Here is a 144179-nt window from a genome sequence, read left to right as displayed (position 1 = left end):
GCTTTACCTTGCCAGGAAGAGGTGCCACAGTCAGGGAGCTGCTAAATGATTCAGCCCTGCCCACTACTGCGTGGGTTTAAGAGTTGCTCATGCAAAAGGAGACGTGCCTGTTTGAGTGTGAGACTCACCTTTGGGCCTTTGGTCATGCCCACAGATGGACTGCAGCTCCTTAGACCTTTCTTAAATTGGAATTTGTTCTTGGACTAAAAAAAAATCCTCACCTTGTCTTAGGGCACAAAAATGCTCTGACAAGTAGAAGAGGGAGGTTGTAGTTGTAGTGCCCTCTTCTGCATGCTAAAGTCCTGATTGAGATCAGGCCCTTGGCCTTAATCAGTGGGACTTATTTCTGGGCAAACACATTGCGCTGAAATACTAAATATGCTACTGCAAAGTAAGTTCCTGAATTCCACAGAATTTCAATTAAACATGTGCTGCCATTCTCCCCCTGAAGCCAGGCAGGGACTTTAAGCAGCTGCAAGGTGCTGCTTAGTGCGAAAACATATAGGAGCACCAAGAGACCCAGCAGACCCGCCTACTGATGCAACACTGGTGATCGCATTAGCACTGGACTGTCCAAAATTACTGATGGAGCACCAGCAGGGATCAGATCCCCACTGGGGAAGTTCCCTTTACTGTGCTATGTTTGTTCTCAGGCTGGAATCATGTCAGGTGGCTGAGTCGTGGGATTGTTCTTAGGCAGACGTGTTATCAGAAGCCAAGGTTTGTAAAGTACCCTGAAAATTCTGCTGAGGGCACATAGACAGCATTTAAAGAAATAAAAGAGATTCAAGTCAAAAGGGACAGTAGGTTTCTCGGACTGGGAAAATGGTGTGCACACTTGTGCAGAGGCTGGGGGAGCACTCTAGGGGATTGGGACTGGTGGCAGCATGGTGCAAATAAACTTTTTTGGTTTGTGAAAACAGGTTGTCAGGTCACTGGAACCTTTTATGCTTGTGCACCACCTGAGGCACAGACTCCTGGGATCCCAATAGAGCCAAGCATAAGGTCTGGTGAAGCTCTTCCACTGTCAGGTATGTAAACTGTTCAGCATTTTGCATGTCACAATGACTTTTTGGGAAAACTCTCATAACTTTCCAGATATGCCCCTCAACTTTTGCAAACAAGGGGACAGAATTGAAACTTCATCAGTGTTTGCTTTTTCATATATGTTTTTCTTTAAGAAATATAAGTTGAATGGAGAGCATACATAAACTTTGATGACACCCCTTTTATATGTAGTATATAAACACGAACAATGTACACAAACTGACACGGTAAATGAGGAATTCTGCCAGTCAGCATGCTGGATTTCCACTTGCAAGCTCATCGTCCCAGCTGGGTAATGTGTCTGTTGGGCAGTCAGTGTAGAAAAATGAGGTGACCAGTGAGGGACCCGAGAGAGAGAAAGAAGTGCTTTCTCTGTGACAGCCTCCATTTGTGGCTTTCCCTCAGTAGCCAGGTTTGCTTGAGGTCAGTATGCCTTCATTTCCTGGCCTTTTAATGTATTTTTCAATCTCCAGTCTCTTTGACTGTTTTATTGCATTTTATTCATATATTTTTGTTTAATTTTTTTGCTAATTGCTCTTGGGAAGGCCTGGAAATTCCACTCGGCAGCTATGTGAATTTACCCAAAATACAAAATATTTTAACAAAATACAAAATATTTTAACCAGCAAGCCTATAAAATATGTCTGACCAACATACATCAGTTGATGATTTACTATACTGAACTGCCAATATGTGGAATCGCCTGTTGGTTCTCCTCTTGAGTACATTGTTCATGTAAATGTGCACAATCAACTGTGCCTATGTACATTTATCAGCCAGTTTCCATTCATCCCTACCTATACATGCTGATAGGCAACTGCAGGTCTGTACTCCTTCAGTACATGGATAAACTTATTTTCAGTAGCTTAAGAAAACACAGTGAGATTCTGATAAAAAGGCAGCTTTGCTGGCTAATTTTAGCTCTTGCTGTCTGGGTCGGCAGCTTGGCAGTTATTACTCGCTTCCTAAAACAAGGAATTGCTGCCTATGAGCTATCAAGCACTTTGTGTTTAGAAGCTTCCAAGCCCTAGAGTCTCACCAGTTATTGGAGGACTTGGATGGGAGGTATCCTGTGGACAGCTGGTTGGCCACCATGTGAACAGAGTTCTGGAGTAGATGGTTTGATCCATTGGTCCTTCAGAGCTTCAGGTAAAATGCAAATTGTGTCTTACCCTGAGGGACTCCAGAGGTGACAAAAAGAGATGAGGATCTTGCCATGAAGGAGTGGAAATCATGCCCCCCCCCCCATTTGCAAGAACACTCCTGCATTTGGTTTCTGCTGACAGGATGTCTTTTGACAGCTGAATATCTGAAGAGGACCAAGGGAAAAAGAGGAAGGAGGACAGGGCCATCAGCCTATAGTAAGGCTGATCATCTGTTGAGTCAACTGTGGGTTCATAGGATATTACAGTAGGAAGGGGTCTGTGAGGCTGAATCCCGTCCCCTAACAACCAGCCCACTTTGGCTTATTGCTACTGTGGTCAGTAGGAATGATGTGTGTACATGTCCAATCTTAAGTTTGATATTTTATTGTTTATTTGTAGCTGTTTAAAATTATTTTAAGTTTTTGTATGTTAATATTTTTATCAGGTTGTATTGAAGGTTTTAATTTCTATGAACTGTTCAGAACTGCTTTGTTTATTGGACAGAATAGAAAAGAAATAATTATTGTTATTATTATATACAAGCCACAACTGTGCTGACTGCTGTGAGAGAGCTTTGGCTATGGGCAGTATAGAGATGAAAATAATAATTGTTTGATATGTGGACCAAAAGTATATTCCATAAAGAACAGAACAAACAACACTAGAAGAAGTATATTCCAATCTGAATATTAAAATACACTGCATATGGCATTCCGATAAGAGGAGTTAATCTTAGTAGCATTTAGCTTTATTACACATTTTTAATGTTCACTCATTTTTGCATGCACATGAATCTTAATTTTATTCTACCTCGTAACAACATTGACATACAGGTCATTATAATTTCCACTTATAAAGGAGGAACTGAAGCTGAAAAGGTAGACTAAAATCTTATGCACATTTACTGAACACAGAAGGACTTACGTCCACAAAACTTGGAAAAGATTATGATAAATGATAAATAACTTGATCAATTAATCCTTCAATTAGTGTATAACTGGGGAGTGTATTGAACCCACATCTCTGAAGTTCAGCCTACCACTAAATCACAACTTGTCTTGCCTTGTTTGCAGATGTTATAGGATATACAACTGCTTGGTGCCAAATGTTACAATAATTTTCCATAAATATACTTTCAGATTGTCGACTGCATATCTGTCTATATTATCATGAAACTCTTGTAAAAGAAGTCACAACTTCAAGTCCTGAGGGCTGTAGGATATTTCATGGCCAAAATTATGAGATCAGCAACTTGGACCAAGTTCTGTTCCCTTATCCAGAAGATCACAGCCAGAGAAAAACAACAGAGAAGTTGCTAAGTCACCTGGAAAGGGGAGTGGTACTCTGGATGACACCGGATGGGCTCTATGCTAAGAGACTTTGTCAAAGCCGCATCTACTGGGATGGGCCTCTGGCATTTTGCAGTGACAGGCCTAATAAGCTGGAAAGAGAGCAGACATGCAAACTTTTTGATACCCAGCAATTTTTATCAGGTAATTTTCAACATGTTGCTATTATCAATGCATTTTTGTCATTCCTAAGGTGTGTGATTACAGTTGCATTTTGTCCTGTAACAGCAGTAGGGTGAGGGAGAGATGGGTGTCACTAATGAATGATCTTCCTGTTACAGGTGCATACATAAGGTACAATAAAATATTAGCTAATCTACTGACACCCCTCCCCCACTTTCTAATAGCATTCACCTGAGAGAGGCCATTGCTTGTTCTGCTCTAGGCTGACAGCTTCTAGTGCACATTTTTGTCTGTCCTTTAATGATGAGCTATTCCTTAAGGTTCTTGTTTCTCTAAGTTGCCCATTTAGTCTGTTTCCTTATGTGTCCAGGGCTACAGTCTTTTTAGTCATATGTGTAACTCTTGGCATGCACAACAATCAAATAATCATCCATGGAACTACATTGGATAATCCCAAACATACCATCTCAACTGTCAATTGAAATGGGCACTGGGTACAGGAAGAAATGGATTGCAATGGACTGCTTATTCAAAATGCACCTCTGAACCTCAATCATGAATTTCCAAGATGAATATTTGGATCTGATTATTTTATGCCTTTTTGCTTTTGAAATGGAATTACCATTAAATAGTTCAGGCTTATTGTACCTCAGATGTAATCATTTTAAACAATCCTGTATGTCAGCACTTTATCTCAAAAGTATGTGAGAGATTAGTATTAGATTGATTCTTTATACTTGCTTTAAGAGTTTTGGTCAGGTTATCCCTGTAGAAGCCAGTTTCAGTTTATTCAAATGGAGTGTGGATTCAGACAACTACTTATAAAACAGTAGTATGCTATGGCGTCAAATATAACCTCTAAGTAAGCCATCATCTATATTGTCTTGCCAAATAGACAGGATTCCCCCCTAAACTATCCAAACACAGCAGGATGTTACAAGTGTGTGATTTACTGTGGCAGCTTATGAACTGGCAAATCATTGCCTATTCTGGAATTATGCCTTGTATTAGAAGTCTGGCTTGCATTCTGCTGCTCGGTTATTGTGCCATTCTCAAGATTTGCTTCAAGGGATCATAGTTTGAATTTTCAAATGCTCACTTCAATAACTATGAGCTGATGGTTCTGGTATCACAGCAGCTCAGCCAACAGCCAGGAAAGCCTTTGCTTGCCCTTCTCCAAAGTTCCTCTGCTTTGGCAGTGGGGGGTAAGTGTCACCTGATCATGATTTCTGGGTTCAGATCCCAGCTCTTGTGGAGATGGGAAAACTGAAGCAGCAGTGAAGTTGAACATGCCGCAAGAATGTTTCTGATAATCCTGCAGTTAAGCAAAGTAAAAATATGTATTACTTGACCAAGTACATGAAATTGCACACAAGGGATTAAGGAGGAATAAGAACTTGTTCATATATGAGCTGGGGTTTGTAGAATTTTTAGACATTTGCCTCTTCTGCTTTCTTAATTCTGCTCTTTGCTTACTTCCCTCATCATATACATGCTCTGTCTTCTTACATAGGCCATGTTATACTGGGGGACACCAAGGCATGTGCTCTGGATTTTCTGAGCTGTGTCCCAGAGCAGAAGTACCCCCAAAGGCCTGCCTCTTTCCCTTGAGCTGAGCAGACTTTCAGTGCCTAGTACACTTTAGGACTTACTCCCTTGACAGACCAGTAGGGGAGTAGTATGAAGGTAAAGGGAGCTCCTTCCTGTCTTTCAGCTCTTACATGCTCAGTGCTGGTTGCAATGAAGGTTTAAAGAGGAAGGGGGAAGGACAGGGAGTGTTCCCGGTCGAACATCGGTATTTCATACCCCATGTGATTTTACCACCCCCGAATGGAACTTCTGAATTCTACAGAACTTCAGTGAGTTCATCACAGCAAGCGATGTGATTAGACTCCACAAAGGTCTTATTTCCCCCTCCACCTTCAACTTCTCCCACGTAGGTGCAGGCAGCACATTAGTGTTATTTTGTTTAACTTACTTACACATTTGCTATCCCATCTATCATTTGTATAAAAAATCCCGAGACAGTTTACAATGTTAGGAACACAGAAACCATTTACAGCACTTAGACCAGAGGAGGGGTCAGACTGCATGTCATCAGGTTGCAGGAAACAATTTGGCAGCTGTGTTCACGGCACTCCATGCGAAGTCTCCCGAGCCCTAACTGTACCCTTACCTGGAGCTGCCTGGGACTGAACTGGACCTTTTGCATGCAAACTGTGCACACTAGCACTGGGCCAGTCTCTCCCAGTGGGGGGCTTAAACAACTTGTATCATTTCATAGAAGGAAATGCCCGCGAGCACCCGATTCACCCTCACACCCCCTCTACACCTACACTTCCCCTGGAAATAGCTCCTGGCTTGGGGAGCTCGCTCCTTCTCCGCTGCACTCTTTGATTCTTTCGCAGCACATCCTGGAATCCACAGGAGCAGAGGGTGGTGTGCATCTGAATTGTACCGCATGCCTTGCAAACAGACAAGAAAATTTCTTTTTCTCCTTATCCTCATCCGATGGTTTAGGGAAAGTGGTTTCACATGGTGGAAGGGGAAGGAAATTAGGGCTGTTTTATTGGCCAGTTGCTATTATCCAAACTTCAATAAAAACAGTTAATAGTTGATATGGGGGTGGAGAGCGAGAGAGAAATGCTGCTCTCCTATAGAAGCATATATAGGTTCAGTGGGGCTTACTCCAGGAAATTGTACAGGGGCCTGTAGCCTGTATTATGCTTACTCAGGAAATAAATTGTGAATTGTGAAGGTTTAATGAAGCTCAGTCCGCAGCACCTTTGCAGCATAGGCCTGAGCATTTGTATTTTGTCATGGACTCTGGCTTAAGTGGTGAGGGCGACTCTTTGAACATGCTCAGTTACACTTTCTCTATAATTTGGCCCTAGTATTGAAAACAGATTCTTTTGAATTGTGGTGAAGTATTGGTATGAATTAAATTCTGGGAGGGAGACAAGAAGAGCTTATATATAGCAAGGAGGAGATAGATCTATTTGATGAAGCATTGCTGGAAAATGGGAAAAATGAGGAGGGATTGTTGTTGGAGGGGAACAGGATGCATGTGATTTCTCAGTGGTAGCTTTCTTGCAAAAGGTGTGGGTGATGCTAAACATCTGAAGAGGGAATGTGGAGGCTTTAATCTGTATGGTGTATATTCCATCACTACTAAGTGTGAGAAGAGTGAGTAAGAGCTAAGTAGTTAACAACATGGCCAGTCTGTCCACATTACTCTAGCCTTAAAAGATTAGCACTAGACACCTATTTATTTCAGGGCCCAATTCAAGCATGTCTTTCTTTAAAGCTCTACATGGCTTGGGGTTCAGATTTCTGAGGTTTCTGCTTCAAATTTTTGCATCTCCCTATCCACGCTTGCTTCCTAGACCTTAAGATCATACTCAGAGTGATTTCCTTCTTGGAAATGTATCATGTAGTCACAATGGAGGCACCTCAGCTTTTGAATGTCCCTCACACCATGCTTCATGGCTGTTTATTTGTATAATCACTCAATTTCAGCCTTTTTACTTGTTGCTTTATTATGGCTTTTTTATATTAGTGTCTTATTGCATCAATTTTACTGATTAAATTATTTATCAGTCTTCCCTAACCTGACCCCTTCAAGATGTGTTGGGCTGCAGCTCCCCTAATTTGCTGCTAGAGAAGACTGATTTATATGGTTGTAAACTGCCCTGGATTCTTATCTAATGAAAATACAGAACTGTTTTAAATAATATTAAGTGGAAAAAAATACAGCTTAGAGCACAGTCTGATCATTTTCTGTTGGTTTTATAGAATTGCAAGCATTTGCCCACCATGGAAGGCCCTTGCCTAGATTCCAGATTGTGTTATGTTTTGGAGAGGAGTTTCCAGATCCACAAAGGCAGAGAAAACAAATTACGGCCCATGTAAGTACAGGATATGCTGTTTATTTAAAACTAGGTGTGTACAGAAACATTAAAGAGACTGTAGGTGGGAATATATAAAGCTGAGGTGAATGTCTTATATTCATATGTTTGAAAAATGGACTCATTTGAAGTATTGAAATGAATTGTGATTTCCAGTTTCATAAAAGCTGAGTGTATCTTAAATCAGCAGCTTAAACCAGAAGCAAAGGTATCAGTTTTAATTATCACTGCTTGGCGATATAATTGAATGTAATCTTCCATAATTATATCTCCTGGCAATTTGCAGTACTAATTTCTCAGTGATTTATATCTGTGGCAGCATGTGGGTTACTGCTCAGTATTTACAGTTCAAATGCTATGAAATTAGAAATCAAATTTCTTGATATTACAGCTAATAAATAAATTATAAACAAGGGGCTTTATGAAAGATCATACATATACTGTTGGCATTTTTGTGACATTATGCACACTAGTAAAGCCATGACTGGCAGCAATACTCTTCTACAGCTTACCATGCACACCATGTGCTCAGTGCCCTTACAAGTAAAAGCATCCTTCCTTTGTGTACTCTTTAAACAAGAGTATTAGCTAACTGCTTCATAAATCCAAGTATGTTGGCTTATAGTGCAGTCCCATACATGTCCACTCAAAGGTGGACCCATTTTGGATTTTAACATTTATATACCGCAATTGTAAGGATTTAAAGTTTTACACAACATGTAAAAGATCAGGCCATGGATCAGGCTGTTCATTGTGCTCTGTGTTGCTTGAGCACGGGCATGAATGTAACATCTTCTGCTCGTGTCCTGCTTGTGGGTCTTCTGTAGGTATCTGGTTGGGCACTGTGAGATCACAGTGCTGAGCTGGGTAGACCTTTGCTCTGATCCAGCGAAGCTCTAAGGCTGCAGCTCCTGCCTTTGAAAACGCTGTCCTGTTGTGGGCATTTTGTGCACACAGTAGTGAGCAACATGTCAGTGCTCCTTCAGGTCTGGATGTGGGAAGAGCTACTGCTGGCTGTCCCCAGAACTTTGCAGCACTGATGTAAAATAGCTCCATATATTCAGAAAGAACTCTACTGAGGGTAGAAAGTTTGGCAGCATTCATAGGTAAATCTTTTGCATTTTGGACAGATCTCTGGTCATAGATATTCATTTTGCTGCTTGTGTTTGCACATGTGTACAGGCTTCTATGTACATGAAACTATGTTAGGTTTCTGTATGATTGACAAGGCAGTCCAGTCTAATGCATCTTTACTCAAGAGGTAATCGTGCAGATTTCAATTAGGCTTATTCCCTAACGTGTACATAAGGCTGTTGCTTGAAAAAAGCATGTACTGTTAGGTTTTAAAATGTTGAACAAGCTAAACAAGAAAGCATTCTGATTTCTTTTTATGTGGATAATTGGAACTACATCACATTGTGTCATCCTATTGTTATCCTGACAATTCCTCAGTATGAATGTGTTAGATATCTTCCCATTAACTCTTTGATTTGTTGTTAAGGTTGAGCCAATGTTTGCAAGACAGCTATACTACTTTGCACAGCAAAACACTGGACCTTTTCTAAGAGGCTATGATGTATCAGAACAAGTCTCCAGTTCAGAAGATTACCACCGATCCATCCACCATTCCTCTGTTCAAGAATAAGCACATGAACTCTGCCAGTCTGAAAGTGAGACATAATACAACAATAACTGGAGCATAACTCAAGGATGCAAACCAGTGCTTGGATTTTTCCAGGGAAGTGAACAACAAAGATGCTCCAGAAATGGATGTGGAGAAGCCTAAAAATGTAGTCCAATGAACACTTGCTTCCCCCTGCTGTTTTTTGGATTGCTGCACCTCCAATTCTGTTGCTGGTGCTAGGTGTGAAAACTGACAAAGTATCTGATATGTTTACATGTTCTTAAATGAAGATGGTGTCCTGTAAGCAAAATGAACTTATTTTGGACTCCTAGTTATTTATTTCATTAGAAATCTCAGGGCAAAATTTTCTAGGCTGAAACAGCAGTTTACTATGGTGCAAAGTAGCAATCAAAATGCATGTTATTTACGAAAAAGACATTACATTGAAGCTGGTATAAGGATGCATTTTTAAAGATTACATTCTTGTCAAAAATGTGCAGAAAATATATTTTTAAAATAGTAGTATAATTCATGACATGTTTTTCATAATTTTAAAATGGTTTTGCTGTTGCTGCTGCTTTTTTAGAAGAGGGACATTTATATCACATTCTGCCTGTAGGGTCCATCAGGATTATTCCTAGGATAATTTCAGTATCATGCAAAGTAATTTGTACTATTATATACCACTTGATCTTTGTTAAACTCAGTAAGCAATTCACGTGTGTCCATGGCAATTGCTGGAGTAAGACTAAAATCCTATGCACACTTACCTGGAAGAAAGTCATACAAAATTTACTTCTGAATAGACATGTATAGGATTGCAGAGACATTTTCAAAAAAAGTAACCAAAGAATGGAACACATATTTTAAATAAATATGTGTATAAATATAATATGCACACAGATAATGAACTCCTCTACAGGTTGCAGCAGTTTGAGCTCAGCACTCCAAAGCAGGGCTGATGCCAGATACAGAAAAGGTCTTGGCACTCAAGCCCACAGTAAAAAATGGCACATATTTGCATGTATTAATTTACATATGCTCTGAAATCTCTTTTTGTGTGTTTCTTCAAAGGACGCTGTCTCCTGAGGACATCCCTATCGTATAAAGGGATGTCTGGACAAGGGAGAGGAGGGCACTGGATTTCTTTGAAAGATCCCATGAAGAAAATTCAGGGGAGGGGGAAACAGGACGTGAAGTACATGTAGGCAAAAAGCCAGCCAATCCAGGGGGACCAGATGCAACCAAGATCCTTGGGACCCTGAGCTTTTCTTTAAGAAAGTACCCATCAACAGCAGGGTGGTGGGAGATGTGGGACTCCCAGAGATTTGGGCTCCAAAAGAAAGACTGAAGGCTTTAGTCCTTGAGAGATGTTCCCTAATGCCACCACTGCTAAAACAGTGTTTGGACTATTTGAAAATTGACTTGATTCTCAGAAGTATTTATGTTAGGTGATAATGTTGACACACCTGTGCCCTATTCCAGGACAGAGTTAATTGCACTTAGGTAACTGCCTGGGTGTGACCATGAGTGATTTGTCATCATTATTAAAAGTAGAGGAAGGACTGTAACTGTGTTAGAATTTGCTTGGACATGTCCATAAATAGTACTGAGAGAAAGCTGAAGTTATTCAGATAAGCTTCGAAGAATTATCTGTGTCAGGAAAGAAGCAGTTAGTATGATTCTATGCACCTGAAAAATGTAGGTGCTTCTATTCTCTGTATCTCTTTATAGAAAAAAATTCTTCTTAACTCTTTAAGTATTTTGTACTTGAATTTCTAATCAGGGACGCATTGTGTATATATTTTTATATGATTGCCATAAGGGTGCTGAAGTTATACATCTTAAAGATGCATGGTTCCTTGGGATATTATACCCATTTCTTTTCCTCCCCAAATGCTAGTTCATTTGAATGTTATTAATGGCATCTCACTTTCTTTTTCCTGAGATAGGCTGTATTTACTAGCACATTTACTGTATTTACTGTAACACATTTACTAGGAGATAAGTCAGGATGGACACAGTGGGACTTACTGCTGAATTAGCCTGCCTAGGTTTGCACTGTTAATCTTAAACAATAAGCCTTGCCATTATATGTTGGGAGTGTAACTCCTCTTTCTCCTCTATTTCTTGTGATCCTCACATTCTTTTTGTTGTCTGTATCAAGTCATAATATAAGAATATTTGTCATGCCAGATACAAAGTTCAGTTTTTTGCTTTTAGTCCTTAAAGGGGTGGTGGCTGGTCTTCTTTCTCATTCATGGCAGAATGTAAAAGATACAAGTGAGAAGTGCTTTGGTCTGAAATACTGTATTTGGAAGTCATATTGGCTTCAATAGAACTCATTTCCAAGTAGTTTTTTCAGGATCAGGTTGCCAGGCATAAAGGGAAAAAGTTTGTAGAGAAACTTTGGAATACATATATATGGAATAGGCTGGTTTATGTGGCAAAGTACTTCAGGGGACTAGATGGATATGGACACTTTAATATATACTGCTGCATTCACAGGTACATAAAAGCTGAGCAAAGGGTTTTAAAAATGTTTTTCTCCTCCGAAGAATGACATGAATACCATTCAAGGGAATTCAGATTCACAGTGTATGTTTATTTGAAAGGACTATGTGCTACCTGAATTAAGAGAGAAAGGGCAAGTCAGACAATCAGTGTTCAGTTTGATGGCCAGCATTCCACATTTGTGTCCATTCACATCTTGAACTCTGTGGTAGAGAAAAACTGATGGGGGCTTGAGCAAAAAGATGCTGCCAGGATCTCCGTCCTCCTCACATCAAAATCATGGTCACCTAAAGATTAAACAAATGCCAGGACTTTGCTACTGGCAGTTTAAAAGAATGTAACTCATTATGTAGTTTGCCCTTAAGTACTTGCTTAAATGTGTAAATAGGAATTCAAATCTATTTTTGGTGAATGGATGTTTCTATATTCTTTTGGGATGCATTATTTCCAAGTTCTAAGCTATTTTTAAAAGAATGTTCCTTTAAATACTATTGAAGCTTAATTCCAAGAGAATTGTGTTGAGGGTTGCAGAAGTGCTAAATATATTCACTTGAGTTGCACTGTGTTTAGTGGAACTTACTCTTAGATAAGTGTGCATAGGAATACAGTGGGACTTACTTCTGGGTAAAAATGTTAGTCATGTTATACTCTGCTCTAACAGCTAATCAATTGCAAAAAATCCTGTCACTCTAGAGAGCAGGTACAGCAAGGCTCTGGTTTAGTAAGGAACATATTTCAAGCCTTACAGTGGACTATCTGTAATCCTAGATTATGCAAAATGTTTAAATGTCAGTGGCTGTAAAGAAGGGTGCTAAAATGTTGAAAGAATTTAAGGCCCTTTGGTTTTCTAAACTATGAGACAGCCCTTTAGATACTCTGGAGATGTTTATTGCTTTTGTGAAAGAGAGTGCTTTTGCAAAAAGCAACAGGGAGCAATGGGAGTGCTGGAGAGGGTTCCAGTCGCCACTCAGCCATGAAGCTCACTGGGTGACTCTGGGACAGTCACTGACTCTCAGCCTAACCTACCTCGTTGTTAGGATAAAATGGAGATGAGGAGAACTTTGTGGGCAGTCTTGGGTTCCTTGCAATGCAACAACGTTTTAATCAGGGATTTTTTGCTAAGTTATAAAAATGACATGGCAGTTTTTAAAAGTGGCTCACTGCTAAAGTCCAGCAGTAGCTGGTCAGATAAAATGTGCTAGTTAGTTCCCAAAGGTCTTAAACATTAGTGAACATACATATCAACTGTGGAGGGGAAGAATAGGTTTCAGTGGTCCCACCCACATGTATGTGTGCGCATGCGTGCACACACCCTTCTGCATACATAAAGCCTAAAATGAGCAAAACTGCCATCCTAGGAATGCACTTTTAAGTGACATGCTGATTATGGTCTGTTGTGTGTCTGATTTTGATGAAATGCACCAATGAATCAGTAATCAGTAGGGCACAATCCAGCCAAAGTTAAGCTCATCTAGCTTGCATTGTTTTAATCTAGGGAAAGTTGAGTATGTACTGTATAGCTATCAAGAGGAAAATCTAAGCATTCAGCTTCCCCAGTGAAATCAACGGGATTTTTCGCATTGCATGGCTCATGCTCCAAGTGTGTGTTTATATGAAACATGCTGCAAAACTGCATAAGGTTGGTGTTTTAAAGGGTATCTATTGGTTTGCCTGGATCACATCTGGGCTGTGAGTGGTTTGTGTCGAGCAGGGATGGGCGACATGCATAAAGGCTTCCTGTCTGCTTCTGAAACCCTCGCCAACCCATTCTCCCCTCTGCTGCAGAATTGGGTGGCACCAAAGTTTGTGGGCAAATTTCACGGCAAACAAAAATGTGCCTGCTATGGAAACAAATCAGGTGGAGTGCCTGCCGTGGGAACCGGGGTCTGAAAAGTGTCTCCCAAAACACCCAGAGTTACCAGCTGGTTAATATAGAGGCTTTCTGCTTTAAATGTTGTGCCTTACCTGTTCAGACTGCATTATGTTGTAAAACTCCTACAAACAGCAGATGATGAAGCTTTTATTTGTATAGTATGTACTGTACCAAATGTTAGAAAATACATTTTTGATTGTTGTAGAAAACGTTGTGGTTACATGTCTATGCAAGGCAGCAGCAAAAATGTGGAAATGGACAAATAGGAGCCAGTACTGAGAAAAGATGGATTGGCTATTGCTGTTTATCACTGATTATTAGCTGTCAGAAAACTGACTCTTTTCTACCTTAAATCTTTAAAACCCATCAGATAAATTCTGATAAATGGGTCAATATGCTGATAGAAACAGGTTACACTTGTTGGTTGCTCGTTTGATTATCTCATGAACAAGGTAAAATAAAGATGACAATCTTTATTAAAATTATTATGTTTGCTATAAATTGTAAATGTTTTTTAAAACTAGGTTTGAGTCACTGTTTTTATGGTTTTAAATGTACTATTGATAAATAAAGTGATGCATTTTTATCTAACCTTTCCCAAATTGTTTCACATTAATGGCCATAAAAAAGCTTCTGAACAATTTCTGGCGTTTGTTTCCAATTCTGCTGTTATTTTTTCTTACTTTTAAAAATCCTCTGAGGTTTTACTTTCTTCCTGCTACTGAAATCTTACCTCAAAAGTTTTACTCCTATTTATTCTAATAATAAAAATGATTTTTCAAACAGTATCTGTGATAAGATGAAAGTCAGTTTTTAATGGGATTCTTAAAGTATTTTGTTAAAATTTCTTGTCAGAAGACACTCTCTTCAGACATGATCTGAATCTATGCTTCTCTGTGAGGTGCCAAACCTTGGCCAAAATTTTTAAAAAAAGGGAAAGCAATTGAAATTTCAGTGGGAGATCTATGTGTTTAATTCTACCACTGAAATAATACAGGACAGGAAATGTTTAGCTGGAACTGTACACCTTGTGAACAGTGACCTGCAAGATCTTTAAGAGTTTTAATCTCGTGTATGTTAAACATAAAAAAGTCCTAACTCCCAATATTTCTCAGCCAGCCATGATTGCTGGGGAATGCCTAGGAGTTTTAGGGATTTTTCCCCTCTATCTTACCTGCATAAGGTACTTAAATAACCAATCTATTAGCCTCTATATTTTAAATGAAGAGATTCAGTGAAAGAACAGAGGATTAACTTGGCCTTTCAAAGGGGCAGAGAAACGATGTTTGCATCATCAGCATTTGTCATTGGCATGGAGGTGGGGAAACACCACAGAGTTTTGTCAAACTGCTTTCAGGAAAAGAAAACCACTGTGTACAGTTTACAAGTTAGAGTAATAGGCAGCCTTCAGATACGGTAAATATGAACTTCCTTTTAAATGAGAGGAAAACCAGCTCAGTTTACCTTGATCTCATTGATTTCATTGAGGACTGGTTTGCAAATGAAGGGTGCCCCACTCTGCACCTCTTTTTCCATGCAGTCATAATGTGGTTATCTGTGCCTTCCAGTTAGTGGGATTTATCTCTGTTAGACTTAGACAGAAACGGTGTTTAAGGTTGTAGCCTGGAAGAGCAACTAGATCCCACATGTATCAAATTAGGCTCCTTTAAATTCTGGCCATTCCTCCATTTTTCATATTTAGAAACAAGCCACTGCTTCTTTCCCTGGAAAGCTTGTAAATCTTCTCATTCTTGCAAGCATGCATGCCCTTCCCAATAATCGATGCTCTCAGGGTGGTTAACAAAACTCATCTAGTCAATTCATTTCTAAACTTTGCATATTGTTATGCAATATGGAGAATAAAAGTTGGAATTTAACAATATTTAAAAACCAAACAACAAAAAGCACAACAGAGGACAGTGAGAGCAATTATCAGTAACCTCAGTTTTTGTTCCAGAAGTGGGGGTTTCTTATATGCTCTCATCAGTAATTTCTTACCTATTTTCTGCAGCTCTTTTCATTGCTTTGGAGTGCAGATGTGACAACTTCAAGATGGGTACTATATTGCCCATCATTATACACAGGTCATTCCCCATTTCTTTCCCCTCTTGATTTTAGCCTAAAACGTCAGGAATCAAGTTTACGTATTAGGCCTAAGTTCATCCTTGTCTTGATGTCAATTTCTATTTCCCCATTTCATGCTTGCTGAAGACCTTTGCTGACCAAATGCAATTTTCCCCACCCACTGAAATCCCAGAGGGGGCCTGAAAGACAGGAAAGCAAGCTTTTAAAATCTCAGAGTGCACTGAACTGTAACAATTATGCAACTGTGGGAAATGAGATGACACTGTGAAGACATCCCAAGTCCAGTTTTGCCAGGGTTTCTGCTAAATCATTTGAAGAATGAAAGTATTCATTGACTTATTGCAGTAGTTGCCTCGGTTTTTCTTTGAGCTAGCAATGAAGATGGAAAGATGGCATTTCCCTCTGCTCTGAACCCTCCAACAGGCCTCAAATCTCCCTGGGTTTGGACAAGTTGACAAACTGAGCCAAGGCGGGCAATCAGGCACTCAGCCCCTAGGACACAGTGCAGCTTAAACAAGCCCTGATGATTCCTTGGAGTCCCAGTGGCCGCCTTCAAATTGGAAGGCTGTAAGGCTGTGGCTTCTCTGCTTTTGGAGGGCCTTCTGATCCCCTGCTCCCCGACTCTTGGACCTGGAGATTGTCTGAATCTTCTGCATACCTGGCAAGTGCTCTACCTCTGAGTTATGGTTCTTCCAGAAAGGGAATGCAGGGCCTTTCTTGTAATGTCCCTGGTACCTTCTAGCCTTATGCAGAAGGCTTTTTAAAGGCTATTCCTTCACAATAGCCTTCAGATGTTGTGACATTTTTATTTTCCTAGTTTGTGCACCCTTTATAATTAAGGGTTTGGGAGGTAGATGTTGTCTTTCTTTAAATGTTGTGTTGTTTCATTTTTGTTTTCATTTGTTCTTGTGATTTCTGAATGTTTAGAGTGCACAAGGCTTTGCACTCTCGGAAAGATAGATCTAAAATAATTTGAATAAATAAGCTTAATTCGGGACATGGAACATAACTGTTTCTCACTTCAAGGAAGGGGTTCTGTGAACATTCCTAGCTTCCACTGAAATTACCCTCTTCCTTGCACACGTTGTGACATTGCACAAGCACTCCTGGGATTTGCACTTCAGCAGGACTTATGAGCAAGCATACATCAGATTGCGCTGTGTATCAGTCTTGTGGGGTCGGTTGCAACCCTCTACCCACTTTCCTGCAAGCCTCAGTGAACAAAGACATGTAAAAGATCACCATTGTGGATTAGGATGCTAATCCATTTGGCTTGTGTGGTGCTTGCTCCAAAATAGATTAGCTTTACTGATCTGGAGATTTAGATAATACCATAAAGGTTGCAGGAAATGCCATTTAACAGTTTTCTGGTAATAATGCTGAGGTACATTTTCTGTTGATTTCTTTTGAATTTTACAGCAAAACCACCAAAGAGCTTGTTTTGGAAAAGAGCTTGTGTGGGGGGGCATTACAGTCAAAGGAAACTCCATATTCTCTTCGTGGAATGGAGTGTTACCTTAATGCTAAAAATAGCTGTTGCTCTCTCAAACATGCCCTTTCCGTTGAAATCAAGTCCTCCCCCTTCCACATACCAGCCCGCCTCCTCTTCCTGCTCCTCCTAAAAAACCCTTCATTGATAGTCCAGCATCCAGGTTATACAGTAATACAAAACTAAAAGAAAACAAGTCATGTCCCTGACATCCTGAGCTGAAACACACCTGACATCTGAGGGAGGACAGTGTCCAGACAGGACATAACTGAAGCATGTCCTTGGTTGCAGCATTAGGTGCCCTCCCCAAATGATGGATGGGGTGGTGGGCCTTGCTAGCCAGCCAGCCTTTTTATGTGCAATTGGGTATCATGCATCATAAAATTAGTCTCGTTTGGCTTCTCCTTTTGAAAGTCTGGGGTGATGAGTCAGCCTCTCAGAGAGGGACAGTCACCAGTTTCTGGTATACCAGATACACCAAATAATGGATGATTTCCAGTGTGATGTGGTGTTTCTGTACAAGCCATGCTGCAGTTAGAAGGCAAAACACAGGCCCTTCTGCGAGAAAGGCTCAGTTGTCTAGATCATGGTTCACCAGAACATGTTGGCACCTCCCTCTTGCTCTTCAGGAACCCTCTTTGGCTCCCAAAGCTGTTGGCACTCGTCCAGCTAAGTTTATCCTCACAGTGATGTTTGATGGCTCAAAACATTTTTCTTAATATTCATTTGCTATGGGATTGTGCATTATGCAACTAAAATCAGATAGCACTAGATGAATTACTTTGGGTCACCGTATTCCTCAGTTAACTGGCTGAACACACATCATATCATTTGATGACAACATGTAACAACTGTATTAAATAATACTTCCCTCTTAACACATGGGCTTCATGTAAGCTCATACTATCAACTTCTTATGGAGAAGATCATGGGACCTGAGGAAGGAGTAAGATTACTACTCTAGATGAAGTTCTCAAAATATTAAGCCGTGCTTCTGGTCCACCAGTTTCTCTTCTTCCCCATTTGTGGAAAGGAGTTTGTGGAAAGAAAACTGTGTGCAGCCTAATAGCTTTTTAAAATTATTATTTTAAGCTAGAATTCATTCAACAGGGAGGGGGAAAGAAAGGAGAAAGCAAGAGGAACTCAGTTTAAAAGGATCTTCAACCATTTGAGAGCTGGTTACTACATTTGGGATTGTGGGAGAGTGCTGTGGGTGCTTTCACAAAGTATCTACCACAGTGGACATGGCCAGCCATGGCACATTCATTTCCCTTAAGGCAACTGCTTGGGCTAACTGCTAAGTCTCAAAGAAAAACAACTTGCCTAAGAACTGAAGTACAAGGCAAAATTGGAGGCTGAGCTCCAGAAGACAAAGCAAGCTTTCCAAGAGAGCTCCTTTGACTCCAAATAAAGATGTTGGGGTAGAACATTCCTTTTTCCAGCAGGACCTTTTGTTATTAAAGATTTGTATAAATTAAACGAAAACCAGAAGGGACAGAGTACCAGTAGAAGTATCTGTAGGCACCATGTTGAAAATCCCAGATTTACTAGAAATAGCTTTTCAAGCTATTCAAGGGTGCTCATCTTCTGTATCTACTTTTGTTTTCGTTGAAATCTGAGAGCCAGGATGGTGCAGTGGTTAAGAGTGCAGAACTGGGGCTCAGGTGATCACGGTTCTATTCCAGCTCAGGCATGGAGCCAACTGGTGGCTTTGGGCCAGTCAAAGCCTCTTAGCCCAATCTCCCCCTGATGTTGTGGAGATAATATTGAGATCAGGAGGAGAATGATGCAAGCTGCTTTGATTTCTTGAAAGAAGGAAAGAAAGAAAGAAAGAAAGAAAGAAAGAAAGAAAGAAAGAAAGAAAGAAAGACAGACAGACAGACAGACAGACAGCCAGCCAGCCAGCCAGGATATAAATCTTATCAATTGATCAATCCACAGAGTGTTTTCTTTCTTGCTTTCCCGCTACATAGCATGTTGGTGGCACTGTGGTACAGAGGAATCATGCAATTACAAAAGTAGGAAAACATTTTCATTTGCTTTGTATATTTTTTCTGCTCAAAAAACAAAACAAAACAAAAAAACCCAACAACTACCTAAAACTGCTGCTTAAAAACAGAAGTGGAACTGGAGGGAGCACCCATAAAACAAGTGTGAGCAGAGAGTGTCTCATATAGAAAGTTCTAAGAGCTTTTCTACATGGGACAAGTAATCTGGTTTATCTACTTTCAAGTTTGTCCTAGCTTTGTGATCAGAGCTCTAGACAAAGGGCTTCTTATTGTCTGCTTTTCCACCACATTACCTCTAGGTGGTGCTGTGTTATAGTGGAACATCACAGTTATACAAATGGAAAAATACATTTCTTTCACATTTATTTTCTCTGCTCTAACACCAGCAACAACACTAAAAACCAAAACTGGGAAGTGCTGTTGAAAACTAAAACATGATACTGGCTAAAACCAGTGTGATGTCATGGTTAAGTGTGCAGGTCTGGAACTCAGTAGATCTGGATTCCAGTCGCTGCTCAGTCATGGGAGCCAACTGGGTGACTTAGGGCCAGTCACAGACTCTCAGTGCAACCTGCCTCACAGGGTTGTTGTTATGGAGATACGACTGAGAGCAGAAGGAAGAGAATGACATAAATCACTTTGAGTTCTTAAAAAAAAGGTGGGATATAAATAAAGTAAAAAAAATAAAAATACCCAGAAACAATCATGAGAAAGGAATGATGAATGCATAATAAATGACTTGTGTAGAAAAGCTTGAAGAGTGGATGCACTCTACTAATGGAGAATGTTATCTGCCTTCCCCAAGCTGGAGCATTCCAAATAGTTTGAACTACAATTTCCATCCATCCTGACTTTTGGCCATGTTGTCTGGGATTGATGGGAATTGACACCCAAACCATCTGGAGGTCAGCTGATCAGGGAAGGCTGAGCTAAGCAAAAGTGAGCCTTTGGAATCTCTCAGGTTGCCTTGCCGCACAGGTTTGAGGATGTGCCCAGGTATTCAACTCGATATTCGATTCAGTGCATGGGAGCTGCATGGGAGCTCTTGCTTCTTAAACTGGTCTTGGAGTTTTTAGCTGGGTAGATTTTTATGGTGCTACCCTGAGCTGTATTTTCATATTGGTTTTAGCATGCTGTTTTTATTCTGCAATTCTTCTTTAAATTGTTTGCTATGTTTAGGTTCATAATTGCACATCTCCTCAAAACCTTGTTGGTTGGGCAGTTTATAACAGATTAAATTAATGGAATGAAGTTATCCTAGAGTGCCAGTGCATTGTGCTGTTACCACCAGAATAAACAACCTCTAGTGAGACACCAATACAGTAAGCTGGTGCGGCAGATTTTGGACGGATTTCAAACTTGGCCCTGGAAAAGGAGATATTTGGATTGAACCCCATGAAAAGTTGTTTTTGCCCTGCTATAGACCTTCTTTCTGCTTCAGTGAGTGGCTCAACTCATTTGCTTTTGTTTTCGGTTCACTCTCTTTACACAAACCTTTCTGTGCAGTCACCTGTGTTGTGGTGAGGACTGTGCGCACATGCTCACTAGGTGGGCAGAACTGACCTTTGATTGAGGGTCAGGTGAGGGCTGGGAAAGGACTGCACTGCCTGGACATTTCACTTCAAGGCTTCTGTGAACGTGCACCAAAACCACTGGGAAAGGTGTGACATTTTACAGTATGACATTTTAGGTGGGCACAGAGTGATGCATCTCTCTCTCTCTCTATTTCCTGGGGCACTGAGAGAGGAAAGTGTGCCTGGAGAACACTGAGCTTACCCTTTGAGTTTAAGGGAAGGCCCTCCGTTTCTTGTGTGGTCTAAGCCTCAGGGAAAAGCAAGCCCTGCAAGGCCACTGATAAATGAAACTGATGTAATGTGTTCTGGCATCAGGACTTCAAGGGAGAGAAAATAGCACCCACAACCCACAAGCCAGTAACTGACACTAGGCTGATTAAATCTGCCTATTTGGATGGAGTAGGTCTACTCTTTCGCTCATTTGTATTCTGTGGTCCTGGACTGAGAGTGTGAATTTTTCCATGGCACTCAAAAGGGCAATTCATCGCTTCGCCCTGTCTGAGTCTGGTTTCTTCTAATGTGACTACGTGCCTTGCTAGCCACCAATATTCACCACTGTCAGGTCCAGTGGAAGTAGTTAGGACTGGGGATTTTTGGAATAGGCCCAGAAAGCCTCTAGTGAGTTGAGTGAATCGCACTGGCCTTTGTGGGGTGGTGCGGGTGGAGGAGACTACTGCTGCGGAGGGCTGATCAAGCCCTGACAGACTAGCATGGGGGGTGTGAGAGAGAGAGATGGGTTTGTATGACATGGCAACACATCATAGGTGAGAAGTTGTGGGAGGTTGCTGTGTTGTGCAAATCTGGACCAATTCCTGCTCGGGGTGGCTTGACAATGGGCAACAAAGCACCCCAGTGACTTATTTGTTTTATTTATGTCCCGCCGTTCTTCCACCCTGGACCTCAAGGTGGATACGGGCAGTTCCCAGGTGGTCTCCCCACCAAACTCAGGCTGGCCCCAGAGCTGCTTGGCTTTAACATGGTGGGCACCTCATGTGCTTTCAGACCATGCTCTTCAGACCACACGACAGCTGGTGCTTGTTCTTGGGAGTGCTGGCTCCTCAGTGGGTGGTCCTGAACCCAGGAGACTGCTCCCATCTTGGGCTGTAGGAAGCAGCTGGCAACCTGCTTGTGGAGACCAGTGAATGCCCTGCCAGGGCCAGCTGCCCCACTGATGTCCACACCTCATAGTCAATGGCCTGGTGCCATTTGTGTCTTCATGTGTCCCAATTTTAAAAAGAACACCTTAATATACTTGTCAAGAAAACATTTTTTTTAAGAAAGCAGAGTTTTGAAAGTCAGCTGTTAAACCTCCCAATTGGCTCACAATTTTCCACTTTCCTGAGCACACCAGTTCTTGGGCATTTTTTCAAGGCAACCATGTTCTGGAAATAGCCTGAGACAAATGGAGTATTTCCAAACTGGAACTACACCTGGTGGCAGCTTTTAGACTAGACCTTTATTGTGCGACTGCCTGCCCTGCTTCCCATGTCTCACCACTGCTTATCTTAAAAAAAAGTTAAAGAAGACAACACAATTTCTGTGTTCCTGTGTTCAAATTTGCACAGTGGCGCAGTTCAGGCCAAAGTTTATGGCCAAAATTACCAACCAGAGAGTGACAGGTGATGAAGGTGTCGGGAGAGCAGAAGCAAATTTTATTTTGGTATTCATGATGTTGCTGTAAATTAAAAAAGGTCAAAATGAATTATGCATATGCTGAAAAGTGTTGACAAACAGTTTAATTTTGTTCTAGCATACCAGGAATGTAGAAGCTATTAGAACCATACAAAAGACTAATATTAGAACAGGGGCCTATTTATGGAATGGCCTTCCGAAAGTAGTTTGCCTGGCACCATCTTTACAATCTTTTCAGCACCAGCCAAAAACAGCCCTCTTCTCCAGACATTTTAACAATTGATTTTATATTAGGATGTTATTTATATTGTTTTTTTTAGCCTTAATACATCTTAACTTATTGATACCTGACCCCTTAGCTGCATATTATATGTTTTATTGTATGTTGTTTTTACATGTTTTAAAACTTGATGCAATGTTATGTAACATTGTTGTAATCTACTAGGAGAGTCTTTGGATTGGTTATAGTGGAATACGAGTTGAATAAATAAATAATAGTGACTGGTAGCAGAAATGTCAGTGGTGGGCTTTACAACTGAAGTAATAGACATGACCATCTAAAATATACCTTTGGAAAAGCTTTGCAGTTCCCTGGCACTACAAAACATGTAGGCTCCGAGCGTTTGAGGATTTTGGCACTTCCTGAAAACATACCTTTTCCAACCAGTGAAGAAACCTTATCTTCTGTAGAAAGACTTGCCCTTATACATTGCTTACAAATGTCTTTAACATAAGCAGTTCACAAATATTGTTGAACAAACAGAAGATGAAGCAAACAGAAATTGCTGGCCTTAACACGGGTGCACCTCCGGACAGACCCAAGGCCTCTTCCCTTGGTTCACACAGCACGCTCTTGTACAGGTAGCCAGTTGAAGAATGAGACTCCTCTAAACATCCCCTAAAGTCCTGTTTCATGTGGTTTGTCTTGACAATAATGTAAGAGCCCACACTCAGAGAGAAAACACAGAGCAAGTTATGATTAATAATATTCCCCAAAGCCAGCTAGCTGTTTGAGAACTAGAAAAATACAGAGTTGAGGTTTCTAGCTGACTGCATGTGGGCATAATCCTATGTTTAGTAGGGGAAAAGAGTTCCTGTTCTGACCAGGTAATATGGGGAATTGTAGGATGGTTTTCTGTCTAAGCATACACAAGATTGCTCCTTCAGCTTCCCTGAGATCCCTCCCCTTTTTAATTGTCCCAATTTTGTCTGCATAACTGGCTATCAAAGAACTTCAAAGGAGGGGGAAAACCTAAGCAGTCATTCAGCAACTGTTCTTTTTGTAAAAGCTAAGGTAAAAGACAAGTGCCCTTCTTAACCTTTTTGCCAAGACATTTCATGTAAACTCCTAAACAAGCTCTAAACCAGTTTAATGATCACAACATAGCACACCATACCTTAGGAAAGACAGTTCTGGGACTATTTTTACAGATCAGTCTTAGCTGTATCCGCCCAGAAGTAAGCCCCATTGAGTTTAAGGCTGAGTTCAATGGGACTGACATCCAGGTACAGGTAAGTATGTATAGGACTTGCAGCATTATTTGCACTTTTATTTTTTCCTGATATATTTCATCCATTTTTATATTGTACTTTTGTTTTTACTGTTGCAAGCTTGTATTGTGATTTAGTTACTACAGAAAAGAGGAATGGGATGTAAATCCTAAACAAACTAAGGAAGAATGGGGCTGATAGGATGGCCATTTCCTCATCACCCAAAAAGAGGACATACTTGCATGAAATTTGCTTATTTGTACACACACACACATAAATGCAACTTTATAAATAGCTTCAGAGAGATACGGTGAATCTCACCATAATGGAGAATAGGATGATTGGTTGATTTGTGCTACTGCTATCCAAGTTTGACCAACAACTTCAAGGTTCTGCTGCTCTCCCTTCTTAGGGTTATCCTTTAAACCACTCTTGATCTGAACAATCATGTATTCACATAATAAGATAATTATATTATGCTGTGATATTACTGAATGTTTTAATTGTAATTTATATTACTATTTTAACCTTTTGTAAGCCGTCCTGAGGGTTGTTGCAAGGGACAGGATATAAATCTTTTAAATAAATAAGTAAGTAAGTAAGTAAGGGGAGTGTCCTCTGCAAAGTAGGCCGGATGAGCAGCCTGGCTGAAGGAAGACAGGAAAGGGGTGGGACAGAGCTGGGGCAGCATCCAGCATGAAACTATATCTAGCACCAAAGTTTGTAAATTCTTAAACGCTTCAGTGTCACATCCTTTTCACTTTTTAGCCGCAGCAACATTGTGGCCCCGAGTCCTTCAACTCAAGATTTCTAACTGAGAGAGAATCCCTTCCTTCTCTTGGGTGGCGTGGGGCACACCAGCAGCAAGCAAGGAGGTCTTGCCAGGGGCTCCCCCTCCCAGCTACCTGCCAGGAGCTAGGGACCCTGCTGTGGGAGTGTTCCAGCAGCCTCTGGGGGGCCCCTAGGAGGAACCTCCTGCCGCTGCTACCTGGCCAGGTAAGTGGCCCCAAGGCAGACTTCAGAAATGTGCAGGTGGCTGAGTGACAAAGAGTGGTGGCATTTGGAGTGGGGTGCACTTTCAGTCACATCAAGGAGACACCTTTGCGGGGTGGTGGATTGCCACCACAATTCTAATGGACCTGGGCTAGTTCTTCCATACTTAGTCCCATGTACCAGGTTGAGGATAACAGTGGATCTCACAACTGGAAGAGCTGAATACTATTATTCTAAAACATATGGAAATATGGAAGCAAATAAAATTTGGTTAAAGCCTGACTTATATTTTCAAGCAACCACATATTAAAATGCTTGTTTGCAAACATAGCTTGTATATGTGTTACATAATGTTTATATAGTTTAGTCCATCTAAGTACTATAACATTTAATATTTATTAGGAACATTAATTTTCCACATAAAGCATGTCTCTAAAAATGTGCCGATTCAGAAGTTGTCAGAAAAGAATTCCTCTTAGGGTAATGAAAAGAGCATCTTTGGCTCTTGCTTCCCTTAGGAATGGGTCCATGGCCTGCTGTTTCGTTATTTGAGGGGTGCTTCCTCTCCAGCAAGGTGGGCTGGCTGCATTCAGATGTCTTGACAGGATGTGCTCGGGCAGGCAATTAGGCAAACAGTACCTAAAATGTGCTGCAGCTATAGCGAGCTCATTGCAGCTTGTTGAACTCATGGTGATGCTCCAAGCTTGGACAGCGATCAGGTTTGGATGACAAGACAACCACTGTGGGTGCCAAGTCATGGTGGGTTGTCATGACATGTAAACTCAGACCATTTCCCATAGGGTGTTGTTCTGGCAACAAGCCACCCTGAAACCCGTGGCCTCTTTAGGGGATTCTACCCATGACAGGCTCTCATGTTGTTGGAACCTGGATGACAGGACCTTATTATGGGTCCTGGCAAGTGGGTGGTGAGCCTCTTGCCAGGCTTGCCTAGGCCAGTGCAAGGCTCAAATGGTACTTTGGAGCAACCATCACTGGCTTGGTGACCCTGCCAGGATCATGCGCCTTTTTATAGCTGCTACAGCCTTTTTCCACTTTGCCCATTTTTGTTACAGATCAGAAAAAGTTATCTCCAATTTGAAGATCTGTTACTAGCTAAGTGGCACATTGAAAGGCACATCACTAGTACAATAACCCCACTTTTTAATTTTGGACATTTTACAGTTCATTTTAGTTGGACCTGCACAGTGCACATTTATGTGGATCTGAAAGGGGCAGACACACCAGGGCAATTTTTTTGTGGGGAGGGGGACACACACCTGATGACAAAGTGCAGCTGGCATCCTTCATGCACTGTGGTCCAGAGAAATGGCAAACGTTTTCTTCTGTTTTGTTGTTTTTGGTAGCAGAGTCAAGAGAAGGCAAAATGGCAAGTGAACTTTTCTCATCAAAGGGGGTGGACAGTAGATCACTGTAAGCCATCCAGAAACCCACAACATAATTGGACGGGATAAAAATATCCAAACAAACATCTTTCAGGGTTCTTTTTGCTGGGAGGAGGACATGACTATTGTTAGATGCTTTATGCTTTTGCATCAATGCCTGCAGAAGACCCTGTCAAACAACCACTGGTAGACTTGCCAAGAAACTAGTTTTAAAAGGAACCAGAGTTTTTAGCTAGCTGTGAAAGGAGATGGCTCACACATTCCCATTTTTCCAAGCATCTAGAATCTTGGCAAAAGCGTGGAAAAGTGTCTCACAAAATGGTTGCCATGGGGTCACTGGCCATTCGTAAAATAGATGCCATAGTGAGCGTGGCCAAAAAGTACCCATTTTCCCAAAGGCACACTGGTGATAATAAAAGAATAACTTGCACAGGAGTTGCAGTACAAAGTAGAGGTGGAATCATAGCTTCAAAGCACAAAACCATTTTTCTGAACCCAGATAACACTTGAACTGAAGGGTAGCCATTCACTTCACAGTATTCCAGCCTTTATTATTATGTTTTACATTTTAAAGAATGAAAATTGGGTGTCTGGGAGTTGACTGCAGGGGCATCAGAGGTCCCTGTCTTGGGAGAAACATTTCAACCCTTTTAGAATGGGAAAACAAGCAAAAGGGGCAAAGCGCCAAACGTTTGGCAGGTGGATTGCAAGTGTAACCATCTGGGAACCCTAAAGTGCCAGACTGAGCCCTTGGGGCTTCCAGTAAATTGAGCTTCCAGGCCTGAGGTACTTCACCGCTGTGCTACCAAAGGGGATGTGTGAATATAGTTTTATTGCTAGGATCTAGGCTTGACAAAGACAAATCAAAGATACGAACAGCTGCTTAGTCAATTAAAAAGGGCTTTTTATCGCTTTGACTAATGAATATTGAGCAAGAGCAAGGGTTCAGTGATCTCCATCAAATAGCACAAAGACGCAGTCATACTCAATGAGGAGGTTGTACGTGCACAATCCTGCTTCAGGGCAGAAGATGGACTTGATCACCTTCAGGTCTTTTTCCAGCACTATGATTCATAACATTGAAAAGATGAGTAAAATTTCGGTTCATTACACTCTTTCAGATCCATTGGCCTATACCACTGTTATTCTGCTTCCCACAGGTCCGAGGCCAGGCACTTTTCCAGTAAATGGCAATGCTTAATTAACTTCTGCAAACCTGCAATGTTGAAGCAAGACACATTTGCTCCACAATCTTTTTTCATTCAGTTATTCAAAATACTTGGTGGCCACTTTCAGGAAACACCCAAAGCAGCAAACAACACTAAAACATAATGAAACCAAGACAGGCTTCAAAAACTAAAATAACAAAGAAAGAAGCAAAAACTAAAAACTGAAAAAAAACCAAACCCAGCAATTAAAAAATAAGCAACAGCAGGGAACTTATTGGGATATTGCAGTCCAAACCTTCTGATGACTGTTTCATGCAATGTTGTTGCAAAAAGTTGTATCGTTATAGTGTGATGACTGGTTCAAATTTTCTTTTCTTGTTCTATTTGCTTGCTGTATCCATCCGTCCGTCTATCCATCCAAATATTTAGATACTGCCCCATTCCCATAGGCTCTGGGTAGTTTACAAGAAATTACACCAACAGTAATATTGATTAATATGGAATACACTGAGTGAATTCTTCAGAGCCATTCACTCAAGACTTTAACCAATGACATTTTAACTATATCACACTTTAACATTTTAAAGTCATCTATTGTTCCCAGCTTTAGACTCTTCTTCAGGGAGTCCTTCCTTCTCATTAGATGGCCAGAGTATTTGAGTGTCATCTTCAGGATCTGGCCTTCTAAAGAGCAGTCAGGGTTGATCTCCTCTAGGACTGACTGGTTTGATCACCTTGCGATCCAAGGGACTCACAGGAGTCCCCGCCAGCACTACAATTCAAAGGCCTCAATCCTTTGGCGCTCAGTCTTCCTTATGGTCCAGCTTTCACAGCCACATTTTCCCACATTGCAACTGGGAAATACACACTTTTGTTGGCAGGGTAATGTCTCTGCTTTTTAGGATGCTGTCCAGATTTGCCATGGCTTTCCTCCGCAGGAGCAAGCGTCTTTTAATTTCTTGGCTGCAGTTCCCATCTGCAGTGATCTTGGAGCCCAGGAAAATAAAATCTGTCACTACCTCCATTTCTTCTCCATTTATTTGCCCGGAAGTGAGAGGACCGGATGCCATGATCTTAGTTTTCTTAATGTTGAGTTTCAAGCCAACTTTTGCACTCTCCCCCTTCACCCGCATCAAGAGGCTCTTTAGTTCCTCTTCACTTTCTGCCATGAGAGTGGTATCCTCTGCATATCTGAGGTTGTTGATATTTCTCCCAGCAATCTTAATTCCAACTGGTGATTCCTCTAGGCCCGCCTTTCTCATGATGTGCTCTGCATATAAGTTAAATAGGCAGGGTGACAGTATACAGCCTTGAACCAATCAGTGGTTCTCAATTTTGAACCAGTCAGTGGTTCCGTGTCCAGTTCTCACTGTTGTTTCTTGACCTGCATATAGGTTTCTCAAGAGACAAATAAGATGGTCAGGTACTCCCATCTCTTTACGAACATGCCACAATTGGTTGTGATCCACACAATCAAAAACTTTAGCATTGTCAATGAAGCAGATGTTTCTCTGGAACTCCCTAGCTTTCTCCATGATCCAGTGTATGTTGGCAATTTGATCTCTAGTTCCTCTCCCTCTTCGAAACCTGCCTGTACTTCTGGTAGTTCTCGGTCCACATACTGCTGGAGCATAGCTTGTAGGATTTTGAGCATAACTTTTCTAACATGTGAAATGAGTGCAATGGTGCGGTAGTTTGAACATTCTTTGGCATTGCCCTTCTTTGGGATTGAAATGAAAACGGACCTTTTCCAATCCTGTGGCCACTGTTGAATTTTCCAAATTTGCTGGCATATTGAGTGTAGCACTTTTACTGCATCATCTTTTAAAATTTTGAGTAGCTCAGCTGGAATACTGTCACCTCCACTAGCTTTGTTGTTGCTCAGACTTCCTAAGGCTCATTTGACTTCACATTCCAGGATGTCTGGCTTGAGGTCAGTGACCACCCCGTCGTGGTTATCAGGGACATTAAGCTCTTTCTTGTATATTTCTTCTGTGTAATCTTACCACCTCTTCTTAATCTCTTCTGCCTCTGTTAGGTCCCTGCCATTTTGGTCCTTTATCATGCCCATCTTTGCATGCAATGTTCCCTTCATATCTCCAATTTTCTTGAAGAGATCTCTGGTCCTCCCTATTCTATTGTTTTCTTCTATTTTTTTACACTGTTCATTTAAGAAGGCATTCTTATCTCTTCTAGCTATTCTCTGGAATTCTGCATTCAATTGGGTATATCTTTCTCCCTTGCCTTTCACTTCCCTTCTTTCCTCAGCTATTTGTAAAGCTTCCTCAGACAGCCATTTTGCTTTCTTGCATTTCTTTTTTCTTTGGGATGGTTTTAGTTGCTACCTCTTGTACAATGTATAGTATGTAGTAGAAAATGCAAATTTGAAAATGTTATGTACAGTGATTTCCAACTTATGGAAAGCCTAGGAGTGCATGCCTTTCATAATGTCCTGCCCCCGACAGCCCTGCTCAGCTCTTATAAACCCAAGGCTTCCTTTACGGAATTGACCCATCTCATATTGATCTTCCCCTTATTCTTTAACTGTCCTTAGCATTCTTGTTGTCTTTGAGAAGTAGCCTTATGCACTTTCATTCTTTAACCAATGGGGAAAAAGTTTGATTTAGATGCATGTTGTAAGATGTACTCACAAATGTACATTTTTCTTGTTTGCAGGATAAAAACACTTTTGGGGATGTGGATGAGTAACTTAATTTCATGGTGAAACTTGCTGAAGGTGCTTGTGAAGGGCAGGGCAGCAAGAGTCTATAGCTGTAGAATATGTGAAGTGTTCCTGAGCATGGAAAGCCACATTCCTGGTTATGTATTCCAGAAATAATGCTGCTGGATGCTAGCAAATGGCTATCAGGCAATACATGGTACAAAATCTTGATACTGCATATACTGGCTTCAAAACTGACATAGCTTTCTTTGTGATTTCCTTGCCTATTTAGGCAAAAAGAGTATTTCCATTTGGACTTCCTGCTCCCATTTAAATAGCTCCTGGGGGCCTTCACAACCCACCCTGCAAATAAGCTAGACACTGTGGGTTATTTGTGGAACAACCCATGGCACCCCTGACAGACAGTAAGACTCATCATAGGTTGCACTCCAGCACTCTAATGGCAGAAAGTGAAGAGAAACTGAAGGGCCTCTTGATGTGGATAAAAGAGGAGAGCACAAAAGTTGGCTTGAAACTCAACATTAAGACAACTAAGATCAGGGCATCCGGTCCTCTCACTTCCTGGCAAAAAGATGGGGAAGAAATGGAGGTAGTGACAGATTTTATTTTCCTGGGCTCCAAGATCACTGCAAATGGTGACTGCAGCCAAGAAATCAAAAGACACTTTCTCCTTGGGAGGAAAGCTATGGCATATCTAGACAGTATACTAACTAGCTGAGACATCATCCTGCCGACTAAAGTTTGTATAGTCAAGGCTATGGTTTTCCTAGTTGCAATGTATGGCTGTGAAAGCTGGACCATAAGGAAAGCTGAATGCTGGAGAATTGAGGACTCCTGAAGAAGACTCCTGCGAGTCCCTTGGACTGCAAGGTGATCAAACCGGTCAGTCCTAGAGGAGATCAACCCTGACTGCTCTTTAGAAGGCCAGATCCTGAAGATGAAACTCAAATACTTTGGCCACCTAGTGAGAAGGAAGGACTCTCTGGAGAAGAGCCTAATGCTGGGAACAACAGATGGCAAAAGAAAAAGGGGATGGCAGAGAATGAGCTGGCTAGATGGAGTCACTGAAGCAGTTAGTGTGAGCTTAGGTGGATTCTGGGGGATGGTGGAGGACAGGAAGGCCTTGAGGAATGTTGTCCATGGGGTCGTGATGGGTTGGGCATGACTTCACAACTAAAATACACACATACCAGATTATAGAATTGCAGTCTCATGTATTTCAACTTGGGCTAGTTAATGGAGAAAGCATCTGATACCACAATGGATTAACACATTCATGTTAACCCAGACTCACACATAATGTTATGTTTATCCATAGGCATTAATATTAATATAAATAACACACTGACAAACTGATTTTAGAATAAGTTTAGCTACAATCTAATAATTATACATGTTTGCCCCAATTATGGGAGAATACTTAGTTAGTCATGAAAAAGCTCAGCAAATTCATAATATAGCTCATCTCTGAACCATGGTACAGATACTGTAATATCAGAAACTACAACTATACTTCGAAAGTCACTGCTGGATCTCATTTGCCTCTCCTACTGACTTGCACCTGGGTTCCCTGTACCCTTAAGAAGCAGCAGGCTATCACACCAAGTTTTCAGATGCTTTTCATACATTTACTATATTGAAAGGACACCAAGAAAGGCAGCTGGCTAATAAACTTTAGCATGAAGTAAACCCTACTGCTTAGAAATAGGTCACTATTTGGTTTTCATACCAGCACGTAAATGTATGTGTGTTCAATTCTGAAAGCGATAAGCAACTAAGTTAGGCACTTCAAGTAGCCCCTCCACCACCGAAGTGAGTCCAAACAGACCTGTATGTAAAAGTCTAGTGTGGGAAAAGTAACCAGGCCCAGTTTTGTTGCAGCTGGAGTGCTCTGGAATGGCTGCCCTCAGCACCCCACTCCACTGCCAGAAGCTGATGGGCTTGAGGTGGTGCTGAGGCAGGTGTCAGTCTCAAGGGCAAGCAGGCTGACTGAGTGGTGCTGACAGCGCTGGAAAGGGTCGAGAGCTGTGCTGCCGCCCCAGCCTCTCACATCACCACACACAAGCATGGGAGGCAACTCTTACTTTCCCCCTCCTGAGCGGAGTTACCTAAGTTGAGGCAGTTGTTGGCTCCCTGGTCCACCACACTGCACTGGTAGGGCCAGGTGGCACTGGGCCTGCAGCGAACGTGTGGAGAGGAGCCGAGTGTCAGTACAGGCAGGCCCTGCTCCAGGATTCAAGATGGTGATTCTAGGCTAGGCGATAACACAAGGTTCTACCAGCTCAAGATGATCATCCTCCAGTTCAGTGTCTCAAGTTTTGTCCTTGTCTCTTTTTGCTAGGAGAGTGAGAGGGCCACCCAGCCCAATTTAATTTTTCACACATTAAGGCATAAGTACACACCTATATTTATTAGACAATAAAATCCTGAGAGCTTTGTTCACCATGCCCCTGCAAGGCATCCATGTCGTAACTTAATTGATGGAGTTCCGCTCCAATCCAAGCAGTCTCTGGTACAGGCAGACCATCACATTGAAGTCATGGGTGTATCCAGATGAGATGCAGGCTTCTTACTGGTGAGTAAAGGGAATGGCCATCGTGTGTATGTTGCCACTCAGTAAGTCAGTGATCTGTATGCTAAGAGGCATTTGCTGTGGCTTGAAATCTGGAGAAATGGGAAAGTGCTAGAACTGCCCTAAATGTTTGGTAGGATGATGCATACAGTCAGCCCTGCCAAAACAGTTACAGAGAGACTGTGCTAAACTGGCATCTGAAGTTGGCATGTAGCATATTTTCATCACATACTCCCAACAAAAAAACTCTTGTTTCTCATTCCTTCTGGGAACAAGTCTTTTAACAAAGACTTGTTGAGTGACAAGCTAAGTAAACAACATGTTTTAGTTTGGAGTCTTGATTCAAGAGATGCAATTCATACAAATAAACAAATACAGCTGTCAGCACTCTGAAGAGCAAATAAAATACAATGGCATGTCAAGAGCAAATACAGTATCAAGGGATGGGATTTATGATTTCCTTTTCAAGAAATGACTGTGTTTCAAGTTGCCTTAGGTCTTCACCATTGTGGAAGCAGCAGCCTGAAAGCAGGTGAGCTGTAACTGCATGCTACTCCTGAATGTGTTTAGCAGCTCTTCCAGCAGCCTGTTATAAAGGGAAAATATTTTAAGACAGTCATTTATCTGGACAATATGCTTTTTAAGCAAGGAAAGCATCAACAGAGTTTATAGACCCAGGGAATGGGGGATGAAACTGGTAGGAGTGGAGACAGGTTTGTCATGCACCATAAAAACAGTATATATGGAGATGGGGGGTGTCTCTGGAGCAGACTTGGGGGCCAGAGGGAAGGGAAGGGAAGGGAAGGGAAGGGAAGGGAAGGGAAGGGAAGGGAAGGGAAGGGAAGGGAAGGTTTATTGCATGAAAGGAATGGATCTCATGTAATACTGGATGCAGCTCATTATCTGACTCTATGAATGCTTACTAGGGGTTCATGCATACACAAACATTTCTGGGTGATGAAGATTTAGTGGCTGCCCTTGGATATCTTCAAAATAAAATTACAAGAACAATATGGCTGTTATTTTGCAGTAATATGTCTTTTTCTGAAGAATATCATATCATTCAAAAAATGGGGGAAATGATTGCTTTTCCCTATTTAGTAAAAGACGTTTTGTGCTTGATGTTTATTCACACAGACTAGAATGTACACTTGATTTGTTCCAGTGCTTACTCAGTGTGTAGGATTGCAGGCTAAATGCACACAAATAATTGCTGACTCACTAACTTCTGGTTTATACTAACTATATGGCACAACCAGGTACTGAACCCGTTTGGGTTCTAGCGCAGTGCTGCCTTCTTTTCCTTTTACTACAGTGTTTACTCATCGGGTAAATCAAAGATCTGCTAAATATGCTGGTAAAAGATTATCATATTGGCAGATAGTGAACCCGAAAGAGGGGAAATGTCTTTAATGTCAAATACAATTCTTAAGATTTGGTTCCTTTCCCCTTTTTAATGGATAAGTATTAAGGAGCAAAGAGAAGTGGAACCCTCAATACTTTAGGAAAGAAGAGAGAAGAAACCACATATTTTTATATTTAAAAGGTTGACTTAGACTTTAGGCAACCACTACCAATTTCCTCTTGAAAAAAGTGAAGTATTTAATAGTGCAGTAAATTCTACAGCTGCATAATCTTTGCCAGGGCCAGCAAGTAAAAGGCATAAACATGTCAGTATCTACTTCCTCAATAACACCCTGAACCATAAAGGGTACCCGTACAGCAACCACACACAGTCAATATTTAATAAGTCAATATTAAATATAATATGTCACTGGCAACAGGAACAGGACTAAATCATTCCATAAATTTGAATTCATTATTTGCAATGAAGTGTGTGGTGAGATTGCAGATGTAACAGCAGTGTATATAGGCAAGTAAGCAGCAGTGGTATCGCTTCATTGCTTGAGCCTGACAGCCGTAAGAAACTCAGCAGTGTTTTTGGTATGCTGACTGTTACTTGAACTTCTTTGTGGAGGCAGCTGGAAGCACCTCCAATCCCAGCATTACATCTGGACATTTAATTTGCTGGACGTTCAACATCTAAAAGAAAACCTCCATCTCTGCACAAGTTAGACACAATAGGAAAATATGGGTTTGGGTGCCACTCTGGTGAAGTGGATAAGGTGTCGCATTTGGATGTGGGGAACTCAAGAGTTAGATCTCTGCTAATGGTGTTGCACTGTCTAGTAACTATTAGACTAACTCTGGGGCCTTCCATGTTGTATCCAGGGACACCTCCCTTGCTGCCTACCACTTTTAATGCCTTTGCTGATTTTTATTTGAAAAAAAATTGAGGGGGGGGGAGGGTGGATAACTAAAAATATTAACTGGGTGGCTTGTATGTTGCGGAGAGAAACAGGCCTGATCAGCACCATCTTTATTTCGGTTCAAAAGAATGGTTGTATGTTTTGGAGGTCTGCCTTTTACTTAGGGTCCTGGTCAAGTTTCTTCTCTCTTAGACTCCCCAGCTGGCCAAACCATGAGTGTTTTCTGACCAGCCAAGTCCACCATGATGAGCATTTTTAAGAATGGTTGGACTCCCCACCATTACAGCCATTTGGTAAAAATGCCAAAGACACATGCACAATTCCAAATGTGCCCACCTGCCTAAACTACTTGTTGCCTAACCTACTGCACTGAGTTCTTGCAAAGAGAAAAAGCACCAGGACCATATAAAACATGTATATAATGAGTGCCACAGCAAAACCATCACCAGCAGCAGAAAGTTTACCAAGTTTGGACCAAAAATATTAAATGCCAGAGATTATTCTTATGCAATAATTTCTGGCACTCTGAATTATCTACTGTTCACAGAACACACCTTCTAAATGACTGAGGAAACAAACTTACTTTTTATCTCCACCACTTGACAGCTGAGGCAAAGCTTCAAGAGCCTGCTTAAAGCTTGAGCTGTAACATTAAACATACACTTATACAAGATTCAAAGACATCTTTTTACTCCTAACCTCTACAAACAGTTAAATTATGTTAGCATGGAACCAATGACCTAGGAGGTTGTGGGCTCTCACAAATTAAAGGCATTCAAGACAGCCCTCTGCGAGGGATGGATTAACTCAGAGTCCTGCTCTGAGCAGGAGGTTGGACCTGATGGCCCTAGGATTCTGTACATGCAGATCTGTTTTTCAATTATGTGGGTTGTATAAGTATGCATATGTTGCTGTGATATTAAAATTTACTCTCTAAAATTGCCAAAAAACATGTTAACATGAGCAAAATGTCTCTGTTTGTAATGCTTTCCCATAGTGCTTGGTTCCCAGTCTGCAGTGTGCAGGTGAAGATACAGGATGCAGTATCTGCTGAACATAACCATTTAGCTAAATAATTATTCATGTTCACCTCTGAGTCTTTTTCTCACCATTCAATTTTTAAGCAATAGTTTCTCTGTGAAAACTTCCACATCTTACCCTTTAATAATAAATAGCCATTTTAAAATTTTAAATGGAGGGCTTCCACAGAAAGAATCAGGTAGATAATGTGATGGAGCCGTTGCTTTCATATGACAACAGAGGTGCACTCAACATAAAAAGGCTGAGCAAAACAAAATGAACAACTATCCTCTCTCATCATGGTATCTTGACTGATGTGTAGGAATGAGAGCCTAATAAGAATCCACTGAGCATTGCTTCTACCTTGCATTGCTTCTGAATGCCAGATATTTTAAAATCTTTATTAAATATTTGCAGTACAAGGAGAAGTTGTATGTTTTCAAAATCAGACAATGCCCAAGCGCAAATACTTCATGTGTAGTGTAGCAACTATGGCAGCATCATAATTTGTGCTTTTGCTAGAGAAGATGGCCAACTGTTTAGAGAAGGCAGACCAACCCTTCCAGTAAACAATTTAGTATGCAATCCTATTCATTAGAAAGAAGTCTTACATCTCTCAGCATTCCCCAGCCAGCCCTGTTGGGAGTTGTAGGGCTTTCCCACTCCCAAATGTCCATAGGACTGTACCCTTACCCAGTCGGATTCCGCAGTTGACTTGTGAATGCTGTCAGAAATTTAGCCCCTTGATCATTCCTGACAAACTCAGACAAATATGTAATATTATTTGGTCACACAAAGGTGCAAGGGTATGTCAAAAATCAAAGGCTGCTGGAGAATTTCAAACTGTTACAAATCCTGTCCTTTCACAAAAAATTTCCATTTTGGATATTTTTTCCCAAAAACCTTTTCTCTCTCCATAGTAAATTCACATCACTGCAGAAAGCACACTCAAGTGAGCAGGAGACGAGTGATCCTCCCACTTATGCTCAGACTCATAAGTCTCACAAGCAGTGACAGGGATACAGTTGACTGAATTGTTAAGCAAGAAACACTCTTAGGGCTTGAGGCTGGAAAAAATACTTTTGAATGGTGCAGAATACAGGCCCTCTTAGGTACAGGGGTGCAACCTGGAAGATGTTACTGTCTGAACCTCATGATAGAATCAAACCGTTTATATGTTGCGAGGAAGAAAGAGAGTTGCGCTTCATGTGCATTTACAAGGCTGAGTGGGACTCAGAGGTGGCGGTGGCCTTGGAATGTGGACCAACTGCAAACATTGAGATGAGGGAAGCAGAGGCGCTTATCTCAAGGTCAGATCCACAGGTGGGGAGGCAGTCTCTGGGAATAACCAAGATGTACAGTTATTGGAAGAGAACTTGAAACAGGGGAGCTTCCCAGAGACAGGTGAGGTGGATGCAGGTCTTCACCCCATGACATGATATAGGCAGAGGAAGGCAGATCAATTAGAGGATCAGAGAGGAGGCATGCTCGTTTCCAAAAGGCCTTTCCTGAAAGGATGGGACCCAAACATACTCACAAGGAGTACATACTAGATTGGGTTCAATGAATTGCTCTGTGCATGCTCTGAGAGTCATTCTCTGTGTTTGTGCTTCTGGAAAAAGCTTTGGTCAATAAAGAATGCCTCGCAAGCAAGGTCTGTGACTTTGAGTGTGCAAAGGGAAGAAACCTAGCTCATGACACTGTTCTCTTGCTTCTCGCTTGCCTCAGAAGCCTCAATTTCTGTATCATTTAGAAGGCTGCTAAGCCTAGATTGTCACCCCTCTGGCACTGGTGTGCACCCACACGCACACACACACAAACTATTAACAGTTGCTGGCAAATCATGAAGGCTTTGTGCAAGGCATCTTCACTACCATCAGAAGCAATGGGAAAACCCAGACCCTGAACAACGTACAGCTTCCAAAAAGAATGTAAAAGGAGCAAAAAGGAATCCTGGCCCTGGGCAGTTTGCTTCATCTGTCAGCAGCCACAACATTAAAGAACTCCAGGGAAGGATCCAGCTGGATTCTGGCTTCAAGAGGAGGAAAAATGAACAGCACTAGCTCTGGACTGGGACTGTTGGAGGCATCTGGTTCAGGAGTGCTGAATGGTTTGCAAGGTCCTGATAGGCAGGACAGGAAGTCTGCTGGAAAAGGCCAGTCTTGACCAGCTGGCTGCCCAGTCACTTCTCCCAAAAGCTCACTTTCCTTCAAAACATCTCATGGATGTGGAGCAGGCAGGGCTAGCCAAATCCTCAGGTCAGAGTATCTAGGTGACCTGCTGCAGTTCCAGCAAAATCAGACTTAGGCGGGACCTCCCCCGTGTATCCTGGTGGGGAATACATGGATTGGAAGGTTAGATGGAGAAGCGATTCTCTTTCTTGTCAGGCAGTCTGAAAAACTGACCTGCACACTAAATTTGGATGAGGAACTAGGTCCTCTCTCTTCACAGAATGTTCAGAGCTGACTCTGGTACAACGGTAGGGCTTAGACCACAGACTCTTGCAGTGGGAACAGTGGCAAGATCCATGTCTGCAATATACTTTTGCTTCCTTTTATTAGATCTGCCTTGGGGAAGGGACAGGATTTGCTACCAACCTCAATTACTTAGAATTACAGGAGCATGACTGGAGAAAGTGGGTTGGGTGCAAGGTGTGGAAAGCCAGGCCGCCTCCCGCCGAGAAGGAACATTCACTGGCTGCTGGGGTGGGCGGCTGTCTGGAACAATTTAACTGATACTTCCTGGTGGGATGAAGGTGATGACTGCAGTGAGCAAATCACACGCAGCTGCCCACAGTGCCATTGCATCCAGCAGGTGCAAAGTTAGCTCTGCTACCTGCCCCTTGGGTGGTGTGTCTGTGTACAAATTGTGTGCTGATGCTGCACAGCCCATGCCAAAAAAGTGTTTCTTACTGCAAAGATTGGGGGGAGTGGGGCACTCCTAGCTAGAAAGATGTACCATTGCGCCAAGCATTCCCTACCCAGCCAACAGAGGGAGGCACACTGCTCTTCTACCTGCATGGCTGAGGCTACAGCAGTTATCCAGGAAAAAGAAATTGGAATTCAGATAGAATCTAAAACCTCTCCCCCTGAGAAGTAGTTTTATTTTTTTTCACAGGGACACGGGGAGGGACAGTGGACTGGGAATCCCTTTGTTGGAAATTCCCAAGAAGACGGTATTCTGCCCCATTAAGACAAGGCCGCCTGGTCCAGGTAAGCCTCTACTCGCTGCTGTTACCACTGTTCCAAGGAATACCACCCATGAGGAGGTGCCTTCCCTGCTGTCAGACTGCCCTCTTCAAATGAGAAAACTATGCAGGCCCTTTAAAGTTTTCTGCACAGCTGGTGAAGTTCTCAACTGTTAAAGAAAAACCTGTAAGCCTCTTCATACTTACTTGCTTTCAGATGTGAGGTATACAGCTACAGCATCTCTCAGTGCACAAATTTCAAGCCGGGCCTAGAAGACAGAAGCATTCAAGTATAAGCAGTATCCCCAGCCTCTGATTTCACAAGGTCCAGAATCTTGTTTGCACAAACAAAACGAAGCTACTGGTGGTACAGCGACAAGCCGTTTCTGAGAGATCTGAACCTTTTATTTCTTCTGCTTGGCATGAAACAGCTGGAAGGCTAATTATGGATGTGGGAAGTTCAGGAAATCTGAAAATCAGAAACCCTCAAGATTGCAAATGTAGATTGATTAAGTTATTTTCGGTCCTGTAAAGCAAGAATCTTGAAAACTTACTTGCACTTGAGAGTTTTTTTCACCTTTTACTAGGGAGGTTCTGGCTTAGTACACAATGTTACCAAAGAGGAAGGAAGTGCAAGAGGGTTCATTCTGTCAATATGTATCTTGCTCTTTTCTTTTCTACTGCTGCTGAAAAGTATCAACAACAATAGTGTTCATTCTCCACTAAGAATGTTTTGACTTTACTACTTTACAGGCAAGCAACTTTAAGCAGAAGTCTCCAACTTTTGGGGTCCATGTGCATACTTGGGAATGCAAGAAGCTGCTGTGGGCACTACCACAAAATAATTTATCAGCGGATCCTGTGCCTGGATCTTCTTCAAGACTGCATCTTCTTCGGCATTTTTTTGGTTTCCTGTCTGTAGGACATGACGTCTCTTTAATAAGCTTCTAATGCAGCTCATTGCTGATGGTACAGTATCAACTAATGGTTCTTTTAAACAAATGTTTTGGCAATGTCTAGTAGCTGCTTCTTTTAAAGAGAAGGTTATTATGTGGATAAATGTAGTGGAGCGTCCTTTAATTTAACACACTCTTTTAAATAATTTACCTGCTTCATTGGAATTAACAAATGGTCAGCGTAAATGAATTTTCTCTGCACTTTTGACAGCCAAAATATTTATTTATTTATTTGACTTGCATTTCACGTTACTAGTCTAATGGGACTCTCTAAGCAGATTACAGCAGAAAAATTGTAACAGTAGAAACAGAATAAAAATACAATATAACAATCAAGTAACAGCAGTAAAAGAAAAACATACAGAACACTGATACTACAATATTGGAAGGATAAACACCTCCTACATTGCAATGGATTAAGGGTTAAAATACTTTTTGGTATATAAATGGGTGTCATATAGCCCCCTTCTTCTGATGCATACTCACTTGCATATTTAGTCCATTTGTGTTGGAGTCTGTTTAATTGCTAGCAAGTTCATGGATTTCAAACAAATCCATGTACTTACAGAAAGAAAATCAAAATTAAAAATTGCAGTGCTTGCAGGCCTCATGGTGAGACAGCACTAGCGATACTGGTGGGCCCTGGCACCAATGAACACTTCACTGTGAACCCTACCTTAAAGTTTTTAAAAGGCCCCAACATTTGGGGATAGTCACTTCATCTTGTTCTGTGATAAGGATCACAACAAAAATAAAAACAGAAGTGAAAACAGATATTCTAGAGAGCTCTCTTTCCTTTTAGATGTACAGATGGCATGTACAAGACCTACTAGGAAGGGCTTTCCCCAGTCTAGAGAAAATCTGCAGCTCTATCACAGATGCTTTATATGGATTTCCATGTAAGAACTGCAGGGTGACAGGGAAGTGCAAGTTATATTTCTACAGAATGACTTCATAACAATCACACAGATTAATAAATCCTAGATAACCAAGCAGCTGCTGTTCTACTACTGCTGTCCTGGTGAAGAGGAAAAATTTCAAGACTACTGGACACAAGAAACTTGGCTGCACTTTTATATGTGGTTTTAATTTTTTCTATAGCAATTCCCTACTCCCCAATGTTTTTCTACTGTGGTATATTTTAGATTGTGTTTTAATGGATCGCTCAAAAGCACCCTAACAGCTTCGACTATTGGGCGGTATAAGAATGAATGAATGAATGAATGAATGAATGAATGAATGAATGAATGAGCGAGCAAGCAAGCTTGATTTTCCTGGCTGTTTGTTGCAGGTCTTATCTGAGAATGATGCAAGGTTTCTTTGGATAAGCCTAAGAGGTACCATATACTTCCACTAGTTGTCTGGCTTCCCTTGGATAAGGCCCAAGTGCTGGCCTTTTCGAATAACCATTCTCTTTCTTTTGTCCATTCTCTGATGCCTAGAAAAAAGATGCAGGATGCACACCCAAGTCTTCACAAGTACCAGGATACATCACTATAGGATTACACGGGATACAAGCAGCTAACCAAGGGGTACTTACAAAAGATAGTAGCACCTACCTTTCTAAAATACCCACTTTTTATTTTAATTACAGTATTTATCAATTTTCCAATTCTGTAAAGCTGTCTACAAATAATGAAATAAACTTGTCTTCCAAAGATCCCATCATTCACCCCAGGAGTGAAAAGCAGCTCCTTGAGTAAGTCCTAACACATGTTGTAAGCCCCAAGCAGATGGATGTACATTTAAACTGACCCAGAAATGCATCTACCTCACCCTTCCATCAACCATACTATTTGTAATCATTTTGGCACCAATTTAACAGAATGCCTGGAAGTATTGTTTGGTGAGGTTACAGAGAATGTTATTAAGACATCTACTTGCTTCTCCTCAATGATGGTTCCCAGAGTTCTCTGGGTGAAGAAATGACTTTAAATTTAAGTGGTGTATCCAGATGAATACGTATAAGAGATCCAGGCCTAGTCTTTCATTTGTAACCATCCTGAATTTTCACACCATTGTTATTTCCATCTCCCTGATACCCAACAAGAAGTCTATTAAGGAGAAAAAAATGGAACCCCAAGTTTGTAGGAGAGAAATATTATATATCTCAGCAGTTCTAAAATCCAGCTACCTGCAAAGCACCATTTCTACTGAAGGATAAATCACACTGCATTAGTCTGCTGAGTTCTTCAGCAACAGCTTCAACAATCCTTGAAAGCACTCGCTGCACGAGCTCTTTTGAAATGGTGAATACCTGCAAATGGCAAATTAAACACCGCAGTGTTAAAAACCTGCAAAGGGTTAAAAGCCTGCAAAGTTGTCTTCAGAATTAACACTCTGAGCTATCAAACTAAAACAAGTGGGGAACTACAACAAAATGCTATTTTTCTTCTATCTGGGCCAGCTCTCTTCCTTCTCATCTCCTTCCTCCCCCCTCCCCCCACAAAAAAAAAAAAAAAAAACTGCTGGGACAGCAGTCCTGCTGGGATAGCCTGTCTCATGACAGATCATAGTCATAACCTACCAATTAAATACTGGATTACCGTCCAGCTTAGTATAGCTTTTGAGTTACTTTTCACACTTGAAAAAGATATGCTTTTCTTAAATACCAAACTTGTAATTCCAGTGATATTTTTGCTTAAATCATGGACAACCTGAAATCATCTCACCTCAGCATGTACAGCGATTATATGTACTAAGGCTTCTTTCAAATAGTTTCTGACACCTGCAATTAAACACACACACAAATAGCTGGTCAATTTCATTCTGTGATCCTGAAAGACTCTATTGCTTGGCATAATTAGTCATGCAGTGTTGGCCTCTTATTCCTTGGTTTAAAGGCTACAGTACCACCAGATAGAAAGTGAAAGGTTCTCCCAACCACACCACCACAAATCTATTTCCTTTTTGAAAGCAAAATGGAGAAAGGCACATTTCCTTACAGAAAAAGGTTAAAGAAGCCAGAAGTTTCTAGTCTTGTCTGGCATCCTTTACTTCCTCTTCAAAAGAAATCCAGTCCTCTTGGTATAATTTATCTTTTACCGCCCTTCAAACACTATTAAATAAAAGCCAGCTTTCAACTATAATTTCCTGATTCCTATTATTAAGCAGAAAGACAAGCTTGGAAAGCAGGATCACAAGAAGAAATTTTATGTTGCAATTTATTTATAAAATACAATTACTGATATCAAAGATCATTATTTCAATGGTAGCCATTTGGAAGATACAAGAAGTAAACATGCACTGTAAGCGTGTAGCCAAGAAAGTTCTGCAACTAAAATTAAAACAAAGTTCATGAAACTTTTACAAAATAAACTCTGCAACTTGCAGGACAAGTTCCAGCATGAAATGTCTGGATTGGAAGGAACACTTAAATATCTAGTCCCAATGGAATATATTGATATATATGAAGAAAAATAATTTAAATAATTTGCAAGGTGCAAGTCTTGCGAGTGTTCGTGGATTTTACATTTTGACAGTCCTTCACAATAAGGGTCAGAGCAGAGTTTGTTGTTGTTAGTCGTGAAGTCGTGTCCGACCCATCATGACCCCATGGACAACATTCCTCCAGGCCTTCCTGTCCTCCACCATCCCCAGAGTCCACTCAAGCTCATACCAACTGCTTCAGTGACTCCATCTAGCCACCTCATCCTCTGCTGTCCCCTTCTTCTTTTGCCATCTATTGTTCCCAGCATGAGGCTCTTCTCCAGGGAGTCCTTCCTTCTCATTAGGTGGCCAAAGTATTTGAGTGTCATCTTCAGGATCTGGCCTTCTAAAGAGCAGTCAGGGTTGATCTCTTCTAGGACTGACCAGTTTGATCACTGTGCTGTCCAAGGGACTCGCAGGAGTCAACGCCAGACCACAATTCAAAGGCGTCAATTCTTCGGCACTCAGCCTTCCTTATGGTCCAGCTTTCACAGCCACATTTTCCCACATGCAACTGGGAAAACCATAGCCTTGACTATATGCACTTTTGTTGGTAGGGTGATGTCGCTGCTTTTTAGGATGCTGTCTAGATTTGTCATAACTTTCCTCTGCAGGAGCAAGCGTCTTTTAATGTCTTGGCTGCAGTCCCCATCTGCGGTTCTCTTGGAGCCCAGGAAAATAAAATCTGTCACGACCTCCATTTCTTCCCCATCTATTTGCCCGGAAGTGAGAGGACCAGATGCCATGATCTTAGTTTTCTTAATGCTGAGTTTCAAGCCAACTTTTGCACTCTCCTCCTTCACCCGCATCAAGAGGCTCTTTAGTTCCTCTTCACTTTCTGCCATGAGAGTGTTATCCTCTGCATATCTGAGGTTGTTGATATTTCTCTCAGCAATCTTAATTCCAACTGGTGATTCATCTAGCCCTGCCTTTCTCATGATGTGCTCTGCATATAAGTTAAATAGGCAGGGTGACAGTATACAGCCTTGAACCAATCAGTGGTTCTCAATTTTGAACCAGTCAGTGGTTCCGTGTCCAGTTCTCACTGTTGCTTCTTGACCCTCATATTGGTTTCTCAAGAGACAAATATGATGGTCAGGTACTCCCATCTCTTTAAGAACTTGCCACAATTTGTCGTGATCCACACAATCAAAGGCTTTAGCATAGTCAATGAAGCAGAAGTAGATGTTTTTCTGGAACTCCCTAGCTTTCTCCATGATCCAGTGTATGTTGGCAATTTGATCTCTAGTTCCTCTCCCTCTTCGAAATCCTGCCTGTACTTCTGGTAGTTTTCGGTCCACATACTGCTGGAGCCTAGCTTGTAGGATTTTGAGCATAACTTTTCTAACATGTGAAATGAGTGCAATGGTGCGGTTTGAACATTCTTTGGCATTGCCCTTCTTTGGGATTGGAATGTAAACTGACTTTTTCCAATCCTGTGGCCACTGTTGAGTTTTCCAAATTTGCTGGCATATTGTGTGTAGCACTTTTACTGCATCATCTTTTAAAATTTTGAATAGCTCAGCTGGAATACTGTCACCTCCACTAGCTTTGTTGTTGCTCAGACTTCCTAAGGCCCATTTGACTTCACATTCCAGGATGTCTGGCTTGAGGTAAGTGACCACCCCATCGGGGTTATCAGGGACATTAAGCTCTTTCTTGTATAGTTCTTCTGTGTAATCTTACCACCTCTTCTTAATTTCTTCTGCCTCTGCTAGGTCCCTGCCATTTTGGTCCTTCATCATGGCCATCTTTGCATGTAATGTTCCATTCATATCTCCAATTTTCTTGAAGAGATCTCTGGTCCTCCCTATTTTGTTGTTTTCTCCTATTTCTTTGCACTGTTCATTTAAGAAGGCATTCTTATCTCTTCTAGCTGTTCTCTGGAATTCTGCATTCAATTGGGTGTATCTTTCTTTTTCTCCCTTGCCTTTCACTTCCCTTCTTTCCTCAACTATTTGTGAAGCTTCCTCAGACAACCATTTTGCTTTCTTGCATTTCTTTTTCTTTGGGATGGTTTTAGTTGCTATCTGTTGTACAATGTTGCAAACCTCCATCCATAGTTCTTCAGGCACTCTGTGTATCAGATCTAATTCCTTAAATCTATTTGTCATCTCATCTGTACTGTATATTCATCAGGGATATGATTTAGGTCATACCTGAGTGGCCTAGTGCGTTTCCCTACGTTCTTCAATTTAAGCCTAAATTTTGCAAACAGAAGCTCATGATCTGAGCCACAGTCAGCTCCTGGTCTAGTTTTTACTCACTGTATAGAGCTTCTCCATCTTTAGCTGCAGAGCAAATAGTCCGATTTCTGTGTTGACCGTCTGGTGATGTCCATGTGTAGAGCTGTCTCTTGGGTTGTTGGAAAAGAGTGTTTGCTATGACCATCGTATTCTCTTGACAAAATTCTACCAGTCTGTGCCCTGCTTCATTTTGTACTCTAAGGCCAAACTTGCCTGTTATTCCGGTTATCATTTGGCTTCCTACTTTAGCATTCCAATCCCCCATGATGATAAGGACATCATTTTTGGGTGTTAATTCTAGAAAGTGTTGTAGGCTTTCATAGAACCGGTCAACTTCAGCCTCTTCAGCACCAGTGGTTGGGGCATAGACTTGGACTACTGTGATGTTGAATGGTTTGCCTTGGATTCAAACTGAGATCATTCTTTCATTTTGGAGATTGTATCCCAGTACTGCTTTTCCTACTCTTTTACCGACTATGAAGGCTACTCCATTTCTTCTGACAGATTCTTGCATGCAGTAGTATACCTGATGGTCATCTGAATTAAAGCAGAGTTTAGATGAAATACATTTATACAACGTAAACTTATATGGCTTATAAGCAGAATGCAAAATTTATTCTGAGGTATGCTGAAACTGAAATGGATTGTACAGTATGATAAATAGTTCAAGACTGGTTTTCAACAGGGACATGCTGAGTGAATACAACATTGCTCTTAGGAGAAGGAACAGGAACAGGAACCTCAGGCATTAATTCCCGCTCCCCCACATGCCATGTGGTCTGAGAAAGAGGCCCTGTTGCTCCAGAAATGCAAGCACTAACCATCCTTGGATGTGCAATTCTCTGGATCCCAGGCAAAAGCTGTCTGTTTGTCCTAGTGGCATCAATGGGAAAGTGAACACACTGAGTTAAATAGTGTCAATGAAACAAGTGGAACTTAAGAGCAATTAACTTCGAACTGTGCCACAACCTTTAGGGAAAAAATCCTATTAATGAAGCACAGATGTTTGTCACCCCTTTAAAAAATCAGGCACAAGTAGCAACAGCTAGAATACAAAGTGCTGCAGGTGATGCTCTGCTCATTCACCTCCACCCCCCACCCCCACTGCAAGTATAGCCCTTCCTGAAGGTATGGGGCCATTCCTCCATTTCAGGGAGGCGTGCTCCTCCACCGTCCTTGTCCAGGATGAGACTATGATAGTCATAATGCCTAATGAATTCACATCCTGCTTGGCAACCTCCTACTGGTATTTGTTTGGTGACTGTGGGGACAGAAGGCTTGACGAGACAGGGCCGGTGCTCAGCATAACAGACACCACCTGACATTTCTGAGCAGACCTGGAAAAAAATCCTGCTTGAAACCCTGGTGAGTTCCAGCTGGGCAGTGCTGACATAGATGCACCAATGATCTGACTCACTAGGAGGCCACTTCCAGTGTTCCACAAGAAGTGGCCAGAAAGTGGAAGAACGCCACCCACCAGTGAGTGCACGGAAGTGTTTCTGTTCTCCAACAGAGGAGCCTACTTCCTGGCCAAGGAATTTCAAACAATTCCTTTACGTTCTCACACCACAGATAACATATTTGGTAAGTATTACCATTGCTGAGGAATTCCCAAAAAATTTACAGATTCCATCTATATTTAGCAGGGAAACAAGCTTGGGAAGCAGACCTTTCCTCCTTGCTTTCTCATCAGATATCAATTTCCCTCCTGCCAAAGTTCAACAGAATACAGAGTAGCTTATAATACTGCAAATAAACAATTCCACCACTCATCTGCAAAGCAATGACTCCTGAATACTGTAAAATGGTTTTGAAAAAAATGTCTTATAATGCCTCTTAAAAAATATTACACTGAGTTCAGACTGCCATTCCAAGGTACTGGTGCTACCATTGAAAAGACCCTGTTTTTTTGCCTCACTGTTCTTAAGCATAGCTTTCTCCAGGGATCTCACAGGACTGTTGGAGGGTGCTCTAAATATACAATATGTCTCCCTTCAGATAAACCATTATTATTTTTAGAGAAAAATAACTGGCAGCTCATTTTCAGCTTAAAAATAATATAGGGTATACAAATCTTAAACAGATAACATACAATAACTGAAGTAGCAAAGGACATTTTCAAAAATCTGTCAAACTTATGAAAGATATTTGAGTATTTTAATAGAGTGCTTGATTTGGACATGGAAAAGGAAAGCCCTCTAAAATCCTGGGTTATCTCACTGTGCTCTGAGGCATCTGAAACAAGATGGATTCATGCCAAAACTCCAATTTGGGTTTTTCTTATGGTCCTATCTAACCACAGGTCTATTTAAGCATATCTGAAGGTCTCAGGACTGTTTCTCTAATAATTTCAGAAAATAACCACCTCCAAGTGCTAAGATATGTTTAATAGACAGCTGGGATAAATTCAAAGAACTTCAAACACTATAACCCCCTCCACAGCCTTGAGAATATAAGAGTTCAAAGAAATGAATTGAATCCAGCCAAGAAAGCAGGAAAAGCAAAAACACTTTCAACCCAATTTCCTTGCACACTAAATTCTCTGAGGTTAGCCAAGTTTTGACATGACAAATATTGCTGGATCAATTAAGAAGTGGGACTTTACTTCCTCTTTAAGTGACTTACAGCTTACCCATACATCCAAGATCAAAACCTTCAAAGTACTTTAAAAGGTGAAATAACACTGCTTGCAAATTTGCAGGCCACTTTAAAAAACAGTAAGGGATGGAGAGATCATGAGTGCATCAAGAGCAAAGAGCAGTGCTTTCCAAAGGCAAATTATTTGCAAAGTGTGCACCCGCACTAACAGCTCCTTGGGCAGAAAGACCAAACCTGTGGACTTCCACAATTGAGTTTGTTTGAGGCATAAACCCCTAAAGGCTGGTTCATTTAGTGCATCTCTGCACACAATCTGTGATGTGAGCATTCCAAGCACATGCCTGCTTATTGCTATCTGACATATAGAATATGTAAACAGCCAGCAAAATGCATACTGTGCTTATACCAAGGTACACAGATCTCTTGTTCCATGTGCATATAGAGAACGATCACTTTGGTAAAGCTACACACAGAACCAATATACCTTTCCCCACTGGAGAAGCACCCAGCAGACTGTGATGGATGGAGATCCTGGATTCTGGGAGGAATCCAACTCCCCTTACAGACTTTCACTTAAGATTTTGTAGTGGCATCATATTGCATCTTGAAGTTCATGTTGTGAACAGTATTGTCCAAGACTCAGTGTGCAAACAACTTTGAGCCAAAGCACACATGAAGGCATTGAAAAATGATTTTTACCCCATTAACATTATGTAATTGCTTATGTCTTACTGGTTAAGTCCTGTCAAATTGGAGAGGTGTGAGAGAAATGGAAGACACTGTTGTCTTTAGGAAGGGCCATTAATTACATGGCTTCTTTTAAGATTGCAGAAGAGGAGCAGTGGTATCTTTCTCTATCCTCAACAGGAACAAAAGCAATGATGATGGGTGTAACCCACCTTTAAATGGTATGTAAAGCACCAACTACAGCCAGGGATGTACATGTATGTGTGGAATGCAGTATTAAAAACTTAAAGGTTATTCTTCCTTCCTATGAGCCTTATGGATCTTGACTGTCCTAAAAGACAGTACCCTTTTTTGCATCAGTCAGTGATATGCAAGGTATTCTGATGATGATGCAAATCATATATGTAAAATAACCTTCCAGCAGTGACTATGATGTCATGGTATTTGATTAAACTATCCCCACCCACATATCTTCTGACTCGTTTAGCAGAAAGGTAATACTCTGACTTGGAAATTCCCCAGGGACACACAAAATAGGCTGCTTGTACTGAACAGAAGTACGTGCCTAAGTAGGCAAGTGAATGATGGAAAAAATACACATGCCATTCTTCACCACGAAGTCACTGATGAACAGACAATGAACGAATGTAACCTTAAAGGTCCAACTCTCTCAGAATTCTTTTCCCAACAGAAGCCAGCTTGAAGTCTCTGGAGAGCCAAAAGCACAAACTGATTAGCCAAGACAAAAACTAAAAAAGAAAAATATTTTATTAAGCACGACATAGGAAGCTGCCACTCAGCCACCCATCTCATTCAGTACCTATGGGGTTAACTGGCAGTAGCTCTTCAGGGATGTAGATCAGATTTTTTCTGCCTACCTGGAAATGCCATGGTTTGAACCTAGGACCTTTGGCATGGCATGTGGTCCACCACTGAGCCAATGCGTTTCCCGCTAAACCATGATGATCAGGAGAGATGCTATGCAAAGCTGCAGAGATCCTTGAGGATAATTGCATGCCTGGCCACTAATTCAGCATTAGAAGAGAAACTGCGGAAGATGTCTCCAAACCACCCCAGAAAAGGGAAAAAAGGAAAACCAAGTGGTAACTCTTTCTGACTTGTTTCTTTCCAAATAACATGATAGGGAAACATTCATCCCCTCCCCATTTCCAACCAAGCCCAGTGTGGATCAAGAAGGCTCCACTGTTTGGGGGCATTCAAGCTATCCAGGCCTTGACTGGAGAGTAAGAAAGACATCACCTGGCCCAGGATTATGTCCCCTCCAAGCCTCAAAATGTGATCAATGGCTAAAGAAAGTAGATTCCAAATAATGTTTAAAAAGTAATACTGTGATGTTAATGAACCAGTATAAAAGAAGGTACATATGATTCAGAGCCCTGGAACATTCCAGTCCATGCAGTGCTTCCTCCCAGCTGGAAACAGAAAAGATTTCCCTAGCTTCCTTGACTGGAAGCTATTTACAAATCTTGAGAGCCAATGTGGTGCTGTGGTTAAGAGTGAGGGGCCTGCACTAAGGCGATCTGCATTCTAGTCTCTGCTCAGCCATGGAGCCAGCTGGGGGACTTTGGGCCAACCACAGACTCTCAGCCCAACCTACCTCAAAAGGTTGTTGTTGTGGGGATAACATTGAGAGAAGCAGAAGAATGGTTTAAACCATTTTGAGTTGGTTGGGAAAAAGCAGGATATATATATATAATCAATCAATCAAAGCTACTGGATTGCAACCAAGGACTAAAAAGAAAGGTGGGAAAATTCCTCTAAATATGTACTGAAAGAATGAAAACCCACAAGTGATCTTGAGCCCACAAGTGATCTTGAGCATTTGATACTTGGAAGTTTAATTCAAATCTATGTTAAGTTTTTATGAAAACAGGGAATGAGAACCTGTGTTTACTTCCAATGAGATACAGGGAGAGAATATAAAATTTAATGAAGTATCCTATAAATGAACACAATTTCAACTGGTACAGTCTCTGGAAGTGAAAGAGGAAGTACTTACTACTTTGTCAGATCTGAGGCTGTGATACTAACCTCATTGACGTCTCCAGGTTAAAGACCACAATAAAACCTACTTAAAGGGATTTCTTTGAGTTTTTCTTCCACAATGGAACACTCAAAAGCAGTTTTTACATGGATATAAGAGCTATTTGTAAATGCATGCTACGTGAATTACATTAATAATCATAATGTAGTGCTTTGCAGATCCTCTTTAACAGAAAAAGAATTATAAGAGCAGTGGGAAAAAGGATTCATACTGAACATGTATTATTTGTTCTGAACAGTAACTGAGAATTTGAGCTACATGTAAAAAATATCCAGTCTGAAGAGGTTGTTATACTTCGCTTCAAGCAGTGACTAAAACATTTACTAGAAGTGAACTGCAATAATCTGCATGTAAGGGTGATATTATTTTTGCATGAGCTATTTTCTGCTTTTAGTGGAAACATTCCTCCACTGATCACAGGAGGATCTTGAGATGCTATGCTTCACTTTTGCTTTGATATTGTCGTCAGAGGAAGAAAACATGAACATGTAGGCAAGCTCTGGAAAGTCTTTGGAGGAACTGCCCACCTGTTTAATCACATTTCCTGTTTTTAACCCCTTCATTTTAAATTAGCTCTAGCCTGACAAAAATAGATTAAAGAAACAGGGCTATAAATATAGATACTCTTTGTAACTTTGAGCATTAATATGAGAAAAAGTTTTTAAAAATCAATGTTTCTGTGGGAGCAGGAACTTTCCAAATAGTGGAAGGATCATTTCCTCAAACTTTTCAAACTGTCTTCCATCCTTCCAGATACTTGGGTGAGGTATAAATACAAATTAACATAGGTAATACCATTTTATGGTGATTATATTTGCTACTTCACCTGAAGTGAAGGGATTGCTTTTTCCAGTAAACACCCAAGTACAAACTGCATGAAGTGTGCAGGAAGGTGGGCAGGTTCTCCCATTGGACATGGGGTAATGGCTTGGGACTGGCTGTCATGTTGACTAGAGCTCATGGCTTTAGCTTTATTCTGCCTCGTCAAGCATTGGGAAGAAGATCTTAAGGATCTTTATTGCTTTATCTTTATTCACCTCTGTGGAGGCTGCAAAGAGCTTGCCTGTTACTCTCTTCTTAATTCTGAAAGTTATTCCAGAGCTGAATCCACACAAACTTTTCGAGGATTCTAGTCTATCTTCCTTAGTTTGAGAAACATGAAATAACTTTAGCATCTGCTTTACAAAGTCACTCTACAGCACAGAGAGCTTATTCACAAACACATATCTTCATTTTAAACATTTTTCTTTTATTAAAAAATGCTTCCATCCATCAAACTAAAAACTGTGCCAGTGTTTCAGCATTTATACCAATGTTTCCTTTTATCACAAACCATCCATGGGCTACAAGGTATTATTTTCTTCACCCCCATTATTTTATATAGTACCCAAAGAGATGCTTCTTTATGATTTTATAACTATTATACTAAGATCTGCAATACATAAACTAGCTGAAACGTGATATGTACTTATAAATCCATAAAGCTGTTGCTACCATAATAATAGCCTGTCACAGCCTTTGCAAGATAAAATGACAGCAATTTCACAAATGAAGAATGGGCTTAGAGATATGTAATGTTTATGAATTTACTTTGGTTGTCAATCAAATATTATGGATATTACAAGAGCTTTTTCAGAAAAATAAGAACATTAATCCAGTGATCTGAAATAGGCCTATGTTATGGAGGAAACTGTCACAGAGATTACAGATTATTGTCCATATACCTAGTCATCATCATGGCAAAACCTTTGACAAGATAGACATTCATAAAGTAGAGGTACAGGCAAAATGGTTTTAAGGTGGGCAACAAAGAATCAATACCTGGATATCTAGATAGCCACTTTCCTCCAACTTTAATTTTCTGTACCTTCAAACAATCTACAATAGCTTATTAAACATTTCTAATTGTAATGAATCGGGTTACACCAAAATCACTAAGGCCAAGTATGCAGTGCCAGTGCTCAATAGCACGTTATTGACAGGAACATTAAAAAGCCCTGCAAGATCAGACCAATGGTCCGCCCAGTCCAGTTCTTTCACACAGTGGCAGACCAGCTGCACATAGATCCCACAAACAGAATGGGTACAAAAACTCCATCTTCCCAAAAGCTCCTCAGCAACTGCTATATGGCACAATCATCTGAAATTACTATTTTTGGAGCTGGATTTGGGTTAATTAAATATCAACATGTTTTAGGCTCCAAGGCTTGTGGAGATAACAGTGGAAAACAGGAACAATGTACTACCAGCCAGAGCTCTGCCAGGCTTCAAGGAAAGCTCAGTGGTACAAGGGTCACTCCCACCAGACTTTGTGCAGTCCCGCACATGGAGTGCATGGGACACATCAGGTCGTATCTATGAAAGTTGAAGCTTCTGTGGCTCTGACTTGCTAGCTATGCATCCTCCTTCAGGTTGCCAGGCGTAATGCTGTCCTGGATCATCTAACTTCTCCCCACTCATCAAAGTGCCTGTTTAGAAATCTGTATACTCAAGTATGAAGTGCTTCTTTTTTGTTGAAAGAACTGTACAGAGACATTTGTCAGATGCCTTTGATGACAACCTTTCAGCATTAAGGTAAAACTACTAATTATACCAAGGCCTGGGGCAGGTTTTAATTCTATACGGTCTTTTGGATTATTGAGCTGTGAACTGCTGCTTTCTGGTTATGATTTGCATTGTTTTTATATCTGGATGGACACAGATCCATAAACATGAGTCTAAATGGAAATCTGGGGCATAGTTAAAAAAAACCCAACACCACATTCTAACAATAAGCAAAGAAGACCTAGGTATATCAATTTATATTGCCACTTGCTTTTTATGTCAAGGCCTGGGTTCAGTTTTGCGCTCAGCTATGAAATGGACTTTGTCAAGCTATTATTTCTCTGCCTAAATTGATAAAATGGGGTGACCCTGAGGTGTGTAGAGAAGGGGCAGCAAACGTGAACAAATGGGCACTGCATTTGCAGAGTTAGATATGGCAACACTCCCGAGGATACCTTTTCACTGCATAGAGATGTGCTGGTCTAAGAGTGAACCTTGTATGAAAAATGGCAAATATGCTGCTTGCTGCACATGCACAGTGCATACTGAGCAATGCATGAACATAGGGTCACTTCCTGTGACTATTCCATTTCAGAAAAAGGAATCAGGCCAACACACATGGAAGTGTATGTGCACACTTTCTGAAAAAGATGTGCAGTTGTATGCACAACACAGTGCGCATGTGCCCAGTGCCCTTATCAGATGCAGGTGGTCACAGACACATTTTCTTTTCATATTTGACTATGTCCTATTGTAGACATTAATTTAAAACACAGTGGCTCAAGAGATCTGGCTTACTGCAATTGGAATCATTCCCTAAAGCCATGCAGACATGTATTTTCAGTGCAAGGAGAACATGAAACAAAGGTGCAAGTAATCCTTCGAGACTCCCGTATGAACTAGCTCTTTTTTTTTTTTTTTTGCAATAATTTTTTGGATTAGTTATTGGATCTCTGCAATCACATGGCAATGCCCATTCCTGTCTCAGGTCTGTTGAACAGAATAAAGCTTGCATAAATGGGTTTCTGAGAGCTGGTCAAAATTTGTTCATGGGTGTTCAAATATTATGCTTTCTGGAAAGAAAATCTTCCTCTCAGTTTGGATAAAAAATTTACCAAGAAGTCCAAGAGATATAAAAATGAATTAAATGTAGTTCTGTAGAATTGATTTAGCTTTGATAGAACCGTATCCTTTACATAGTGTAGGCAAAAATGACTTCTAAGGTGCTATACATTTGCTCTGTACTCTGCTCAGATGAAGACTACATTTTTCTTCAACATGCTCTTAGCATTTCATAATAATCTATTTATTATTTTCAAAAAAACCCACCACTGACTATTGTATATTTGGAAAGTGGCAGAATGTCAAGTGATTCATTTTTCAGTATGAACTGTGGCACTCTGCTCAAAATCCAACATTTGGAACTTATCTAAATGTATGAATGAAGTAAAGAACTGGAAAGCTGAAGATTTTTCACAGTTCAAAGTTAGGAGTTTAATAATTTTGAACCACTCCAAGCTACGGAACAAGTCCAGTGCTCTAATCTCATCCAAACATCGAAGTGTTTCATTAAATTGAAATTGCTAAGCACAGTGTAGAGAAAATTTAAAATAATGAAATGTTTGCTATTACAATGGCCCTGCTATGCTGCTTAAGGGACTATTGGATCTCCCGATTTACAGCCTGGCTCCAGACTGAGGTTTACATGAAACCTGTCTGCCATTTTTATTTTAACCTAAACTTCACCCAAAAATTATGGATTAGTAAACTTTATGTTGAAAGCTACATGTTGGCAGCGGCAGTGGAAGGTGGGGGGATCCTAGCTCTCTTCCCATTGCCCACCTATAAAATATTTTCATAGTTTACCTTGTTGGTGAACCCAGCTCTGTAAAATGAACTGTGCCTGAGAGTGATTTAGTGTAGCAAAGGACTACACTGCATCATAGTGGAAATATACTATTTCACAGTGGCATTAAATAGCTAAGGTCAATCCAAAAAGTTCACTTTGCTTTTTGGATAACTCCAACTTAGCACTGGCTTCAGGGCTCCCATTTAGAGTGATCAAAAGCTCCAAGGCAGTAACACTGGGGCTGGCCACATTAAACGCATAGTTACCAGGAAAGATCCAGTAATGATTTTCTCCATGGCAGGCATTTGTGGCTCAAGTTTATTTCATCTGTTTTTATAACTATTATAATTAGCTGCAGATTGTTTATTATTTGATTACATGTATATCCCACCCTTATTCCAAGAAGTGTAGTGTGGTATTAATGATTCTACCTGCCCTATTTTATACTCACAACAACTATGTGAGGTAGGTTAGGGTTAGACCTAGAATGCATGGCCTGGTTTGCATGACACAGAAGCTCATGGATTAAGCAACTCATGGGCTACTATGGATGAGGAGGAGAAAGCAGATGAGCTGGCTGACATTTCCCCTTGCATTCACCAACCCACAATGTGCTCCTTTGTAGGCTGCTGAGTGTGTCGCCTCAATCCAGACCTCTGGCTTATTTAGGAACTGAACAACTCAGCAGTTATACTACAGTCTGTTGGCTGTTGCGCCCCCTAGTTCCGGTAGTTCTAACAATCCAATCCAATCACAACAATCCACTCTGAAGTGACACTTTGTGTAAGTGAATTGTGGCTGAAGACAGATTATTGTTTATAAGGGAGAGCAACAAGGTGATAGGATGATAAGCATAATTGCCTATAGTGCAGCCATCCAACAACCCCCTCCCCACAATTATAGCACTGCAACACCCCATGAAACTTTCAGCAAAAACAACAGTGAAACAGATAATGTTTGACCATCACATGTCACAATGGTTTACTGTCGCATCATTTTCAATTATTCACACAAGTTACATCAGATGCGAACGTTGTACTATTTTCTGTGTCAGGCAGAAGACTTGTTTTCACAGGCAGTGTAAAACAAATTTTCAGTTGTTACATCTGTTTAGATTCCAGTTTGTACCTTTTTAGCTGGTTGAAATAGCTTCATTCCACTCGATTTTACTCTCTGATGTCCAGATTCCATATTATTTGAATTGTATTGCATTTTTGCCATTTTATGTGCATTGCCCTGAAATGTTCTGTACTCAGCCTTTGCAAATAAAGGCATGGTTCATAATATTTTTAAATTGTTATCTGTTACTAGGATGAAGGTGACTGACTCATATCATATACTCATATATATTCATACCAAAGGCTAAAGCAGCCAGTACTATTTCGCTTTAAAATGCACACATAACGAAAACAAAAAGCACCAAGTAAGAGTCCCCTCCCTAAAAGGAAATATTATTTTCCGACTTCTTTCTTGCTTACCTTTGCATCCTTTAGAGTTATACAGGTTATGCCTAGTATTTATTGAAAAGAGTAAAACAATTGTACTCATTTGCTACTGATTCCGGGTAAAATGAAGCTAACCAGTTAAATCCAGTACCACAGTTTGGAAGGGCTTGCACACCGGATCATGACAGTACACTCAGATTTTGTAAAGTCTCTTACAGATGTGCTATGGCACTGTGTAGTGTAGTGTGCCCACCCCCTTCCATAGGTGCTGAGCTGGATACCTCCATCAGCATACTAAAGCTAAGCTGTCTTGCACATGTACTGTTCCTGTTTCACTACTGCTCCATGTAGCCACAAGCTATCAGAACCCATATTTGGTGGCAAAGCAGTGCTCTCAGCTCCAGAATGTAGGAAGCAGGAGTCCTGAACTGGAACATCAAGACCAGGGGTGATGGAGAACTTGGCAAGACATGGCAGGGCTAGAGGGAAAGGCAGGGCCAGAAACTAGCAAAAGCCAGATACTATCTAGGTGCAGCAGAACCAAATATGAAGACAGAATCAGGATCAAATGGTATCTGGCAAGGTATAGCAGAACCACAGTCAAAAGGCAGAAGAAGCAACAGGCAGAGGTCAGATCACCAAAGGTGTAGCAGGCCTAGAGGTGCAGGCAGAGTCTAGAAAGACACTGCAAAACTGGACACATAAGCCAGATTATGGACACGAAGTGGCCACCAGCAAAGACTTATATTGCTGTGACAAAGCTGTGCAGGTCTGAGAAGCCTTTTAGAGAGCTTCCTGTAGCTTCAGTTGATCTGTATGAATGCACTGATCCCAATCTTGCAAGGATCTACAGATCTGATGCCAATCCTGTATTTGCAAAGACCAGGCCCCTTCCTTATCAGGCCACCAGAGGGAGTGGCATCACCCTACTGATCCTGAGCAAAACAGCCAAGCTCAATCAAGAATTGCCTTCACTGCAGATAGTGTGTAATCCCCCAACCTATTCATCTCTCTATGGTATTTCTTCTTTGTGAGTATATGGCACCAAAGGTATGAGAACTTGGGAAAGCCACTACCTCTCGTGTTGTTCTTAACCTTTAAAATGAAAATTATAGTGACAACTTAAACAGCTGTTAGGAGGGCAAAATGAGTAAAAATGGTAAATCTAAAAAGTGTCAAAGATATGCTAAAAGATATAGATGGATTTTCTTTGTTTCCCATTTCACTTAAGTCATCTTGTTCCACAGGCTAGATTGTACTTGTCTCCTCCCCACTCCATGCACAGCTCTTTGAATTAGGTACAACAGGGATTTAAATATACTTTCCGTTTTAAACACATTAATCACTCCTAGTTAATTAAAAAAGACACCAATTCCAAATGCAATTTCTCTGAAGCACTGATGAGTTGCAGGGAGGCAGACCTGAAAACACTCACTGACCTACATCTCCCTAAAAATCAGCAGTTGAAAGGTTCAAGGCCCAGCTTTAAGGATATGACCTGGTAGCCTTGGACACTACTGAAAGGTCTATACATCCAATTCAAATACCAGATGGAACAGGATGAAAAGTTCAGGGTACTCTGTTGTAGCACTGGGACAAACCAGGCTCCCCCGCTCTCACACCAGGACTTCTAGATATCTTGCTTGTCAGATCAAGAACACATCTTATACAAGGACCTCATTATTAATCTCTTTGAAACATCTAGAGCTAAATATGCCTCTGGAAGTCCACACCAGTGTGTGCACTACAGCAAAGCAGAATCTGGGACAAACGCCATCAAGGAAAAGTCCATATATCACCTTCAAAGGTGAAGCAAAACCAGATTCTTCCTTTTTGGTGTGGTGTCCGTTATTGGATTAGCTGGGTAAATCTGCCAAGGTAATTGACCAGCTGTGACCCGGCTCTTCATGTCCCTTAGCTGTTACCTGTTAGTAGCCCTTTTGCTTGACTACAGCAGGGGAGTCGTGGGGCAGGAGAGTGTACTTTGTCTATACAATTATAAGTACTGGGGCTTGAGTTTGTTTATTTTCTCTTCTCTCTTTATCTCTTTTTTCTGACAGAAGTGGTCATGTTTTTAGTCTATGCACAGGACTTAGTGAATTTTAGGCATTTATACATGATAACGCATAAAGAAAACTCTTCACAGATGACTCCCTTATTACTCAAAATATTAGTAAGCTCTCTCTCACAGATTTCTGCTCAAGTGTACAAAGTTCACCCCCATTTTTATGGCTATTTCATCCCTATTATTTTGCTCCCCATTTGCTTTCTCAAACTAGTACACTGTCGCAACAGTTTTGTACATGGGTTTCAATACTTCTTATACATATGGAGAGGGGTGGGTGCAAAACTGAGGGAATTTTGCAAAGAACAACTGCATTAATTGTGGCCAGAGTTCTCATAGCTGAAATTGGATGCATGAAATGGTTAGCCTTTTGCTCTTGCAATGAAACCACCTGAAAACACCCCTTGAATTTATCCTTGGCTAATTAATATTCACACTCAGTTTACAATATTTGTGCCTTTCAGTAACATAGCACTTTACAGCAAAAGCAAAACTACAGAAAATTTCTGTAAACATGAAAAGGAAAACAACCCCCACAAATATCTAGAACAGTGAGGAAAATCAGTAGTTCTTATGATGAATAGAAGAACTGTTCAATGACCGTAAGCATCAAAATATGTAAGGAAAGAAACATTTTCTCTTTCTCCTGTTGACACATTTTATTGGATTCTAAGTTTATTTTAGAGATCAGGTAGATCTTTGAAGGCTAAAGAGCTATTTAATACAATGGCCTGGCATATCGAAAGATGGTATCAAAATGTAGTTCAGAGACCCTATCAATGTATTATTTCAATAAACAAACAAATTGAACCTAGTTTCTTTAAGAGGTCATCTAGATAAGAAATATTTCTGTTTGAACATGAATATTCTATTTGAATAGAGGGCCATGTCATTTTATGCTATGCACAGAACATGCAACCTCTAACATGGAATCATGATGCTAGTGATGGTGGCATTAGCATCTAGTCCCCAGCACGGTAGACATGATACATACTTGAATGCTTCCTTCCCTTGACCACTGAAGCCATCGCCCTTTCTGTGCAAGACAAATGGAATATGAGATAAACCTTGAGACAAACGATGTGCCACTAGTATTTCTCAAAGTTTTGGTATCTGCACCATAGGGCTGTCTTTTTCCAATGTAAATGTAATGCAAGGAACCTCAGGGAGTTTTGCACTTCTTTAAGCCCAATATACAAGTAGTGGGATGATGCCACTCCTTTGGAAAAGCAGGAGATCAGTATTGCAATAAGACATCCCTGTTTCGAAGGGCATAAAATGGTAGTGGAACCTTTCAGGACACTATTCTGTTCTTCTCAGAGACCCCAGTGTGCCTAGGCAGTTTTCTGGCCCAGGTACATCTCTCAGCCCACTGACTGGCTCTCTGGGATCACAAAAGTTTGTGATCCCTATTTAGTCTGAACTTCTGCCTAAAAGCATGTCATCTACCCAACAGTTTCTTGTAGATTAACTGCATACTAGTCTAGCCAAGACCAAAGAGTGCAGTTATACTGTGAAAAGGTAATACAGATGTACCATGGTGTCAACTGTACATGAATGATCCTAAATGATGAGCTGATAACTCAAATCTCTTAGAGCTAGTTCACACACACGGCTGTTTCTCACTTGAGGGCTGCAGCACTGCGGTTCCCTGCCACAGACAGAAACCTCATATCATGGGTGATTTCACACACTGAACTACAAGCCATCAAGTGTAAGCAAATGGTGCCTATCCTTACAGACCTGACTTCAGCACTGTACAGGTCATTCTATGTTACACTGATCATGTCTGATACATAAGTATGCATGCATGCATGAAGTACTTCTGTGCATATAAACAGGCTTTGCTACTTTTTAACTTCTTAATAATAGTACCCTGCACCATGTCAGATGCCACTCCACTGGTTGTCCCCTGATCTTTTATGTGCAAGTTTGGGGGCGGTGTGCAAGGGAATAGGACACAAAAAAGGTAGTAGGTAATCGTGTTGCCTAGTTAACATGTGTTTGCGAAAGTCAACACACTTTGACCAGGGACACAAACATTTATTAGATTCTCCAGAAAACAAAGTCAAACGAGCAGCCCAATCCTAGGCATGTTTATTTGGAAGCCACCCTCACTTTATTCAGTGGGACTTGAGTGTTCACAGGATTAAAGTCCAAAAAAATCACACAAAGTAAGAATGGCATGAGCCACCTTTCTGGGGTTGGTGATGGTGGGGACCAGAACTACCGTGCAGTAACATTCAACAGGCACTGTAACCCTGTCTCAACTGCACTACATACAGTGACTACCACAAGCAGAAACTTTATGCAAGGATTATGCCAATGATATAGGATGCTAGTGTACCATAATATTTCTGCCCTGCATTCTCCTGCTCCCTGCTGCCACAAAGTGGCAGCCATGGGAAGTTCAGGCATGCTTCTTACATTCCTAGACTGGGCAAATGTGGCATCAAAGAATCATGGAAAGGCAGAGTTGAAAGGGCCAATAAAACCAAGAGATCCAATCGCCTGCTCAATGCAACAGAGAGCAATGTATTAACAAACTTTAAAATCTTGTAATTTCCTGTGAATGCTCATATTATATATGAAACCTAACTCTATCTTTGATAAGCACAGATAACGTTCTTACTAATCATATGCTTCAATGAATAATAACCATCTTTTAATAATAATCATTGCATATTTCATGTATAAATACACTTATGCCAGTCTCTTTGGAGGATCTGGGAGAGGTAGTCAGGTTAAACGACTGTAACAGTGCTATTCCTATGTATTTCCTTACAAAATACACAAGTGACCAGATTTAACATAATTTAGGATTTGTAAAGCAGCAAAGTTGTCTTCTATAACTATTCAGAAATTTATGAGAATGAATGCAATCATAACAAAAACATCTCTTGAAGGAGATTAGTACTGACAGAAAGGGCTGTAATTATTTAAGTTATCTGAAAAGAGATTTGGATATTATGCAGTAAAAATCACTGAAGGATGAATATGTAAACAAAAAATTGATAAATGGTGTGGGAGAGAGGAAACAGAAAGGAAGTAAGAGTATAGTGGTGCAAATTCTTTAATTCAAGCCTTATTTGCATCCATGAAAGAACTCAAGAGTCTAAAATACATACCTGTTGGAGTAAGACAGTCTTTCCAGTCAAAATAACCTGCATAAATGCCAGGCTCCAATGAGCCTACTACAGGGTCAGCCTTTAGTTCAATGTACATTTCAAACAATCGTTGATCAAGTTCTTTTAATGAGTCCATGCTAACCTAAAACAAAAATAAACACACTTGATGGTTATTAATAACCATAATGTGTACCAACTCTTCTAATCTAGCAAACATGTCAGATGTTTAATGTCCTCAGAATTTAAAATTGTGCCCATTTTGAGGCTGACAGGAAAAGAACTGATGTGTTTGAAACATGGTGCTGAACAGAGCTTTGCAAACACCCTGGACTAACAGAAAGATGAAGAAGTTATAGTTATAGTTCAAATCAAGGCCAGAACTTTTCCCTAGAAACAAACATGAAAATACAAGGCTATCATACTTCTGGCATATCATGAGAAGCTAAAACTCCCTGGAGAAGATAATCATGCTAGGGAAAATTGAATATAAGATGAATTGACCCCATAAGGAAAGCCACAGACTTAAATTTATAAAAGCTGAGCAGAACCGTCAAGGACAGGACATTCTGGAAGGCCACCATAAGTTGGAGATGACTTGATGGCATGTAACAACAACAAACATTTTGGAGGAAAAAAAAATTCCCCCAAAGACCACAAAACCATGAAGCTTCACAGGAAACTGGAAGAATCTAAAAAGTTAAGACTGATGGCATACTGGACTGCTTTCAAACATAATGATATATCATGGCTTTAGCATTGAAAAATGAGTCTATTTTCTCATTTACATCCTCCTCTTTTTTGTGGCATGGTGGTGAGAGCATGAAACTTCAGCTTCAATTTTATTTTTTTAGTTTAATGTGCCAGCTGAACCATAAATTGTTGTTAACTTAACTAAGATTAGTGAAAAGAGCCAGTTGCATGAATCGTAGTTTGAATTTGGCTTGTTTCCACTAACCAGAGTTAAGATTAACCATAGTTTCTCTAGATTTGAAAAACAAAGTAAGCTGCAGTTAAATGGATATGAAATCTTATAAAATAATTTACATGGCTTTACTGGAGGAGGGAGAAAGGAGTCCAGTAGGCTCCCTTTTGGAACACTAAATTTTTAGCATCTTTGCATACTAAAAATGCTTTACACCTGAACCTGCCTGAATCATTTATTTGGGCCAAGAGCCTGCCTGGTAAGACACAGTTCCTGTATCTCACTTGCAGAAATTTGTCAAGATTCTCAGTGCCCGATCTAGGAATTATGGTCAGCCAACAATTCTTCTCGCAGGGGAGCTCACAATGTACATCAAAGACAGTAATTCTAAGATATTCCTAGCACAAGCAGACTAAAGGTGACTGTTACAACCAAAGGCAACAAATACAGGAAAAAAGGGAAAGTAAACAGGATTGACTATTCATGGGCTAGATGTATTAGGGTCATATTACATTTTTTATTTATTTAGTATTTATTTATTTAAAACATTTCTATGCCGCCTCTTTCGCAAAGAGCCTCAGGTTGGCTTACAAAACAGACACAATACACACAATTAACCTTAAAAAATTTGGAGACATCTTGGCACAATATAAAACCCAATAAATAGTCAAATTAACAATAAAATAACTTTTAAATAAAAAGGTCTTGGCCTGGCGCCGAAAAATAAATAATGACGGCGCCAGGCGGACCTCTCTGGGGAGCACATTCCATAGGTGGGGCACCACCACAGAGAAGGCCCTCCTCTGGGTACTCACCCTCCTAATATCTTTCACGGAGGGTTCCCGGAGGAGGGCCTCTGCCACAGATCTCAGAGAGTGGGAGGGCATATATGGATGCAAGCACTCCTTTATATAACCAGGTCCCAAGCCGTTGAGGGCTTTATAGGTGATAACCAACAGCTTAAATTGGGCCCGGACTTCAATGGGAAGCCAGTGAAGCTGACAGAGGACTGGGGTTATATGAGAATAACGCCCAGTCCCCGTCAGCAACCTGGCAGCTCTGTTTTGCACCAATTGAAGTATCCGGACCGTCTTCAAGGGCATCCCCACGTAGAGTGCCTTACAGAAGTCTAATCAGGGAGTTACCAATGCATGTGTCACTGTTGCCAGGCAATCGTTCTCGAGGTAGGGACACAGCTGATGGATCAGCCGAAGCTGAAGGAAAGCGCTCCTTGCCACTGCCGTCACCTGAGCTTCTAATGACAGCTCTGGGTCGAGGAGCACTTCCAAGCTGTGAACCCTGTCCCTAAGAGGGAGTGCAACCCCATTCAGGACAAGGTCCAGGTCCCCCACCCTGAAGCCCGAACCACCCACCAAGAGGACCTCTGTCTTGTCTGGATTGAGCTTCAGTTTATTGGCCCTCATCCAGCCCATTACCCCAGCCAGGCACCGGTTCAGCACAGCCACTGCCTCACCTGGATTGGTGGAAAACGAGAGGTAGAGCTGGGTATCATCAGTGTACTGATGATTCCACAGCCCACACCTCCTAATGACCTCTCCCAGCGGTTTCATGTAGATGCTGAATAGCAAGGGGGACAAAATGAACCCCTGCAGAACTCCATGGCATAACTGCCATGGCGCAGAGCCATAGTCCCCCAGCACCACCTTTTGGAATCGGCCATTGAGATAGGAGTGGAACCACTGCAAAGCAGTGCCTCCTACTCCCAAATCCTACTAGCCTATCCAGAAGGATACCATGGTCAATGGTATCAAAAGCAGCTGAGAGGTCCAGGAGAACCAACAGGGACACACTCCCCCTGTCTCTCTCCCTGCACAGGTCATCATACAGGGAGACCAAGGCAGATTCAGTACCATACCCAGGTCTGAAGCTGGACTGAAATGAGTCCAGATAATCAGTTTCATCCAAGAGTGCTTGGAATTGTCCTGCCACCACCCGCTCTAACACCTTGCCTAGGAACGGGATGTTGGCCACTGGTCTATAATTGGTCACCATCTCTGGATCCAGGGATGCCTTCTTTAGGACTGGCTGGACTACCGCCTCCTTTAAAGGGGCAGGTACCCGGCCGTCCCTTAGAGAGGCATTGGCAACCTCCAGGATCCAGGTCCCTATCCCATCCTTGGCTTTCTTAAGTAGTCAAGATGGGCAAGGGTCCAGTAAGCAGGTGCTGGAACATACTTGTCCAAGCACCTGGTCCACATCATCAGGCCATGAAACGCATCCATCAATTTTGGACCAGATGGCAACATTGGCACCTCCCCAGAAGGTTCTGATTCACTAGTAGAGTCCAGCTCATGACCAATCTGAGCGATTTTCTCCTTAAAATGCTTGGCGAAGTCATCACAGCGGGCTGTCAAGGGTGGCACAAGATCTTTCTTGGGACCCGGGTGAACCAGCCCCTGTACCATCCAAAAGAGCTCCGGCGGACGGCATTGTGAGGAGGCAATGGAAGCGGAGAAGAATTTCTTCTTCGCTGCCCTCACCGCCACAGCATAGGCCCTTAAGTGTGTTCGGTCAGATTCATCCCGTGATTTCCTCCACCTATGCTCTAGACGTCTCCCAACCCGCTTCATCACCCGTAGTTCAGGTGTATACCAGGGGAATGAACGGGCTCTGCCAGGTGGGAGAGGACACTTAGGAGCGACTGTGTCAATAGCCCTGGTCATTTCCCCATTCCATAGTTCAACCAAGGCATCGACAGAAGCACCAGCCTTATCAACCGGGAAATCCCCCAGGGCCTTCAGGAATCCATCCAGATCCATCCGGCTCTGGGGGTGGACCAACACAATTGGGTCCACACCCTTACAGAAGGAAAGGCTGCTCTCGAGCTCAAACCTCATGAGGAAGTGATCTGACCATGATAAGGGTGTCAGACACAAGTTCCTCACCCTCAGATCCCCCTCTTCCTGCCCCGTCGAGAAAACCAGGTCCAGAGTGTGTCCATGTTCATGGGTCGGGCCAATGACATGTTGAGACAGCCCCATGGCCATCATGGAGGCCATGAAGTCCTGAGCCGCCCCGGTCAGAACCATCCGTCTCGGCGTGGAGATTGAAATCCCTCAGGACCAACATCCTGGGAGTCTTCAACACCAAATCCGAGACGATCTCTGTCAGCTCAGGCAGGGAGTCTGTTGGGCAGAAGGGTGCACAGTATACCAGCAGAATCTCCAGTCTGTCTCGGTCGCCCAACACCAAGTTGAGGTACTCCAGACCCGGCCTCGAGAGGACAGGAAGCCCCATGAGGGAAATAGAGGCTTGGTAAACCAGAGTAACCCCTTTCCCCTCCCCTCCAGGCGTGGTCGGTGCTGGATCAGATACCCGGGCGGGCACAGTTGAGAGAGGAAGACATCCCCCCCCCCCACAGGTCTCTGTAATGCAAGCCAAGTCGGCCTCCTCATCCACAATCAGGTCATGGATAAGGGATGTTTTATTATGGACCGACCTGGCATTAAGCAACAGCACTGACAGGCCTAGGGGGCGGTTGACAAGCCTACCTGGAACCCTCAGGCTGGGGGAATAACCAGAAAGAGGAACAGGTGTTAACCATCTGTCCCACCTTCTTCTACATCAGACCTGGGCACTGTACAGCCCGTGGGCCACATCCGGCCCAATGGCTGACCCTGACTGGCCTGCATGAGGTCACTGGCAAATTAAAAGTCAATGCAAATATATATTGTTGTAATATAGATGCAAGCAATACAACTGCACTGCTTTTATTTTGAAGGATCTGCTAAATTGAATTGAATTTATTGCTTTTCATGTAATGTTAATGTTAAAGTTTTTGTGAATATTCACTAAATAGTGTTGTTCTGTGCTCCACATTTTCATTGTCTCATTGTAATGTTTCATTTACTGTTTTTATAGAGATATATATTGAGCAGAGCTGTAAGTGAATTGGTCCGGCCCTTAACAATTGTCAAAGTTTCTCATGTGGCCCTATAGGAAAATTAATTGCCCACCCCTGTTCTACGCAGACACGTTAGACCCCCAATGCCATAACATTCATTGCCCGTGACAACCCCAATGGTGGCGCCCACACACTCCCCAGGCAACCCCATATTCGAAGCTGAAGATGACTCCATTAAAATAAACTGAAAACACATTAAAAAGACTTAAAAACACCCCCACAACCCCCCGACCCAATTTAGCAATCCCACCCGCCGGCCAACAACAAAATTCCTGGCCAGCTCAGCCCCCGCACGGCCCCCAAACTGCGGCGACCGCCCTTTGGCGTCTACCCTTCTGGAAGGAGTCAAGTCAGCAAAACTCATATAATTGAGCTCTGCTGACTGATCTCCTTCCTGAAATGAGTTATTCTTTTCACATCTGGCCTTCTAGAAAGTGCTAAATTTCCTTTGCATAAGTAGTAGGTCCCACCTGCATAACAAGATTTGTGGGACCCACTGCTTGCAGAAGGGAAGCTGAAGCAGAAGGAAAATGGCAGGGCATAAAACCCAACTGGATTCCTCCCCTTTTGTTATACTAGTTAGTATCACCATGGAAAATATGATCAGTTTTCAGTAGTCTACAAAACTTGGAAAATATACAAGTATATTGGTGGAATGTGCAGACAATGCTCGGAATGATTAGGATAAATGTTTTTACTGCAGCTCGAAGTTCTATTCAGTTGTCCTAATCTTAATAATGGAAACTTATGAAAACATCCACCATTGCACTCATTTCACATGTTTTGCATGCTAGCAAAGTTATGCTCAAAATCCTACAAGCTAGGCTCCAGCGGTATGTGGACCGAGAACTACCAGAAGTACAGGCAGGATTTCAAAGAGGGAGAGGAACTAGAGATCAAATTGCCAACATACACTGGATCATGGACAAAGCTAGGGAGTTCCAGAAAAACATCTACTTCTGCTTCACTGACTATGCTAAAGCCTTTGATTATGTGGATCACAACAAATTGTAGCAAGTTCATAAAGAGATGGGAGTACCTGACCATCTTTTTGTCTCTTGAGAAACCTGTATGCAGGTCAAGAAGCAACAGTGAGAACTGGACACGAAACCACTGACTGGTTCAAAATTGAGAAAGGAGTTCGGCAAGGCTGCATACCGTTGCCCTGCCTATTTAACTTATATACAGAGCACATCATGGGAACGGTGGGCCTAGATGAATCACCAGTAGGAATTAAGATTGCTGGGAGAAATAGCAACAACCTCAGATATGCAGATGATACCACTCTCATGGCAGAAAGTGAAGAGGAACTAAAGAGCCTCTTGATGCATGTGAAGGAGGAGAGTGCAAAAGTTGGCTTGAAACTCAACATTAAGAAAACTAAGATCAGGGCATCCGGTTCTCTCATTTCCTGGCAAATAGATGGGGAAGAAATGGAGGTAGTGACAAATTTTATTTTCCTGGGCTCCAAGATCACCGCAGACGGGGACTGCAGCCAAGAAATTAAAAGATGCTTGCTCCTGGGGAGGAAAGCTATGGCAAATCTTGACAACATACTAAAAAGTAGAGACATCACCCTGCCAACAAAAGTGCATATAGTCAAGGCTATGGTTTTCCCAGTTGCAATGTATGGCTGTGAAGAAAGCTGGACCATAAGGAAGGCTGAGTACAAAAGGATTGAGGGCCTTTGAATTGTGGTGCTGGAGGAGACTCCTGCGAGTCCCTTGGACCGCAAGGTGATCAAACCGGTCAGCCCTAGAGGAGATCAACCCTGACTGCTCTTTAGAAGGCCAGATCCTGAAGATGAAACTCAAATACTTTGGCCACCTAATGAGAAGGAAGGACTCCCTGGAGAAGAGTCTAATGCTGGGAACAACAGATGGCAAAAGAAGAAGGGGACAGCAGAGGATGAGGTGGCTAGATGGAGTCACTGAAGCAGTTGGTGTGAGCTTAAGTGAACTCCGGCGGATGGTGGAGGACAGGAAGGCCTGGAGGAATGTTGTCCATGGGGTCGTGATGGGTTGGACACGACTTCACGACTAACAACAACAACAATGAAAACATCAGACCTAATTTACAGCAAATGCTTACTTGAGTGATTTTTTCAACTCCTTGGAAACCATGTTTTTCAAAGTGTTCAGCAAGGTTTAGGAAGGTGTGACGTTCCAGATAGCAGCAGTTACTAAGCACAATTAAAAGCCTCCGTTCCTAAATCAAGGAAGATTTTAACAGAATAAAAATGCATTATTGGTACAAGAATTATGCACAGGTAAAGCAGAGCAATTACTATTGTTTAAAACAATTAGCAGACTTTGTTTACTAATTAAGATCATGTCATGGAGGGGATGAACAGAACATGCATTACCTAAACATTTTAAAGAATAATGTTATTACATAATATAATGAGAATAACTTTCGAACAGGTATGCATCAGAGTACTCAGTTCATTTCCTTTAATAATTATTTGAATAAAGGTTAACCATACTCACCAAAGACAAACTGGAATCTTTATAAATGCTTCCAAATAAGTCTGACGATGAAACATCAACTGAAAGACTAAGACGAAGTTATTGATTAAGCACTGATGGCTTGCTCTAAACATTTAGAATATTTAATTTAATTTGGGTATATGCCAGTTTAACAAATACAGCTTCCCTGCAGAAAAACACACTGCATGCTTGAGGTTCTTTGCATGGTTATAATTATGGGTCCAAGCAAAGCCAAGGGTTCAGAACCATCTCCAGTCAGGGAAAAGTTAGCCCTTTAGGCACACATGCAAAGGGCATGGCTTTCAATGTCCCACACAGTTGCTCCCTGACTGCTAGGTATGTTTGCTTTGCTCTATTTCTGAAGAATGCATATGGCAGACTCCTGTGGACTGAAGTAGACCACAAAGAAGTAGAACCTAGGAACTCAAGTTTGGCACAGTTGCTGAAAATGATCTCTGAGGATCCCCACTTTTCATCACAAAGCTACAATTCCCAGGAGAGGGTGTCAGGACTAGACTAGCATCTGTAGGATCAGGAACACCTTTGCAGGTGCTTGCAGAAAACAGCTAAGAAGCAATCATGTGGTGCAGCTGTGGCCATGGAAACCAACATAAAAGACCTCTCTGCACTGCTTCTCTTTGCCACAGCAATGCAAGTTATCTCTGTGACTCTCTTGTACTCTGGCCCTTTGCATCACCACGCCTTCACCCTCGCTCGTGTTTGTCACCGCTTGTTCCAGATTGCTTCTGCCTTGTTCCTGTTTGAACCTGCATGCTCCAGCCTCCTCCTGCCCTGCCTCTCTGTGTTCCTGCTTGCTCTGGTTTGTCCTTGCCATGCTCCAGCCTGCTCCTGTAGTCCTCCTTCTGCACCTTGATGTGACTGCTTCCCTGGCGTTCAACCACCGGACTCTTTCTGGACTGTGCTCTCTCTCTTGTACTGTATCAGACTGCCCACTGGCCTCATTTCTGACCCCAGACCATTGACCATACTGCCATCCTCTAGCCCTACTAAGCTATAGAGCCCAGCATCAAATCAGTGCCTGGTCACCCTGTCAGTTACCTATGTCCTGGTCCTCACAGAGGGGTTATTAAACTAGTTAGCTATTGTACAGATCTGCCCTTTGACAGTGTGTACAGATTTTGATACTGACAAGACCCCTGCAGTTAGTGGCTGATAGTTTTCATTTCAAGCTCTTTTGTATGGAAACTGAAAACAAAATCTTGAAAAAATAGAACTAGCTACAAAATTAGAATCAGAACTATAGATGAGCCTGTTCAGGCAAATGTAGAGGGTGAGGAAACTAATGAAGAAGAGAGTGGGGTGGGGGGTGGTGGAATGCTTGTTCATCATACTTGTTTTATCTAGCTAGTAAGCAAATACCTGAAGCAAATACTTAAGAACAAGTTAAAATAAGCTAAAAGTATTGCTGAACAAACATTCTTCAGTGCTGCTGTTCAGACAAGCAGTCAAAGGATGACAGAATGAACAGGGCATTGGGCTGCAGGAGCAAGGATTTTCAAAATTTTTGGCTGGGATGGCACATATTTAATTTTGGAAGTGTTGTGGGCACACTCACAAACTGGCTATCATGAGTAAGGTTTACCCATTCATAATATGGCTGCCAAGGTGGGTGTGGCAGGTCAGAAAACACATACTTCCGAGAAGTCTGAGAAATTTTTGTATTTTTGTATTTAATGGTAATTTTATTATGTTCTATTGTATTTCAATGTATTTTATTGTGTTGTAAGCCGCCCCGAGGTTTCGGCAAGGGGCGGCATAGAAATGTAATAATAATAATAATAATAATAATAATAATAATAATAATAATAATAATAATAAATTGGTGAGATTAAAAGAAAAGTAACTTGACCAAAAGAGCCTAAGTACAAGGTAGTGGTAGGAATTCTGTAAGACAGACAGAGAGAGAGAGATTGGGGAGGCAGGAAGCCTAAGAAAATCCACAAAAGGTATCTGGGTGTCCATGAGTACCCATGGGTATCATATTGGAGAACTCAGCTGTAGATGATTTCTTCAGTGTGCTCAGGTAGGAACAGTATCTTTGTGTTTCCATAAACATCAACCATTAATCCAACAAGTAATCTACAAAACTCTGGAAAAAGCCAAAACTTTACCACCAAATTATTCTACTTACTGTGTAGTATCTACATCACTGTCAGGCTTTGTACTCAATTGTTCCAGGCAATTAATGAATACCTGTGCAAAAAAGAAAAACTCTGATCTAACCTCATTATTTAACTACAAGTAATATCATTACATAATGGTGTTCTTATACGCCACATTTTCCTTTGCATATTTTCCACTTCATTTGGGTAACCTAGATTTTAAGCGAATGTAATCAGTTAATTCTCTTACCCAACACAAGATGCCAAATTGAATACTATTTAATTTTTAGTTTTAAAGTGTAGCCAATTCGCCATATGAACGGAAGCAACATTAATAGCAAAGGAGATTATCATCTGTGACAGGGAACTGATGCTTTATGCTTAGTGTATGTATGTCTGTAACAATGCCCTGATTCTTCATGCTTTGGCTTGGTTTGTTGCTGACGTCAGAAAATTTATGTTGAACAGAAACACTTCTTTCCCAACTCCATCTTTTCTTTCTAAAGAAAACGTGGGTACAGGAAGAACAGATGTATTTATTAGATTTATATTTCACATGTTTTCTTTTTTGAAGAATTCAAAGTGCCTTGTCTCATCTTCTTCCTGTTCTCAATCTTATCCTCAGAACAACCACTCTGTGAGGTAGATTGGGCTGAGAATCTGTGACTGGCCCAAAATCACCCAGCTGGATTCATGGATGAGCAGGGACTAGAACCCAGATCACCTGAGTCCCAGTCCTGCACTTTTAACCACACCACCATACCGGCTCTCAGATGCATCGTTGATGGTAGTTACGTTTAGCTGAAGAACCAGTGTGTTATGGGATAGTTAAGCAGCTTCTTCTACCATGTGGTTTCTCCCTCTAAGTACCTTCACACCCACATGTGTCTTAAGATGGATGATCAGACTAGTGCCTGCACACCCCCTTCATGGATCACTGCCTTGAGGTGGCAAAGGGGCTTGTGCAGTGCAATGAAGTTATGAGCTATGCTGTGCAGGGCCACCCAAGATGGATAGGTCATAGCAGAGAGCTCTGACAAAACGTGATCCACTGGAGAAGGAAATGGCAACCCACTCCAGTATCCTTGCCATGAAAACCCCATGGACAGTATCAACAGGCAAAGAGATATGACGCCGGAAGATGAGCCTCTCAGGTTGGAAGGTGCCCAATGTGCTACTGGGGAAGAGCAGAGGACAAGTACTAGTAGTGCCAGAAAGAATGAAGCAACTGGGTCAAAGCCTAAAGGACACTCAGTTGCAGATGTATCTGGTGGTGAACGGAAATTCCGATGTTGCAAAGAACATTACAGCATAGGAACCTGGAATCTAAGATCTATGAATCAAGGTAAGCTGGATGTGGTCAAACATGAGATGACATGACTGAACATTGACATCTTGGAAAACAGCAAACTAAAATGGACAGGAATGGGTGAATTTAATTCAGATGACCATCATGTATACTACTGTGGGAAAGAATCCCTCAGAAGAAATGGAGTAGCCTTCATAGTCAATAGAAGAGTAGAAAAAGCAGTACTGGGATACAATCTCCAAAATGACAGAATGATCTCGGTTCGAATCCAAGGCAAACCATTCAACATCACAGTAGTCCAAGTCTATGCCCCAACCACTGGTGCTGAAGAGGCTGAAGTTGACCGGTTCTATGAAGGCCTACAACACCTTCTAGAATTAACACCCACAAATGATGTCCTCTTCATCATGGGGGATTGGAATGCTAAAGTAGGAAACCAAAAGATAACCCGAATAATGGGCAAGTTTGGCCTTGGAGTACAAAATGAAGCAGGGCACAGGCTGGTAGAATTTTGTCAAGAGAATACATTGGCATAGCAAACACTCTACGAGAATCCACAAATTGTTGCAATTGTTTGTGATCCTCCTGCCAATTATTTCCAATGTGTAAGTGTAAGCCTGTTGCTCATTTGTCCTGAATGGTCTCTACGTTTTCTGATTTTTTAAATTCAATTTAAGGATGGGTTAGTACTCCCCAATAACCTCAAATAGCGTTTGGATTTTATAATAAAATAGTCAAGAAGCTCAATGGCTTTTGCAAGGACTTACAAGGAAGGTCTACTTAGAAGGTAAACCCTATCAGGGTCCTTCCTCAATTTTGTCAAATTTCAGATGGCAATTGTGAGACTTATATTGATCGTTCATTGCAAATGAACAAATAAGAGTTATGTGCCACTTTCCTCAGTGTTAGCAAACTGTTGGACACTTACTGTGTGAACTTCCTCTGTCCCTCCTCCCCCCAATAAATCAGGTTGCTCTAATTTGGTTTCCTTCTTCAGTTGCATGACTTTGCACCCAGGGCTTATACTCAAGCCCAAAGACTTCTACTGGCATATAAAGGCAGCACAATGCAAACAGTGATTTAAGTCAAAGGCAAGTGCAAATTTGCATGACAAAAACTGGGCTTGCCTTATTTGGGAGAGGTGGCATTTTGAGTTACTCCCACCTTCCTTGCTCCATCCTAATTCAATTAGACTAAGTTCTTACAGAATGTGAAATGAATGCTCTGTACAAATTATACTTTCTCAAGCATTTGTAATTGAATATACGCACATTAACGTAAAAGCTTGCCTGAAGTCTTATGTTTATATTACCTGCATGATGTTAATGCTCAGCTGGCACACATCTTCTTGTATTTTTGGTTGCTGAAAAACCTAAAGAATTACAACAAGTGAGTGAAAGTCTTACAGGAAGAAGCAACTGTTTCATCCTACATTTGGTTCTGCCATTTTACTGCCAACCCAAAGTATATAATGCTAAATACTAGGGATGCATGAATTTCATTAAATTAGCTGGTTTAAATTTCTTAGATTATCAGGCATTTTTTGTTTCACTGGCCACTCACTGATGGAATTATATTTTTTTAAAAGGATGTACAAGAATTTTATTCTATTTTCACTAATGTACAATAGTGCAGTTGTATAAATCTATCCAAAAAGTAAAATGCCAGTCTAAAAGTCTGCAGAATCCATGTGATTCAGAGAAAGCTGTAGAGTCTGCAGGCTGGATTCATAGAATTACAAACTCACCTGAATCCATCGTGGATTTTTCCAACATCACTACTAAATACAAATACAAAAATGTTCCATATCATAAGATATTTAATTGTCTCAACCAAATTCCAAAGCAAATTTATCCATGTCAATAGTGTGAATTTGTGTATGTTGTATACACCCTTGCTTTTCCATGTGTGTACATTACTTTAGAGAGAAATGGTAGATGTACAATTCACACATAACCTGTGCTTTAAGGGGTAGGCAGAAAATAGATCTCCAAATGTTTTGGACTTCAACTCCCAATATTCTGACTAACTGCCATGCTGGCAAGGGCTCCTGGGAGTCAAAAACATCTGGAGATCTACTATGTGAGCTCTTATATCATAGTATGTGTGTGAATTACGCATTCCCCCTGTTCTGTCCTTATTGCAACCATAAGAATGTAATAGTATTTCTTAAAAGGAGCTTCTACCATCTGAGAAATGCATGTTTAGGATGTTTTTAAAACAGAAAAGAATGACTACACTGGAGTAAGAACAGAATCATCTATATCTGTAAAGATGTTCATGTTACAATACAGAATGTAGAATATATTTTGAATGACAAAATCCATTGCTTTGGTCTGATTACATGTTAATTATTGGGATCATAGGATGGAAATAATTATCTACTGTATTATACTATATTTCTTACAGGTAATTTGAATGATAAAATACTTCCAAATCTTTAACTCCTCTAGAGAACCAGTAGTTAGGTTCCTTTAAATTAAAAGAACAGTTATTAAAACCTTTTTAAACATTAGACTTAGAATTTGAACAAGGCCAGAAATCTATGATTAATCAGGATTTTTAAAAAATGGCTATTTAAGAAGTTATTTGGATGATTTATAAATCATGCAAGTTTTAATTAGCAAATGGAAAGTGAAACAATTATATTTACTTATGTTGTTTATCATACAACGTATCAGATGTTCAATGTTATTCCCTCCATTTATGCCGAGAATACATAGCTATCAGATTTACTCTTCTAAATTCATAAGAAATTGTGGAGATTTCAATGTCCATCAAACTATCTAGAGTCTTGGAATCTTCTGCAACAAAAATGATATATTACTTACACTGGTCTCCCCAGGTTTACAATCTAAGACACTCTTAAGTGACTGCACAGAACGCATAACCCGTTGTTCAAACTGAGATGGCTAGAAGAAAGGAATAAGAACACAGGATGTAACATATAAAAGCAGCAAACCGTGACTTCCTGTATATTTAACTTCCTACCACATGTTGATACAAGTAGTGAAAAGCACTTTGAATAATTATTTTATTTAAATATGAAGACATTCCGTTGGAATGTCCAGTAGAATACCATAAGGTAAAGGTTTCCCCTTGACATTAAGTCCAGTCATGCCTGACTCTAGGGGGCGGTGCTCATCTCTGTTTCCTAGCCGAGGGAGCCAGCGTTTGTCTGCAGACAGTCTCCATGGTCATGTGGCCGGCATGACTAAACACCGAAGTGCACGGAATGCTGTTACCTGCCCACCGAAGTGGTACCTTTTTATCTACTTGCATTTGCATGCTTTCGAACTGCAAGGTTGGCAGGAGCTGGGACAGAGCAACGGGAACTCACCCCATTGTGCAGATTCGAACCGGCGACCAGCCCAGCAGCACAGCGGTTTAAACCACTGCACCACCTGTAGTCCCCTAGAATACCATATTGGGGTTTTTATATTCATATATACAACTGGAAAATGCAATAGTGTGATGTTATATGAGCAAATGAAATGATCTAACTTTTGATGATCTTGTATAGAACCAGCTAGGCTGCCTGACAGTTGTGATCATCCTTGAACTTCACTGGAAGGCCCACAGTGGGATGGAACGCAGTAGTGCAAGCAACTGTCTGGCAACTGGCATCCAGCCTGCCTGCCTTTTCTACCTCTCAGAATTTTGAGCAAAAATAACTTCCTAGGAAAGGTGTACATATGTGAGGTGGAATGGGGAACAGTCAGGTTGCCTACAAAGAAAGCAAAGTGCAGTTAAAATGAATGAAAAGATCTACATCCAAGAATGACTGCAGATGGGCTCTTAAGAGCAGCTACTCTCCCCCATTTGTGGCTTGCTAGGAAGAGGAGGTGTGGGAAGGCAGGACACCTCCTCCCCTTAAATAATTGAAACAACCGGTCAGCATGTTCCAGTGGGTGGTATAGGAATGCCCTCTATGAAAATTGCGGAGAATGCAAAATATACCCACCAAAGAGGTTAAGCCTTCATTATCCACAATCCAGTCTTCCTTTTCAGCTAACCTTTTCACATCTGCAAAAGGGGAAAGATTTCAAAACTGATACTCTCTCATAAAAAGAATAATGCAGTGAGAGAGAAACCACACCAGACACTTCTTTTGAGTACAAGCACATTAAAAATGCATATTTTTATAGATCAAACATGCTGACAGCAAAGCAGACCAATACATTATATGCATCAAATCATCTGACTACAATCTATACTATGTTTAAAAAGACTGTATGCAAAATAATTACTTTAAGATATAGCACATTTGTGACCTATTGTACATATAACAGTGAAACTGCTGAATTGAATTCATTGTTTAGTTTTAAAAGGACTTCACACATCTACACAAACTAAATTAAATGTTCTCAAACAAGAATAGTGATGCATGTAAATTCAGAAAATATTAAGTTAAAGCTAGAGGAAAGGTTATCAGCAGTTAAAAGAAAGCACTGAGCACACTAATGCTAAAAATAAAAAGATATTACCTTCAGCTGTATGCTGTAAAGTAATCATTATACAACGGACTCTGAGATCAAAAATAAGATCTTGGATGATCTGAAGCATATCATTTGGTATCTCAAGTGCAGTAAGAGATTCATAACTAAGCCTGGAAAGCAGAGGTAATAAAGTGATGATCAGCCTACAGTCTATTGTGAAGTCCAAAGCCATAATTACTTAGGCAACCCTTTTTACTAATAGAGCACAAGCAACAGCTACAACAACACAAAACTACTTTAAATCACATCTTTCCACTTTCTATGATAGCTCCTATGTATTTTCACTTCTCCACCTTGGGTTAAGACAGCAATGTCAATTCCAACCCCAAACTCTGGAAGTATTCTCAGTTTTTTCTTGCTATGAATTTGTCACTACTTAGCCCAGAGGGACTTAAGAAATGATAACACTGAACCTTTGAGAATACACAGTTCACAGCCAGACAAAAGGCTTTCTAAAAGACTTTATTACGCTAAAGCTTTCTAAAAGGCTAGCTTTGAGGTACAAAAGAAGAGTACTGAAGAAGTTAATAACAAACAGCACAGTTAAAGGTAGAATAATGGTAAATTAGAGAAATATAGATTAATGATATAAAGTGGATAGTGCCTCTTCTTCCTTCCAGATCAAAAAGAGCTGGCTCTAACCTTCAAGGTAGATCATGTTACAGGTGGAACACCTGACATTTCTCAACTGGTCCACCCTCTTAACCTGACCCTGTATACTTGGACTAATGATGTTAGGTCTGCCCTCACCAATACCAGAATATCCCTGAACTTGAAACTCTCTGGTTCTCAGTGACTTCCTAGCTTATCTGAGTGTCCAAAGGCCTTGGCATTTTAGCTGCAAATTTATTTATTTATTTGAAACTTTTTTTATATCATCCCATACTTAAAAGTCTTAGAATGGTTTACAGCAATTAGTCAAAAAAATAAAAATAAGAACAACAATAAACAATTGTCCAGCATCCAATGTTAAAATATAAACCCACCACTAAAACAAATTGACAGTTAAAATACTGGGAGAATAAAAAGGTTTTCACCTGATGCCGAAAGGATAGAAGCGTTGGCACCAGGCAAACCTCTCTGGGGAGCGTGTTCCACAACTGGGGCACCACCACAGAGAAGGCCTTCCTCTGGGTAGTAACCCTCTTGATCTCTTTCAAGGATGACTCCCGGAGGAGGGCCTCTGACTCTGATTTCAAGGGGTGGGAGGGCACATAGGGGAAAAGATGCTCCTTCAGGTATCCTCCCACCTTTTCTTCCAGTTCTGAATCAGAATCCAAGTCAACAACCTCTGAACACTGTATTATGGAAGAAGCAGACCCAATCCTGACACTGCCAAAGCTGGGCAGCATGTGCTCTCCAGATGTTTTGGACTGTAATTCCAAGCACACCAGATTACTGCTATGCTGGCTGGGGCTGATGGGAACTCACATTCAAAATATTTGCAGGGCATCAGGTTGCAGAAAGCTGCTGTAAGCAAATTGTCCCCCTTCTGCTGCTTAGAGTCACTGATGTATTTTCCCGGTTTTGATCGGCTCACCACGTCTCTTGATTTCTATAAATACCTCCACTGTTCGTCATCTAACTAGAGGAGGTACTGAGCAGACACTTGGCTAACTGCAGTTCTTAAATATTGTTTCACACAGGATTCCAAGAATAAAACAGAGAACAGAGTTAAAAAAGGCTTCCCACAGAACATCACCATTACATTGCTCTACCACTTGGTTTACCTAACTGTCTGTATGACGTGCGGTAACCACTGACTAGAAAGTTCAGATTTCATCTCCCATCCACCATATTCTTTCAGCTCATTTTCTCCAAGACTGAATGGAAGTAAAGCACCACGGATCAGTTTGACCAGGGATGTCATCACTTGCTGAATCATTGTCTACAACAGCAAAAGGAAACAGCTCATGGATGAACAATGAAACTTGACTGTAACCCGTGGTGTGCTACTAGGAACAAACACGATCAAGTGTTCTGAAGACTTTTCATTAAGGTATACTCACAAAGTAGGCAAAATAGGCACAGGAAGAATAAAATAGAGCAGCTCCTTCTGACTCACTTTTCCCCCTATGATTCTAATATGGCTAATGCAAATATGTAATGCCACTCAAATCATCAATTTAAATAGGACAGAAACAGAAGCGGAAATATATGGACACACAGACCGAACAAAATAGAACTTTATCAGGACCTGAATGTTCAGTTTCAGCACAATCCACCCTAGATGTGTCAAAGGCATCTACTTTTCATAACAATATAGAACAGTTTAAGTGTCCTTTTATTCAGATCTCGGTAGCAAGCATGTGCAACCACTCGTTTAAGTCTGTGTACAGCCTTGTTCTTTACAATCTTTACAGGGTTATCAATACTTGGGAAGTGGATTTTAAAATCCCAAAGTTCTCTATGTTTGTTTTCATTGTCATTTAGTACTTCAAAGAACTTGGACATTTCCCCATCAGCAGCTTTTTCTTAGATTTGCAGAACTGTTCTTTTAACATATCTAATAACCTGGCTTACTCTGCAGCTGACCATTACTCCATTTAACAGCTAATTCTGCCTACTCTAACACTGGAGTAGATTTTAAAAAAATGTTATCAGTGACAAAAATGCCCCATACAGCTCTAGCATAGGCTATCTTTTCAACTGCAGGAATCATTGCTAACTTGTGGATATGCTAAGTAGCAGACGGGGAGGGGGTACTTTCATTTGGTGGCCTTTTTCGGCCATCAGCTCTTGGGTACCAGTTGATGATTAAACTTGGCTACCAGCTGATGATCAAAGTGACCGTATCAACTTAATATACAGAGACTACAGACAACCTGGAACTATGATTATACATGCTAGCAAATGAGGTACTGTCAGTACATAAATGGGATATTGAAATGGGATTGGATCAAACTAAGTGTGCTCCTTTAGTAAATTACATAGTTTAAAAAATAAATTGTACTATAACATTTCAACAACACAAAACAAAGAAGTAAAGAAAAATCCACATAGATCTAAATTCATTAATTTCAATCTGCTTCAGATATTGGAGTGCTACCTTAGTTATAGAATTTTCTACATTAGAAATTGCAGTTTTCTAAGAATTATACTTAAATGTCAATAAAGGCAACAGCATGGCTTTTCTTATGCAAGGCAGATCAAATATTCCTATATGAAATCTTGTGAAAGTGTTGTTAGGTTCTTAAACCATTCCATTATAGGAAATGAGAATTTATTTTTCCAATGCTGTCATATCAATAGTTTCCAAATTGGTGCAGAAAATTCATTTGCAGTGAATTCCAGGAAATAGGTGGATAAATTAAGAGGACATGAACATCAGTAAGTATTAAAGAGGGTTACAACACAACATTTATCTGTATAATGGCCTCCACTGCAAAACAGGTAACTATTGGGCAATACCAGAACAAACCATTTTAACAAAGCATTAGCTGTGTTACACCTCCAGTAATTATCCCATTTAGATGAACCCTTACTAAAGAGATGCTATGGCATCCAACAGGCACGGAACAAGATACAACCTGTGATCCAAAGATGTTTTAGATACACATGCTGAATCAGTGATCCATTGATCAGGCAAAATGGGATAGCCCAGTTCTCCATTCCATTCCTGCTTAAGAGCTCGTATAGCATATTTATTCCCCAATAATAAGCATTTATACACTTGAACTTGGTTGACATTACTGATCAGCCTCAATAAGCACTCCCAATGGTGAAAGAAACTCTGAAAATGTAAATGTGGCAGTGCCAAACTTAGATTCTAACAAATACTGCAATACCATTCAGCTATACCAGGTAAATATTTGGCAGACAAAGCTAAGGAAAGCAAAAACTAAATTTACAGAAATTACTTAAAAGTGAAAAAATAATTCAAAACTCGTAGGCAGATGCAAGGATCACCTTAACCCCTGTTTCCAGTGATGAAACTGCATCAGAATAACATCACTGGATATAATCCCTTGCATAGCCTACCCATTTTCCTTCATTTTTTTCAGTATGCAATAAGTAGGTCACATAAAGGCCATTGCACAACTGTCACCAGGGAAAATGTACTCTAGGCATATGGTAACATCTCAAAAAAAATTACCAATTCCTGCCCTGATGTAGTGCTCCAGCTGACTGGATAGTAAACCAGTGATTGAAGCAGGGTGTCAAGGGGCTGTAAGCTTTGAACTTTAACATTTATCCAATTTATCTTGAGGTAGCAGCAGACTGAGTAACTGAGTGCATGCAACAGGTCTTTGAATGTTAAAGCACAATGTGCATTCAAAATTCGAAATTTCCAGTGTGGATGTCTGCATTTAATTTACCTTGAAATCATTTTGCCTTTGCCTTGCATTCTTCTTCGACCTTTCCATTTGACCTGATTTTTCAGCAGTCTTGCAAAACATTTAAGTAAAACAGAAATATTATAATGATATTCAACAGTAAGAAAACAACATGCTATGAATTCTATTTTAGCAACAGTACTTTATTACAGTAAGCATAAAAATAGTTCAAGCTTAAGCTACTCAGTTAATATGCCAATATACTTGGGAGAATAAACAGTGTTTTCTAATGAAAGGGTATCTGCAAATTCTTTTAGTATCTCACAAAGCAGTTTTCCTAGACAATGCTTCTGAGTCTCACCATTTTGTTTTACAGCTAAAGTGTTTTAAGGGTAAGTACAATATAATGAATGAATGACACCTAATGGACAGAAGATATCATAGCAAATCTGGAGCTGAAAAAAATGCCTTTCTTTCTTTCTTTCTTTCTTTCTTTCTTTCTTTCTTTCTTTCTTTTTCTTTCAACTTAAAAAAAACACATGAATTTGTGGTCTAACATTTTAGGATACTGTTTAATGACGACACTGAAATAGCCATAGCACAGTTCACATTTCCTATATCATATTCAAGAATACACAATTCAAAGTAAGCTTAAAACACTTTTTACTATATAGCCATCTGTCCCATTTTCCAAAGTTGTCATCAGACACTGCCAACTAATGAACTGAAACACATACTGTCCCATTAAAACATTTTGCTAAATGAAGTTGGTTTAACTCATCCTATCTGCACACCTTGAATATTTCAAGTATTCTGTTTAACTTAGTTTTGCTTACTTTCTGATTGTAATACATAAATTAGATCTTGGGGTAAACTGATCAGTGAAGTGGGACTGCTCAGTGGAAGCATCTATCTTTTAAAAGGGGTCAGTTTTGATAATCTTTGATTCTTGTCAACCTGATATATTTTATGAATGCAAGGAAGGGTATTGAAAGTAGAGATTTTTCACCTCTTTGCTAATTTTGCTGAATAGGTTAACCCCTTCCTGTGCAGACAATTGTGGTAAGTCCAACGGTTAGATCTTGCAGATTCACTGCACACAGAACTAGGTCTCAGTTTAGCTACATACTTTCTAAGTCTGTTGAAAAATCTTGGCAAACTTTAACCGAAGTTTAAGGCATGTGTAGTATCCTTATGACTAGAGAAAATAAACCAGGCAGTTTATTACTGCTCTTTTCCCTTCAATTGTTTCTCACCACTTTCATGACAGATTTATGCTTCAGTGGCTCATTTTGGCTCCATGTCAGTCAGTGTTCAACCATCCTTTTGGTTCCAAAATGACAGAAAATAAGGTACAGTTGTAAAAATTAAGAGGAAAGTGGGATGTAATGCAAATCTGGAATGTAGTTCTTTCACCATTACCACTCTAAAGTGTGGATAAGGCATTTGGATGGTTCTGGATGTTGAATGTCAGGGCAGCTGAAAGTCCAGACTCCAAGGAACTGGAGAAAAAAAATGGGCACCTTCCTCTTAATCTATCAATACAGGCTTGACCCATGTTTTGGGGTGTCCCTGGTAAGATGCCTCAGGCCCCTTCACAGGCATAGTAGATCTTCCTCATTGGCCAGAAAAAGCCAAGGCTACTAGAAGCACCTCCCATAGCTCCGGCAGACGTGTGGCTGGTGGGAAAAAGCCGATGCAGGGAGTGTCTGCCTGTCTCCCCACTGCCACCCTCATGGAAAAGGCAGCTACACTTCTGCAACTGAATGGCATTTGGGGCAGCAGCTCCCAAGCTACTGGATCTGAGACAGCTGCTCAGCACCGCCAACCCAGGCCTGGCAGAAGAAGCCATCTGTAAAGGCAACATTTGGTATATTCGGCCTTTCCTGCAAAGGGTTCAAGACAATACAGATGGTTCTTCCCTGCCCATTACTTTCTAACAATTCTGATTAGGCTAAAGGATCCTAGTTGGCTCAAGGCTACCTGGTAAGCTGCATAACTAAATGGAAATCTGAATGTGAAATCTCTCCAAGTCCTAGTCCAACTTTCTGACTCCTACAGCACACTGACTCTTAAGAAAGGCAAAAGGGAAATTTCTAGATTTACCAAGAATTTCCACACTGGCTTTTCACTACTTGGTGGGTAAAGGAGATATAGAAAAACCAAGTATGTTTGATATAGAATCAGAAGGGAAAAAAGAGTAATGGGACTTTGTTTTACGTTCCTCCTAAGATTGAATAAAGCTGACAGTACTGGAAAGGCAGACTGCAGAAGGACATACCTCACTAAAGAGGCTCCCATTCACATAAGAAATCCAGAGTTTCCAGAAGTTTGGGAGCTGGCTTACAACAAGCTTTGTTAACTTTTCAACAAATGCCACTTGCTGAGGAGCTTTAAATCGCCAACCTAAAATAAAAGAAAAAGCCAGCTGTTAACTGCTGCAAAAGGGAGTAATTTTACTGGCTGATTAAAAGGTTATTCATAATTACACAAAATCAATATATACGTTAGATAATATTGAACATGTGGCCTTGTCCTTTATGGTCTGTTTGTGTCACAAATTCATATCAAGAAAGGAGTTGGAATTGAGTATGAACTAGTATGATTCAGCATGCTAGAAGATTAATTTTATTAGCTCCTCTTAAAACTTAAGGTCCAATGACAGTCTGCTAATGGAAGTGGTGATAGAAGAGAGAGGGAATAACAGTTCTTCAAAGCATTCCAACCATTCAATAGATTCTTATAGAGTACTTTAATTCTTACACTGGAAGACTGAGGATGAAACAGCATAGAGCACCTATATCAACCTTCCCCAAGTTGGTGCTCATCAAGTTTCTGGATTTCAGCTACTGACAGCTTCAGCAAGCATAGCCAATGGTCAGGAATGCTGGAAATTGTAGTCCCAGACATTTGAGATGGGCTAAACCTGCCCACTGCAGTGCTGGGATCCGATTCATAGCTCAGTATCCAACCCAGTGGATTATATTAGCAAAGGAGAGGGGCTACATGAAATCACAGCATTGTTTCATAAAAAGCAAGAGAAGAGATAAAGTCCTAGCACCTACTTTCATCACGACTGGATTGATTGCTGCTGCCTCTTTTCAGTGAAGCACTTCGACTGAGATGGCCAAGAGAAGATGGACGCACTTCATTGTCCAGATCCAACATGGGACTCTGCGCTAACAGATTACCTGCTGAGGGGTGGGCAGGGAGGAGTGATACATGGTTCAGCTACTGGCATTAGCTATCTGCTGATTCTGAACAATGTTAAATCTATATAGAGTGCCATTCAGATGCATGAAAAAGATATACACTTTTTATTATAAATGGCTATCAAAACAGGATTTTAGCACATCCTAGGAAGAGGCTAGCCTTTCTCATTGCTTGCACTAGTTCCATCCAACAGTGATCAAGAAAATCATATTGCTGTATACAGAACAGTTTTCTCTCATCATGCCTATAGGACATGGATGCTTAACTGAGGATGGTATTGTACAATGACTGCATACTTTACCAATCTAAATAAGACAGTTCATAAGTCAGCTGGAGGAAGTCGGTGAGCAGATCCTACATCTTTCAGTTCTTTTCAGTTCCTTGTGCCTGGGTGCAGGAGACAGCTGCCAACCTGTCAGCTTCTCAGCAGCATCGAACTTATTTGTTGGCAATAAAAACTTACACTAGGTGAATCTTAGCTCTGATCTAGTACTACTGCTTGTATGTTTTTGTAGAAGACACCTGTAAAAGATCACACACGGTATATGGATCGTAGCCTCTTGAAATATAGAAAGACTTAACTGAAAACATTCATGAAAATTTTAATGGTAGCATCAGTTCCTGACTTATCTTGGAACATAATTCTAAATTAATGCTTTCTCAGAGACAGTTGTCTTTAAACACACACACAAACACACATGCATGCTCCAAAGCTTCCTTTTTCAATATGGAGACCATACCTGCAGTCACTCAAAGCTACTCACAAACATATTTTATTCATTCCACACTATTCATTTTATCCATTCTATTACACATCTATGTTAAAGTTAAGTTTCTGAGAGTATGTAATACTGTCACAGTATAATAAATGAGTTATTGACTTTGGTAGCATGATGTTTGAGATTCTCTTTCTTATGACAGCAGAGGTGGGTTGATGAACTAAGTGTCTTTTCTGTGATATGCACTAAAGAACTAAGCAACATGGAATTGGGTGAAAGACGGCAGAGGAAATCCATCCTTTCTACTCTAAGATATGAAACTACAGAAGTACATTGAAGCAAACCTTAGACAGTGGGAGTCAGAGCATCTATCATACCATTGGGTGGTTTGGATGATGGAATCGTGAAATTTATGACCTCAAAACAACTTTAAAAATACTACTCAGTAGTGCTGCATGTCTGAGCAATTCTCAAAATGTGGTTGAGAAGAGAAGAAAAGCTGGTTCACAGCTCACACCCACAAAGAACCAGTGACACATGTGTGCTAAAAGCCAAACTGCAGTTACAAATGTTGTGACTTAATTGGGTAATGGCTTTTCCCTTAACATAAAATGCATTGTTATTTGGCACCCTGATGCAGTATTACCATAACATAACTGCCTAGTCAATCTGTGATGAACAGGAAACAAATGCATATTGATTTTAAAAAAACAATGTGCCTGTAATGGGAGATACCACCACTATTAGATTATTTATCCAGTGTGGGTTAATGCATAGAGCACCAGCAGACAATGTGGCAGTTGGGGGCACCAATATGATCTTGGGACAGCTTTTCTGGTATCTATCAAGGTGCCCTACACTAAACACTTAAAAAAAATATTGGCAGTGGTGATTGCTGACTACCATGTTAGTCTTGAAAATTCTGGGTTTAAAGGAGTTGTTTAGAGCATCAGGGATCAGATCCTACCTCCGCCTTTAACTTAGTCTTTTGAGCAGGTTCCTTGTTCTTTGCTACACTTCCCATGACAGCCATTTTGTGATGGTACCCAGGGCAATTCCTCAAATTGCCAAATTTGTCCATGTCCATGGCCTAACAAGGCTGCCTACCTCTGCTGTACAGTGCCAGCCATGAACTGTTTTAATTCCATTCAGTCATGATAGTCAAAAGGTCACTTTGGCCTTGCTTACCTCAAAATGGAAAGGGCTAAATTAGGGACACAACAGGGAAAGTTTGGTTTTAGGTGTATAAGCATCTGAAGAGCATTAGGGGGTAAATGTCAAATACTGTAGGAATACAGGTTTGCAAACCCTGCTTCTCAAGTTCATCATACTAACTCACCACCCTTAATATATTGCAGCTTAACTATTATTGCAACTGGAACCATAATGCAATCTGTGCTGCTGCCACCTCCTCCCTCGATGTCGTCCCATTACACAAAGCCTTATTAAAACTTCTGTTCAGGCACTGAACTGGTGCCTGGCTGAGGAAAGGGGCTGGATGAGGGCCAATAAACTGAGCCTCAATCCAGATAAGACGGAAGTCCTGTTGGTGGGCGGATCAAGGTTTCACGCTCTGGTAACCTCCTGGTTGGATTACTGTAACACACTCTTATGTGGGGCTGCCCTTGAAAATGGTCTGGATACTTCAGCTGGTACAGAATAGAGCCGCCAGGTTGCTAACAAGGACTGGTCGTTATTTCTTATAACATTAGTCCTCTATCAGCTCCACTGGCTTTCATTTGAAGTCTGGGCCCAATTCAAGGTGCTGGTTTAGACCTATAAAGCCCTGAATGGCTTGGGACCAGGATACCAGAAGGAATGTCTCCTTCCTTATATGCCCTCACACTCCTTAAGATCTGCATGAGAGGCCCTGCTCCAAGAACCCTCCCTGAAGGAGGTAAAAAGGATGTCTACTCAGAGGATGGCCTTCTCTGTGGTGGTGCCCAGATTACGGAATGCACTCCCTGGAGAGGCGTGCCTGGCACTAAGTTTATATTATTTTCGGCACCAGGTTAAAACCTTTTTATTTAACTATTTTAAAAACTAATTTAAAATTTTAATGTTTAACAGACGATTTTATCTCACTTATTTAAGTATATTTTTGGGTTGTTATTTATTGCCATTTTATTGTGTTGTTTTAATGATTGTAAGCCATCCTGAGATGCTATGCATAAGGGACAGCATACAAAAGTTTTAAATGAATAAATATTTCTCAGCGTCATCATGATGCACCCATTCCATTATGCAACTCCCCCCCCCCACCCCATTTGCAGGCAGTGAAAAGAACATATATTAAAGCAACGGAGAGTAGCAAAATAAAATAGGGGAAAGAGCAGGATTATAATTGCATTCCATTTGTAGCTTCATCAACCTCCTTCCCCTTCTCTTCAAATATTCAGAATGCCATTGTTAGAATATTATGACTTCTGTCTCCTCTGTATACTCCCACCCTTTTTAATAGCTTATCTTGATTACAGTTGTAAAATATTTTGAAGTCTCCTAGTTACCATACAAGAGGATCTGGGTTCTATATGACAGGGTAACTTAAGATTGTAATATGAAATCTGTTGAGTACCACTGCATATTACCTTAGTGCTTTGCAAGAGAGGCCCAGACGTTGTCCAGGTTATCTCTAAAGCTTTTGTGGTTGTTGTTGTTAGTCCCGAAGTCGTGTTCGACCCATCACGACCCCATGGACAACATTCCTCCAGGCCTTCCTGTCCTTCACCATCTCCCAGAGTCCACTTAAGCTCACACCAACTGCCTCAGTGACTCCATCTAGCCACCTCATCCTCTGCTGTCCCCTTCTTCTTTTGCCATCTATTGTTCCCAGCATTAAACTCTTCTCCAGGGAGTCCTTCCTTCTCATTAAGTGGCCAAAGTATTTGAGCTTCATCTGAAGTATCTCCAATTTATCTCCACAGTATCTCCAATTTTCTTGAAGAGATCTCTGTCCTTCCTATTCTGTTGTTTTCTTCTATTTCTTTGCACTGTTCATTTAAGAAGGCATTCTTATCTCTTCTAGCTGTTCTCTGGAATTCTGCATTCAATTGTTTGTATCCTTCTCTTTCCCCCTTGCCTTTCGCTTCCCTTCTTTCCTCAGCTATTTGTAAAGCCTCCTCAGACAGCCATTTTGCTTTCTTGCATTTCTTTTTCTTTGGGATGGTTTTAGTTGCTGCCTCTTGTACAATGTTGCGCACCTCCGTCCATAGTTCTTCAGGCACTCTATCAGATCTAATTCCTTAAATCTATTTGTTACCTCTACTGTATATTCATCAGGGATATGATTTAGGTCATACCTGAGTGGCCTAGTGCTTTTCCCTACTTTCTTCAACTTAAGCCTAAATTTTGCAACCAGAAGCTCATGATCTGAGCCACAGTCAGCTCCTGGTCTAGTTTTTACTGACTGTATAGAGCTTCTCCATCTTTGGCTGCAGAGCACATAGTCAATCTGATTTCTGTGTTGACCGTCTGGTGATGTCCACGTGTAGAGTCGTCTCTTGGGTTGTTGGAAAAGAGTGTTTGCTATGACCATCATTTTCTCTTGACAAAATTCTACCAGCCTGTTCCCTGATTCATTTTGTACTCTAAGGCCAAAGTTGCCTGTTATTTGGGTTATCTTTTGGCTTCCTACTTTAGCATTCCAGTCCCCCATGATGATAAGGACATCATTTTTTCGAGTTAATTCTAGAAGGTGTTGTAGGCCTTCACAGAACTGGTCGACTTCAGCTTCTTCAGCACCAGTGGTTGCGGCTTGGTGCTGAATAGACTTGGACTATTCTGATGTTGAATGGTTTGCCTTGGATTCGTACTGTGATCATTCTGTCATTTTGGAGATTGTATCCCAGTACTGCTTTTCCTACTCTTTTATTGACTATGAAGGCTACTCCATTTCTTCTGAGGGATTCCTGTCCGCAGTAGTATACCTGATGGTCATCTGAATTAAATCCACCCATTCCTGTCCATTTTAGTTCATTGATTCCTAAGATGTCGATGTTCAGTCTTGTCATCTCTTGTTTGACCACGTCCAGCTTGCCTTGATTCATGGATCTTACATTCCAGGTTCCTATGGAGTATGGATCTTTGCAGCATCGGACTCTCCTTTCACCACCAGATACATCAGCAACTGAGCGTCCTTTCGCCTTTGACCCAGTCACTTCATTCTTTCTGGCGCTACTAGTACTAGCCCTCCGCTCCTCCCCAGTAGCACACTGGACACCTTCTGACCTGAGGGGCTCATCTTCCGGCGTCATATCTTTTTGCCTTTTGGTACTGTCCATGGGGTTTTCATGGCAAAGATACTGGAGTGGGTTGCCATTTCCTTCTCCAGTGGATCACGTTTTGTCAGAGCTCTCTGCTATGACCTGTCCATCTTGGATGACCCTGCACGGCATGGCTCATAGCTTCATTGATCTACTAAAGCCCCTTCGCCATGACAAGGCAGTGATCCATGAAGAAGCTAAAGCTTTTAGTACACTACTTCGAGGAAAACAAATAATTTGAGTGGCATAAAGCATAATTTAGCCAAGGTAAGTGTTTACAAGTTGTTTGTCTTTTGGTTGAATCTTTTAATTAATCCTTTGGATTGTTTCAGATGGACACATGTACCCCTCCCCACCTGCACTCACTACCCTCCCATTGCTTCAAGCATTCCCCCCCCGCCCCACACACACACACACACACACACACAATACCAGAAGTGAGTTTGACCAAGGAGAAAATGTATAAAAGCAACAGAGATAAAATAAAGATGCCGATTTCAATCCTCTGAACAATATGCTCCATTTCATGTTTAAAAATGGCCTCGCGCCTGATTCATAAACAACGAAAGACAACGAAGGAAAGACAATGAAAATACATCTCTGCCCCATTACAACTAGTTTAGTTCTCCTTTGGTGTAGACTGTGCTTGCTGCCACTGTAGTGTACTACTTCCTATGCTACCTTGCACAGGGGACCTTACGCCCCCTTGCTGGAATATAAAGCCTTAGGTATCTGGGACACTCAAGGGTTCTGATAGGTCAGGTCAATTTTTTTGGAATAGTGGTTGAACCACTCAGGGAAAAAAAGAGTTATGAAATCCCACTTTTTGTGGAAATCTCATTAATATGTACTTTAAAATTTTTGATGGAAAGTATAGAGTAAATAACTTAATCTGACTATAATTTGTTTAAATACTATCTGTATGTACTTAATTAATGGCGCACACAGAGGCCTTCAGACAAAGATAAACAATTTGACAGTTCAACCACAACTTTTTTTCCAGAGTGATTTAAGCAATGGTCTAAAATATAAGCTATTTATCCAAAAAGAATTGTTAGTCACCACAGACAAGTAGTCAACTGCAAAATTCAGCAAGCCACATCCAAGAGGAAATTTGGGCACCTATGCTTTAAAGGAAAAATACTCATAAATATATAATCTGCAAAAGCACTTAAGAAAACACATTTACTCCAGCAGATGTATTTATTGAGAGTGAGGGCATTCAACCAATATTTGCAGAATGACTTTTAAACTAATTAAATTAGCGTTAACCTAAACTCTCTTAAACAGGAAAACCAAACCAAACAAACAAAATGGAAAGCATACTCATTATCATTTATTTCCCCAACCCAAAATTCACCAGGGCTTTCTAGGAACCCTGTTGAAATTCTAAATGCTTCGAATCATACATATGGTTTTGGCATAGCATCTTAAAACTGAGCCAAATAATTTGCAAATTTCCTGAAATTGTTAGAAGAAAATAGTGAGTCAAAATTGAATTTTTCAGTTGGCATGAGTATTTCCAATTGAAACACTTCTTTGTACTATGTTTCTCCCTGCATATTCACATTTTAAGCACTGCAGAAGTAGTAGTTTCTTTTTTAAAGTTTTCAAAATGTTCATCTTACATTGCAGACATTAAGACATAAGCTGTTATTTATTCAGGAAAAGAATGACAACTACTTACTCTTGAAACATATTTCTTGTTTATACAATGTTCTGAGTACAAAGGATTTCTTTTAATTACAATTTCCTGAAAAAATGACAGCATAGTATACTAGTAGGATTATTTTGGAAAATACATTAGTGTTTCTGCTGTAGTATCTGCTATAAAGGTTTGCCTGATACTAGACTGATATGATGAGAGCATGAATACACTAAATGGGCAAAAAGCCCCAGTGGTTTGTTTATACACCAATAATAGAAAACAGGGCAAAGAATACGCTCTTGTTCCACTAGAAACCACATCATCAGCTTGCAGTGGTACCAGGAAAAGAAAGTTTAACATGAAACTAATTTCATAATTGGTTGTCTAGCATTACAAGAAAGTACAACACAGGAGCAGAGAACTACAACAGCACATATACCCGCAGGACTAATGAACATCTGGAGTGCATTAGCTATCAGACTTTTTCTGAGTTGTCCAGGAGATAGCGCTTCAGGACTGCACATTGCAGCCTGGAAAAGAACGCTGGTGCACAAATTAGTATTCTAACTCTTTCTCTGACTCTCAGTCTCTGAATAAAAAGTAAAAGTGTAGCCTTTTACAGTTGCACTATACTATTTTAAGTACTGCAAATAAATGCAAAACTTCTCTTTCCTAAATTCAAAAGGAAGTATTTGAGTAAACTACTCAAATCAAGAGACTCCATAAGTAGACTGAGGATGACCTTGATGAGGTTCTGAATACACTGAAAGGGAGAAAGAATGGTATGTTTGGACAACTCTTAATTTGGGTGCTTATGAAAATGTGTTTGCCATGTAAAAGTGCAACTGAGAAATGCAAGACACAATTAAAAATAAAGTTGAAAATGTATCTACAAATAATCTGCTACTCAGTTGATCTTCAACAATATCAGTACATATTTTAAAGAATTTGATACACTGCTTAAAATGACATTTAGAGACTGTAATTTACAAGCCATATACATGGATATTCTATACAAAACCACAACTACATTAATAGCAACTTAACAATAGATTAATCTTAAGATTAGTCTCAAACACCTCTGCTGCTTGTATCTATTAAGACTGTGAGGATGTACCTCTACAGTTTTAGTACAAAAATTGAATTAGAATTATTGAAACTTCTAATGTTTAAATAAACATTGTTAAAATATTCAGCTACAAATTTATTTTCTCCAGATCATTTTTAACAAACAGTAATGTCTTCCTTCAAATCATAGTCTTGCCTACGCAGTCATTAAATGAGACACATGCATTAAACTGGTTGAGGATAGCTGATGACTGATTTCATTCTACTACATATTATCTATCTTCAGGACAAAAAATGCGAACAACTTCCGATTAATTATTTGATATCTTTGTTTTAACATGCAGTTTTTCTTATCTGAATTATTCTCATTCACATAAAGGAAAATCCACCCAATAAAAGAAGATGTCATTGTAAAGTTATAAAACAAGACTACATGGTCTGCAAAATTTATGAAAGATGTTGAGATGTATCACAACAGAATGATGTTACAGTATTTTCTCTTCCTTTGCTCACTGTATATTGGCCTCTCACAAAGGCTACAATAGTGAGAAGAAACACTGATCTATAGCTGTTGGATTCTCTGAAGGGCAACAGACTTCCTTACCGCCCTTAAACACCTTTGAACATTTTTTCCTGTGCACAGCAGGCCCTTGTTCTGTGCTACAGGCCGACCACCCACTGTTGCTTGTTGACCAAACAGGCAGTGCCTAAAGCCTGCACCAACACAAGTAGGATAGGATTCCTTTCAAACACACCACACAGAAGACTTTCAATTTGCCGAAACAAGAAATTAAGGAAGTTCCTTTAAAATTAACCTGAATCAACAATACATTTTAAAATTTCCTGTTTGAGATCAGAACACCCTCTATATTTAGAAATAAGATGGACTGCGTATGAAGTACATATTAAAAATATGTTTATGAATCCAGAGAGTTAGAAAGTGTTTTGCTGTCACAATTACTGGCTATTTTCAGCTGACACTAGAAACTTTGCTTTTGCAATTCATTTAAAACATATTTTATATCTTAAGATTTTTAAAATATTGAACATACTGTGTTTGAGCCAGGCTTAGTCATATTTGGAACTGACTCACTGAAATAAAAAACTTATTGTTTCAGTTGGTACGATGAAGTCTGAACCCAGGATTTTAACATGTCAGTAGTAATAAAGAAGGCCTTTTTAACAATGCACTTTGGTAGATTTTATATGAAGTGCACAGAAATAAAACCTACCATTAGTATTTACCTTATTTTTGAGTTATTTCTTCCACTGTTTTCTGTGAATCCTATAGTTCTGAATGTGCCTTTCTATGAGATTCACCTACTACTACAGATCCCAGAGTAGAAGCTCAGGACAAAGTGGCAGACTCTAATCCTCAAGAATCTCTCCTTGGAAAACTACAGTCTTGAGTAATATATTAAACAAAAATAGCCAAGTATTGAAAAGAATTTGAAAAAATAACTAAGTAATTTTTAAACCCCCTTTTTTAAATTAAATGCAAAGCACACGCGTGCATGCACGCGCACACACACACAATGTTTAGAAACCCAAAAGCTGCAGTGTATTTTAGGATTTGAATTAAACTTGTAATGCCAGTGAAAGGTGACAGCATAGGCAGCAATGCAGGTGTGGCGCAAGACCAATGCTACTACTCTAGTACTCTGGGGAAGCCACAACTGTCCTCATGCCTGAAGCTGTACTTGCATGAGCAATCCTCTCTTCTTCCCTTTTATGTGTCTCTCTATATTAGTAAAACAGTGCACAACATGTACCTGAGGGTTTTGTTTGTTTTAAGCAAGATAAATGATATAACATTGCCTCACTTTGCCAGGACTAGTTGCTGTTTTAGATGTGGTTTAAGCTTCCTTTAAAAAAAATCTGCTAAAAGAGGGGGCAGGGGAAAGAGGCCTCTGCTATTCAGTTGTGGATACACTTGCTGCTGATTTTCCTCCAGTGCAGAACTGGTAAGCAACTGCCCTGAGAGAACTAAATTTTAAATTTAGTGGTGTCTAAATTCTGGCGAGCAGCAAAACTGCATAGATTTTTTTTCTCTGTGGCTCTGCACCAATTTTGTCATATCTCAATATGGAATGAAATATGCAAATCTATTGATACAATATGTACTTTGGCAGCAGGTCTCAATTAAGCTGCTTGACTTTCAGAGTAATTTCACTGGTTTAATCTGAACAGGTCTTAGGTAGATGCTCTTCTGCAGATTTCAACGCACAGCACCCAGTTTTGAAATATCAAACTTTGCCTAGCTTTCCCCATTATTATACTTTATAAAGTTTGAGGACAACAACATAAAAGTTTAAATAAAGATGCATTTGTATTCAGGTTTATTTTATTTTAAGAAGGGAGCAAAGGAAGTAGATTACAGTTACCTCAAAAGTTGCTAAACTGACAAAGATGCTAGAAATAAATGCCATGCTCTGTAATGATTAAGACTTAACTTTTGATAAAGCACTAAGGCTTCACTTGACATCCACTGCTAAAAGAATATTTCTATTGGGAACAGGGGATGTGGATTAGACATGAAATAGCTCCCAGCTGCAAGAGGCCTTCTACAGATGTACAGTACGCTAAGGCAACAGAGGAGAACCAGCTGCTAGGGTAACAAATTGAAAAGGCTCCTTTGACACAGGCCTGATCAAACAAAGATAGATCATTCAGAGCAAAGTGAATAGAATTCTAGCAGGAGAGACGAAAGGGTAAGGATCTGTCTTATTTCCTAGCACTTAGGCAGAGCTACTGGTAAGTTAGCAGTAAAATAAAACAAGAATAGAATTAAACTTTTAATCATTTGCTAGAGAAACAGGTTTCAGCCCAGTTTAAAAAAATCTCATAAATGTGCTTAAAACATCACACTGAAACTACCATGATCTTAAACATTCCTAGAAATAATTTGAGGCCTCTCAACAGATATTCTCAAACATCTTGTCTAAACTATATAGTCCTCTATTTGCATGCTTACTCAGCTATAAAGTTTAAAGTGGGAGTCAGTTTGAATTCTTTGCTTCTCATACTGCCAGGCAGAAAAAAGCAAAAGCAGTGAACACAGATAGATCGGCTTAAGAAAAGAACTGGCAATGCATCAGTGTTGGGATCTACAGCCCAATTCACACATAGTCATCTCAGGCCAGTAAAATACATTGGTAAAGAGGGTTTCTTCTGCATTAGTCTGAGGAAGGCATCCCACAATGATTTATCTCCCCCTATCACTGAGAGAAAGGTAAGAACCATGTGACAGATTTTCAAGTATTCTATTGGCTCAGGATTCTCCTTGCCATTTCTGTCTGTGGCTACACTCCAGCAAAAGATAAAAGTGGAAACTTTCCCAGTTGGAGTCATAAGGAGGACACAAAGCCATGAAAATGAATGCTAAGACAATGATCGCTTTTGAAAGGATAAATGACTAGTGCCACTCAGGTAAAAAACGAACTGGAGGACACAGAGAGCGGTTGCTGCAAAACTAAGTCAGTTGCTACAAAAATGTCTGTGTATAAATCCAATAAAAAGTAAGGGCACAGTTGGGATGCCTTGCTCAGTAGTTATGCTCCATTCTTTAGGCTGGTGTGAGAAAGGTATCCCACAACTGGATACATTAAAGCTAACTATCAATTTGTGTGGGTATAAGATTTATCTACAAATTGTATCTACTGTGCTGTTACCTCCTCTGGAGTGTCCTCCTGATAAAGGAGATACCAACAGAAGCATAGGTGTTGATTTCATTTAAGTCTATTGATTTAAAAAATGGATTTTTCCAAAATGGCCATGCTGGCTGCTAAGCTAGTTGAGTGTGCTGTGACACAAAGACAACAGAGAGGCGTCTTCCCGCACAGCCCTAAAATATGCATGCTCTTAACCATTGCCTAATGTGGATCTGGGTACTTTTTGCCTATAAATGTTGGCTGAAAGTGAATAATGAATCACTGCCTAAAGGACTGGGTAGGTTTAAGGTAGCTCTTTACTGCCCTGTATTCAATTTGTGTCAGTCCCTCACATGCAGGTTGAGAGATTAGGACAAGAATTAGGATCAGCTGCTGAAACCTGTGAAACAAGGTACTAGTTTCCAAAATGAACACAGGACCCATCCTGTGTCTTTTTCAAAGTTAGTAGCTTCTTTACTTAACCCAATAGCTGATATCTCTCCTATTCTATGTGCATAAGTAATGGCTACCAGGAATAAGATTTTTTGAGGCAATATTCTGATACAGATTTAAATGCTTCAAAATGAGATTTTAATAAGAGGATCAAATGTAGGCTCCACAATAGGAACCCATGAATTGTGGGAAGGCTTATCAGAGATACTTCTCAAAGAATCTTAATGGAAGACATCTTGGTTTTGTTAGAAATGAAGAGATAGCTAGTATCTTGTCTGTGCATGGTGCTGGGTTTTAAGTCCCAGCTGAAGCCTGCTTGGAGAAGGAAGTTTTCTGATGCCTGCTGTTATCTATTTATCTTGGTTGTTGTAAGAGGACCCACCTCCCTCAAAGCTGGTGTTACTTTGCATGATTCCTAGAATGGTGAGTCCCTCTGAAATTTTGAGAAACCTTGTTATCAAGGAAGTGAAGGTCTGAGTTGGTGAGTAACTTGAATTATCTGACATTCCTTCTTGATGATCTGAGTCTAGAAAGGCAGGAATAGCCACTGTAAGGGCCACGAATGCAGTTTAGCTCATGAAATGATGGCAAGGTAGGAGATTGTTAGGGCTCATATGTCTGGCAGATCCATTAAGTCTACACTGTGCTGATGTTGAAATTTCATGATTCAGCTTGTGGTTTGAGCACACTGAAGAAAGGCACAGGTGACCCTTTGCAGTATCAAGTATGGCTCTGAAGTGGAACAGAGATGGTGTTGGTGTAAGTTGGCTTTTTCCTGTACTGATGGAGACAGACGGCTGTTAGGAGAAGATCCAGTAAAGCTTTTTTGGCTGGAGAAGGCCTTAAAAAGCAGGTCATCCAGTATGAGTAAATCCCTTTGAGATACAGGTGAGCCACCAGGAATATCATGGTCTTGATAAAGACATGGGTTAGTGGGATGGCCCAAAGGGCATGGTGGTATATTGAAAGGGCTGGTACTGCTGGGTGAAGTACAATGTATATGATGTGAGGAGATTGGAGTACGGAGATGGGCTTTGGTGATGTAACCCAATGTAAGAAATTGTCCTTTGTGAAGGGCTTCTCTGATCATCTGAAAAGCTTATGTACTAAAATACCTGTACTTGACAAGTCAATTGAGGGATCTGGGATCCAGTATGGTCTGTCATTCTGATCTTTTTTTAGAAACTATGAGAAGACTGAGTAAGAGCCATTGCCTTTTTCATGGGGTGCAGCCTGTTTTAAAGCTCCTATCTGAGGTTAATTTCATAACATTTCTGAATTTTTACATATTTTGCCAGGGAAGTAACAGAACAATTGATGAGGTGGATTTTTCCACAATTTAATATGGTTGCCCTTGCTGATGGTATGTAAGATCCAGCAGCCTAATGCTGATTGTCGCTGGACTGAAGGGAAACACCAGAGTTGTCTTTCCACCTTGCGACTGCTGACATCTGGTTTTGGCTGACTGGAAGAAAGGATATCGTTTAGCAGAGAAACTAGATGCTTCTCTAGAAGTCTTTTCTAGCAGAAAAGACCTATCCTCCTATTCTCTCTCCTGAGAGGAGAGGGCATGACCTATTTCTCATCTTTGGTTTCTGTGTGGATGCTTTTTCTCCAAATAGTTGTGCTCCTGTGAAGGGCACTGTGGTGTGAAATTGTCCACACGTAGTATCTACATCCCAGTGCTCAACAATAAGATGGGACAATAAATCCTATTAGTGGCTGGAACAGGCCATGCATTAAACAGATGTGTGGCATCTGCTAAAAAGGCAAAATATTTTGAAACCTCAAGTAATCATCTATACAACATAGAGTGATTCAAGCCTTAACTGTTCAGAATATCCTCCATGCATAGTAAAGAAGCTCTAGTGAAGTATTAAAACACTGTTGGTGCCTGCATGGCTAAGGCTGATGGCTTTGTTACCTTATCTTAATGCTATATGAGGCCCTCTTTCCCCTGGTCTTTAATGGGAACATCTTCATCTTCTGGTAGGACTGCCCATGATGAGAGTACTGCCACAGAAGCATCTGTAAATAATGTTTTACGTTGTTCCATGAGATCCTGTGGAAGTATGTAAAAAAAATCTGTGCTGCTTTAGATTTGATTTCCATTCCTCTCTTGGAGGAAAGGGTGCCTCTCTGTTGGTTTGCTGAAGTTCTGGGAACACTGGAGCTCCTCTGGATTGCTGTTGTTTTTTTCTCTGGTTCTGCTGATTGAATGGCTAAGGAAGCAGTTCCTTTGGACAATAAAACAATTATCCTGATCCATTCAGCTGTAACCCAGACTGGGTTTTGGCATGGAAACAGCTTTGGTTGCCCTTGTTTGATGAGTTATACCAGGGAGTGTGATCCTGCTTATATTCCTGACTTCTTGGCAAATTTCAATACTATCAACTTGGGTATCTTTCTTGGCTGACTGTCTAAAGCTTGGAAGGTGGCAATGAAAGACAGCCTTCTTAGTAATAGGCCCCTGAATATGAAACAATTCTGTCATTCTTTTGGCTCAAGGTTAAGACAACTGAGGCACTTTAATACATTATTTAATGGACTGATGGGAGCACCCAGGTCTGGTATTTTAACAGTTTTACTATATTACATATTATTTTAGTCATATTTTACATGTTATATTCTAGAATAATTTTATTTTTATTGTATTATGATCCTGTTGTAGGAATTGCTATAAACCACCCAGAGAGCTTCAGCTACCGGGCAGTACAGAAATAAAACGAAATGAATTTTTAAAAAGTAAATTATACGAAATCTCTATTGAAAAACCTGTCAAATGCTATGTCCTCTATTGAATAAAAATGATTACATTCAATGCACAATCTCTATTTTTAAAATTGTCTAATGCATGTCCTCTATTGTTTCTATATCTAACCATTTTCATGCACTCTAATTCCCTTGATCATACCACCCTCATAGCTGGATTGGACCTTTCTTGATGGTATGAGATGGCAAGCTGCCATTGGACCTTTCTTGATGGTATGAGATGGCAAGCTGCCTATCAAAGGGGAAAACATCTCAGGTGTTATCAGCAAAAATGCTCTTCTTGAAGGAGACAAGGATATGCATGCTCTTGGTTTTCTGACTATCTTTACATGAATTAACCCCTTTGTGATTGATTGCAGTCTTGGAGTTTGACTTCTTCACCAGGGAATTTACAATAAAGGTGTAAAAGAAGCAGGAGAAGAAACAGAAACCAAGAGAAGTTTGGACTTTTTTGTTTAAAGGAGAAGTTGGGGAAGCTTTTATATCTGGAAGAATATAGAATAGTTAGAAGTTGCATGTTTAAGCAGGATAAAGGAGAAATGGCTCTTCCTGGGTGAAAAACAGGGATGACTGACAAGGAAGAATTTGCGACCAATAGAGTACATGGTCCCTGCTTTTCCCTGGGTGGGGTGGGAGTTAACCCCTTGTGGGACATATTCCTCATATCAACCTGCAGAATTGAGGTTATCTGCCAACAAATCACATGCCTTCATCATTTTTCCAAGATCTGAGTAGAATCAAAGAGGCAACATTTACAAGATAACTAGTAGAGGATAAACTTCCTGGTGTGCTAATGATGGCAGTCGAAGAAGAACTGAGCTCTCAGTGGAAGCCTCCTCCTGCATGCTGGGCTTGTCCAGAGGCTCAGTTCCCACCAAAGAATAATCAATCAGGTTTGGAATCTTCCTGAAACAGCTCCATGCATGTGTGCAGAGCCTATATGTGTTATGTACAGAGACCGCAGAAAAATAAAGAAGACACCCTGCTTCCTGAGCACAGTGGCGAACAGAAGTAAAATCGTGCTCAATTCTAATTCAAGAATTCTCAATTCTTGTTAAATGTGTAACATAAGGATTAATTCCAAGATACATAAGACTGCCAGAATTCATAGAAAAAGGGTATTTATTTCTTTTTAAAATAAGACTGATCAAAATTAAAGCTACCCAAATGGACAGAAAATATGTATTGCAGTGTTAGGTCAAACAATTTGCTACAAGAGAAATACTTTTACCTTTTTGTTCCTTAACATAGCTTTCTTTGCAGTTGTGCATAAGCTGCAGGATCCATTTATGCTGGGCACCAATGCACTGCCAAGCTGGATCCCCTTCTGCATGGAGGTCAGAAAGGTATCTGTAGAATTCAGATAAGGAAGAAATGAGACTCGGATGTGGCACGTACCACACATGACCTTCTCTCCTGCTCAAAGCCCCCCAAAAGGAGGTTACCAGAATCCTGAAACAAATGTATCTAAATACTTAAGTATCAGTGAACCATTAACACAGCATCTCTTTGTCTACTCAAAAGTAAGTCTCCATGACTTCAATGAGGCTTTCTCCTAGGTAAGCAGGAAAATAACAGCCATTCCAGGGATAAACGATACATTTATTACTGCACAAAATTTCAAGGACTGAAGGACACCACTATTCATCAGATTCCTTTGGTGTTTTATCCTACTAAAAGTGTAAATTATCTAACAAAATCCACGATACTTGTATTATCAGCAATTGCTTTGTAAACAGCACTTTTAATACATTTTATGCTGACTATACTTTATTTGATTAATTTCTAACATCAGTGTTCATTAACTCCAAACATATGTGCAGCTATAGCTACAGTTCAAGGCAGCACTGTATATGATAACACGGGCCAATAGCAAATTATGACTGGTAGTGTTATGCATGTCTGCTCAAAAATAAGCCTCACCAACTTCAATGGGGTTTACTATTCAGATAAGCAGGTGTAGGATCACTGCCTAATGGAACAGTCTGTGTTATAGGTTTCTGTGTAACACAGATCCAGTTCTCAAGTGGAACAGAAAGGCAGCTGATCTCAGTATATGGAAAGCAAAGTTACAAATGCAAGCCTTCAGTAATTTCAAGAAGTATTATTCACATAAAGATTCCTGATAGGAAAAAAAAAATCCTTCGCTAGTGGGTGGGGAGGGTTCAATGTAGAAATATAGCTTGAACTTATGTTTCTGATAATGCAAATAATTTGAAAAATGAGAAAATTGCCTAATGATGATGATGTCAAAGGCTTATGATGATTCAACTTCATTTTTACCTCCAATGTGCTACTGTATGTGCTACTTTTATGTTTTACATCATGTACTTTTTAATGGGTTTGCACTAGTACCACTATGCTATTTATCAAGGCTATAGCCATCTATTCAGTAGAACAGGTAGCTGCAAACTATTATTTTATTTTTATATTTCTATCCTGCCATTCTTCAGTAAATCCAAAGTTGCCGTGCTTTGGGTTCCAAGACATCCTTCATCCGTACACTTATCAGGCTTATACTTTCAAAGTTCCTTCAGATCCTGTGACCAACATTAATTACAAATTCACAATAATATTAAAAAATAAAACCCTCTATCAATTCATTTTGGGAGGGTACTTATATATCACCTATATCACTGAAAAGCAAACTAAATTGCTTTTGAGCTCATTAAGAACCTACAAAATATATGTTTGATCAGGGGTTTGACCTAATACAAGTAAGAGGATATTGTTAAGCCAGCACACATTTCTTTAACTTTAAAATGTTATCTTTCAATGAAAAGCTGAAAAGGCAAGGTAAATGAATTTATCCAATTCCTTATAAAGAGTGATGAAGAAAATTTATTATTATAAAATATACTTCTAAAACTGTGCAGAGCCTTGGGGTGGAGCTCCTCCCAATCTATGCTCTGCCCTGCTGCTTCCTTCCCTTTCACTCAGTGGTGCTGCCTCTTCATTTTCCCCATGCCTCTTGGGAGGAGCAGGAGGAGCCACTAAAACATCCTTTAAGCCGTTGGATGAGCTCCAGGTGCTTAAGCAAGCTGAGCTGTTAGAAACTGAGTTTGGCAAAGGAACATTGGTCATTATCCATGCTCACAGTCTGAGACTGGGGGTAAAGGGTACACAGGACCTCATTCAGAAGCTTACCTGAATCACACTGAGGTGTATGACGGAAAAGCAGGCAAACGTCTTGACACCACATTCATAACATAGTTTGACCTTCTCCAACCTGCTGCTCTCCAGATGTTTTTGGACTTCAATTTCTATCATATACAGTCAGCATGCCTAAAGGTCAGAAATGCTGGACAGCTGAAGCCCAAAACTTCTGGAGGGTACCAGGCTGAGGACGGCTGATACAAACTGTGATGTGACTATCAATAGGTAAGTAGAACCAAATGAACCAAATATTTCACCTGAGGGAGAAAAAATGCACAGTTCTGGCATCTATGCATGTATGAAGTTATGCAAACCCAATCAGCCTTTTTTAAGGAAGAGTGTGTTACAAGAATCTTTTCTTGTCCATCATATTTAAAATAGGCATAGAAACCTTCCCTTGCCTCCTAAAGCATATAAGCCTAGCTCTTAAAGATCTGTAAGCCTAGATCTTTATTCCTGTAAAAATGTGGGGAATTAAATCTTGTAGAAGATTCCTGGTATAATCTAGGAAAGTGATAGTTTTGCCTAGATGATAAGATAATCACCTGGTTCACACATAAGGGAGTTCCATAGCCTCACTGCCTTCCAGAAACAAGTGCCTATGCTCCTTTCAGTTTGCTGTGACAGCACTGTTGTGCAAGCAGTGGGGTGTGCTTGTGCAATACAAAGGACAGGGTGACAAGGGTCAGCATGGTGTAAGCATCCCACTGATTTTGCCCCATGACACCAATGAGCCTGGCATTAAAAGAATGCACCATATAAATGAAACTGCTTGGAATCCAAGCCTCACCTACTCATTGTAGCTTAAGTTATACCTTGAAATTGGAACCAGTTTCAATTCTCAGGAACTGAATTAGATATAAGACTTTTTCAAACTTACTTAAACTACTAAATGTTATTTAGCCAATGGTAAGGCTGTGGTGCATGGCCAAAATTTTGTATACCCAACCTCTTCTTCGGAGATGCCATGGATGTGAACAACCCACCTGTAACCTTAGGACAGATGTCACACTTGATGGCTTCACATGACATGACAACCCACAATCAGAAATTGGATGCACAAAATGGCACCTGCATGCACCACAGCCTCACCGCATGCTGGCTGTCATGTTATAGGAACTGCCCAGCATGTGAGCTGGCACTAGGGCTGATGGAGAAGAAAGAATCAGCAAAATCCACCTCACTCCTTCCTCCAGTGGGGTGCCTCCACTGGACTGCGGTTCCTTCCACGAGCAGAAGGTGGAAGGAACAGCAGTTCATTTGTGTAAGAGTAGTTCTGGATATACAGGGATTTTGCCATTACTTCCCAATGTTGTAAGAGTATTATCAAAGAAATAATCGTGCCACATAAACGAAGAAAAGACATACAAGGGTCACCTTATATAACGTTTTTGGTCATGCAAAGTTGATGGAGTCTCAAGTAGTTTATTCAGAAGCAGTTCTCTTAATGCTTCAACACGTGTTTCTACTTCAGCGTAATCTATGGTTAAATAAAGAGCAAATTATCTTAGCATAAAATCACAGGAATTTAAACTGTAGCATGCTAAAGTTTAGTCTATTTTAACCATATGAAACTACAGGATATTATACCACTATCACTTGATAAACTTCTTTTCTCCTCAATTATATTTGATAGTTCTCCGTCTTCCTGTCTAGTCTTGTCTAGTCTTCATTGGAAAATTAATCTGGAATAGCTCCACTTTATTAAATTAAAAGACTGACTGATGTTATCATTAATTTCATCTCATTCTATTCCAGTGTTAAAAGTAACAATTTATTTACAGGTCTAGAAATAGGGTACTATGAAGAACATAAAATATATTTAATAAAGAGCAATACAAAAAGAGATATAGAAAAATTATACCAAGATTCAGAACCTCTTCCTGCATAATTTAGCCTTTCAAGTTTAGCCTTGAAATATTTTTATTCAATAATTCTACAAAACTGCGGACTACATTTCTTGAACAAGTACGCCCAAAGAAGACACCCCATAACTCAATCTGTATCATGACACATAATGCAAAAAAGACAGTTATGCACAGTGTAAACTAGTGTAAATTTCTGTGATAGAAATCTTTGCATAGACATTAAGTAAATATTCTGAAAGTTGCAAAATATTCAGCATAAAGCAGAAGGCAAGATGAACACAGGACCCATCAGTTTGCTCTGTACAGTTAATTTTCCCCTAAAACAGTTGATTAATCAAATTAAAAGCTCACATTTTTTGAAGACTTGAACTTCAGTCTTCCCAAATAACGACTTTGCTTTTTCATAGTCATTAATCACAACATCATAATCTCCCTTAAAAAAACAACACAAAGAAAATTCAACTTAAGAAATGCACTGCTATTTGGAGATAGCAAGTATACCACATTTTAAAGTATCAAATACCTTTTGAATGTTTCTTTCAATATTCAAAGGAAGATTGAAAAGAAACTTGAAGCGCTGGAGAACATTGAGAGCATTTCGTGTTGAATCTGCCTTGTCTTTGCGACCCAAAACTTCCTGAAACAAGGTATCTGCAGTATTACTGGCTCCTTAAAAAAATAAAAAGGGAACAAGCATGCAAATAAGGTGCATATGATGCAGAGCAGAGTACTTAATTTAATCAACAGATTTGTCATGGTTATTATAGTGATTAATTACAGCGATGCTAACACAAATATCACAGAAACTCTTTTTTAACAAATGTTCTGAAAGTAATATTTTGTAAGTGTTGATCACTTAGCATTTTAATCTAGCGGAAACCACAGTACAGTTTAAGCAAGTTTTGTTCCTAAACCAAATGTTTTAACATCACTGTGGGGACTTCAGAGTTTGCTTTGGCTACAGCTATACAGTTTACATTTTCAGCTATACCTTATAGGCAATTTGATCATTACTTAACTATTCATTTTACTATGACAGAATACAATGAAATAAACATTAATTTCATTACTATTGATAATCACATAATTCAGGATTCACTCTTCCATCAGAAGAGAAATAGGTAACTGGAGATTACAGGAAAATGTACATAAAGGGTATCCCTATTCCTTTCCGTTAAATGATACACTTTAAGACTTTTATCAAAGTGAGGTCACTACCCTAAGTACCAATTAGAATCCATAATCTAATCTGTTTCCATAATTGTGAGCTATGTTGACTAGTTTTAGCAGATCCAGAGTCAGGAACATAAAGTCTATTATAAGTGACTGAGAGTGTCTGTATTACACTATTTACATTAGGAGGGCATGTTCAAACTTTCACTTGTAACATTAATAAGTATTTGATATTCATACTGCTGTATATTATATTAAAATGTTATCCCAGAATGAACAAGAAAAAACTCTTTACCTCTTTCCTCATAATAGGGATCTATTAGACTGCAAATATTTTTCTTTAAAAAGAAACAAAAAAAACCTTATATTTAATCTACCAGAAAAAGGTGAATGTTTTAGTTCTTTTGATGATTGCCTGTTTAAAAAAAACTTTCTACATTATCTGGTCTAGTGACTATAATTTAAGCAAAGATGAAAAAATTACATCAGTCTCACTGGGTGGCTTGCATGCCATTTTCTCTCGTCAACACTGTGGGTGGCCTGCTCATGTTAAAAGTAGCCTTTGTAAAATAATTGTTATATCTAAATAATGTTTAAACACTGTTGAAGTTTCAAACCCTGATGCAAGAAACTTTGTTTTGTCAGGAGAATTTATACTACTATATTCTATGGTTGTTAAAAGTACCCCCCCAAACACACAACTACCTGGTGTCCCAAAGTTGATATTGCTAAATTTTTATCTTCTGAAAATATTATAAAATGCCTGCTGAATATTTCATGTTTTAAATGGTTAAGGAATACAAGTGTTTCAAGGAAAATATGTTCTGTGTTCCAATAATAAAATATGGTCAAATAGAAGGATAAGCTACCTAACAAGTTCTTTTAAATGTGTTTGCTTAAATAAAGAAGCTACCTAAGCTTGTTCATCTACTGTTTAAAAACAGTTCTAAACTAAAGAGAAAAAGTATTTATTGCTAGCTCAAATGAAATTGTTCAGTTTCATTGGCTTAAAAACTTAGTTTTAAAACATGAAATCAAAATAAACTGGAAGCTTCAAAATCATTAGCATATTAAAAATAAGCCTTCTTCCAGTTAACAACGTGTGAAAAGCTCTTTTCTACTGAGAACTTGCTGGTAAAAAAAATCTGTTACAATTAATAGTTTCTTACTTCTGGTTAGAGAAAATGATGCCTATTCTGGTCAAATGGTCAGGAATTTGACAAGAAATAAGTATTTTAACAAACCTACTTTTAAACATTTTATATATACAGCTAATATTTTAAGCCAAGCAAAAATTTCTTAATTTTTGAAAAAACCTTATTTAAAAAGGTCTGTTAGACCATTTCAGTTAACTGGATCTTGTCTCTGACTTCAGTGAACCCTTATAATTGCTGCATTTATTGTATTGTAAAGCTAAAATGCTTTGATTTTTTTTAGGAACTTCCTTTCCTAGATATCCTGATATTAAAGAACTGATATATTGCAAATTTTGGCAACACTTGCTTCCTCCCAGCCTTGCCTGTAGGGAAAAAAAATATAAGATTTTGTAGGGCCAAGGTAAAATCTTTTTGTGCACATCAGTGGTCAAAAGCAGCAGTGAGACCTAAATAAAAGCTTCTAGTTTAATCTCTCTCTCTCTCACCCACCCCATTCTGACATTAAAAAAAATAGTGGTGGGAGAGGAATACCTTCAGTCATCAATACTGATTCCACAGAATGTGCTCATATTATCAGAGCCAGTTATGTGGAGGTAGTTTTGTACTTCGTGGTACAGCTCCAAGAGAAACACCCCTTGGAAACACCCCTTACTTTCCATTGAAGAGAATAAGAATTTCAAAATGTTCTGATCATGCACATAAAGAGTATTTTTAATTGTTTCCCCTCACATCACTATGTATAATCTTTTGATGAGGAATTGATTGTAGTCGTTACATTATGATTGCAGAAACTCATTCCTATATATATATTTTTTTCCGAATGATTTCATGTCTCTTAAAGGAAACATGAAATTGAAAAATGTTTTCTAGGAATTCAAGCTATTTTGCAGTAACCCCCCAGCCAGGCACATATTTAGAAAATCACCTTCTGAATCTTAATTGTATAAATTAAATTTAATACTAAATTTAATTATAATTTAGCAATGGAATTATGATTTGGCTTCAAATGCTCAACTATGTTTTTTTCTAGTCAGCAATTCAAATATTTTCTTCTCATCTTAATTTATTATGCTTTTCCCTTTTTATTTTGCCTCCACTACCATATTGTATAAGTAAGAGGCTGTGTCACTTTAGAAACATAGAAACAAAGCGAGTCAGGACCCTCCTGGGCCATCTAGTCTGACCTCCAGCTCCAGCCAGCTCCCCTTTGGTTCATATGAATTTAGATATAACATGAAGTTGAATACCTTACCAATAATTGGAAGAGTGAAGCTGGCCACATTGCACAACATTTCATGGAAGGCACCAAGACCGTAGAGAATTTTCTCAACAGAAGAAAGAACGGGACATTGCCTCTAATGCTGATCTGAAGGGTGCCCCAGTACTAACTTAGCTTTTCAAAAACCAAAGGAGCTTCCAGGGGGAATGAAGAATGGAAAAGACTGTTTCATTCCTCCATGAAATAATTCTGCTAAATGCTAATCTGGTCCAACCAACTGGACAGGAATCCAAGATCTTACTGTTCAAGGGAAAGCCACTTCCAATCATGAGTCAGCATCTTCAAAAGCTGGTAGAAAGCATCAGTGCTACCTTTTAGGGAGTGTCAGGAATTATAGAATGGACAGGAGGAACTAACAACCCTGCCCTCTTGCAAATGCAGTTCTGCCACTTGCTTGTGTAGTAGGAGCAAGTCTCTTTTCAAATTTTAGTAGAGAGCCAGGAAACTTTTAAGTTACAGAGACAGTTAATTTTAATAGATAATAAGATCTGGTGACAGAAAGCAAAACAATTTGCTTTCAGTATATTGTTAGTCAAAAATTCCTGGGCTTCTATCCCACCATTTTCAGATACTGCATTTTATAGTACACAAATTCAAATTGGGTTCCTTTGATTAACTTTCAACTGAATTTGAAAATGGTCTTTTTCCAACTTGAATATGCAAATCCAATTACAATTCAATAGGTTTTTGTATCAGAAATGTTATTCTGAAAATATGTATACATATGAAAATATGTATTTTTTTTCCTTATGGCAGAGTGGCCCACTTATTTATTTATGGGGCGGGGGGCAGAGAAAAATTGTTTAATGTTATGTAGCTTAGACTTTGAACCAACAATAGTCCTTTAGCATATATTAAGTGTTATAAATACACCCAGGAGCAAAGTACTGAAAAGCACAGAAAAACTGCAACCTTTCTATTGGCTGAAAATGGATAATTATTCAAGACAAGCTCTGTCTGGAAACAGCTTAACAGTTATATATGGCATAGTAGAAACGGAACTGTTGATAACCTTTATTCTCCAAGACTAAATAGCTATCAGTCATGTGACATTTGAATAATATCAAATATTATTGATATTAAAAGAAAATTCATGTATTTGAAAGCATTTTTATGATCTATATTAAAAATTCTATATAATGGGAAATGTTGGATAACAATTTAGTATAACCCATTAAATTATGCTTCTAAAACCTGCACCATATCCATAAGTCAGCATATCACTATGTGTTAATTTTAATTAACCTAAGTTAACTTCATATTTTTAATCTTGCCAATTCTCTATTTAAAACTTAATGAATATCTATGAGACATTTTCCTTCCTCTCTTTCTGTTACAGCTACTGAAATTCTGCCATGGCTGAACTTGAAAATGATCAGGGAGGATCTGTCTTTGCCACACATCAAACTTCAAGAAATAGGCCTGAACTTGTTATAAAATCTGAGCTCTGTAAGTAGGTGATGTTAGGTGAACAAAACTTACTGTTCAGAACATTCTCTAGTTTTTGTGTCATGGATCCTTCCACTTTTTCTGTTCCATCTGCTTCCAGTTTTTGATGGATTGCTAGAATAAAATATCTTGTTAGATGCCATCTCTTTTAACAGGTGAGACTATTTGACTGAGCTATAGTCTTGTTAGACCTAAGCAGCACGTGTGATGCAAGAGATCTAGTGAAGCAGGCATTATGAAAGGAGCCAGATACTCAGACTTCTAAACTCTGCTCTGCAGCTAGCTTACATTATGATCTTCAGCAGTAAACTTGGAGCCATGAATCTACAGGAGACATAATTTCTTTAATCTTCTAATTAACACAAAAGTTCTATAGCATACATTTATCTTTACATAGCATAAAATAGGGTTTTTATACAATGACTAGAAATAATTGGACTCTCAAGATGCAAATACATTTTCAGCTAGTTTATGCCTGTATTATCATGCTGATACATAACTAATCTGAAAAGGTAAAGACAATTATTTGGCACTTTGGAATAAACCAAACCAAAATACAATTGTTCTCTCACTAACTTGCAACTTCCCCTTGTAATCTCTCTCAAACCACTTTTTTTGCTAGTGTGTTAAGGTCTGTAGTTCTCATACTCCTAAGCTGTCATTGTATTGTTTATTTAGAGGAATCTTCCTGTAAGATGCCAAGGCAGCTGCCAAACACATATACACGCATCTCTTGCTTCCATCTTTCTTTCCCTGTACCTACTGACCTTATTCTCCTTGCTCTGCTATTCTCTACTGTAGCCTGCACTACAGCAGATTTCAAGTGCAAGAGAGGATGGGAATTTTGGATATAACATGTGGCTTATGAACAACAAGCACACAGGACCCCTGGATATGGGTTAGCATAGGAAGTCACATGCTTTTGTAAGTTCCTATTGAAGCTGTAACATTGAAATACTTCCAGTTTCATAAATGTTGCTTGAGATTGGCTGTAGGATAACAATCAGTCAAGTCATTCCTACCAAAGACAGGAAATGTCCTTCATTCGCCAAGGGACAGGAAGCCTGTACTGCAGGACCATACTCTGTAACAGTCTTGTTGATGAAAATTAGAAATGAACTTATCACACAAGCCAAATATGCCAAGATAGATACTAACTCCTCTTGCACTGTGTTACACATGCCTATGAAAACTTGAATTAAAAGCAACTATCCATATCACTGTAATTTTTAATGCTTCAAAAAACTGGTTGTAGATATGAGAAATTTTAAAGAGGCTGACATAAAGTTGCATTAAACAACATTTACTGGAAGCAAGTGCAGTAGGAAGTGGTTGCTCTGTTGATCCAAAAAGATTAAAATCAGGTAAATAGTATCTTTGTACCTATCTGATCCAGTAAATCACCTAAGAAACTTTCTAACCTTAATCACCTTGCATGTTTATACACACATGCTAAAAGACACAGATGCTACTTCTGTTTTGTTTCTCACACAGCAGAAATGGAAAACTTCTGTAATCTCAGAAGCTATTCTGCTACTGGTCAGTCAGTGGTCCAAAGCAGGAAATGTATCTGGCCACACATGCTGACCTCTGCACAAACAGTCAGGTTTAATTATAAAGTCAGCTCCATCTAACAGCAACAAGCTTCAACAGTTACGGAACAAAGGGAATTATGTAAAATATTGCAAAGAAAGATAAAGCAATGAACTATTAAGTTCTTCTTCTTGCAACTTGAGAAAACTTTGTGATTGAAACTGTGATTAAAATCTTGACTGAAACTTGATTAAAATCTGATATGATTACCAAAGGCTAGGGGAAAAAAAAAAAGTTCTAGTGCTGGATCTGACTCCCAGCCCCCCACCATTAGCTTTCCAATTGAAATGAAGACATTTGAGAATCTGCAATTCTCCAGATTTAGTAAATTCAGCTGTAGAGTATTACCTCACTTCCCTACTTTGCCCCCCTTGCATTCACTGCTTACCCTTGCATAATCTCAAATAGACATTGGAAGACCCATATCATGCCACTTTTATGTAATTTCTAAAATACAAAGACTGCCAGTGTGAGTAAAAAGCAGAAAATAGTCATGTTTAATCCAATGTCCACCTTGCAAATGTTATGAGAGCGGTTTTTTTTAACTGAAAGGGTATCTGATAAGAATATTTAAGATAAAATAATAAATATTTTAGATGAATTTTAACATTAGTATTGTGACATTGATTTCATTTATGCAGACTTAATGCAAGGCAGTTATGTCCTCTGCTCTTTTTTATATTGCCAAAAATCTGGCCTTAAACACCAAAAATACCTTCAATATGACATTGCAGTATGCTTGCTTTCCAACTAAATATTAAAGGCAATTAAGAAATACTGGAGCACATTGACCATCTTTTATAAGTACATCTCTCATTTCTGAGATGTAGATCATACCCAGAAAAAAGCTATCATTTTAACAACTCAGTAATGAATATATATAGTCATTATAAGGATCCCTTTTCTAACTAGATTGCCACTTTCCACTGATCTCCTAGTACTGCTACCCATATAACTATACCTTTATTATTATTAACTCACACAAGAATCCTTTATAAAGTCTTTGAATTCAGAGATTTGGTACAAACCATGGTGAAGTTTTTAAGAAGATTTTGTGTACTTCTGACTTTTCTTTCATACTTTTGACACCTACCTGACAAAGCATCTTGTGCCTCAAAAAAGGTGCTAAGGCCTCCTTTGACATATTGCAGACTTCCCTCATTCTTCTTACTTGCTTGTTTCTTTAAATTCATTACAGCCATTTTAAGCTGATCAAAACTAAAACAAGAGAGGAATCCATAAAAATATGAAATCAGGTACTAAAGACATATCAACCAATCAATCACCATACCCACAAAATTAGAGGCTAGAATGACCTGTTGTCCTATCTTCAATCACCTGGAGAAAAGTTATCACTTGAAAATAGTCTCCAAGACAGCTACTGCATACTCATGCTGAAGAGAGATCTGGAGTATTTGTATGACATGGCAGAAGTTGTAAATTAAAGAGCTATTATGTGAGAACTGACTCCACCATATGAAAATGCTTCAAGTCTTTATGGAGCTAGATTAATCTAAACGTGTTTTTATAATTGAGCTTACCTTTCAGGTTCAGGTAAAAAACATGAAAAGGTAGAAGTGTTTAGAGAAACAAATCACCTAAAGAAAATTTTCAATAATACTTTATTTATATATTCATAAAAATGTTTGGTGCTACCTTACCTTAACTTCAAATTAAGAGCCAGTGTGGTACAGTGGTCTGAGTGCTTGACTAGGACTCTCAAGTTCTGGATTCTAGTCCTCACTCAGCCATGAAGCTCACTGGGTGATTTTGGACTAGTCAGCCTTACAAGGTTGTTGTTGAAATAAAATGGTGAGGAGAAGGAATATGTAAGCTGTCTTGAGCTCTTTACAAGAAAAAAGGCAGGGTATAAAATAAAAAATTAAGCAAGGAGTGCTACATGGATTATTTACATATTTTAAGATCACTGGTTATAAAAAAGTATTTGCAAAAAGTAGAAGAGATTCTATCCTTCCCTCTTTAACAGCGAAAGAAAGACAAACAGATTAACAAAACTGCCTATGGCTGCACAATACAGCCAACCAAAATGTCATTCATAAAGATCTTTCAACTCTTCATTACTGTTACGAGTCTAAAACAATAACTGGATCTTTGCCTTTTACATTTTTGGTTTTCTCTCCTTGTAATTTTTGTTTATTCTTGTCATAATGACAAATGTACTTGGTTCAGCAAACATACCAAGAGGAGGGATATTCAATTTAAATGAGCAAATATCCAACAATGAACTTCAACTATGAATTATAGCTACAGACTAGAGGACTGGATTCTATGAAATAAAAGAAACGTGCTATTTCAAATATATGGAACTATGAAATAGTGAATAAAATAGGAATTGTAAAATAGGAGACTGTAAAATGGGAAGGTTTCTTTCATATATACGTAAGTAGAGCCATGCTGGATCAGACCAATGATCTATCTACTCCAACTTCCTATTCACACAGTTGACAACCAGCTGTCCAAGCTCCCCAGCATTTCATGTATGCAGGTATACTGCTTCTGCTAGTGGAGGTAGCGTGCAATTATCAGGTCTACTAGCCACTGATAGCCCCCTCTTCCATGAATTCATCCAATCCTCTATAAATCCATCCAACTTGGTAGCTATCGCTACATCTCGTGGAAGAGAATCCCACAGTTTAACTATGCACTGTGTAAAGAACTACTACCTTTATTTGTCCTGAATCTCCTGCCAGTTACCTTCATGGGATGACCCTGGGCACTAGTACTATAGGAGAGCAAGAAAAATGTCACGCTTTCCACTTTCTCCACACCACATATATTTCTGTAGAACTCTATGTCACTTCTTACAAACCTTTCTTCTAAGCTAAACAATCTCCGCTATTGTACCCCTTTCCTTGCTCCAACTACTTGATCACTTTAGCTGCACTTTTTTCTTTTTTCTGTACCCTTTCAGCTCGATACAATCCTTTTTTGGGTATGGTGACCATAACTGCACATGTTATTCTAAGTGTGCTCACACCATATATTTGTATAAGGACAGCCTGACATTGACAGTTTTATATATATCACTGGCCTTTAAAGCATCTGACAAGTTTCCTTCTAAGATAAGAATATGCTAAAAATCATATTGTCTTTTTACTTGAAATTTCATCATTCATAATAAACATTTTCTTGCATTCTTCAATTTTCTATTAAATTCACATGATGGTTGATATTATGAATATGAAAATGAATTGTGAGCATAGAGTTGGATCCTGACAAAGTTAACTGAACTTAACCTGGTTTCCACTGAAATCAATGGCAAGAAGTTAATCATAGTTTAAGGCAAGTTCTACTGATATTAATGGAACTGAAATTCATTTAAATCTGGATTCAGCCCACAGGGTTTAACTTATGTCTCATTCATTTTAATGGGTCTACTTTCAGTAGAACTACAACCCAAATATATTAATTTATGGTGTACTATTGCTATAGATGAAAATTTATGCACAGCAACACCAATCAGATAAGCAAAACCCAAACTAAATTCTTGTCAGAAAATACACACAAGTCTATTGGTCCATGCAGCTTCAACTTTAAAAGACTGACTAACAGAAACTGGTATACTTTTAGTCCCATTTCTACAGGGCCAGCTCAGAGCTAAAGTGTGATCCACCATTAACAGGCTACAAATGTAAAAAAAAAAAAAAAAAAAAAATCTACAGTACTATCAGAATTAGGGTGCAATCTTAACCTTGCCACTGAATGGGCACAAATGCTTATGAGCTACTGACCTGCAGCCACTAATAGTCGCCACTACTAATAATACTTAAAGCATTAAGGCAAACTGCATTGTTGTTGAATGGTTCTCTAACCTTGTTGTTGAATGGTTCTCTATCAAATACCAAGCAGCAGAAAAGTTTTCACTTGTGAAATCAGCACTCATCCCAGGAAACAGAGCTTCCAGCTCCTTCTGTGGAAACTTTCCTCTGAAACAGTAAATAAGAAACTTTTACTGCAACAAAGATTACATGCTCTTGAGTATGCACATGTATGCACTCACACTCATGCACTGCTTGTCCTTCAGTAGAACATGCCAAACATGAAGGCTGCATCCCATATAAAAACTGTATCACTTGATATAGCTGCATTTGTACACAGTGAAAGCCTAGGAGGATAAATACGCAATGTTGAAGCAATAAATTTTCTGGGTTTCTTCAGTACACAAAAGCAAAAGCATAAAGCCTCCTATCAGTTCCCAAAGTGAACAGGGTCACTATGGAAGTTAAGAAAATACTGGTTTACCAGAGCAAGCCAAAGTCCATTCAGTTTAGTATTTGGTTTTGAAAAGCAGCCAACTAGGTGCTTCTGCATATTAACAAATAAGGCATGAAAACAGTCCAGTGGACATGCTTTAACAATAACATATGAATTGGGCTTATACTTTTCTCATGTTCCCATGACAGGTCTACTTTATCTTCCTATCATTTATCAAATGGGAATATTAATAGCTGATCTACATAGTGACAGGAATGCTAACAGTACCATAGAAATCATAATACATACAAAAATTATCTTTCCTAAAGTTTCTATGTTATAAAAGCAGTTCAGCAACAGAATAAAAGAAAATGACTATTTTATGTTGGATTAGATGTCCAGTTAATTAGCTGCATGATTTGATGGTGCTTAGGACGCACTGCAGAAGTGGCTGAGTTTAGAGCCTTAGATGTGGGCGAACTGCTATCCTGCTTCTCTATTGAGAATAGACTGTACGCAGGATCTAGAATGCACATTTCACAGGTGTTCCTACAGATAATATTTCCAGCCTCCTGATTATTGAAATCAGATCAGTGCCCCACCAACTGAAAGGTATGCCTCTGAACTGAAGACAGAAATGGCAAGGTTCAGTTTTATTCCGCCATTTCTTAAAAAACCAACAAATAATAATGGTGGCACAGCAACTAACAATGGAATAGCTGTGGAAATGTGAACCAAAGGGCATGTGTGAAAATTACATGTGCAGTAAATGTGCATGTGAGACAATACAGATTTTATTTCAAGGCTAAGTCATTTATGATTAAGTGCAAGACTGTATTCATACCTTTTACAATTATTTTTATTGATGTTTCACATTTGTGCAATTGCACTCTTCCAGTTTATGTAGCCTTGCCTGGATAATATCCTTGTCAGTTTCAGATTACAAATTACTAAAGACTAGCTGTGATACCTTGCAAAAATGGACTGTGATCATGCTGTAAAATAAGAATCAGCCCCAGTGTTCTGTGCTTGGATACAAAATGCATGCATTGGGTCAAGTCTAAAGGATTCCTTTAAAATTGCTTTTGTAAAGCAAAAGCTAAACAAATGCTGAATAATCGATTTCTATGCTTTGAATTTGTATACTATAAACACACACTTATCCTAAAATCAATTGAGAAATTAATGACAGGGTGACAGCTATAAGGCTTCTTTCATTCATATAACTCATATATATTTGATATATATAAATATATATATATATATCATATCATATATATAATTCATATATATTTGTATATATATTATACAAATAGCCCAAAGAGCGTAGTGCACCTTGTCAAAAGGATTGGATGACAAGCTGCACTATGAGAAATATGAGAAATATATATGAGAAATATGGCTCCATTCACATAAGACCATGAGAGGAATCATGCTGAATCAGACCAAGGGTCCATCTAGCCAACACCATGTTTACCAGTTGCCCACAGAAACATACAAGTAGGTCATCCTGCAACAGCATCCTCCTGCCCATCCACGTTCCCCAGTAATTGATGTACAGAGGTATACTGCCTCTGATACTGGAGGTAGCTTGAAGCCAGCAGGACCAGTAGCCACTGATAGCCTTACTGTCTATGAATATGTCCAGTCTCCTTTTAAAACTGTTAAAAGTTGATGGCCACCACTACATTTCATAGAAAGGAATCCCATAGTTTGACTACATGCTGTGTGATAAAGTATTTTATTCTATCTATCTGAATCCATCACCAATCAGCTTCATGGGATGAACCCAAGTTCTAGTATTATGAGAGAAGGAGTAAGATTTATCCCAGTCCACGATCTCCAAGCCATGCCAACTGTGCATCCCTCATTTCTTCCTAAGCTAAACAACTGTAACTGTTGTAACCTTCTTTCATAAAGAAGTTGTTGCAATTTTTTGCACATTTTTCAACTCTGCAGTAGTTTTTTTAGATGCAGTGATCAGAACTGTATACAATATGCCAACTGAGCTGGTATCCCAGATTTGTATGAGGCCAGTATGATATTGGCAGCTTTCTGGTCAATTCTCCTAATTATGTGAAATATGCAGTTTGACTTTTTCTCAGCAATTGCACACTGGGCTGACATTGTCATTCATTTCATTTCACTACTCTTTGACTCAGTTCCTCAAACTCCCTTTCTGAAAAGATCAGTTCAGGCACAAGTATCTGTCCCATTATCTTTTGCAGTGAATACAAATGGAAAGAATTCATTCCTCTTTTCTGCAATATCCTTATCCTCTTTAGTACTCACCTTAATTTCATTATCATCCAAAAACTCAACTGCCTCCTCACTGCTTTTCTGCTTTTATTTCAAGAATTCTTTATTATTGGCCTGAGCACTGAAAAAAATATATTTCTCAAAATGCTTTTTTGCATCACTTATTGTATGCTTTCATCTCCTTTGTTCAAGTTTGTGCTCCCATTTGTTTTCTTTACTTGGACAAGACTTCATTACTGGGATGAAGCTTCCTTTTTTAACAGCTTCTCTGATGCTCCTGGTTAACTATGCTGGCAATCTCCTGATGCTATCTTTACAAACTTGTGCATTTTAGAGTAGTTTCCTCCAAAGGCCAGGCTGTCGTGAGCAGTGACTATTTCAGGGAGAGAAGACCAAGCAGGATAAGGAGATTGCCTTTTCTGCCCTATCTGCCTGTGCTATGGAGTAGCCACTTGCCCCTGGCTGGAGAGGCAGCAACTGTGCTCCACAGGTGGGGCCATCTCCACCAGCTACTACTTCAGGAAGCAAAGACCAAGAAAAGGAAGACGACTGGCTGCCCTGGCCTTTGAAGTCAAATGTGACCATGTGACTAAATGTTCAGCTTCAGTATGTATTAACTTTGACAGCACTAAGGTTGCTGTTTTCAATACTGATCATTCAACAATGTTTACATCTCATACCAGGATATGGGCAATCCCACTTAGGGTTAAAGCCAGGGTTGCTTGCCCTATGGTTGGTATCACCTGTTCTAGGAACAGTAACTTAGGCATCGAGAAATTTAACCTCATTCTTGTGACTGCTTATCAATGTGGAAATAATTGAAGTGAGTCATTATCATAGTACTTGATCACCTGAAGGCCTTCTTGATTTCATTTTCTACTGAAAATCATCCTGAGCATTCTAGGTGGGGTAGGATAGCATGTTCATAATACTAAAATAATTTTGGCACTTGGTGTTGTCTTCTGTGGAAGAGTTTGCCTTTTCTGAGTGTCTTAAGTTGCCTCCTCTCTCTTGTTCTTCTATTATTATTAGTAGTAGTAGTATTGAACAACCAATTACTTCAATACTACCAAAAACAAACAAAAACAAAAAACTAACAACAACCCCTTTGGGTTGTTAGATATGAATGCAATCCTTCCCCCTATTAATTGTGCATGTCTCAGTGAAGTTTCTACCAGACTCGTCACCCCTTTGCAATACAAAAAGGCAATGGAGGGGAAAGAAAAGCAAACAATGGGAGAGGGCAACAGTCACTGACGTGGGGTGGCACATTTTTCATTTCTATATATTACTGTAAGCTAACAGTTTTTATTTATTCAAACTGCTTGTATTCTACTTGCTATGATAAGATCTCTAAGCAATTTACATAAAATACAATATAGAAATGCATGTAAAATAATACAAAATAATATATTCATTAAGGATCTCTCTAAATCTTTTCACTCTTCAGTTTCTCCTTCTAACCCTTTCACTCCAATTGTCTTTTATAATCCTTTCTCTTGACAGATTGCTTTGTCCAAACCTAGGCTGAATTCTTCTATTTCAAGTCCTAGTCCTTCCTTTCTTACTGTCCATCTTATTTGGGATGTAGTGTTCCCCATTCCTACCTTTCCTTTCTTATACGCATTTAAACTAAGAACATTTTTCCTCAAGTTTTTAATCTGTTTTCTGTCTCTTCTTCTCTCCCACCTTCCAATTATATTCCTTCTGTGTTTCTGACAATCTTGGCCTTTGAGATAGCATGTCTATGAGCAAAGTCTGCTATTTTTAACAATTATTGCACAACATCAAGTATTCAAGCTACTTATAAACAACTACTACCACCATGGTAATCATAAATGACTGCAATCACTATAGCAAATGGAAAAGCAAAGCACTTAAAGTGAAGAGAAGATATAGTCAACAATGGCGGAATACATTTACTGAAACTAGCAGTGACGCTGAAGTTAAAAATTGAGAGTTCAGAACATTAACTTTTCCACTTTGGAATGCTAACTGGGAGTTGAGCCCAAACCTCTCTGAAATTCAGACTCAGTTTACTGTTAGCTTGACTCCAGCCTGTGTATCAACTCTTCTGTCTAGCACAGTTGCTTCCTTCCCTTTTCTGCCAAAACCTGTCTAGTGGCAGCAGAGGCAAAGGGCTGCTGTTACAGTTTTCATTAGGCCCCTCAGCAGCCCTATGAGCATAAGATGCCGGTAAATGTAGTTCTCCAGGGCTTGTATGTTATGACTAAAGGATCCAAAGCCCTGGGCAACTATAGTTTGTGAGTCTCTGGTGCTCAGGGCACTGTGGGTGCACTATTTGGTGTTTAATATAGCTTTTAGCAATGATTTTCTTATGCCACAGGTTTGTAGGCATGGGAAGGGGCTGCAGGGGGAGGACTTGCATAAGGCATAGGGAGACTTAAGAACAAGTATTGTTCCTGATAATATTAATGGGAGCACAATAAGATATGAGCTCAGAACAGAACCAAGCTTAAAAAAATATAAGCTACTTCAGAACCAATCTGAGTTAAGCCCAAGATGGGCCAATTCCATATTGAATCCTGGGAAATACATTCAATTCCAATACTGGCCAAAGTATAAAATATCAGTCTGAACCAATTCCTGTAAAACATGTCAGCACAGCCCTACCTTAGAAACTGGATAAGCCGACACTCAGCTCAAGCAAATGCTTCTAAAGAAATAGATCAGTGGTATCAGCTGTCTTGACAAGATTTAGTTATGCAGGTGGAATTTGACGGGTTTACTTACTTTCACTTAAGAAAGAACTGTATGGTTCACAAATGGAGCTTTTAAATAGCTATCAGCAAGTGAGATGTAGTAATTTTTGTGTACATGGCTCTGTAAAATCTATTTAAAACTCAAACAAGGCAGTTCTACTGGGTACTGTCAGTGAAAAGTAACAAGAACTAGATTCCAGAGGATTTTATAGGTCAAGAAGAGCCATTTTAAGTAAATAAAGACTGAATGGCAACCACCATAAACAAACCAAGTTACCATACACATGTCTGGTATCAGCCAGACTCCTAGGAGCAAAAGTTGTACCAGCTGTATTCTGTTATTCATGCATGCAGGAGACCAGCAGAAAGGATGCTAAAGCAGACTAAACAGGACAAACCCAAAGGTGTTAAGACGGACTTTCTATAACAGCGGGACAGAGGATAAGGATGTTCTCTGTAAACAACCCAAAGGGCAGCTAACGGCAAAGCTGGCCATTGCCACTGATGTGGCAGAACATTCCATAGTCTAAGTGGCACTGGGACACCATGAGAAAGGTGAGTATATACCTTACCCTGATGGCAAAAATCTGCAGTCAGCAAACAGAAAGCAAAAGCCGACTAAGTGCCACTCATTTCAGTGGGAGATCACACAACACCTATCCCACTGAAATCAATAGAACTCTGACATATTTGGCCTATCATCATACCTATATGTCTAATGCAGATTTCATGATCTTGTCATGGTCTGTGGAAAATTAAAATATGTAACTAAAACTTGCAGAAAACCACCTAAGCTCTTCTATTTATATACAAAGCAAAGACAGACCATTTCAGCTAAAATATTAAACTCTGTCATCATAAAAGAGGATTCACATATTCCATTAGGTGGCACTGTGTGATCAGCAAGCTATATCTTGAAGGTGGAAACTAAATTACTAATCTGAAGACACATTCAGGCTACTGGAAAGTTACTACCTTTGTACTACAAGTACCTTTGTAGTCACTTTCAAAAAATGACACAGGAACTAGACATAAAAGACATATTGATTATTCCTAGCCATATAAAGACCAATTAGAATCAAAACTTGTTGCAATATTTTAAGAAATGCATTTAGATACCAGAGAAATAAAGACAGAAAAGGTATTACACTGGTCCAACAATAAGACAGAGTTATACTACACCTTAAAAGGGAACTTGTTTATTTTTCTGAATATTCAAAAACAAGATCCTAATGGATTGGGTCTGAATTCTGAGCCAGTTCCTTCCTCTGAAGCAAACTTTGTGAGAGGCTGCTGGATTGATGGTGGATGAGTGGGGGCAAGTAAACAAGAAACTTTGCTTCTGCAAACTTCCCTCAATTAACTTATCGTAGCATCCATGTAGGATTCATGTCTTAGTCACCATGGAAGATTTGCTTCCGTGCTGAAATTAATTTGCACTAGCACAGTAGTAAACATGGTGACACATCTGTGTTCATAAAGAAAGTAAACAAACTTAAGGAATTTACATGACACAAATAACCATATACAACATACCATGTACGTGCAATCACCAATGTCTAGTATATTTCACTGGAATGCCCCAACACTTTTATTCGTATTTTAATAGATATAGTGGCATGCTGTCCATGAGTATTTTGTTCCTGGACTTGTACTCCACATCCTTAAAAGATACAAGCAAGCTCCTTTTGCTGTGCTCGCCTGGAAGCATGCTGTCTCTTCTCCTATATAGCTATCAAAAACCTACAGTAAGAATATAAGTTTATCTTTCATAATCTCCTGGTTTAATTCGTTATTTCTAGTTTAATTATGTAAAACTGTGCACAAACATCTATGGATTTTCATTTTCACATTTATATAAGGACTTCAAAATGCTCTACAAATGTAATTTGCAGTTTTCAATATTACTGATGGCCCACTATCATTCAACAGTTTGTGACTGCTAACATGGAGCACCATTCAATGGCTTAAATATGCAAAACAAAGCAAAGTACTTACAAAAGTGGGAAATTAAACATCTGTATTATTGTAATCTCCCAAAACCCAATGGGTTTCATAAGAATAAGTGAATAGTGGATATAGTTACAGCAATAAAGTACCATACTTGCAAAATTTGAAAGGAGACTCAACTAAGTAGCAGTTTTTACATGGCATAAAATTCCTTCTTACAATTAAGAAAATGAAATGTTTGATCTTTTAAGGCCATATGTTAAGTTTTGCAACTGCAACCTAATCAATATGGCCCAAGCTACACTGTTCCTGCTCATGGTTTTCAGCATGGTAAGTATTAACATACTGATTAACATACTTACATCTACTCCCCGAACAATTATACTTACATGCCTTATGGACAGTCTTAATTCTACAATCTTAAGATTTCCGATAAAATGAATTCTGAACATCGAGAATAGATAAATATACAAAAGCATCTACAGAAACAATTCTTTATGGAGGCATTATTTATATATTCTCCTAAACATTTGTTTGTTTTCTTATTCATTTCTTCATGCACCTTTTCTGGTTATAAACATTACAAACAGGACAGCTCTTTCTTCCTTATTTGTGGCAGACGAATTAAGAAAGAGAGTTTACTTTCTTCATTTTAATCTATCTGAGCCTTTTGTGTAGCTTTTGTTACTAATTTTCACCATTCTGAATTCACTCGTACACAGTTAATGCACAGGTAATTAATAGCGGCTTCTAGTGGCTCAACAAATGTTCTTATGATTGTTGCTGGCCTAGAATTGCAAAACCAAGAAAGGTTATTTGTCAAAGAACATGGTGCATAGCTAGTGGGTGTGATGGGATGCAAGCTGTGCAAGGATGGGCTGTGAATGGCGATGCTCCAATATCTGTATAATAGCATCTCAACCCAAAACACTTCTGCAAATGTATTGACTTGCAATGTTGACAGAATCTGACCTGTATTGCATTGGTATGAACATTATAAGTATTTCACTTGTTGCAGCAGATTCTATAACTGGGGATTCTTAAGTTCCCCTGCATGTATGAAGAAGGCACTTTACTATTACGGAAACATGCCTGCAGCTATATTATAGCTGGAATCAGGCAGGATTTATTTGGGGTACAGGTTTGTGGAATGTACTGCTAAGAATATTCTACAGATTACATTCCATTATTTTACTAAGAACAATACAGGTAATTCCATCAATGATAATCTGGCCTTCTCTAAATATTTTCATGGCCTGTCTGAAATGCTAATCTTACACAATAGTTGTGACATTGTACTGACCTCTACCCACAAAAGCATACTTGCTATTGAGGCAAGTCTTAAAAAAACATGTCAATAGTTATTTATAAAAATGCCACCATTGGAACTTTGCATAGTATTTGAGCAATAAAAAAAGATTTTCAGTTACTTAAAAAACATCAGCATGTCAACTTGAAATAAATTAGAAATGGATCCTTTACTGTACAGACCCTAATCTAAACATATTCATTAACTCCAACTAGCTAGTACTCTGAACAGCCAATCTCATTTACCACCTGATCCTTTCATCTCCCACAGCTATTAAAAGTATCCCCCCTGCATGGACTTTTATCTGAGAAGAGTGTTAACTTATTATTTAGATTATTTGTCACATTCCATTGCAAAAAGCAGTCTCAAAGTGACTTACACACAGAAACATTGCTTAAATTAATACAATATGTAGTAATACAAAGTAATACATGGTAATAATACAAACAAATACATACAAGCACAAGAAGTCTACCAGAGAACTGGACATCAGACAAAGTTGCTGGCTTGCGTGGTTGGCATGGCTATGGCTGAAATGTTATGCATACTTTCTGGACTTACAAGGTTACTGTTTTACCTTTCTTGTTTGGGAGCGATCCAACTCATTACACAAACCATGAACTGACACTGAAGTCCAGTTCAGATGCAATTATACTGCCTTGATAAACTATGGTTTCTGAATTAGAGAATGCACCATGTGACTAGGCACTCCCTCCCTGACCATCAGTGCTGATATACTGAGGCATTTAAACCACAGTTACCGATTAAACATATGCGCAGAGCCTTGTTCTATCTAAGAGACAAATTCCATTTCAAAGAATGCTTGGGTGTCACATTTCAATGGTGGGCAAAGCTGAAGGCAAAAGAGGTGGGATCAAACAAAGCAAAACAGAATCCACACCATATTTAAGTATAAAACATTTACTGCAAGTAACTAAGCCTTATGAGAGGCATTTCTAGGATGAGGAAAAAACTACACAAAGGAAGCCACAAAACAGTATGTCATAGACAGAAAAAGGCAAGGCAACAATGAAGAAGCATTGTCTTCTGGGAAACCCCTAGTGGGTCAGATTTGATACCTGGTATGAGGTTCTGCATTCCTGCACTACAGCCAAATCAGAAAACTGTGGTTTAATCCCTGTTTACAGTCTAGAATATGACAACTGAATCATATCTCACACTTGGCACAAGCTTATTCTCAAGATGGTTTTCCATGTTTCATCAGATCAAAGATCATTAAGTCTGTGGGACTAGCCCCTTGACAAGTTTATCAGTACATGCACTTTATCGCCTTCCTAATTTACATTTTTTGGGTGCTTCCATGGGTACCCAAAGCACTAACAATCAAAAAAACTTTCTGCAACTCTTCCATCTTTTTCCCTTTGAAAAGTTTTTCCTGGTAAGAAAAAGGACAGAAGCAGCACAGAAAAACACACCCCCAAAAACTACAAACTGAAGACACTGTCAGAGGGACCTGCTGTAAAATTCTGTAAACAAGGCAGTGTGACTGCATAATAGAAACCTCCCTTGAAGAACTCTAGGTTTACACTTAGGATTATAACATGAGAAGAAGCTTTATCTTCAAAACTCCTCAGAGAAAAAGCAACTCTTTATCTAGCTGAAAAGTAAAGAGGTGGAATTTATCCAGTAAAGGCATTAGAGAACTGGGAATAAAATATTACCTTTCTATTACCACATCAAATTCCTTATATTTGCTTTCCTCCCATCTAAAATGCTGAATCCTTCTAGGATTCATACATGGGAAGTTACTAAGAATGTAAATTAGTACTACTCAGTACTCACTTGTCTTTCTCAATACCAAGAGGATTAGTAGGACGAAGAGATACCGGGGGCATCACTTTGTTTCTGTCAGTGCGTGTGTCATTATAGTTTATTTCATCGACCCAGACAGCAGACTGATCCAAGATACCTAGAAAAAAACCAAATGAATATCCTTACAGCAATAAGCCCTGTCCAGCATTATGAGGTTCTGCCTTGTAGAGCTTCTTGACTTAATTCTACAAGTATAAAATACATGCCTATCTCACTGTATGGCCTAGGTAGGGCAAAACAACCTGGAAACCACTGCTTTTATTACCATCTGCTGGTCTAAAAACGGCATCCAAAGAAGAAAAAGGGAAAAGGTTTTATTTGGATTAATAACTCTAATATTGCCAGTTCTTGTTTTTTTATACTTTTCCAAAATCCCTAATGGAAACATATGCTTTTGACTGTCAAGGTTTTACATTTAAATTTCCTCTGTATTCCTCCCAGAATTAAAATTCTTATGTGCATAGGAAAGGTTCAAACATGCTTCCTACTATCAGGTGCCAAAACACCTTGTGTGATCAGAGCAGGTTTAGCTGGACTTCAATGGGGTATTTGCTGAATGTAATACAACTTATTCCATCTGAGAAGATGGGGAATGTGCAGCTCTCCAGACACTGCTGGATGCAATTCACATCATTCTTTGTCACTGAATGTGAAGCCTAGGTCTGATGGTGATTGCATTCTGAAAGATCTTGAGGTCTCCACCTCTGACCTGTTGCTATGGAAGCCTGAGAAGCCTGATCAACAACTAAGAGAATTAAGTATTTAAATTTCGGGGAAGGGCCACTGCTTAAAAGCATAACACATCTTCCACATGTCAAACACAATCCCAACATCTCCACTTAAAGGGGTTCAAGTAACAAACCTAGGACATAAACACCCAGGACAACCTGCAGTGTTACCAGTTAGAGTAAACAGAACTGGGGTAGATGAACAGTGATCCAACTCTTACATACAACTGTCTTCATCTGTTCATAGCTTTTGATAAATCTCAAAACCAAACCCTATTAAGACTTGCTAAAGGCTTAATGTATTTAATTATCTAGGAAAACTATGTACAATTATCAAAAGAAATGGTTGAGGCAAGCATACCTATTTTTTCAGGTTTCAGGAGTTTGAAAGAAACAGTTGAAGTCCCTTTCCCTCCTGACTTTGTCGTGACAATAATATCTCCTTTGTCGTTTTTAGCCTGACCTACGTGACACACAATTTTGCTGGCAGACATCCATTCAGCAGTTAGAAGGCAGCTGTGTCCGCAAATGGTCAAGCCTATTAGTGAATCAGATAAAAACAGAGGAAAATAAAATGACTGATAGTGAATATTTCATCATCTTATAAGTACCTGAAGTCTTTGGCCCCACTAAAATGACTTACCTTTATTAAAGAAAATACTTTTTAAAAAGCAGTTTAAAGTAATTTTTGAGCCAGTGTTCTAAATATATTGACATTACTAGCCAATAGTGAAGTACTCAGCATTGATTACCAGCTGAACTGGAGGTTACAGTTATAACATAAGCTTACAAAAGCCTGTAAAATTGAGCTCAGAAAGCACCAGTAGTGATTCTCATACTGTGGACCAGACTTCCCTTGGAGGATAGATTCAGTGTTCCTGGCAACTCCATTCCCCCTCCCCACAAATCCGACCTGATTTGGGGAAAAAAGAAAGCCCAGAAATAGCTGTTACTTTATTTGAATGTTAACTTTCATGGCATGGCCTTAGGAAGGGATCAGAAATGTTCTGACCAGATTTCAATGTTTCCATAGATCTTTATGGTACAACTTCAAGAATGTATTTCATGACAGATATGTAATGGTTGTTCAGGACAAAAACTTCCAACTGTAGTTCTCCTGAAACAAGTTTTTCTGACAGATATGTTGCAAATATTGCATTATAGCCAGACTTAAATCAATGGGATATAATATTCAATGGATTAACTCTGAATGAGATAACTGGATCCAAGCCTTGTGTCTTGTTCATGCTCAAATGGTCACACAGTAGCATGAGCAGGTCCAAACTCTGAGTCATAATTTTAATTTTTACCAACCTAGGTCTTGAAAAGTTCAGGTCTGAGCTTTCACTTTCTTAGTATTCAAATGGCAGACACATTTATTATTATCCCATCAATACTATGTTACATGTAAAAAAAAACTCCCATCTTTTGTCTACCAAATATTTTCATAATACCACAAAATTATCAAAGTTTGCCAGCAATTGATGCGTCTGAGTAAGCTCTGCTTGACACATACTACTGCCGCCAACACTTAAACAGGCTTCTTGACTTACCTATGAGATCTGATGGGCTTGTTCCCAAGTTCTCGCCTCGAATGGTGACCCTTGTCCATGAAATGCCTTCATTGGGAGAAATACCCGTCACAAGAGGCGGCTTGCGTGCTTGGGACATTATCACTTTCTTCGTTGATCAAAGGGTCAGATATTCTGTAGCCCAAATGAATAAAAACATACAATGCATAAAATACTTAGGTAGCATCAGTTACAATAACTGAAGGTTCTCACTTGTGAATACTTCCTTTTTGTACAAATGTGACCTTCAGTAAATAGAGCTTGCTAAAGCACGTTCAATTCTTATGTTCTAAGAATATAAGAAAGAAGAAATAATTAGAAGAAAATTAGAAGAAATTAGAAGAAATAATTAGAAGAAAATTTAATTTTAATGTGAAATTTTAATTTAGTGTGATATAGTGGCAACTATATGAAAGCTCTGGTAGTGTGCAGGATCACTGCCAAGTTTACTACTGATGCTGTCTTTGATTTACCATTGCCATGTAGTTGGCTTATAGTGAATAGTGGATTTCTGTGACAGTCTGGCATATTTCAACCACCACCACTATGTGAATTAAGAATTAAAGGCCTACATATTTGACTTCAATCTGATCAATTCCAATCAAACTATTTTTTAGGACAGCATTAATATCAAGGCTAGCAGTGGGGTTTTTCAGTTGCACCCGAAAACAACTAGCTGTCCAAATTAAGAAATAATCCTATGGCCCCCAGACAGCATTTGAGGGGGCACAGGATAGACTTAGATTCCCAGCTCCAAAATCAAACTCTAAGCTTGGAGCTAGAAATGAGATTGGATCTCCCTTTCCCTTCAAACTGCTGCAGAAAGAACCACACCAGCTGGAAACTCAACTGCTGAGAAAAGAAATAGGAGGCATTTCAGTGGATTGTTGGGAAACTGAAGATGCCAGGATACTTCTTGCCCTCCTCTAAAATGTCTCAGCTTTTTCACTAGATAAAGCCTCATGATGAAATCAGCAAGGTGGGAGGATTGAGAAGCAAATGTCCCATCTATCAGTCAACCCACTCTGCACTGGATCATCACAGGTCAGACATGGTGAGACAGAGAAAACCAATTATAGGTCCATTTTATTGAGGAACTAAGCATACTGAAATAAACAAAATGTCGAGAGACTGGGAATCCACAAGCACATTTACTGGCGGCAATCTTCCCCAACTTGGCACCTCCCAAATGGTTTTGGCTACAGAGCCAATCCCATGCTGGCAGGGGCTGATGGGATTTGTAACCTCAGCTATTTGGAGGACGCCAGGCTAGGGAAGGCTGATTTACAGGCTTAACGCCATTTCCTAGGCTTTATTTTGAATTAGGACGTCAACTAGGTATTTGCAGGGCAGCACCGGCATGGGGTCATACCGCGAACGGAAAGGGTCCCGTCCTCCTCTGGTTTTCAGGGGACCGGGATTTGGCACCCGCTGCTTTCTGGCGAGGCGGCCGACAATAAAATGACCGAGAAAAGGGAGGAAAACACCCGCAGCCCCCGCGACCGCTCTATCGGTCACAGGCGCGAGAGCCAGGCTTTCCCAGCCCCGGCGCCTCGCCCGCCTCCGCCGCCCACTCCGTCAGCGACCGAGCGCGCAGCAGCTTCCCTCTCCCCACCGCTGCCCGCCCCCAAGAAGTCAATCAAACGCACCTACGTACGCCGGGCTCACGGCTGGAGGCGGAGGGCGGAAGCAGCGTCGGGCAGCTGACGGACAGAGGCAGGAGGGGGCGGATCCAGGCGACACACGCAGCCGACAACCGAGCGCACGTGACCGGAATCACGGGAGACGGGGAATCGGAGAGGCTTCGCCGATGTACGGAGGATGCTGAATGGTGGAGCGTACGCTGTCACTCAGCCAGCCTCAGCCAGTGACTTGCGAGGGCAGGAAAGGAGGCAGGAAAGGAGACACTATATAAGACTGTCTTTCTGCGGGGGAAGCTCGTGGGCGTGGTTGTATCTGCTGCAGAGTGTGGGGTTGTTGCAGTGTGCTGTCCAGTCGCCTATGGTTCATGAATGCCTTCCGAAAAGTCCTGTCTTAACTCCAGGCTATGGCTTTCTTCGGGAATCGAAGTTGGGCTTTCGCTGTCCTCAGCTTTCCTTAGCGTGATTGTTTCTCTCAGCAAACCTTGCCTTCTTATGCGGTGCTCCAAGAATGGCGACTTAAGAGGCGCCGTTTTTTGCTTCTATTCTCGAGCCACTGCTAACGAGAGGGAGTATTTGTTCTTTAAATGTTCGTGAAAACTTGTTGAGTTGCTGTTTCCAACTTTCCCCGCTGCTGGCTTCGCTTAGTGAGGGGTCCAGATGGTTCCCAAGGCTTGCTTGCTTGCTTTCGGAAGCTTCTATGCCGCCCCATTCGCCAAAGCCTCGGGGCGGCTCACAACAGTAAATAAATAATCACAGTATGAAAACAATATAATTTGAGTCGACCTGGCCAAAGAATAAAATAAATAATATTCACAATTAAAATAACGCTTAAATGAAAAGGTCTTTGCCTGGTGCCGAAAAACGACGGTGGCACCAGGCGGACCTTTCTGGGGAGGGCATTCCATAGATTGGGCGCCACCGCAGAGAAAACCCTCCTCTGAGTACTTGCCCTGCTCATATCCTTCACGGAGGGTTCCCGGAGAAGGGCCTCTCCTGCTGATCTCAAGGGGCGGGTGGGCATATATGGATGTAAGTACTCCTTCAGGTAACCAGGACCCAAGCTGTTAAGGGCTTTATAGGTCATAACCAACACCTTGAATTGGGCCCGGACTTCAATGGGAAGGCAGTGAAGCTGACAGAGAACTGGAGTCATGTGAACATAACGCCCAGTCCCCATCAGCAGCCTTTTCAGATAGCATTTCGCCCCTCTTTGCAGTGGGAACTGGCATAGTCCTCGTCCCCTGTATGAAAGTTACAGGTTTTTGCCCTATCAGTTCATCCTGAATTTCACTCATACACAGAATATGTGAAAACTTTGTTTCCCATTGGGATTTTCAGTGTCAGCACCTATCTGCCTGCACTACTATACAGTGGAATCGCTGTGTGGAGTTAGTATTTGGCAGTTCCAAAATACCCAAAAAGCTGAAGCATTTGCATTGTTATTAGCAAAAATTTTGCAGTTTACAAAGCACCGCCCAAAGCCTTATCATAAGTCACAGTATCAAAAGTGTCCTAGAGGACTTTTGAGAAGGTGTTCTGCTGGCATTCCAGGGGGGAAAGGAGGAGATAAGCTTTGCCAGCATGAGTAGTACTATCCTGGAGGAGTCTTGGCCTTTTGCTGCACTTGGGGAAAAACACTTAAGTGGCAAAAGCTGCCATCTAAGTATTTTGCATGGTTGGAACTTTATCTTCATTCATCCTCCATAGAATGCTCATAATTGTCCAAGTTTGGAACGTATGGGTAGTCACACTGGATTGCTGTTAATTATTGTTATCACTGATTTTATTGCATTTGATTTTTTTTAAGTGCAGTGTCCTGAGAGCTTTGAATATAGGGAGACTCATTAGCTTAACCATAGTAATAATATAAGGAGTAATAATTACTCTTTGATGGAGTAATTATTAATAATAATAGTAATAGTTATAATACCCTTATAAAGGAGAAAGAGGGGAGTGAACATTCTCCATTAGTGGTTTTAATAATTGAAAGATTGATGGAAATCCCACATTATGATGGTGTGTGCCTGGGAAGAAGAGAAACAGGGCAGTGATCAAGAAGGCCTCCACACCATTTTAGCTTGTGACCTGGTTCAGAAATAATGCATTACTTCATCAAAATTATGGGATGAGTGATGCTCTTAGCAACACACAAACTGTGATTGTGCTTGCTGTGTCTCTTACCTGGTAGAAGCTGTTGCTGGCACCAAAGGATGTTCATTTGTTCATTTCCCCTTTTGGTTACACATTTTTTGAGCAATATCCAAGATTAAAAGCTGTAGTTAAAGGTATCATTGCAAATGAACTTCCACAGTTTATAAGGTGAGCTAACTCTATCATGAGATGCACAGTCATTGAACACATGCTTTTAGTATAAAGGAAGAATGAAGTGCCTTTCTATTATCTGAAAGCAGGTGAAACACTTGATTTATTGGCATAGATCATTTGTGGTCAGCTTTGTTAAGGAGGGCAAACCTGTGAAACTGTTTCAGTCTCAGTCACCAGCTTATAACTGTACATGCTTGTTTCAAAATATGTGCAATCACTTGGAGAATTTCACCAGCAAGCATTGTGTTAGGCTGCTTTATTCAAGCGATCATTAACATGCCTTTTGAAACAAAGGTGGATGGCCACTTGTTTCTACAATTTTCATTTACTGGAATTGTTATCTGGGCTCTATGCAATAAGGTATTGTCTTGTGTGTATCTATAATGACTTGCTCACATACATGGTTCTGCCATGCCAGGGACTGTTCACTGGCAATCTTATTCAAGCACCATATAACAACAGGAAGACATTGTTTGCTGCTTCTACAACTCTTCATCAATACAACTTATTGAGGTTCTGTTGAACATGGAAAACATGTTGGCCACTGATTCTACAAATTTGCATTAACTGGGGAACACCATGTGAGAAGGAGAGTAAATTGGTAGTGTTCTAGATATGCTGGAAGCCTTATCTAGGTATGTAACAAGCAGGATGCACATAACCCATGGAAGATCTTAGAGGCATCTGACTTCACACCAGTCCCTTAAGACTCCATCTGTATTAGGTATGCAGACTTGTGTTTGCATGTACAGTTTGCCCAAAATTTCTCAAGCCCTAGTAAGAGATAATGGATACACTGCACCCTAGGTTATCTCATCACAAATACTGGCCAGTGGTCTCAAGGAAATTTGTTGCTCTCTCATATTTGGTGACCTCTGACTGAATGTGGTTTAATTCAATAGATTTATTCAAATATAGTAATTATATTTTAGTATAGTATACACTATACTATATATACTGAGTATAGTATACACAGGGATGCAGGTGGCACAGTGGTTTAAACCGCTGTGCTGCTGGGCTGGTTGATCAAAAGGTCACCAGTTCAAATCTGCACAACGGCGTGAGTTCCCATTGCTCTGTCCCAGCTCCTGCCAACTTTGCAGTTTGAAAGCATGCAAATGCAAGTAGATAAAAAGGTACCACTTCGGTGGGCAGGTAACAGCGTTCCGTGCACTTTGGTGTTTAGTCATGCCGGCCACATGACCACGGAGACTGTCTGCGGACAAACGCTGGCTCCCTCGGCTAGGAAATGGGGATGAGCACTGCCCCCTAGAGTCAGATATGACTCGACTTAACGTCAAGGGGAAATCTTTACCTTTTATAGTATACACACCTGTAATTTTGGTATGTATTAACTTATTTTAATACCTCAGCTCTCATGTATGTGTATATATGTTATATTTATCTCTTCTAAGTGAGTAAGTTGAGAGCCAATGTAGTGGTTAAAAGTGTAGAACTGGGATGCAGAAGATTTGGGTTGTAGTCCCCACTCATCCATAGAGTGCACTGGGTGACTTCCAGCCTAGCCTACCTCACAGGGTTATTGTTGTGAATATAAGACTGAGAAAATAATTATGTCAACTGCCTGGAGTTCATTGAAAGGGGGAAAGGTGGGATATAAATAATACCATAGCATCTCTATTTACTGCATGCATCTGGCAAAGAAAACTCTTGATTATGAAATTAATCCATTATGCAGCATTTCAAACTGGAGAGAAGTAGAAATGAATACTTAGAATAGCTGGTATGTTGTAAGACTTGCAGTTTATAAACTCAATTTGACCTGTTGAAAGTCCTATTTCAAAGATTGTACAATTAGGAAAAGAAAGTATGAGTATGGTTTTTTATGTTCAGTTGTAATGCCTCAGAGTACAATACAGCCATATTTACTAAGCCTGACTGCTTCCCTCCATAATATTTACTTGTATCAAACAATGAGAAGACCTGCACAGAACTGATACAGCCCTCTTCAAAGAGGTTGCACGCTGAGATGAAATTGGACTGAAGCCAAATCACTGTAAATATTTGATAGTGAATTGATTATTTTCCATGGAAAATGTGGGTGTAGCTTACAGACACCTGTTGGGTGAAGTCAGCTTTCTAGCAAATTATGAGATTGTTCAGCAAACCTTCTGTAATAGGAAGCATAATTTCACAAAAGGGTTATTTGTCCACTTATTTCAAGTCTGGATTATACCCAGTTCTTTCTCATTCTCAGCTCTTTGCCAAGGCAGATTTAGGAAGGCTGAGGTGGGTGGTTCTTTTCTTAACACTTTGCACAGCATACTTGGCATTATTGGAGTTAGGCTGCAAGGTAGGAGCTGACAGATTCCTGTCTTCCTAGATGTGTGACAGGCCAAAGGCATACTACAACTATCTAGGCACTAGCCTTCCTTTTACCTGGTGGGGAGGAGGAAAAGAACAGCCGCACTTGGGATGCCAGGAACAGTGAGAGTACAACTCTACAGACCACTGCTCTGCTCAAAGACCCAAATGTAAGGACAGGGTGAAAGATTCAGTGCATGAATTCGAACAGTGACATCAGTCAGAGTTATACTAATAGAGAATTGACTATTTAAGCTAGTTCAAGTTTGAGGGAAAGAAACAGATATTAACATGAGGGAAAAGCAAATATGCCAGAGATTTATCTTCTCTAGATTTTTTTTAAAGTTCCCTTTCCCCTTTAGTCTATAATTCTAAGGTATTCAGGTGATGCACTGGAATTAAGGCTATGCTAGACAGTAATATTAGAAAATATTGCAGCGTGATTTATTGGATTTTAGAAACTGGCAGACTCTGCCACTTTCCATTACAGTATGGATACATGTAATAAAAATGCTGAGCCTCCCAAATCTAATATTTCTACTCTGCCATTTCTATGGTTATTGCAGAATGCCTAAAAATCCTCACTGGAATGGGGAGCATGAAGCAAGGACTCAAAGCACTATATGTTGGTGGGTTTTTTTTTACCAGTCTCCATTATCAGCAAATCAGTAAGCTAATATGACAGGTATTTTACAAAGATGTAAAGCCTGGCCAATTAATTTCTGTGCAAATGTTGTTGGAAGGTTATCTTTCTTAGGACTAAATCCTAGTTGATTACACTGTGAGTTTTAGATAATTAGTTAATTTGAGTGATTGAGTCTGCATTAATTTGCATATAAGAAAATACATTACTTTGACCAAAAAGTATTATGCTAGAGGATGTGCGCATGAGTCAAGTCAGAATCTACTTTCACATTTATAAAAAAACAAGTATGCCACCTAAGAAACATTTACTTTTTATGTATCTGGTTTTCTAGAAAAACAAAAAAGTACATTGATTCAGTATGATAGAAGAACCATTTCAGTTTTTTCAAGTTGTGATTCAAGGTTACTACAGATAATCTGAAAATTTGTTGTTAATGCTTATATTATTGCAACAATATTGTGAAGGAGAGCTTTTGTGTGCAAAAAGATCACAGAATTTCCTTGTTTTTAATTTGCTGCCATTTGTCAGATCTTTCTCTTGGTTCCTCTTGACTCCTTCCTGCACAGCTAGATGGACAATTGAATGGACATTGACTGCCACCAGCAGAATGTTCCTGTAACATCAGGTTTAAATGCAGTGTAAACCCAATATTATATTCCCACAAAATTGTAAGCCAGGATTGCCGAGATTTCAGAGAATTTCAGGAAAGAGCAAGCATGCTAGTTGCTGCTGCTCCGATGCTCCAGTTTGGCTTCTGCAAGCAGGCATGGCTACAGTAACCAAGAGCTTACCACTCATAGAAAGTTTATGTCTGACTTTAAGCTCCTGGCCTGCCTCTGTTTTAACAAGCCACAGATTCAATTCAAGATTTGAAACTGGTTTCCAGATCCTAGCTTCTTGGAAGGGTGACAGTCATGGTCCATTTTGGCATTTACAAATAAGTTTTCTGTGACTCCTAAGTTCCTGGTTGCAGTACTCCTTCTGCTCATAGAAAGAGCCAACTGGAAGTGATTAGGCAGTGTGAACAATTCTCAGCAATTGTAGTTCAGTGTTTTGTGTGAATGTTTCCATTGAGACTCTCCCCCAGGCCCTGTCCTTTTATGCTATAAACCTGTAGAGAAATCCCTGTATAGAAATTATTGTTGTTCTGTAATCTGTATTTCCTGTGTCTTTTCCCTGAAGTTACAATGTAGCTGAGCAGGCTTGGGGCCAGTGCCCTCTTTTCTTGTGTAATATTTTGCTGAGTGCATTGAATTTGGTTACCTGGATCAGGTAAATTCAGTTTTGATTGGTTGGAGATCCTAACTAGGTAAAAAAAACTGTGGTTGGTAAATGATAGCTGACAATATGGTCAGAGTTAAGTCCATAAAGAGTAGAGTGAGGATGAAAGTTGACATGTGGTGGCATAGAAAGACTAAAAGAAAGCTGAGGAGAAATTGAATAACTAACACTTGAATATTACACTTCTTTCTCTGTGGGATAACCTGCACAAGTTGTCTGGTGAAGACCAGAAACAGGGAGCAAGAGCATCACTCCCTTGCCCTAAGATCTTCCAGAAGGCAGCTCATAAACATCCAGATAAACTGTCCAAGCAGCCAGCCAGCCAAGCAGTATCTAGTGGGAGCAGCTCTGGGTGTCAAAGGCAGACTGTATCTAGAAGGTGAACCTGGTTACCAGGAGTATTTGGCCAGGTAGAGGTTTAGAGAATTCAACATCAGCTAAAAGTCCTTTAGAGGCTTGTCTCCTGCATCCTGAAGAATAGCCACTAAACAGTCTTTTGAAAACCCAATGTAATCTCTTATGTGTGAAATATTTCTTTAATATATTGCTTGTTCAATACTCAGCTTGTCTGTAGTCTTCGTAGCCATCTCATTCCTAAGCTGCCTCCTACCTCAGCTACTAGGTGGTTTTAAAACATTATAACAGAATTAGTGGCTCCTGAAAACAGCAGATAATGGCTGTGAGTTGCCTAGCTTAAACATATAAGCCTTTGATGCTAATACAATCCCCCCATTCCCCCCCCCAGGTGAGATTACTTAGTGATCAATCAGTTTTCCCCTAGGTATGGCAGTAGTAATGGTTAAGGTAATAAAGTATTGCTTAATTAGTGGTAGGAAACCAATTTATCAAATTCATCCTGGGGGGCTTTGGATTCAACAGGCACCCATAGGTAACAATTCCCTGGCTAGGCTAGCACCTTCCTGGTTTTGCTTTTGGAGGCAGACAAAATCTTTTCTGTTCTGGCAGGCCTTTGGGAATTGTCTGGATCTGTGAGATTGTCTTGGACTATCTCTGTCTATGTTGCTTGTACCACTGTTTTAATATTGCTGTTATATATAATTTTAATATTCTAGCTGATTTAATCATATTGTAATGTGTGCATACTTCTAGCAACGTTTGAATCACATACATTTTAAATGTTGTAAGGTGCCTTGAGTCCCAGTACTGCTAATAGAATACAGGAACACACATTAACTTGAAATGTGTTTCCTCCTTCATTCCAGACATTATGTTTTAGGTATGACTAGGAGAGTTGGCTAAGCAGAAAGATTGTTAAGTGATGGGTACTGTAGGGCTAGTAGGTCCTTTGCACATATAACCCCCCCCCCCCCGCAATCTGTTTCTCAGTGTCTGGCAGTAATAGATCTTAAGATCTCTAGAGAACTTTAGGGCTTTTCTCCATGCTTCACCACTGCAATGAATATTGTACTGTTCATAGCTGCATCAGCAAGACAAAGTTCATTCTAGCAAGCTGGCCAGGAAAGACTAGGAATGAATAAGCTAAACAATGCTGGAATTCCAAGTCATATTAAGAGTGCACGCATGTTTGTTTGAATAATGAAAGGAGACTTGTCATTTTGAAGAAGTATTGGTCATGAATGTTACATTTGGTTTTAAAAAATCCTCAAATATCTCTAAGCTACTTAAAATGAAAAGATAAGCACATATAAAGTAAGAGGTAAATTTAGTGCAGGGAAAGCAATAACTAAAGGCTCATTTGTCTTATCTTGTCATAACCAACAGTTATGTCAAGCAAATATTAGCTGATGACAGCTACACTAATTTTAAAAAAATGCACTATAATTCTTCACATGTCTGCTGAGAAGTCCCATTGAGTTCAATAGGGCATACCTCCAGATGAATGAGTATAGAATTTCAGCTTTTTTCCCGCATGTGTACTTTGCTTGACTACACCCATGCAGCTTGCGGTATAAAATCAATGAAACAACACAACCACAAATGTTTCATACTTTGCACCAAAATCAATTCAAAAGTAATGTGCAAATTAAAAAGTAAAGAAAGAAAAGGTCAAAATATGGATTTGAGATTCTACCTTCAAACCATACTAAGCAGCAGTAACATCCAAACTGATAATTTTGACTGTTTAAAAACACACTAGACATCTGAAAAGAAGTGTTCTAGCAGATTTTAAAATGACCATACTTTTTTTGGGTCAGTATCTTCATTCCAGCTTTAAATAACCCCTCAAAATACAGCATCTAGGATGGATATCCTATCTTGACATAGTAAAACCAAAATAAGCACACCACTCAGCAATGCCATTAAGATTTCTGAGTCACAGGGGGATTAGCAGGCTGGACTTGAAGCAGATGCTGTAAACTCTTTGGGTAGAGAGGAGCTCAGCACGTATTTCGGACTGTGTTGCAGCTGTGAAGGATTGCTGCCACTAACGGTGGAATCAAGCTCAGGAGAAACTCTGGGCACAGTTCCGGCATCCGAATTAAATTAAAGTAAACAGTGTTGCTCTCTCTCATCCACCCTGTTAGCAGCCTCTCGGCCAAGCTGGAGACCACACACCCAGACCACACAGCACCAGCTGCACTCACTCGCACGCAACATCGGGAGGCTGTCACTCAGCTGAGTTACTGGGATCCTGATGGGGGTGGGAAAGTGTGTGTGTATTTAAGAAAGCTGCTTCTCGCTGCTGCCTCCTCCTCTCTTTACAGCTGGCTTGAGAGCCGTGTGTTCTGGAGGGGAGGAAGCTTGGGGGTCCATGTGATTCTTGTGGTGAGGACAGACCAATGGTCATGTTGGTTTGCCATAATAATGACTTGCCCCGGCTGATGGTGAGAGAACCCACTTAATAAGAAGCTCATAATAATTTAGAAGAACTTATAATGCCCATTTTACTGGAAATAGGTGATGCCTTCTTGAAGGTGATAGAAGTGACCATTAGCAAGCTGGTGAAGCATATGGACAACAAAGCCTCAGCTGTGGAACAGGAGCTATCTGGATCATATTTTGTTGCCCTGTAGGTAGCCTTGGACAAGTCAATAACATGGAGATAACATTGGACTGCCTTGCAGGGCAGCAAATATTGCCCAAATATAAAATCCTTTGAATAGTATCTACAGATGCATAATATGGATGTAAAAAGTAGCCATTAGCTAAAACTCCCAACAGTATCTGGAAGAAACCCACATCCAGGAAGACTGAAAGATGACTGGAAGAAACCCACATCCAGGAAAATGTGAGGAACATAATAAGTATACCCTGAAAGGCTGCCATGGGTTGCTTTAGATCCATTTATGGTCACACATGTTGGAATCGTCCAGCACATGAGCTGGGAGATCTTTACACGGCAAAAGACGGCTGATCCCTTTGCGGCCTCTGACATTGCAAATTGTCTTAAGTTTCCTGAAAGATAACAGAAATGAAACACATGCTATTTCGTGGTACATAGCAGTTAGACAGTGTAAAGTGAGATGCATTTGAGGAAGTAGCAGGAGCTTCAGATGACTCCCCCCTCCTTCCCATGCACATGTTTGAAGTATACTATCCCCACCGCATAGTGCTTGCCACCATCCATTCCTTTGGCATGTGTGAGAAGAGGCTTGACTCATATACTGATGCATATTCATAAAAATGGGTGTACCTTCCATAAAAGAACACAGAGAGCTCGTAGGCCTCCACCTTGCAAACGTGAAGTACATGGATGGTGGGAAAGGGCATGGCCCTTGAGCACCTCAGCAGCAGCTAGGAAAGGCAGCCTTTGCACCCTCACAACCTTCTTCACACTGCTTGGAAAAGGGCTCCTTACCCCCAAACCCAATATGCATGTATCATGCTCTGGTACATGCATGAAGGGGTACCAGAAAGAAAACTTTGTCACGTAGGATTTAAAGCGATGTTTACGGTACCTAGTGGACATTATCAGACCTGCTGTTCATTGCTGAAATTGCATCCTATAATGGTTGTTAATACAGAACTGTGACTTTTTACGACAGACTTTTATTATGTTTATGCTGTTCTGTTGATACTATTGAATAGTAAAGCAACAATAGCTAGAGCATATGTTGCTGGATGTTGTTAGATTTAATAAAGTGATTAGTGCAACTTGATCTAACACATGTTTATATAGTAGTAAGTTCTACTGAGTTCAATGGACACACAAATGTATATAGGTTCTCAGTTTTACATAAGCCTTTACACTTTTACACACAAATATGCAACTAAAAGATCCTTGATTTGTTCATAAACCAGCATTTGCCTACCTGGGATATTTTGATTAAAGGCTAATGAAAGCAAATGCTATGTAAAATCATTTTGCTTGGGAATTTGTTTATTTTTAAAAAGAAAAGTATCTGTTTGTATGGTGATTAAAATCAGTTTCAGTTGCCTTTCTGTAAATCAACTCATCCTGTTACATAAAAAAGGAAAGACCATATTAAATGCAATATTGAAGGCATATCCCAGTGAAAATATACATGACCTTTGGTAGAGCTCAGAAAGTAGGATGGACATAGATAGGAGCTGAATAACAAGCTTATCAAAGCATGGGAAAAAGGCTAATTTCCAAGGAGTTGTTTTTTAGAAGCTTGAAGTGACAAATGAGTTCTGAACAAATACAAAAACTGGTTGGTTAAGTGTTTTTGCTATGTATTTTAATTAAAAAAAGCGGATAACTGTGCTACATCCAGCTTCATGTCGCAATTTCCTACAGCTACTCAGCTGAAAGAATGTTGGGCTATGGCTGTGATCAGCCAAAGTAAGAGGAAAAGACTGGATTTTTACACAGTAGTTTAAAAGCTTTTTAGAAATGACCCTGTTTGTTTCTGGGACTTACTAAGCCAACTCTGTTTAAAATACTGACCACATCTTCTTTTCCACTAATACAACATGGCAGCAGGAAATGGGGATGGGTGGGGCGGAACCCTTTCTGTTGACCATAAAGGTCTGTCTTGACTCGAGTCTACAGGGAACTAGCTATGGTTACTCATTAACAAGAGAAAGACACCCTGCACATGCTCAAAGGCACTGTATTTTCTATTACAGCATCACGTTTCAGAGCAGATCCCTGCATTTGAAAGTAGTACTAGTGCTGAATCTTCCCTATGCCACATGGTTATGACCCAGAACTAGCTTCAAAGGCACTAGCACCAGCCTCAGTTTAAGTTTTTTTTTTGTTTTTTGTTTTTGTTTTTTTGCTTAATTGGTAATTTTTGAGGCATTTTATCCAGTAAGAGCTAGTTTCTCAAGATATATGCATGTAGTTATCTGGCATATCTTCAGGTGGACAAGTGTCAAAGGTCATGGTTGAGTTCATAGGCAATCCGATATCGTCTAGCTGTTTTGGATTACAATTCCCAAAATGCCTGATTATAGGTCATGGTGTCTGGGATCTATGGGCACTGTCGATTAAAGCATCAGGAGCCACCAGTTTTCTTATCACTGATCAAGGCAGCTAGAGCTGTAGCTGGCAGGAGTTTCCATGATTGCACTTGCATACTTTCCAGCCACCCTGAACACAGACATTCCTGTTCTTTATATCTGTAAGCACCCTGGCTTCACACATTGCGTCCCCCCTTTCCTGCCCCAGGAAGGTCAAGGCAGCTTGCATGAGGAAGAAAAGAGCTTGTGTAAACATACCTTGGTGCAGTGATGCAGCTAGGATCAGACCTTGGGGCCAGTGCCCAAAGGCCTGCCGCTCAGGAAGCCTTTCACCAGGAGATCAGGTGAAAGCCTGTCTCATCCCACATACCACTCCAGTGGCCCACCATTTTCCTGTGGGAATAGCTCTTTCCTGCCATTGTTTTCCCCCGAGGCTGGACTTCTAGACATCATGACTACTACCATTGAATGCCACTAGTATTGTAGAATGTTATCCTGTTAGGAATGCCTTTCAGAAACTATGACATGTGTTCAGATGTCCCATGGGAAGGGTCAGTTGGGTTGTGAGTGATGGTGGGAAGAACCAGAGCTGGTAGAAGGAAGAGCCCGAGTTCGAGGCTTACAGTACAGCAAGTATTTTCCACTGCCTTTGACATTCTGTGCTGTTGTTTTTTGTAACACTTTGTGTTTTGTAAGCCGTCCAAAGACTCTAGTACTGGATGGCATATAAAAACTTCAAATAAATAAATAATAAATACATGAAATTAGGCTCAGGGCTACAGTTTTCTCACCTCAGTATCAAAAGAAGTGATAAAAGCCTACAGAAAAGTCATTTTCTCTGTTTGATCATAAGACTCAACTTCTAGTGAAAAGAGTGAAAGAAACCCAGTTATATGAGAAGTAAAACACAAAAAAGACGTGTGGTCAATTCATCCACAGTGCCTGAGATGAAAGCCTTTATTTTATTTTATTTTTTTACCCTGAAGAGCACCCACAATTCTCACACTGCTTTATCTTTTCAGTGCAGTAACATTTTCCCCTTTAATATGAAGAAACTGCACTGCTGACTCAGAGGCACTGTTTTTGGAAACCAAACACATCTCCGAAAATTGCTCATACAGTCTGTAAGGCAAAAATACTAAATATTGTATTCCACAGATTAGGCAAGAATGTTGTTCATCTACATGCTGCATTTTTTTTCTGGCTCACTTCAATCACTTTTTCAAAAGCATCTTCTATATACTGTTTTGAATTCCAAACTAAATTCACAAGTGTGTTCACATCTAATTGAATAATATTCTTGTTTATATCAAAAAGCCGTGATTTTCTACACATTTAGCATTAATCTCCCAGAAAAACTCCACTGTTGATAAGAAATTTCAACTATTCAACTATTTTTTCCATCCATGGCTCTGCTTTGAACACAGTCAACTAATACCAGCCTGTGCTTTCTGTTTAAGAGTTTGTAGGGTGTAGCAGGACCCCGTGTGAAGAGTGAACTTTTGTTGGAGTCTTTAAGTTGTAAGCCTTGATTTGTGCTCGGTTTGTATTTGTGTGAATTACCACAGAATGCCAGTGAGCATCCTCCTTTCAAAGAAATCCAAACTGGGCTAAGCTCTACACCGCTGGAACTTATCCCTGTTTGGAGGACTTGGATGAACACAACCATAGGACAGTCCAGTTATGTGGTGGTTGAGAGCACAGGACTGGGAGTCAGGACGTTGGGCTTCTAGTCCCTGCTCAGCCATGGAGCTCACTGGGTGACTTTGCATCAGGCACAGTCTTTCAGCTCAACTTACCTCACAGGGTTGTTGTAAGGGATAAGAGGGAGAGGACAAGAATTATGTAAGCTGGCTTGAGTTTCTTGAAAGTAAAGAAGGAAGGGGCTCTTACTGCTTTGTTATGCTAATGTGATATGTCCCTTCACAGGCTGGGCCAGTCTGGATCCCGGTCCCCTTGAGATGTTTTGCATGACAGCTCCAGAATTCCATTCCAGTGATCATGATAGCTGCAGCTAAGGGGACTTCAAATTCAACAACATCATCAGGGCAGCAGGTGGGGTACAACTCCCATAGTACTTGGATCCAGGAGAAGGATCATAAATGATGTTCTGAGTTCCTTGCAAGAGGAGTAAGGGCAGGATATATGTTTAGTTAAATGGGTATATCTGGAATAGAAGTTGCTAGAACTGCTGGATTTTCTCCCCATCCCTGAGCCCTTCAGGTTCAGAGCGCTATGTATGAGATATGATTCAGTTGTTGGAAGAAATGTTTGCATCTGTTTTGGTAAGGCCCTTTTGATCCATTGAAAATGAGAACAGGGTAGGCCCTCTAATCTCAGCCTGCATCTTATTATTGTTATTTACCTTGATTACTATTTTTCACAGAAAAGCAGGAAATCAGTGTAATGCAGAACTAATTTTGATGGCTGTTCATATTGTTGCTAACATTTTAAAATACGAACTTACCACTTTTTCATTTGCTTAAAAATACTGCATTTTTATTGAGTTTTTCAGAGAATTAACATTTCCCAGAGCATCTTATAAATAAAAAAGACCCTCCCATCAGGCTACAAACTAAAATGACAAGACACACCAGAGAAAGGGAGTGGAGTATAAAGGCTGAGGAGAGGGACACGTTTTTCAAGGCTACAGCAAGGTGGTAAGCTATGGGCGTGCACTCTTTGGTATTCACGTTGAGCCAAAAACATAGGTTTTGGTACTTCTGAAAACCTTGGGGCCTGACTGGGTGTGCCAGCCTGATTGACATAATTACCATTGCCGGACATGGCTCCTTCTGCCATCCAAACCTGGAGACAGCAGTTTGTTGAAGTGGTCAGCAAGC

At 40.0% G+C, this 144179-nt stretch overlaps 2 protein-coding genes across 10 annotated transcripts in view; one reads left to right on the top strand and one right to left on the bottom strand.

The window, feature by feature from the left end:
• Window positions 1-10180, top strand: part of IRF4 (interferon regulatory factor 4) — a 17873-nt gene extending 7693 nt beyond the window's left edge. Inside the window, exons 5-8 of the mRNA XM_044424541.1 lie at window positions 924-1031; window positions 3332-3685; window positions 7460-7572; window positions 9074-10180. Of these exons, the coding sequence (XP_044280476.1) occupies window positions 924-1031; window positions 3332-3685; window positions 7460-7572; window positions 9074-9217 (719 nt within the window). The 3' untranslated portion in view covers window positions 9218-10180. The remainder of the gene's footprint in view (window positions 1-923; window positions 1032-3331; window positions 3686-7459; window positions 7573-9073) is intronic.
• Window positions 10181-31308: 21128 nt separating this feature from the next.
• Window positions 31309-129516, bottom strand: EXOC2 (exocyst complex component 2). 9 transcript variants are annotated; one of them, XM_044424508.1, is made up of 28 exons: window positions 129414-129516; window positions 127747-127899; window positions 126555-126731; window positions 125436-125562; window positions 115010-115123; window positions 112270-112394; window positions 109617-109697; window positions 105049-105194; window positions 104877-104958; window positions 104035-104137; window positions 100733-100851; window positions 84782-84910; window positions 83998-84122; window positions 81759-81827; window positions 79170-79327; window positions 77428-77549; window positions 76905-76966; window positions 75772-75852; window positions 74253-74312; window positions 71661-71722; window positions 69509-69575; window positions 69111-69227; window positions 62173-62314; window positions 42789-42844; window positions 42251-42373; window positions 39368-39429; window positions 35537-35596; window positions 31309-33269 (listed from the first exon to the last, which is right to left on the bottom strand). In XM_044424508.1, the coding sequence occupies exons 2-28, from the start codon at window positions 127862-127864 to the stop codon at window positions 33176-33178; spliced, it is 2781 nt and encodes a 926-aa protein (XP_044280443.1). In that variant the 5' UTR covers window positions 127865-127899; window positions 129414-129516; the 3' UTR covers window positions 31309-33175. The 9 variants fall into 9 exon arrangements, 8 of the variants coding, with proteins under 8 accessions (XP_044280443.1, XP_044280444.1, XP_044280445.1 ...); XM_044424509.1 differs by having other exon boundaries at window positions 129422-129439; XM_044424510.1 differs by having other exon boundaries at window positions 129418-129436.
• Window positions 129517-144179: the final 14663 nt, after the last annotated feature.

This window comes from Varanus komodoensis, unplaced genomic scaffold, assembly GCF_004798865.1.
Source record: "Varanus komodoensis strain SLA01 unplaced genomic scaffold, ASM479886v1 scaffold14_3, whole genome shotgun sequence".
NCBI lineage: Eukaryota > Metazoa > Chordata > Lepidosauria > Squamata > Varanidae > Varanus > Varanus komodoensis.
This window is presented reverse-complemented; position numbering and strand designations above follow the sequence as displayed.

What these genes read in the sequence shown, in the direction of transcription:
- EXOC2 (XM_044424508.1), bottom strand. Translation starts at nt 127,864, where the DNA reads ATGTCCCAAGCACGCAAGCCGCCTCTTGTGACGGGTATTTCTCCCAAT. An exon ending in CTTGGTATTGAGAAAGACAA is followed by an intron (nt 115,124 to 125,435) that starts GTGAGTACTGAG and finishes TTACTGTTTCAG; the next exon opens with AGGAAAGTTTCCACAGAAGG. An exon ending in TACCTCACATCTGAAAGCAA is followed by an intron (nt 35,597 to 39,367) that starts GTAAGTATGAAG and finishes TTAATGTTACAG; the next exon opens with CTCAAGCTTTAAGCAGGCTC.